Source organism: Pholis gunnellus (genome assembly GCF_910591455.1).
Source record: "Pholis gunnellus genome assembly, chromosome: 10".
NCBI classification, from domain to species: Eukaryota; Metazoa; Chordata; class Actinopteri; order Perciformes; family Pholidae; genus Pholis; species Pholis gunnellus.
In genome coordinates, this window is record NC_136537.1 from 22,071,307 (window position 1) to 22,215,485 (window position 144,179).

At 40.3% G+C, this 144,179-nt stretch overlaps 7 protein-coding genes across 7 annotated transcripts; 3 read left to right on the forward strand and 4 right to left on the reverse strand.

The window, feature by feature from the left end:
- Positions 1 to 803: 803 nt before the first annotated feature.
- prom1a (prominin 1a) lies at positions 804 to 61,765 on the forward strand (the record flags this gene model as incomplete). The annotated part of the gene is made up of 28 exons (XM_079167289.1): positions 804 to 1,032; positions 24,420 to 24,478; positions 24,987 to 25,013; positions 30,011 to 30,216; positions 43,150 to 43,270; positions 43,766 to 43,829; positions 44,141 to 44,230; positions 44,403 to 44,426; positions 46,052 to 46,281; positions 46,518 to 46,592; positions 46,756 to 46,819; positions 47,176 to 47,335; positions 47,477 to 47,629; positions 48,142 to 48,265; positions 48,392 to 48,495; positions 49,176 to 49,260; positions 52,715 to 52,861; positions 54,655 to 54,726; positions 55,152 to 55,244; positions 56,216 to 56,233; positions 56,768 to 56,821; positions 56,908 to 56,988; positions 57,166 to 57,234; positions 57,963 to 58,052; positions 58,352 to 58,467; positions 59,211 to 59,234; positions 59,641 to 59,709; positions 61,696 to 61,765. 28 exons carry the CDS (start codon positions 804 to 806, stop codon positions 61,763 to 61,765), a joined length of 2,718 nt encoding a protein of 905 aa, XP_079023415.1.
- A 6,804-nt stretch (positions 61,766 to 68,569) lies between these two features.
- Positions 68,570 to 69,536, forward strand: fgfbp2a (fibroblast growth factor binding protein 2a; the record flags this gene model as incomplete). Its single annotated transcript, XM_079167187.1, has 2 exons — positions 68,570 to 69,240; positions 69,468 to 69,536. One exon carries the CDS (start codon positions 68,570 to 68,572, stop codon positions 69,230 to 69,232), a length of 663 nt encoding a protein of 220 aa, XP_079023313.1. The 3' UTR covers positions 69,233 to 69,240; positions 69,468 to 69,536.
- Positions 69,537 to 71,025: 1,489 nt separating this feature from the next.
- Positions 71,026 to 72,646, forward strand: fgfbp1a (fibroblast growth factor binding protein 1a). Its single transcript, XM_079167892.1, has 2 exons — positions 71,026 to 71,079; positions 71,821 to 72,646. Exon 2 carries the CDS (start codon positions 71,840 to 71,842, stop codon positions 72,458 to 72,460), a length of 621 nt encoding a protein of 206 aa, XP_079024018.1. The 5' UTR covers positions 71,026 to 71,079; positions 71,821 to 71,839; the 3' UTR covers positions 72,461 to 72,646.
- Positions 72,647 to 78,927: 6,281 nt separating this feature from the next.
- On the reverse strand, positions 78,928 to 93,341 carry anxa5a (annexin A5a; the record flags this gene model as incomplete). Its single annotated transcript, XM_079167047.1, has 11 exons — positions 93,314 to 93,341; positions 91,569 to 91,663; positions 89,270 to 89,383; positions 87,354 to 87,444; positions 86,086 to 86,165; positions 85,704 to 85,754; positions 83,942 to 84,035; positions 82,279 to 82,374; positions 81,858 to 81,916; positions 80,785 to 80,907; positions 78,928 to 78,987 (listed from the first exon to the last, which is right to left on the reverse strand). Exons 1-11 carry the CDS (start codon positions 93,324 to 93,326, stop codon positions 78,928 to 78,930), a joined length of 876 nt encoding a protein of 291 aa, XP_079023173.1. The 5' UTR covers positions 93,327 to 93,341.
- Positions 93,342 to 103,162: 9,821 nt separating this feature from the next.
- ccna2 (cyclin A2) lies at positions 103,163 to 106,738 on the reverse strand. Its single transcript, XM_079167590.1, has 8 exons — positions 106,135 to 106,738; positions 105,222 to 105,471; positions 104,968 to 105,074; positions 104,583 to 104,806; positions 104,278 to 104,482; positions 104,061 to 104,174; positions 103,780 to 103,913; positions 103,163 to 103,697 (listed from the first exon to the last, which is right to left on the reverse strand). Exons 1-8 carry the CDS (start codon positions 106,357 to 106,359, stop codon positions 103,646 to 103,648), a joined length of 1,311 nt encoding a protein of 436 aa, XP_079023716.1. The 5' UTR covers positions 106,360 to 106,738; the 3' UTR covers positions 103,163 to 103,645.
- Positions 106,739 to 108,075: 1,337 nt separating this feature from the next.
- On the reverse strand, positions 108,076 to 114,754 carry bbs7 (Bardet-Biedl syndrome 7; the record flags this gene model as incomplete). Its single annotated transcript, XM_079167558.1, has 19 exons — positions 108,076 to 108,439; positions 109,217 to 109,340; positions 109,510 to 109,613; positions 109,713 to 109,822; positions 110,044 to 110,208; positions 110,788 to 110,927; positions 111,179 to 111,247; positions 111,340 to 111,414; positions 111,505 to 111,697; positions 111,795 to 111,897; positions 112,131 to 112,215; positions 112,599 to 112,729; positions 112,951 to 113,058; positions 113,152 to 113,224; positions 113,326 to 113,512; positions 113,612 to 113,787; positions 113,883 to 113,945; positions 114,069 to 114,134; positions 114,719 to 114,754. The coding sequence occupies 19 exons, from the start codon at positions 114,752 to 114,754 to the stop codon at positions 108,306 to 108,308; spliced, it is 2,142 nt and encodes a 713-aa protein (XP_079023684.1). The 3' UTR covers positions 108,076 to 108,305.
- Positions 114,755 to 116,155: 1,401 nt separating this feature from the next.
- On the reverse strand, positions 116,156 to 120,318 carry tmem33 (transmembrane protein 33). The gene is made up of 8 exons (XM_079168143.1): positions 120,250 to 120,318; positions 119,236 to 119,308; positions 118,897 to 118,991; positions 118,623 to 118,810; positions 118,348 to 118,415; positions 117,965 to 118,098; positions 117,534 to 117,617; positions 116,156 to 117,250 (listed from the first exon to the last, which is right to left on the reverse strand). The coding sequence occupies exons 2-8, from the start codon at positions 119,284 to 119,286 to the stop codon at positions 117,121 to 117,123; spliced, it is 750 nt and encodes a 249-aa protein (XP_079024269.1). The 5' UTR covers positions 119,287 to 119,308; positions 120,250 to 120,318; the 3' UTR covers positions 116,156 to 117,120.
- Positions 120,319 to 144,179: the final 23,861 nt, after the last annotated feature.

The following is a 144,179-nucleotide window of genomic DNA, read 5'->3' on the forward strand; positions in this document are numbered from 1 at the left end:
TTAAATTTTTACATGTAAAACATGATCAGCTTATTAAATACTATACATTTGTATTATAGATTAAAATAAACAGTTAGCTCAATTGAAATTATCTCCACCTCGACCAATCTGCTCACATGTTACTGCATCAGTGATACTAATACATCATATTATATGATAGTATAACACACTGAAAGGGGTGTTCTGTCTCCATAGGGAGTATTTATATATGATAATACTTTCATGCTTTTACTTGGGTGAAATTATGACTGGAGGAGTTACATTTTCACACGGTGGTATTGCGACTGAAGTACTGGCTCTGAATACTTCTTTCATCATTATGTACATTGAAGTTGTACATCAGATATTGAGATACAACATGTTCCTATTTCCCTGATCTCCACCCACCTCTACCCGGCAGGAGGAGCGCTTCTCTCGGGACCAGTCCTCCCCGTATGGATGCGACGGAGGCGCGCGCACGCACCCACCCACCCGCTCGCTCCCGTGACGCAGCGCAGCTCCGTGCGCACAGATGCTGGAGTGGAAGCGACAGGCGCGCTCATCTCGGTGGGACCGAACGCATCGAAGACCGGAGACGGGCGGAGAAGATCAACCCGGTTTGCGTCCGTCTGGAAGCCTCAGACCGCGGGCAACGATGCTCAGACTGAGTCCCTCCGCGGGCAGCAGGACTTAAAAAAAAAGCTGCGGTCCATCCACCGGGACACTTTCTACTCTCGAGACAAGAACCCAGGCACTCGTCCTCCAGCTCTTTGGCTCTCTCACCTCAGTTCTGACGGAGAGTCTGTAGGTTTCCTCTCAGCGCGATGTGGAAGACCGGCATCCTCCTGCTGCTGTGGGTGTTTTTGGCGTCCGGAGAACTCCAACAAGAGCCGGAGTTGCGGAGACTGCCACCCCCGGGAAAGTTGGATTTCGGTTACGTGCCTGCGGGAGTTTACGAGACTCTGGCCCATTACGAACCGGGACCGATAGGGATCCTGTTCCACATGGTGCACGCTTTCCTCTACGTGGTGCAACCCAACGCTTTCCCGCAAGGTAAGCGCGCTCATCCAGTCTCTCAGGGGCAACAGAGAGACCAGATCCCCGGCGGATCCGGCGGAGACCGGCAGCAGCGTGACATTTGTAGGGGATGCGATTGTGAAATGTCACTTTTGGAAACATTTAATTGGTTAACTCGTGATTAACTGCTACTACAGACTATTATCTCTCGTGCATGTATCGGATTTACCACTCAGACCTGTGAGAAAGCGGATCCCTAATAGGACTGATTGGTTATCCGCACACCAGACTCTGCGTGCAAATGTGCTAATAAAATTAGTTCTCGTGATTGATTGTGAGTAAACAGCGCCCGTTCTAACCGATGATATCCGGTTTGTCTCCTGTCTCGAAAAAGGTGTCCACTCGCGCATTTGTTGCATCACGCACACCCGTGCCACGCGCGCGTTTTGATTTGCGCGCAGAGCTGACAGCGCTCCGGAAGGTGGTGTTTCTGCCTGCGGCCGCACTTTATGTCAGGAAAATTACAATTAATGAGCCCCTCGCTGACAGCATCACGTGCTCCGTGGACGTTTTTGCACACCATATTTTTGCTTGAGTGAGTGTCTGACCCCAAACACCCGGAGTGGGTACCACACACACACACACAAACAAACACACACGAAGGGTGCGTCTTCATGGGTCTCGGATGCTGAAAATATGCGGCTCCTCTCCATGCGTCACAGTCTGTGTCCACACTCCGTCGGAACATTTTGCAGATTAGCAGCTCTCTGAGTCACCTTGTTAATTGGGTAATCCCATAAGCCACCGCTCCATATGTTGTTGGCCTTTTCGTCTCCAGTTTGTCACCAGCACTCGGGGGCTCGTGGCCTAATCCCACAGAGCAGACCTCTGCCCAGCGAAGTGAACTCATTCATGGGTGCAAAACCGCCACATGATGCACAAAGGAAAGGAAGGACATCATGTGGAAACTGTTGGTTTGCAGGCAGCGGTTCAGCAGACAAACGCTCTGGTTGTGTCATTGCTTTGATTGGAAAGCGTTATTATTTTGGGGTTAATAGCAGCAGTGAACGCTTGGATATTTAGCACGGTGCATCCAGAGATCAGTCAGGTCTGTCTGGATGAATACAGGTCTGCAGTAAACCCTGTGGGACTTGCAGAGCTTGTCATCTCCATAAGAACGCGTAACAGGAAGTCCCTCTGTGCCGCGCCGTTGGTTGGGAAACATAACTTGGCGTTACATACATTGCGTTAAAATCTTTAAGACAAGTGAAGAAAACGAATGGGCGAACAGTTTCCCCTCCAGGGGTTTGTGACTGGAGGTGGTGCGGATGGGTGGATGTCACTTCAGCCTGTGGTTGACTACAGCGTTAGCCTCTTCCAGCACACATGTAACTAATGAATCACTGAATCCTTGAGGGGAAAAAACGGCAAAAATTGTTCTTAATTAACAAGAGATGTTCATCATATAGTCAGTCGTTCTGACATTCCATCAAAAGATGGCATTTGGACTCAACCGCAACATTTCTAGACGAGTATAGAGATAAAAACGCTCAATTTCACAGTGAACAGATCCGTTTGACATTATTGTGATATTATGGCAACAACGTATTAGTTTCATTATCGTTTAGTCTATAAAATGTCAGAAAATAGTGAAGAATACAAAACATCCCAGAGCAACATCTCCAGCTGCACCGATCAACCAACAGACTGTTATCTCACATAACATCAACATAATCCACAGATATTGAATTAAAATAATTAAACAAGAAAAGCCGCAAACCTCAGTTAAGAAAAGCTGGAATCAGCCTATTATCGATCAATTACCTGAAGAATTATTTGTTGATGATTTCCTAAAGCTCCAAACTTTACATTTTATATCACGAATATAATTTTTAGACAAAATACCAACTCAAACACCTCTTACTAAGGAAAAGCTCCAAATAAACTTGTAAATGGATTTATATGAGATTCCTTAGTCAAACTACTGTTTTGTTTTTTATGGGCAATAATCGACTTCATTTGGGCGCCCAGTGATTTGGATGTTAAGACACCAAACATGAACCACAACATCACCGATTCAAGCGATTGGTGACCTTTGTTGCATCTCTCTCTACTGTTTACAGGCTTTAAGTGCCGATAATACATTTCAAAAAGAACAGACAAGCTACAGAGATTGCACGTCAACAGATCTATGATATTAGAGCAAACCCAAAGTTCTTAAAAATCAACAAGTAAGGTTTAGGAGGTTTATGCACCACAGACATGTAGCTCAGCGTTCAGTATTAACCGCCTACAACATCTCCACACCTCAACACCACCTGGACGGATGAGCCTCGGGGTAAAAGGAACATATTGTGACACAGTCAGGAACCAACGAGCTGTCGATCTCTCAATGACATATTGTTGTAACCGTCGGTGTGTAATTAGCGACGCCCCATCACCACATCCTCCACAGTCGCTGCGTGACATCTCACATTGTGAAACGTCTTTATAATCTCGTGAACATTTGATGCAGTCGACCGGCGCGTTCATTCTCTGCATCAAGCCGGCTCCCAGCTCGTGGGAGGCGTTATTAGTGGAGAGGCATCGAACGTCTTCAACCGACGCCCACGCCGAGCAAATGAACAGTGACGTGTTCGCTTTTACCGATTTCAACGGCTTTTGGCTGCAGTGTGGAAGCCTCAATAACACCTACCCACAATCCCTCACTCCCTCCCTCCTACACAAACTCTCACCAACACACAACTGCTAATTGCCAATACTGATGTACAGGATCATTAGCGCTTTGCAGAGATGAAATACAAAACTTTGCAGGCTTCAACAAGCTGAATAAGTGATGTGTTTTGTTTTTTCATCTAGACTTTGGTGTCTGTTACCTGAATCTTGATTACAGCTTTATTCAAACATGAGCGGACATTTAGGGGTCGAGCCACGATGCCCGAGAGACACCTTTTAATGCGAGAGGAAGCAGTGAGACGGCTGAGAAGGAGTAAAGAAGTTTAATGATAAGAAGGAACAGGAGTGTTTTCTGTTCTCTCTGAGGCTGAATCACTGACGGATTAAATTAAATGAATTTAAAGCCTTAATAAATACGCTATTATTCTCTTCTAGTGAATCTCGTAGGTAGAGAATTCTGCACCATAAATTACAACGTCCGAGAACAGAATGGAAAGATGTTTAGTTGGGAAGCTCTTTAAATTCCTATTTGCTGATTATTTATTAATTCACCCATGCAGTGTGTGTGGATGAAAGTTGAAAATACAAGGAGGGAGACAGCTGATTGCTGTAACTTTGGTTGTATCTGGTGATCCTGTTTGTGCTCGTCGCACCACGAAGGAGAACATAATGATCAAAGATTAAAACGTGACTTTAGCTCGACACACATCAGTCACCTTTAGCTACGACTCTCCCCAAAATAACAAATAAAAACACTAAACTTTACTTTTACTTTTCCAAGTCTCTGAATTAATCAGCCATCGCTTACAGAGGTGCTTTAAGCTCCTTCTGCACTTTGAATAGTATCATTTCACGCCTGTGGGGGAGCGCGGCTTGGGAGCTGCTGCCAGCCACCGTCATGCAGCAGATCCCTGTTGGAAGCGTTTTCTCATTAGCGACTGTATTCCCTCCGCTCGAGGAGACACCACACCTACAGACGGCAGAGGCTGAAAGTCTGGCACCAATTCAAGACGGCAGCCGTCGTGGTGCGCTTTGGTTCACCATGAATAAGTCTCGCTGCACCAGTGAGGTGAAGCAATCTCAGGTGAAACGATCTCGGGCCATGATTGTTATTTAACGCTCATCAAAAGGGAGTCTGGATGCATTATGGGGCTTTGGTTGTGTTCAGTGAAGGACACATGAACATGAAAGGAAGTGAAGAGGAAGCCTTCAACAGATTTTTGAACCAAGGACAAAGCAGAAATCGAAGCTCTTTGTGATGCGCATCAAAGATTCACCGGAATTACAAAGTAGAAGACGTTTTGTTTTGATGTCTTTCATGTTCAAAGGGATAAATATCCACCAAAAAAAAGCTTTTTTACCGTTAAATGCAGATACATTTCAACTACAGAGGTGAATAAGGGTCAAACTTCTGTCTATTCTGTTTTAATTCAGTCAAACACACTTCAGACCTCAAATGTTTTCTGCTGCTGAATTAAAGTTTCCTCCCTTCCTTGATAGTTAACATTGAACATGTAGCCATCTGATGTTGCTAAATCACTAAAGATATTTAAGGTTGACTACAAATACGTACTGTTTAACTACTAAATGGGTATTTCACATAATTAATAGTGGACCTCCACAAAGTTGTTGAGGTTTGAAGAGACACGCGATGCCTCTGACATTTAGAGGCATCGCGTGTCTTTATTTATGGACGTTAAAAATAATGTTTTCGGGTAATAAATAAATATGAATCAGACCGATCACAAAGTGTGAACATTGTTTGAGAGCAACGCAACAGTTTGTAGTTTGAAAAGTTGTCTATTGCCACTTAACGTGGCCTCCAAGTAAACCCTAGAATGGATCAATTAACCAAAGACTCAGGTTTATTAAAGAATCCAAAACAATAACTCTAATCGTTGTTTACACTCCTACACTGTAGTTCTCCAAATTACAACTTCATATCATAATTTGACTCATAATCTTTTGCAAAAAGCCTATTAACATCATTATAGCCCATTACACTGAACAAGAACCAAATTACGAGCGTGGCGAATCACTGTCAGTGGATTAGTCTGCACACGGCGCCTTTTGGCACTTTACAGCCGAAGCAGAAATGTCAAGAACCGCCGAGTGATGGTGAAGACAAATGGAAACAAACAGTGATTTTGGCAGCATTGTATACTCGGCAACATGTTTATTTGGGAGCCAAATAAGAGTTCTTTCACGATGAGGGGAAGGTTGTCAGGATTTCACTTCACTTCACTTTAGAGGTGAACGCAGACAGCCAGAATAAAACAACCTGGTGATGGATAATGAATCGGGAGAGACCAGGCGGGTCAGTCGTAGCGCGTGTGGATGGTGGTTGATGCTGCGGGCGGCGTTCTTCTACTCTATGGCGGTAAAGTGATTAAAGAGAGCGTCCTTCAATTGGAAGGTCGGCGCTCGAGCGCCACGACAGCAAGCATCTGCTCTGCCGAAGTGTCCTTGAGCAACGCGCTGAGCGCCGCCGTGCTGCTGACCGTGCGCTTTTAACATCCCAGTGGAGGACGGGGAAATTTTTTAAAAAGGTGGGAGTGTTGATGGTGTCGGAAGAGGGAACCGCAGTCATGACTCAGTATTTTTCAGCCAGTTACAAACATTTTCCTAATTAGAGATTTCTCCGGCAGCGATTACCATTAGATCTGTGGAGTTTACCATTAGATGCTGTGATCATCCCCCAAAAGGGCTTACATTTGCAATCAACACATTTTCCGGCAGATCTGAATCACTTCTCCTTTTACAATATCAAAAACAAGCGGATAGCAATGACTTGCAGAACCGTGTGTGCTGCAATGACGATGACTGGTGTCTGGTTTTTCTATTATATATATTTCAATAAAGGCGTGTACGTCTCTGTCAAGATCCCCTCATTGCAAAGTTATGTGTGCGTGTCCTGCTGAGTAGGATGTTGTTGGTGCAGCGGGAGCTCAGTTGCTTAAGGTGCATGAGGGTTAAAAGGTCGGGTCAGGTTGAACTGTGCATATAGACACACTCGCAGTCTGTGGACAGCTTGTCGCAGATGGCATCGTCAGTTTGAGTCGAGTTTAAAGGTGCATTCAGACACACAAGAGCCCTCTGGGGGGGAAAAAACAAACACAACGGGACAAAAAGACACTGCATATCGGTTTGTAGGTAACCTTTGAGGTCGTACGTTACAAGTTATCATGGTGGTAACAGAAAGCCGAAATCCTGAACTGAGCTTCACACTAGTCTCTATTTAAAATAGCTTCAGTAACTCAATAGAATCTGTTGTTGAGCATGAAAAAATGAAACATGTTACTGAGGATTACCGTCCATAATTAAGCTTTTTTCTGCGGCAAATTAGCAAATGCAATTAGAAGTTTAACCGTAGTGATTTCCATAAAGTTAAATAATTAATTTGTTTACTTTGTTCACTTCAACACAGTAATGCTGGCTCTTGCATCATCGTAACATCCATGAATATACAATTGACCGATGCTCTTTTAATAACTTTTTTTTATCTGTAATCTCTGGACTCTTCTCTTATTGGGTTAGCGTTATGTGGTTCCAGAGCTGATACAAGCTTCAGTGTAAATGTGAATGTCTTACTTTTGAAACAGAACCCAAAAAGTTTCACTCTGGCCCTCAGGCCGTCCTCTTGGTACTTGCGAGTTAGACTGTAGTTACAGCTGCAGACTCTAATGCTGTGAGGTATTCTCGTTCATAATTGAATGACCAACACTGTGTTGCTCTTCCACTGACCATTACTCACTGGTGTGGGTGGCTTCTTCCTATTCATAGCAAGTAAAGCCGCAGCTGTACATTATACAATTGTTTTACAATAACAACAATATGGTTAAGGTTAGGGGACAGTTGTGGTCTTTGGCAAAATAAAGTAGCATTGACTGTCAGCTGGAAATGGAGAAACAAACAGCTTCCTTAGACGTTTGTCTTGAGAGGACAGTCTCGCTTCTTAATATCAAAACATTGTCAATGCATATTATATTTTCATGTGTTTGTCTTCAGGCAGGCTGAAATGTGGCCAACATGAGCCGACACACATGGAAAATATTTACGTTCCCATTAATGATCAAACCCTGATGGATTCTTTTTTCTTTTTTACATTTTAGTCTCAAATGTTTGCTGGTGTTTAAGCGTGTTGGTCGTCCGCACATCCTGAAAATGGGAGCATGTTGCTGCTTTCCATTGTTCTGAAGGATTGGATCGCTGCCTTGAGGCCGACGGCACAAATATGTCGATGTCCTCAATATTTTAAACTTTTCTCAGCTTCCATCTGTTACTGAACTAGAAAATTATGAGAAGCACAAAAGGCCGGTTAATATGACATCTAATTACGTATCAAACCAACCAGACATCGTGATCTTTCACAAATCCTGAAATGTGTGATATAAACAAAGAACATGCATTTACGATATGCAATTGTGAATCCAAGCAAACCCATCCCTCTATAAATAAACTGATTATGAATGTTGCATCTTCACAAGCATGACCCAGTCATACTGTAGTAGCATCTTCACGACAGAGAGCGCGACGTGTGTGGCTCCTCTGCAGTGTTTCTGAGCCGTCACATGCAGTCACATCATTGCACTGACAGTGACGGCCCTCGGCACCACTAACGGCCCCACTGGCCTGCAACATAAAGCCAGCTGATTACTAGAGGCAATGTGTCACTGCTGCACAGAGGTGAGGAGGCCGTCGCAGGTGAAACCGTACAGAACCGACACACATCATCTTACTGCTCATATTTACAGATATTTTATTATGTGGTACAAAATACATACCCGAGAAATGCTGGATAAACTCTACGCTCCAATGCTCTGCTTATCATTCAAACACACATTCACTACTATTAGATCATTCACTGCTGGCTTCTGACAAGCTCTAGTTGAAGATTCTAAAAACCATTTCTCTCCGTTTGGCATCAGGATAATCTCGTGAAATTTCATGAAACTCGACTGCAGATGAAGAGCGGCGTGCACTATGAATGGATTTCTGCACCTCAGTAGGATTACACGGTGCAGGCAATTCTGATACTTTGAGTTTTGCTCGATTATATTCGCCTCAAACATCCTGTTGTATTGACTACTGGTTGGATAGCAGTGTGTGTGTGTGTGTGTTCTGTGTGGCAGAAACCTCAAAACTTAATTTCTCACAGAATGAGAAATATATTAAAGGCTATGGTAGACAAAAACAATACTCATGAGGAGGCAAAACTGAGATGAGATGGCGATTCAAAACGTTGACTTCCTGTATTTTATTACTAACTTATTATAGCATGTATTTTTATTTATCTTTTTATTCCTTTTTTGTGGTGGAAAACTCCAAGATTTTGTGTTATTATCCTACAGTTTTTCCCTCATGTGTGTTAATTCGTGAAGTAGATGCATAAAGCTGAACTATATCAATGAGAATCATTGTGAATTTAATATATTTGTATTTTGGACTGTGGAACCAACAGAAAATTCAATATGAAGTCCTATGAAGTGTGATGGGCTGTTTCAGTATTAACTGGCATTATATCGTCTAATTATTGATAAATTGATCACAAAATATCAGATTAATAGATAGATAACATGATTTGCAGCTTGCACATGTTGATGTGTGTTATTGTCATAAAAACCTTGTGTGGTAGAGGATGATAATCTCCCAATTATCTGTGTTGTTGTGTTTTAGAATAAATGGGACGCTGTGTTGCATTCGGCTGTTGGTTGTTAACGGAGAGAGAAATGCTTTTCAGAGGTTTTTCTCGCAGGTTGAAAGATATAAACCGGTAACGCTCTCGTCGCACGCCGGCTTCTTTCACATTTAAGCTGCGGCTGCCCGAGCTTTGTGGGAGAAGATCACGCTGCATAATCAGAACACAAAAAGAAACATTGTACGGCTCTTTAATTCCTCGCCCGCAGCTACAGTCCTGTGAAAAGATATCAAAATAGCCTTCGGCTACATGTTGTTACTCCTGAAATTGATCCACAAATCTGGGATTAGTCTTTCTGAAGGCTCAGCCAGCCAGACGAGGTGGCCAGCTGTATAGCAGCGCTTCAATCCAAAATGATTATTTAAATAATAAAAAACACTAACGATCCCAAGAACACCTGATGACACATTCTCGTTCCCTAAAATGAGCACGACGTCACCGACACATGCCTGTGTTAAGAGATATCGATTTAATGAAGGAGACGGCTACAGACAGGCCGCAGCTGAGCATCACAAAGGTTCACTGGAGAGTTAAGATGGTGGCGGACAGGCGGGTTTAACGTCTCCCATCCATTTCCAAAGTGGAAAAGCTTCCCTCACCTTCAACTGATGAACGATCTTGCTGAGGATTCCATGTTTCCCAGGTCCAATAAAAGACAGAGGAGAAGGAGAGAACCGTTTATGTGACATTTAAATCAGCTGTAAACTGAGGACTCGTCCTAAACTATGGATCCGTTAAATCTGTAGTAGTTTTATTAAGCAATTACAGCCCATTAAGCTATTATGTCTCCATTTACATGAACCACTACTTGTGAGCTCGTTATTGTTTATGGGATCATCAAACGTTTCTTTATGAGTGCCATGGCTCTCAAGCTAGCTTGTTTAGTAATGAGACCATCAAAGAGTCAAGAGTTCAGATGTGTGTAACATCAGTGCATGAGCTGTAAAATCCCTCTGTAGTCACATAAACAGCATGTTGTGCCTCTCACAAGCCTTTAACACACGGATCTGTTCAGCTGTGTAGTATTTAGGGGATCTATTGGCAGAAATGAAATATGATATTATTATGAATGTTTTCTTTATTGCATAATCAGTCTTTAGTCTTTGCGGTGTGTTCAAATGCAACTTTTTGGCAAAGACACATGCGACTAGAGGCGACACAATAATTAGCTTTCGTTACCGCCAGACCTTAGATGTTGGTTTGGTGTCTGGGCCTGGATTTCCTCTATACTTTGCCAGTACTACGGTTTCCTTTTTTTTGTATATTTTATTTTTACTGCCCAAAAGAGAACCCAAGACGAGCTTTGTTACAGACTCAGAGACCCCCCCTTTGTCTGCTTTCAAATAACTAAAAACAGTGGTTGTGAAGGGATAGAAAGTGCTTCAAACAAAAGCTTTTATAATTGGACATGCTTCTTTTACTGATAAAGTTTTGGTCAAGATGTACTAAGACACTCAAGCGACACCGCGTAACTCCATCACAATGCGTTGCATGACACATCTAAACAGTGACAGGCCGTTCACTGTGCCACTGAGCTTCAGGGTTGAAGTGCTTTCTCACTGTAAAAAGGGGAAGCGGCAGATCAATAGACTTAACAAGCCACAGAGGAAAGGGATGCATCTCATTCAGACAGCTTGCTCCACCAGGAGCTGGCATATCAGCACACTAAGTAAGTGGGAGATAAGAGCCATGGCATTAAGATTGCCTAAAGTTTGAGACATTTCATGGTAATATTATAATGCCGCCATTAGCTTAAGCTCACAGCTATCTGACGGAGCAGGTGAGAAAAGTGGCAAAGCCGGGCGGAGTGAAAGCACAGGTAGAGGCCAAAATCAAGAGATCGCTGGAGCGAGAGAAGGCTGCGAAGATCAGCTTATTTAAAGAACCAAGACAGAGGAGAGAGAAAAGAAACAAATAGTCGGTGCGTCCGTGTATGAGCTGCCACTTCCCTGGGTGCTGCTAAAGCTGTGTCTCATTCGGGGGACGTCCTATTTGGGTCAGGCCTGGTAAGCCAAGCAGGAGAGGCGAGCGGCTCAGTCCTGCTCAATGGACGGCAAGTCATGCGTCCTGTGTCCCCTCTTTCCGCTTCATTGGCGGGTGCAGTGGTGCCCGCTGCGAGGCGACTCCGGGGACGTGCCGAGTTGAAATTGCAGATGTGTGGTGATAAGAGGGGGGGGGGGGGGGGGGGGGGGGTCAAGCCTGCCAACGCCGCAGATGACTACTCTTAAAAAAAAAGGCCTTCCTCTGCCAACGTGCCGTTTAGCCCCAGTGACGCTCGTCATACCTCTTTACAAGATGTTTGTAGCCGTCACTCAGCGGTGAACAGACGCTTCCCCTGAAGAGGAGGAACATGGTTGTGTCACGTGATGTAGCTCACAATGACAAGCTGCGTGTCAAGATGTGCTCCGTCGAGCAACGGTAGCGTTGATGATAAGGTGTTTAGGGTCATTCCCGAACAGATCTGGTTGACTTCATCACATGAGAAACTATGAGTGCTGTTTGAGTTCATCATGATTGTTGGAGCAGGGAATTAAACCAGCGACTGTCTAGTTTACACATTTGGTACAAGAAAAGCACAAAAGCTTCTCCGTCTTTTGCACAAGTATGTGTGATAATAACACCATCTAAATGGATAAAATGAGCTTTTTTTGTGCGGTTCTCTTGAGGAAGTTCTGCTTTAGAGAATCTAATAACACGTCTCCTTTCCTCACGTTAACTGTCGGCCGGTCAGATGTTAGATTGTCTCGTCGGATTGGTCAGCAGGACACACTTCCTGTCCGTCATTGTCACCTTTGCAACCTTGCTTCAGCCTCGATTATCTGGTGGTAATCTGGGACGTTGTTTACCAGCAGGCCACACCGCAGAAACAATCCTCTTGGCTGTCTGTCCGGAGGTCAGCGCACTGACCAGACGGCTTGGCCTTTTGTCCTTGGACTCCTAAATAACTTCTTAGCCTAACAGTTAAGAGTAGAGCGCTTTAGAAAGCTCACCGTTCAACAGTTAGGAGAAAACTATGATCTGGTGAGTGTTTGGATGGGCGATGTGGCTTCTAAAAATGTTGATTTACTGGATTTCCCACTCCTTTTATGTACTAGATGTACAGCACATTAAAATAATGTCAACTCCACAGCAAGTCAAAGCTCGAAGTAACGTCATGGGGAAGGAGGTGCTGGTAACTAACTTCCAGGAACAACAATGTAAACAAAAAATAGACGAGCTGCAAGCTTTATCTTTATAGCAGTATCGGGCTATAATGGGGCTGATAATGTGTAGACTGAACCAGGCATATGATGCCTATTGGTGTATTTAAATGCATTCCATGAGGAACACCTTCAGCATGAAGCTGAGCTCTGAGACATAAAGGTAAACTATGGTATGTCCCGATAGAACAGTGTGTAGGCGTCCCACATTTACCTGTTAAACCTGGATGATGTTCGTCTCACTGTTCTCAAGATCTAACAGGTTGTCCAGTCCACTTAAATCAGCACCGAGGAGCCGGAAGCCTGAAACAAATGTCAACGTAGATAAATATGTAACGAGACCAGAGCACCACTTCTTCATTGTACTTTCTGAACTGAACAGATTAAAGTCTTTACTAGTACTGTTTATGAACAGCCGTCTGTAGAATACTAATCATCCTACTGAACTACACAGTGTGACACACGGCAGACTACATCTATGCGGGCATATCGGTCCACTTTGTGTTTATCATTCAGAGCCTTGGTACACAGGATTCATATTGCATTTCTCGTAGTCAGTGGATAAGACTGCAGATTGAAGTCCCTGTGCAACATATCAGTCTTTATTACCGTCTGTTGCCATGTCGCCCAGATTTATTTTTATCTGTGTGTGTGTGTGTGTGTGTGTGTCTCCCTCTGTCATGCATTTCTACCCATCAATGTGATTTCCACTTGAGGGGAGGCTGTCAAGTTTATTTACATACTGAATCTGCAGACCGGATTGTATTTACAGCACAACAACACGCATGTGAGCAGATAAGAGACGAGGATGTTAGGTTGTTATGTGTGTGCTACTCATGTGGCTCCTGTGTGGAAACAGAGTTAAGTGGAATGTGGGACTCCAGCAGTATACTCAACTAAGTGCTCTTCATACACCCACTCGCATACATTTACTGTATGTACACAGATGGAAAGTGTCTGTCTCGTGTGATGCATTAACATCAATATCTAACAAAAGGCTGAGAACACAACCGACTGAAATGTGAGGGATAACTCTCTGATACAGGTTAAGACCAACGAATACCTTTCTTATTAGTTACACCATCGTAGGTACAAAAGAAGGAGGCACTCTCTCACTCTCACCCTCTCACTCTCTCACCCTCTCAACTTCAGTTTAATCCTGCAAATGTCACCGGTAGTCACACTGTTACCAAGTCATTAAGGTAAAAGAAGAAAAAAAACTGTTTTAAATTAAATTCCATTCCACTTTGTAGTTATGTGTGTGTGTGTGTGTGTGTGTGTGTGTGTGTGTGTGTGTGTGTGTGTGTCCTCCTGGCTGTTGGTTGTGTAAAGCTGAGCCTGATTCTCTCATTCTCCATAGTTACAGATTCTATGGTAACAAGAGTGTTTACCTTGCGCGGAGGTGTTTTTGCACTAAGCTCATGGGAAGTTATCTCTGATACGAACAGTCGAGAGACACACACACACACACACACACACACACACACACACACACACACACACACACACACACACACACACACACACACACACACACACACACACACACACACACACACACACACACACACGCCTGCTGTCCTTTATCAGAAACATTTCAGTTAAATGTCAATTCACTAACATTCACTGGAAGACATTTAGCAAAACCGGATCTGATGAAACCATCAATCTAGTGGAGGAAAAACCCACCAAATCAGAGTTTACACTCCCTATTTATTAATGTTTATGACCAATTAAACCAAGTACTATCAGGTTAATGTGGGATACACATAATAATCTACAGACCTAAGAAAACATCTTTGTTTGTTACGGATCTCCACATAAATCGCACCATAATCATTTTAACATGTTTTTCAACAAAAATCAGAATAGTAATGTAGAAAGCATTATTCCACTCAAATATTGCAAATCACAGTCAAAAAAGACAGCAGGCTGCAACCTCCGGTCATGAAGAGTGACGCCGATGCTGAAGTGTCTTAAAGCTGCATTCTCTCTAATGTCCATCAGGGGGCGACTCCTCTGGTTGTATAGAAGTCTATGAGAAAATGACTACTTCTCTCTTGATTTATTACCTCAGTAAACATGAGTTTATGGTCTAAATCTCTAGTTTCAAGTCTTCTTCAATACAGCATGATGTTCATTGAGTAAATTATGGTCCATTTAGAGTCAAACAGACCAGAAAGCTTCTTATGATATAAGAAGTGTCTATGGGTTTTACATCACAAAAGTCACATTGAAAAGACAATAGCAACCACGGCCGTAGTCTCTTCATTACGCACACAGTGGTTAAAATCGATAGAGCAGATGTTAAGATATTCTGACTTTCAGTCTGTAGTAATGCACGCTTTGTGTTTGTACATGTCTTGTAGATGTAGTGTATTCAGTGAATAATGAGGACTGTAGATGCATAATTATCATCTCTCCATCTGTCTTGTTTGTCTCCTTTTGTTCCACTCTAGTAAAGACTTTTCTAGAAAACACAACAAAAAGAAAGAAAAGCCATTATCTAAAAATACTGAAAAACTTTTTTTGTTGCATAGCAACAAGGATGACGAAATATCCCTGGCATGGTTTCAGCTCCTTCTGTTGCTCGACATTGAGAAAAGCCTGGTGTGTGATCACAGCCTCGAGGCTGCCACGACACCTCCAGAAGGTGTCAAAAGGCTAAACATACTGCCGTGACATATGCCGTTATTAAAGCTGAAATCTTCTGTTTAATTACACATATTAACTTTGGTCGCAGAGCTCTAAATGCTGCCAAAAAGCGGAGGTGGTACTCTAATTGATTTCTCTTTTCATTCAAATTTAAGTTCAAGTTTCCTTTTCTTCTGCTTGGTTACTATTCTGTTTATTCCAAACAAACCAGAGTTGCGTCTTGTGTTTAAGAAGAAGACCTGCCTGACTTTTGTTGAATAAACTGTAAAAACTACTCGGCCCACTCAAATCCCACTCAAATCTGCATTTAATGGTATTTTGGTGACTTGGGGGCTGCAGAAAGAAGCTGTAAACACAAAAGATAAGTTGATAAGTCAAACGTGTTAGTGATCAGTCGCCTTCATACGCATGCAGGAGATCCAGAGCAACATTAGCATTAATCTAGGCTTGTTTTTCTGTTCATATTCACTCTCCTTTAACTCTGTTTTTGTTCTCACACACTCCTGGGGGTGAATATCTGGCTCCTTAGCGGCTAAATATTCCACTCTGTTCACCAGCTAGTCGCTAACTGCTGTATCTGGAAACAACGCTGATGCGAGTGGTGAGACTGAACCAGTTAAAGTTGTGGGCTGTAAAACCAAAACAATGAGCCGAAAGACGCCAAAACACTCCGTAGAGCTGAGGGAAACTGCAGAGATCTCATACATGTAGTCATTTATCCATTGTTAATACAAACATTTTGATTATATCGACTTTAAATAAATGTATATGAAAATGTTGTGCATTAAAGCTACAAAGAGGCCAAACATCAGTGTTACAACTGCTGAATAAAGCTCTCTCCCGGTTTCAGTGCGTGTCCTCAGATAACTCTGTGAGGGAGCGTCTACGTAGCTTCTGTTCAGGAAAATAAAAAATAAATCCCTGACCGGCTGTCTGCTTTGTTGTGCCTTACAAGCGGAGCAGGGCTGAAGGAAGTTTTTGTGGTTGTGGAAGTGTATCCCCACGGCCAGGCTTACTTCCTTACTTATTTATTTATATTTGTAATAAGCCTGTTAGCAACGGTGTCACAGACAACTGCCGGGGCTTAGGAGGGGGAATATCAGAGTTTTGTTGATTCGGCTGCTGGCTTCTGGAGCAAGTTGATTGGAATTCTTTCCCCCTTTTAGTTCCAGCCACACTGCCGTCAGTAAATACAGCACAGACAGCATGTCTTTGTCTTTAAATCTTTCCACCTAACTATCACTTATGCATCTATTTACTAATCGATGTATCGATCCATCTTTCTGTCCTAACAGTGAATTATTTCCCGTTCTTATTCCCAACACGTCACAGTTTTAAACATGCTGTTAACGTTGTGAATTCAAACAAAACTACTTGGTTAGGTTTGGGTTTGAATAAGTATGTTTGTTACGTAATTTAAGTTACATATACGTAAATACGTCAACAGTTGACTTTTAGTTTCAAACGGGAACAGCGGTCTCCTTGGTGAAAGTCCTGTGTTTGTTTGACCTGACCACCCCGACCTCCTACACACAAAGACTTTCTCGCTCTTCATATTAAGTCACCTAACTTTCTTAGCATTAAAACATAGGCAGTCCTAGTGAGGACTCCAGACATGACTTAAGAAAATGGCGTGTTACCTGGCTGTGCGCCATTTGTGATATCAAGCTGCCAAGTCTTTACCTCCGTCTCTTCCTCTTTTACACTTTCTGCAGATTCTACATTTTCTCATGCAGAGCAACTTAAAATAGGCGAGGACGTAAAATAAGCTTCAGTTGTGACACCGGCAGCATTAACAGCGTCTAGCAGCAAGCAGCGCTCGTCTGTAAGATTTGCTCCGCTCCCATTCCAGTTCCTGCAGTACGCCGGTTTTAACTATCGCTCTTACTGACAAACAGGAATGATTGAATGATTTAGTAAACACTATAAACTAGAGCTCGGCCAGGTTTGGACAAGGAAGAAGAATTGCATGGAATAAAAAAACACAATCTGTCTGGTTCTGCTGCATTGATTTTGATATTTGGTTTTTTTAAACTGCACATCGTTTATTCATGGCGTCCTCTTTTAGGGGATCCTCATCACTGTTTGTTCAGCTTATGTGTTAAACTGTATTAAACAGTATTTACAAACTGCTTGATATCGACTTGATATCTAGTATATCATAAAACAAAGAGGCTTCTCATAGCTGGCAAAGTGGATTTCATTATAGAATCACCAGATGTAAAGAATTTGACTGAAATATAACAGTTATATATCTTCACAGTGCAGGTATTATGCTGTGCTGTCTTTATATAGCAGCAGGATGAAGATGCCATCTAAAGGAGTGTCACGCACGGCCTAACAAAGATACATTTTTGCAATTTCACAGGGCTTTTTCTTTTCAAATTGATTTAGAGCGAGCGCAGCTGCTGCAGATGAGGTTCAGATTCCCAGGTTTACAACATTACCGGCTAGAAGAGGGAACGCCTGAGTATCAAAGTCACAGCGGTGACTGAACCAAGTAGAAGAGACGGAGTATGTGCTTGTCTGGCAGAGAAGGGAAAGGTTAAAACCGAGCTTCAGTAGAAATCTGTTTTCTTTTCAGCACCATAGTGGGAAAAGTGCTTTGTGCGCCCTTCAACACTCATCACTCGTCTGACCCCCCTCCAGGCAGCCTCATTGTCAATCGGACCTGTTTTGTGTGACATTTATTAGAGGAAAAAAGAAGGGCTTTAATCTCCCACAGGGACGGGGTTATTGGCTTCTCATGGACGGTATGATACATGATATTCCTGAATAGCTCATGCAGCGTCAGCGCAGCCTTTACAAAGGTCAGTCATTCAATAACAACCACAGGATGTCCTATTGGTTACACTCACCGCTTCATAACAGACACATCCTTCTTCCCCTCCCACTCTGTGCAAACTACGGTCATGAGAACAAAAACTGTAAAGGAATTCTATCAAACAATGGAAAGACTCAAAAACATAAACATCACTGAACAGAAACAATATGATACGTATATTATGCTAAACATCTTGGTCCACATGGTAATATATCTTTTTTATAGAAAGCATGCTGAGAGCAAATATCAGTAAAACGATGCTCTTTTTTGGGTTGTATGGTAACTCGATGTTTGTGTGTGTTTCTGCTGCTCCTCATAGACGGACGTGTGTGTTTATTGTATTCAGTCAGTGAAGGCGGAGTCTGCAACACTTCTGTTAAATCATGTAATCCACGGCATTAATCGCCTTTGTCTCCACGGACACCCAGAGGGGCTGCTGGGAGGATTAGCGGTCACACATCGCAGTTTGTTAGCTGTGATGATGTTGCTCTTGTATCTCTTTAATTAACAAATTAAACACAAAGTCTTATTGTACAGTATACAGTTATTATGCAAGTTGTATTGTATGCAAATATAATACATGGCAGCTGTCAATTACTTTCACCAACTCCCATTTCATTTGTTTCTAATCTTTGTGGGATTTCAAATAATGAGTATTTGTGTACTGATTAAACAAGAAAATAAAAAAATTAATAAATCTGTTAATTGTTTAGTCTAAAAAAATGACATCTTCAGTATGCTTCTTTTGTCCGACCAAAATATATTCAAATTACAATATCTTTTCTATTTACAAAACATTTCTGCTGTAAAAAGACTTCACAATTATAATAATCATCAATTGAGTTTCTGTCATTCAATTAATCAACTAGTTGTTTCATAGTGTCAGATTTTAAAAGTTTATGATCATAAATATGGCAAATTATGGTTGGACTTTCGATATAAAGTGATGGTTACATGAAAAGTGGATGTATAAGGAGGAGTAAGATGAGGTGAAAGCACTGTATTCTGTAAAAAAAACAACTGTTTGGAGCTTACAAAGAAGTTTCTGTGGAAGTTTAGATTCTTTAATACAAAGTGAAAACTGGCTCCAATTGCAATCAATCACAACCTAAATTAATAAATAATATAATCAGAATCTGATTTATGATTCACACTTTACTTGGGTTAAAAATGTTTTTTGTTTTTTTTCCAAGTTTGATTGTTATCCTCACAGACAGCAGCCTCTCATTATGTAGACATGTTATTTGATCCTACTTCTAGAAAGCTCTTTCTTTTCCTCCATCTCTGCAGAAGGACTAGAAGAGTAAACAGTAGCTATGATGAGTGGTGTAAATAAATAACCTTTGCTTTGAATATCAAACTCAAATCGATGCGGTCGTCTCAATGCAGGTGTCAGTCCAATATGTGAGCTGTGTGTTTGAACCAACTACAGGAAAAACGCATTTAATGAGCACATAGAAAAGAATGTTGTTATCCGGCAGACAGAAGGAAAGCAAAGCACAATAAAAATGTAATCAATTAAGTGCATTCTGGGCTGATCACATTAAGCTATTCATTTTTGTGTTGGAGGAATCCATGCAGATGCTAAGATAAGGTTACATGAACTGGAATCTGATTTGTTTTGGCTCCCTGCTGTCAAAATCACGAAGGATCGACCAAAAACTGTTGAATAAACATGCTGAGCTCATGTTCTACTAAGACGCCGGTTCACAACCGTACCAACTTCAAAACAACGCCACAAACCAAATATTCAACTGTAGCTTGACCCAAACAACATAGAAACCGTGTAATTGCACTACTTATGAAGCCACCTTGGTGAGAATAAAGTTCTGGTCCAGGTGCACCCTGGGAAACCTTGGAACAAAGTGTTCATGGCCATCAAGGTAGCTCCTTCCTCTGCTATTTTGAAACCCGGCAGCCAAACTGAGATAGAGGCCGGCTGGATTCCTCTGGGCGGGCGACTCCCTTCTAGTGAAACTGATGAAAAATTCATCTCACCAGGTTCGGCTTTATCTCGAGCTCCCTGCAAAGCTTCATTAAGTCTGCTATAAAAAAACCTCCACTTCGATTTGGTTCAGAGCTCAGAAGCTACCGGAGCTGGCCTCTGCTACGCATTTACATTTGTTCACTCAGACATTTGCGTGAATGTTTTCATTACTGTATGTGCATTGTTGCTGAGAGAGCGGTTTACAATCCAGCGGAGACCTCTGAAACTATGATAGTGTCATTATAACAAACAACAGGTGAGCTCAGCGGGGGTTAAAGGCCACAGCGTCCTGACAAACACATTTAATGTGCCTTTTAAATGACGAGTGGCAGCAGAGCTGGGGGGGGGGGGGGGGGGTTAACGTGGGTGGAAACGAGCAACGAGTGAGCTCTTCGTTCATGGAGAGGGATTAGACGCCTCTCACTAGAAACGGAGGTTGGATCCAATCCAGCCCTCTCGCCTTGGTGCTTTTCTCTCTCTCACCTCTCCTGGTTTACTCCTCTCTCATCCCTCTGTGTTTGATCTTCCGCTGTCCTTTCTTTCTCCCTCCCGTCTCTTATATCCCTCCATCCTGTACTGCTTCTTTTATTCCTTGCGATTACAGCAGTGACAAGCTCATTTACTTCATTATATTTTCAGACGTTGGGAGTTTTGCTCGTGCAGATATCTCTCCTACGGCCTCTTCAGCTGTCGATCTGTTTCTTTGGAAATCAACCTGCCGTTCATTCGTTTATTCATTCTCAGTCAGACTGGAGCCGCCTCATCTTTCCTCTCTCACTCCGAGTGGGTTGACTCGACGTTTTGGGTTTGCAAAAAGTGTCTCCTATCAATTTGGTTAACGCAAAACTAATTTGCATTGACGAACATGTTTCGTATAAGCGCCCGGGATCACGCTTTAAATTGCTTCTGGGAGCCAGCCCTTCGGTGAATGTCGGGGGAAGTTAAGGTCTTGATTAAATATTGAAGATTAAAAGCTGACTGGAAGCACGAGAAGACCAAAAGCCCAGCCATCCTCTCCGCCCTGCTCTTCTTACCGTGGTATACGAACACCACACGAGCTCATTAGAACAAAACTTTACAGTTTATGGGTCCTATTTTCTGACATTCTGACCATAAAATAAGCAACACATGCGATATGTATTTAATTCAGAGGAGACGGGATCAGCAATCATTGAAATCGTACCAGAATACTTGTTCCACTAGATATATATTCCCCAAAAGTGCTGACAGTAATGTGCTATCGATCTGTCTCTCTGTGTTTCAATCGTCCTCTTTTAGAGCCGATACTTCGCTCTTCCTAACGTCTGCCTTTCAGTGAGGTCGGCACAAATCTGAAGCAGCCCTTCTCGTATGTTGACATATATCACTGCAATGTTTGGGCCTGAAGGCTGACTGTGCAGTTGTAGAGATCTTGTTTACCATCGTTACAGTTTGTATTCCCTACAAGGTCAGGAGCGTCTTTGTAACGCACACAAAAGGGCCAACGCGACAAGACAAAACGATAGCTGGGCTCGGCTCGCTGGGCTTTATTTTCCTCTCAAAGCTCGGATCGGTTTACAGCTCAGTGCTGAAACACACAACAGTGACGGACTGTTGGAGGAACTAACCCAGAAGCTGGAAAACTGGGACTGCAGGTTGACCTATAAAGTTGATTTGTGTTTTTTACGAACTTGGTGCGAAAATGCCGGCAGGAAAAAGTGCATCACAACCTTCACCCTGCTTACTGTAACAACCGTCAAACTGCCCTTAAGCAAGGCACCTGAGCTGCACCTGCTCTAGTTCTGTAACAACCAGTCTGTGGTTGAACCGGACAGGTCAAGCGTGGAATCATACGAGTGTGAGGAAGACTGACTGAGAAACTAAACGCCCTCTCAGTCAAATAATCCTGCATTTATAAATGTTTAAATAAAGGCAATTAGACGCGACTGCTTTAAAAAGATAAGCTCATCTCTTCCTAAACAGCCGTAATAACGAGGTATGAGCCCGGAGCGCCCCCCCATTAAAACAAATCTAATGCTTTGAATACCAGGCAGGGATCATCAGCCTGTTTGTGATGAATTAAAACAATTATTGTCAACATTTATCTGCAGGATATGTTCTTCCTTGAGAGAAAGAAACTCCTACTGCATTGCAGGAGGAGAAAAGAAGCCCTCGTGTCCTTTGCGTCCTATTTCTGGAGCCTGATTGCCTCTGAGAAGACTTGCTGTCTCTGTCATCATTGTGTGATGAGTCACAGCCGGCGCTGCTCCAGGTGTAGATGTGAAAGAGAACAGAGACGAGCGGTGTTTGATGGGAAATACATTTGTTTGGGTTGAGTCTGTATGATTTCCATTGTTTAAGTGGGTTGAATAGAAGTGAATTGTTGAAAAGTTACTTGCAACAATAAAAGTGATATTTTCAGACACTTTCCTTAAAGAACAACTATTATTCAGTGTCTCCATTATATTGGACAGGCAGCTCGCTCCCCCATACAGACACAGAACAACTGATTTAGTTCATTCATTTTTTTTAAATAATTTTAGTATAAAAATCAGTGTTTCCCATTTAATAACGAGACGGCAGACCGCCATAGTATAATTTCTCCCACCACAGTTTCAAAATGAAACGAAAATACAGTATCATGTGAACAGAACCACGTCAGTTGCAAGTTCTTTAAGTGTTTTTCCCATCTGGTAGTTTGGATTAAGATTATGAATCTGCAGTATCCATTTTAAATGTTTCCGTCTTCTTTGAAGTTGCCTTAACGGTTGTCGTTACAGAAAGAATGTAATTCACAGCCACACAGTTCTAACCGTTTAGCTTTAGAATCAGGTAAAATATTGCATCGTATCGTTGAGCTCAAAATAAAAAGAAATGATCATTTAAACTGCTACATTTATTCAGCTAATTCTACAGATCTAAACATACGACGTTACTGCTATTCATGCTTTTCTTGCTCTTTGGGTCACGTTGTACGTTTGAACGATTAGCTTTTCTCTTTCTTTATGCAGCAGCTAGTTGTTTACTAAAATACAATTTTCATGACTATGAATTAAAAAGGACTTTTACATCCAGAATCCCATATTCTGAAAATAAGAGTTTCACTGTTAGCTCCGCTGAGATCCAGAAGAAACCAGAATGTCAACGACACCAACGGGATCCTAACGTGATGTCAGGCCAGAAATAAATAAAGTAGGAGTTCTGTCAGAGTCGCCCCGGTCTAAACCCAGAGGGAAGCGATGGGGATGAAGGGGCACTGCACTGTCAAGAGTTGGGCTCTGAATTTCCTGACACCATCTTGTCAAAGATGACAACTTGCAGCTTCAGCTTGACAGCAATAATTTCTCACATTAACTAGATTCGGCACTTTCCTGCAGCTGACTGAGGAAAGTTTCCATAACAAGCTCGTCGAACTAAAATGGAAGCAGACTCTGTCCGTCCGTAAGACTTTCTGGACAACCAATAACTGGATCGACTTCACACTTGACGGCTGTATTGCTGAAGGAAGGAAGTGCAGAGTCGAGTGAGATCCACGAACATATTTATTAGTAGTGCGTTATCTACTCACTGTGGGGCTGAAACTAACGTTATTTTCATTGTTGATTAATCTGACGATTACTTTCTTGATTAATGGAGTTGTTTGGTCGAAGGAATGTCAGTAAATGGGGGAAAATGTCCATCAGTGTCTCACAAAGCCCAAAATGACGTCTTCAAATGTCTTTTCTTGACCACAACTCAAAGATATTAATGTTACTGTCACAGAGGAGTAAAGAAACCATTTACATTTAAAGAGAATATTGGTTTTGTTTTTCCGACCAATTAATCAATCATCAAAATAGTTGACGATTCTATTGTATTGAGAGAGGGCCACGTTTAACTGTTACACCGCCGAACGCCATGCTGGGCACAGCTCGCTGCAGGACATTCTGTAACAGATAAAGAAAGACAGACCGCAGATATACGGGACATATTTATTAGTAATATCCTCAACAACCGTTCATCCGATCGACTGAAGCTTGCCGAGTGTATTGCTCAAGGAAACAGAGGGTGGAGTGTGAGGTTGTGAGGGTGAACGGTCCTTGAGAAAGACTGAACGGGCACTTCACTAGTAATATAAAAAAGATGAAAATGACCATGAATAAGGTTGTAAAATACAGTCATAAGCTTTATGCACAACACAAATAACTTCATCAGAAAACTACCCCTCAAGGTAGCCGTCATTTACTGAAGTCTTTTTCCTTTTCAAGCTAATAACCCACAAGGCTGGTTTTAGTAACGCTGGTTACATTTCTGACGCACTGTGTGAGCAGATAAAAGATGCTAAATGCATACAATGCAGTTATGGATGCATGAAGAGAACAGCAGTCTTTTTATGTTGCGTTTGTTTTCTCTGTGTCGTTACAGATCTGATTGTCAAACTGACAAAAGACAAATTTGGAGCCATTCAGACGGAATATCAAAAGGTAACGTGTGTGTGTGTGTGTGAAAATGGTTGTTTTGCTTTATGTTTTTTATTTGATGTTGTTGCAATATGTTATTCGGATTGGTGATATATATTACAGAAGAGATGTACCTCTGAGACACTCCGTAGTCCATCACTTCTCAGGTGTTAAAGCTTTTACTAGTCGAGGCGAGGCCATCTCTTTCACTGGCACAACCTGTGAATTTAACGAGAGGTACATCACTTTAGATTTCAACAACCTTGATAACCAAAGATCTCTTTTTATTCTCACTCCCTGAGATCAAAAGGTTCGCTCAGCACCTTCCTCTCACTTATGGGAGAATTTGCTGCCTGTGTGCAGCGTTTCAATATGTAACTATGTGGATAAGCATGCCAGAATCCTTTGATTTCTCTTTTTATGTTGTTGTTCTATTTCGTCCACGTTTTTGTTTCGTGGCTTTGCTCTTTCTTTGACGCTGCGTTGCCTTTGTCTTCTGCATGCCCTCTTCATCTGATCTGATCTCCCTCAGCCAGAGAACATAGTGCTGACCCTTCAGGTAACGTCTGCACACTGGACTTCACAGTGAAACCCATCCCCCCCGTTGTCTCATTTTATCATGCTCCACTGTCCCGAGTCACCAGGGCTGCACAATTCCAGCTAAAACTACTAACTTCATTACAATTTAGTTGCCATATTACTAATTATTTTGTTTATTTTAACAGCTCTATCATTTGAATACTTGTGATTAGTTGTGCAGCCCTATGACTCCCACCCAGCCATCCTATCCACCTTACAAACACCAGCTTTACCAAAACTGTATCTTCTGTCTCACTTAAGTCCTGATTTAGATCTCTTCAGCTTCCTGGAGGAGCAACATGCTGACTGGATCACAAAGGAAGAGTTTCAGTGCTCTAGAATGAAATCTATGTGTTTTACACACCATTTGTAATATTCTTTCACACTAATGTCGTTGCCTCGACTCTGCTACGGTATGCTTATTGTTAAATAGCATCCTTTGTTTCCTGCTCGCGACTTGTGGCCCTTAGAAATCCAGCACGTAACACAAACGCTTGATCTGTTGTGTGCTGATGTCGGCAGAATTATTTTACTACTACACAGCGACGTGGATCCTCTGACACACAGCGATGCAACAGCTTCTTAGAGCTTCGTAAACGCATGCGTTCTGCAAAGAGCTTCAAACACATCGCTAAAGAAATAACCAAAACTAAACCATGAACATCACATTGCACCTTATGTGAGAAGGAGATAACCCGTTTGCTGGTCCCTCCTGAAATGTGTGATGTACAATGACAATACCTAAAAATACACTCAAACAACCAATGTTAATGTCAATCAGGACAGATCAGTCACACTTATAGGTCAACATCTACAGTGTTGACTCTCTGTAGCCGATGGATTTTAGATGAATTAGATTCATGACTCTGGTTTATCAAAGACAGTAATTCCAAGTCAAAACTGACACCAAACCTTTTCTTTTAAAGGGCAGAAAGGGATTAACTTTCCTTATTTACGTAGCCCAAAATGGAAATGTTATCCAATGACATACATACAAGAGCTAATTCCCTTGATTGTTTATGTAAAATAAACAAACAAACATCATATTAAATCAAAGCAAAAGGGTTCATTGGTTTGTGTAATTCACATACAATCTCCTGTATGTCTCCACCAAACAAAGGAACATCACACCAGTCCTGCTTTAAAAGATCATTTTGACCCAGAGTAGAGAGGATCATTTCCCTGATTGTAGAAGGTTAATCAGTGAATGTCCCGGTGTAGTCTTGGTTTGAATAAAAGCCTCATTGCAGTGGATTGAAATAGTCCAGCTGTGATCAAAGGCTTGATGTTTGTTGCAGTCTTCACTTCTCCTAACTAATAAAAGACATCATGGAGAATAAAGCCTGACGTTGTCCCTTGTGGATCCAGAGTGGCATCCAACCCAATTCACTATCAAGCAGCAGGATCTGAGGCATAACAATGAATCCAAACAGAAAGTACTGAAAACACAAAGAACCATGACGTCAATTCAGAATTCAAGACTCCAGACTGCTAAACTTTAAGCACAACTCCACAGAGAGAAATCAACCCGGTCTTAAGGTCGTCACTTTAAAATCTTCAGCACTCAGACATGATGCCACCTCATCATCCGGTTTGGTCTTATTGGAAGGTCACCTTCTTCTTTTGGGTATTTGTTAACACAAAGCTTTAGTCCAAAAATAGTCAGAGCTGCGGGCTGTTGAAGAATGGTGGAAAAAAAATAAAACATTTCTGACCTTTTTTTTGGTGAAGATTCACCCAATAACAAGCAGAGCCCAGAAGCACAATGACAATGTTCAGTTTGCAAAATGTCCCCAAGAACTGGGCTGACATCGGTGCTGTTAGAAGGCAGACCACACACACACACACACATACACACACACACAGGCTCAGTGTTTCTCTTCTTTCTTTGCCTTTTTTTCCTCGCTGTTTGTAATCTTTAAAGTTACTGTGAGGAACTTTTAACTGGTTATGAAACCGTCTCAAATGAATACCGACGTCTCTTTAGGACCTACATAAGTAAATCAGACAATCAGCGAGTAGATTGGTTATTTCTATATAGTTATTCTTAATAATTGTCATTGTTGCCATTGGGTCGGATTCAGCCCACTGTCAGTCACTCCTGAAGTAAAATGAGAGGTTTCCTGAAGGGAATCTGGTGCTCGGAAACACTTGAACCACGTGGACCACCAAAATTGACACAAAATGAAAGTTCCTTGCAGTAACTTTCAGGTCAGAAAGGGTCTGATTGGGGTCTTTTTCTTCCTACATGTCATAAACTATGTTTATAGCACATCCAGGAACCTCACTCAGCTAAACACACACTTTCGGAGGTTGGATTATGTCCACCGCCTGAGACTCTGCACAGAGATTTAGGGATGAACCAGAGAAGAATACTCCTCTCTGACGAGTTCAGAAGCCACTTCTTTTCACCCTGCATGTTAAAAAGCTGAAAAGCCGCAGGTCTCCAGAGAAGGCAGGGTCATTGACTTATGGAGGCGATTAAGATTAGTGTGAATCAGCCGGGAGAGCGGTTCGTCCATTCAGGAGCGGTGATAGCAGCCCCGCTTTGATCCTTTCATAACGAGAAGCTATTGAACATCATTGTGACACGTTACATGCGGTGTGGGAATTGGCCAATCCCCTATTCAATTTTGCCAATTTCCAAAGCCCGCGCTGAGTGTGGTTCAGAACGGGGCAGATTAACAGGGAGCACTGTGGTACATGACAAGAGTACTGTACTACTGACAACCTGCCAACAGCAGCAATTTGAACTCTCAATATATCTGGGCAAATTTGAAAGAAATTGCGTCGAGTCACCTTGAATATTTCTAATATTCAATCAAAGTTGAGGATTATTGAGGCTTTGTGATGACGGATGTGCAGAGTTCAAAGCTGACGATTGAGAAGCAAAGCACAATCCCAATGCATACAGAACAAACTGTAAATACAGAGTATTCATATAGAAGAATGTGACAGTCAGCATTCCTCTGCTCTCTCCTCCATCCTAATCTTACTGCTCCTCACCATAACGACCTCACTACACTCCTACTAACTGTCTCATAACTATTCTTAACAGTCGAACTGTTCACTGCCGATACTGTACCTGCATTTCACAAGTGCATGTGAAATATTTGTACATGGAAAAAAGGTGGAAAAATAGGAAAGAAGACTTAAGCTTGACAACTTTCCATTTTCTAGTTTGTCCCGTCAAGTTACAAGTTAGGTAATGTACACGCAGTTGTCAGTTAATTAGCTGATGTGGTCTAATACAACAACCACACGATAGATTCTCTGCTGACTTCCAAATATCTTATTTTTAGTACGTACCACCGTTGCCCTTACAAACTACGTGCTGTTGCATGCTCTAAGCATTGAATTGGGACGTACTACTTCGTCATAACATTGCACCTTAAACTTTGACCCTCTTGCTAATAGCGCAGAGGATTGTGGGTAAAAATGGCCAGAAAAGGATGCTCTCTTGCAACCTACAAAATGCGACCGGATGCAGCAGAACATCCTTGTATTTTTCGGAATACGGAATTTGACATACAATGTATTGGGACACACTAAATCTAAGTGAATTTGGCGCATGTCTTCCTCCACTTCTGCTCATTAAGTGGTGCATAATCTGAGGCAAGGGGTTGTATTTAGTCTCTTAATTAATCATGGGCGTAACATTAATTAAACCAATCAGGGTGTCATCACCCATTAACTTTAAAAGCCAGGTGTGCCTGCACCTGTCACATTAGTATTCAAGCGAGGAAGTTGCTTTCGCCACATGAAGCAAGCAGCGTGTACATCAGTCGTGAACACATCTTGTTATATGAATAATGAGGCTTTTAAATAGCAGGAAAATACTGCGTCATGTACTTTACACAAGGTTTTCTTTAGTGCCGGACCACACCTTATTTTTAGACCAAGACGCCGATGGGCGCACAGCTGAGCTGCACAGTGCACCGCTTTGTGCTGGGTAAGATCGGGCCCACAATGCTTCATGTGTTGATTCTACTTTATAGCCATTTTGGAGGCTGTAGATTATGATGAATATTTATGTATCTAATCGTTGGTCTAGTCTTAAATGGGACGGACGAATTGTTCTAACCTCCATGCAGGTAGAATCTATGGCTGTTATATCAGACTGCATTAGTTTTATCTGGGTGTACCAAATGAACTCACTTTATAATGGGACAATGGAACTAAGGCGTACAGCTGGAGCTGGAAGGTTTTCGCTGCCTTGTAGTTCATTCCTATTGAAGCAGGTTTTTCATCAGAAATGCTCTTTCTCCTTCATTAGAGTGGGAAAAACTGCACCACAGGGCAACATGGATGGCTCTGACTCCTTTGAGTATTTTCCCATCATCCTTCACGTGTTGCTATCCTCTCAGTGCATATTGCAGTTTATTGGAAATTTATGTTAAAAAGAAACGTTAAGCTTAAGCTACTGTAAGTCTCAACCGGCTCACAGTGGTACTGTATGTGAGAAAAGTGTTGTCGCCCTCAACGGTTTGAAGAAAGAGAGTCTTGGCATTTACGTTGTGTAATAATGTAGTTAAGGAGCCGTGCATTGAATTGACTCGTAGTATTTAAGAATTACAAAGAAAGGATTCTTCCGGCACTGAGTAGTGTTACGCAACGTGTTTCTATTGTTTAACCACAAATCCCTTTTGGACAAAGAGTAGAGAGAGAATTTCCAGCGGTGGGATCCGTCTTGATATTTTTAGATTTGTAGCTCATTTTTATCCTCTGCCTCCTCGTGTGTGTCCTCCCTTCTTCTCCTTTATGCCGTTATTAATCTATCCCTTCTTCTCTCCCTCACTCCCCAACTCATCTGCTCACCTCTCCTCATCCAATTCTGTTTTCGCTCTACAAACCCTCCATCCCATTTGCCATTCTTGTTGTTTCATCTCCCTTCTTTTCCCTTCCCACCTCTGATGTCGTTTCCTGAATAAACTGTCCCTCGTTCTTCATCTCATCCCCCCTCCCCGCTGACCACAGGCCATCTACTACGAGATAGGCTTCGTAGTATGTGCGGCGGTCGGCCTGCTGTTCGCCGTTCTGGTGCCGATAATCGGCATCTTCTTCTGCATGTGCCGCTGCTGTGACAACTGCGGCGGCGAGATGCACCAGCGCCAGAGGAAGAACGCAGATTGCCAGCGTGGCCTGCTGGGAACGCTGCTCTTCTCCACCTCACTGGTCATCACGTGAGTATGACACACACACACACACACAGGGGTATTTTCTGGTGCAAACAGTATGTGCACATCATGCACACTGGAACTAAATGCAAGCTACACCTCGGTCTCTTAGTGTTGTGCTCATGCACACACATTCAGGCAAAAACACAGTGGTCACGCATGCACCTCTGGTCATCTTGTGAGTCTGTTTCACACACAAACACGCGCGGTCATCAGCTTTCCCCATCCCCCCCATGCTGTTTGCTATATATAGTAATTTCCTACCGTAGATACTTTGTGGCAGCACCCTTCATACTTATTCAGTCTAAGCACTGGTCATTATCTGCAGGGGGATTCACACACACACACACACAGAGCTTTCATTAACTGTGTTCATTCACATCAACGCTCGGCTAAAGTACGAATAAATCAAATCTATACGAGTATGTATCATGTGTTTTAAATGGTCTCCACCTCTACACCTTCCTGTTCTCCTTGGCTCTCTTGTATAATACCTACTCTGCCTCCAGGCTTTATTATTAACTGCTCCAGCTGTCATTCACACATTATACGTGCACATTGGGAAATGCAGTGAATCCAGCACTAGAAATGAATTCCTACATTCCTACTGTTTCAAACTGTAGTAACTGTGATTAATTATTGTAATCTATGAATATAATAGATAGTACCTCCTGCTATTTCCAGCACAGAAACTGAGATAATATACATTTTATTCATATTTTATACATGGAAACAGGCCAGCAGGAAGATCGTGACTTCAGATGCTATTTCTTTTTGCTACAGTTGCTTAGGGTGCATTCCCTTAATATTCCAGAGACAACACCTTGGCAAATGAGAAATGGTCGTGAAGAGAAACAGCATGAAGTGAAATTGTTGATGTTGGAAAATTGAGGGAAATAGGTTGATTTCCTGGACTGGAAATGTTTCTACCTGGACCACGGCTTTTATCATCTGCTATCAAGTACAGACAGTGTTTGGTTCAACTTTACATGTAAACAGGCAGCATTCAAGGACATTAGCCTGTCCTTGAAGTAATATGACTGTAAGAGAATGTCATGACTTTGCTGAACTTCCACATTCCTTATTAGAGTGTTTTAAAACGTATCTTTATGCAGTTGCCTTAAAATGGACCCAACTCTCCAGACTTCTCCAGAGCAAGTTCTATTTTAGTGAATTATTTTGGACGTGACCAAGCAAAACCCAAAGTTTTGTGCACAGTACATTGAAAGCTACAGAGCATGTTCAGAGCAGCCTAAAAATAACCAGTTTTTAATCCACCTGTATATTTCTGTCATAAATTATGGATATGCACCACTGCAGCTCAACAGAGAAACACAAAATGGTAATTAAATGCTAAAAAGACATCAGAACACACCACTTGAATCGTCTAAAGGAGTGGGTTAAAACGTGTTTTGGGAGCAAAGCTTTAGGTTTACTTTGTGCTTCTTCTGCCTCTTACATTATGTGGCTCTCCTGCATCTCATCTTTCAGAAAATGGACCAGAGGAAACTCAACCCTCTCTCCACTCTGTTTAGTCTCAGCGGTAGAAGAAGCCGGAGCCGCTGGGGATGCAGCCACAGCAGGAAAGGCTGGGGAGAGCTGCGTTTGCCTCTCGTATTAGGACAGAAGGGATCCAGGAGTGTACTTAGTTTGATGTTCTTTGACTTTTTGTCTCCGTTGGAACGAAGCCCGGCTATTAGAAATTCCAAGGCAATATCCTAGAAGCCCAGACGCGAGAGTCTGAGAGCATCCTCGGAGCTCTTATTAAATCTCCCCAGCTACCAGGCAGAAACGCTGCAGAGGCTCTAATGAAGCAATTACAGGCGGGAGAGTGATGAGCACCGAGCCCAAGCGGCTTTTTTTTTTACCGCCACTAGAAAGCTAACAGCGAGGCAGAGAGGAGTGGCCGGGGTGATGGGTATTTTCCAAGAAGTGTTGACATCGGAATGAGAGGGGTAAGAGACACCCAGCGAGGGGGGGGGAGGACAATAACATGTTTGAGGATAAGAGAGGAGGGGGAAGATGCCAAAAACAAAATGAGTTTTATCACACCAGGACATTCTTTGACAGACGTTTAGGACAGACTGTACAGCGGTCAATAAACTACTATTGTCACTCTGCAAGTAATCCTTGTTTTACAAGTAACGATCACTCCCTCATGACATTACAATGCTTCCACTTGTTTCTCACCTTAATGCTCTTCACCCAATAAAACCCTTTTATCTTATTCCCCTAACACATGACCAGCACTTAGGACTGTGCAATGTATTGATATCATATCGATATCATGATACGACACCAGATATCCTCTTAGAGTTTGGATACCGTGATATTGTAATATGGAACCTGGTTTTGAAGGCTGCATTATTAAAGTGATGAAACTTACCTGGCTGTTCTAGCTGCTCTATATTTTGCAGAGGCATTAAAACCTTTCTTTATATTTCTATATTTGGGTAGAATCAGCGCAATAGTTTTATTGTCGTAATATTTTACATGAGGTTTACGTGACAGAATCAGAGCAGGAGACGAGATGAAAAACTAAACCTCTTGCGTCACCCCTTTACTCTGAAAGTGGCAGGGTCGAATCCCGGAGGAGCTGCCAAAAAGCTGTGGTTGTAAACATGAATGAATAATGTTCACTGGGTCACAGCAGTGCTGGAAGGTTTTGACTCACACGGATGCAAGTCATGCCGAAAAATGCACACACTCCTGCAATGAGGCTCTGTGATGAAATCTACCAAAACGCACAGCAGATGCGAAGCTCAGGACAGAGTTCATTCTGTATCTTATGTGTTAGAGGCAGACATTTAGCTTTGTCAGAATAAATGGGATTTTGTAGATTCAATCAGTGCATTTACAAAAACACTATTAATTCAATCAGAACCAGATAAAGGCAGCACTCTGATTCCGCAGGTGAAAGCAGGTGAATGAATCTTGAAATCGAAATAAACAACCTGATTAACAAGCCCGGCATTAATTGCAAATCCTCAAATTACCGCGCTATCTAATTACATTAGACTGATTTCTTTCAGAGCTATTAATCTTGGCACACGGCGCTGTGGCTGATTAAGAAACATAAGTGTTTCTATACACAGCCAGAAACATGTTAGCGTCACAGAAACAGCCATTTAGACACAAGTGTAATGTGAGATGAACTGGAATTGTTAGTCGTTAGTATTAGTGATGATGCAGCAATAATGAACGTCTGCAGCCTTGTCCCGGTTATGTTTGGTCTGATGAAGCCAGAATTACATAACTTGAATTACCCAATTTACTCAAAACATCGGATATGTTTATGCTTTGTTTTCTATTTGGTGCATATTAATGAAGATCTGCATTAATATGAATACATTTTGACTCCTATAAAGTATCTTGAGCGATGACAAGACCCTCTTATTATGATGTTCACACTACATGCAGAGAAATATCTGAAGCCAAGACCTCGTGTGTTTAAAGGCTGCGGTGCGCTTCATCAAATGTGAATATTCTTCATGTCTTGTGCGTCATTTACTCACATTCATACATTAGTGCAGTGTCCGTTTAAAACGCGCCTGTTCGGATCGGGCCGCCTGCTTGGTCTCTCTCCGCTCATCCAAACCTAACACTGGACAATGCACTTCATTGGGTCCTCAGCAAGACACTTAGAAACTTATAAATATGTCCCATAGATCTCCGTTCTCCCTTTCTTCATCTGTTCTGGAATCTAATGTAGCGAGAGACGGAGGGCGAGCTGTACCCAGCATGCCGTCCGGCGCTATCTTGGGGGAAACTCTGGCTCCACTATTTTAAAATAACCACAGATTTAAAATAAGTGTCTGTAGCTTTGAACGACGCTTGGCTGCACAGCGAGTTCATAATGACTGGTCTAAATACAGGACGTAGAGGACTTCTTCTGGAAAGACTGTATCACAGGAATGGCAGATGATCCATTTACTTTCTATACGATCAAATCTCAATATTTGCTCTCCGTTGATCCTCATGTGAATGTGATCACGGGTGCTGTGGTAGTTTAAATGAACAACATCTGTCCCGCCAGCCCATGTGTGTTTGTTACTGGCGTATAACATCTTATCTCGTGCATAAATACATGAACTGTGCAGTAACACGGCATGTTGCATCAGGCCTGTCAGCTATCAAAAGACCACACAGGACATTATTAAATCAACAGCAGTGGCTATTGCAGTCTTCACTCATCAGCTCCGAATCCACACGCGTGGATTCATTCAAAATGACAAATTGAAGATCCTTCCCTCTGTTCAAGTGGAAGACCCCTGCCTCGTGTGGTTACCCAGCATGCATTTCAGCAGTCTATTTAAGTCGCTGGGTGTCCAGAACTATTAAACACAAAAGGTCCCAACGTTATGAGGTTAGCAATTCATGCTAATCATATGGGTTCTAATTAATGCTAATGTATGTTGCAGTGAACTGAGCACTCAGCACCCTGCACTTTAAATCTTAATCAGTCAGTTGAGGCTCTGAGGCGGCAATCGCATCAGATCAGGCGTCGCAGCGAAAAACGGCATTCATTTGAACGTAGGCAGTACGTCGAGGCTGTGGGAACCATAAGGGATGTAAATAAAACAGAATCAACTGTTGGCGACTCGACGTTGGCAAAAACATAAGCGCCTCTCGTACCGCAAGACGCCCACAGGAAGAACAGCCATGTTCACCATGTAGCATTGTAGCATTCCAGCATCTGGGGAGATAAAAGAGAGACTGATCGCCGCTGTGATGATGACCTTTCCAGAGCTGAACAACCCTGCCATGTACCGCCCTTCAAGATGGGTTAAGGTTCACAACATGATGTTACAAAAGCAGGCCATTTAAGTGACACTCCCACACCGCCGCACAACCCTGCGCTACCCTAAAGCTTTGTTTATACTCGCACATGGCACCTTAGAGCAAGCCTTCACAGATGGCGCCAGAGGGCGTACAAACAAAATGTACTACAAAGAAGCAAGAAGACGACCAGTGTTATCTGCTAAACAGAAAAATGCAATATATATTTCTATGCTAGAGCTTATGAACGTAATGTTACTGAGCGTGACCAGTGTCACTGACCAACACACAGCAACACCACAGTCAGCGTTTGCCATTGAACAAGGAAAACACTGCTAGAATCGACTCAGTATGCAACGATTTAAACATTAGTTTACATATAAAGCATAAGAGAAGCAACATGATGTAAAGCTCTCTGAAGGGGATGTGTAGTATATTCTGAATTAAAAAAGATTGTTTATAATATTGCTTTGAAGTGCTAGTGATTTAGATAATAGGACCTCAGGCTGTGTTCAGTGTCATGTCGGTAAAATGTCTGATCCCGTTTTAATGTCTACAGACGTCCAACTGTCTGCTCTGCTCTCTGACTGTCACGTGAACCTTTCTGATTTCGATGGCCCTTGCTTTTTGTAACCCTCCTGCTATTGCAGCTGCTCCTCTTTAGAGGTGACATGAGGTGGTGGGTAGTCATGCCAATACATAACCTCAAGAGCAAAACCAGAGAGTGAATTATGAAGAAACCTAAAGATTGATCACATGATAGAGCTCAAACAGAACCTCTTAAGGAGCCAAGACCTTCAGACAGTATGTTTCACACTACTTAAGTCTGCATGGACCTTCAGGGGTTAATAAAGCTCCCCTCTTATTGATGTGACAAAAAATATTAGCACAGAATTTTGCTGAATTATTAATAAAGTGACCCAATTAATGAGTAGGAACTTCTTTTCATCACCGGTCCACTTGTTATTACACTGAAGCAGCACAGCCTACAGACAAACAATAGATATAATGTCATCCAATGTTCTAGTTCAAATAACAATTAACAACTTTAAATAAGGGACATTTGATACTTCAACGAAACGCCACGAAACTATCTAGTAATACTAAAACACCTCTCAGTCACTTTCTGGCTGTTGACAAAAATACATGAACACACTTTTTCAGACACAAAAAAAAAACAGGCGCACAAATCGGTCACACACACACACACTCCCACACTTCCTCCTGTAACACACACATCGCTCAGTTAACAGCCTCCGCCGGGAGTCATCACATGCCGGCCTATTTTTAGGGGATTCATTAATAGTGAGATGAGCTTCACTCTGTCATGAAGGAAGCCACAATGACTACGGAGATGTCACTTGCTGACTAAATGTCAAAGCTACTCGGCTGTCGTCACGTGGAGTGCATTTCCGGGGGCTCAGCCTGAGTTTTGGAGCAGTTACAGTCAACAAAATGAAACGTCGCGTAGCAAAAGTGACGGCATTTTAAATGTTTTTAATGTACATCTACAGCAACTAATGAAGATACTGAGAAGACACAGTTTAAATGTGTTAGAATAACTTTAACGTCAATGCAAGAATTCTCTGTGTTGAGCTTTTAGTCTTAGGTTTTTGGAGAAGTTGAACTTCCTTTAATGAACCTTTCTCCATGTCCACAAACCATGACGTCCACGCACACACGCATGATCGCTGCCCAGCACGAAGACGCCACACAATGGCAGCTTCACACAGACCACTGCCAAGCTAATTAAGCAGAGAGGTCGCTGTCAGTTTTTCCAGTGCATCCCATCATATATCACATCTCCTGGAGAGAGCTCCGTCACACTAATCATCCTGATTCTTCTGTTTTGTTTCTGCTGGTTTATAGCTGGAATCCATTTTAATTCTTCACTAATTAAATTTTTTCCCTCGTCCCGGGGTCTTTTATGGTCCGTGGGTTCTGGTGGTGTGCACGACCACAAATCAATACAGTCTAACGGGAACTCTACATAGTGAAACTAATGGATGCTCACAGCTTGGTCTGGCTTTCTTTTGGAATTTATTGGAGACATTTGTGTTACAAAAGTGATGATGTGGCACATTGTTGCACAGGAGAGAGAGAAAAGATATGAGAGGGAAAATCTGCTCGGTGATGTCGTTTACAGCTAAAAAGGTGCTTTCTTTGTCAGTGACGATGGGCTGGGGGGGGGTTATAAGCCAGTAGCCACTTCTGTAGTTCTGTTCACTCCCTCTTTAGGATCTCTGGGAATTATCTTTCTATACTGGTTAGGTTGTTGTACGTCCACAGAAACACAATCAACCTTTTGTTTCTCCACTGTGACATCACTAGTCCTACAAACGTCGTTATCTAAAACACTTGAGTGCAAAGTAGAGAAGCAGACCATAGAATGTGTATAAGAAGTGGACGTAGTCATCGTGACGTCACCCATTGGTTTGCTGACTGAAAGTGACTTAGTGACGCCGTATACGTCTCTGGTAGAGACCTGTCAATCACTGTGTAGCCCCGCCCTAAAGCATACCCTGCTTTATGGTCTATTTGACTCTAAATGGACCATCATTTACTAAATGAACATCATGCTGTATTGAAGAAGACTTGAAACTAGAGATTGAGACCATAAACTCATGTTTACAATGTTTACTGAGGTAATAAATCAAGTGAGAAGTAGAGTCATTTTCTCATAGACTTCTATACAATCAGAGGAGTCGCCCCCTGCTGGTCAGCAGAGAGCAGTCTCCACATTGATCGTATGAGCATATTGTTCGTTGTGGAGCTACTTTTATCTACACAGAGTTTAATGCATCTGGCCTCTGGGCAGCGTTTGCTCCATGCTGAGCCGACTTAATGGGAAAGAGACCACGCTATTAAATCCAATCACGGTCTCTAACTTTACAGAACTCTAAGTTTCCTGGAAAACAGACTTTGAGCACTGACACCAAAGAAGATTTTACACTTCAAGTCGTTCTCCAGAGTCTTTGTAGCTACAGACTGAGAGCTAAATAGCTGATTCAATACAAAGCTAAATGTTGATCAGTCAAGGCTTAATAGAGTGCAAGACGTTGTTGTGAAGTTGCTGTTTACAGAGTAAATTACAGTCATTTCTCGTTTTGGAAAGCTGACATTTATTTTTAAATCACACCATTAGTTTTTGTTTGGAAGGTTAATTATTTTTCATAACCTTATTCATTGCAGGGAGCATTTACTGAGCAGAACTAATGTGTCACCTTCTGTTTTTGATATGCTCATTTAAAAAGACTCAAAAACTACACAGCGGCTGGTCGTGTAGAATCCAAATTCCTCAACCTGAACCTGTCCTCTGCCATCATTTATACTTTTCTTTGTTGCCTTGCTCAAGTGCTCAGACTGAGTCGACCACTACCATCTCCTTCTTTTGGCCCCTGTAGAGTATTTTAAATACTGCTGTATTCCAGTGACCTTCTGTGGCTGTTTGCACAGCCCTGAGCCCTACCGGCTGTTTGGCTCACAGTTTAGTATTCGTATCATTCCTGGACTGTTTACGGTGGAATTAATGGTCTGTTGTGTCCCATCAAACCGCTGCGGCTAGTTTTTAGATGGAACAGACGGCAAACTACACGGCGTCCTTATGAGGGGAACGAAAAACAGAGCAAAATAGCATCATATTTACTGGGCTGTTACGCCCGGAGCGAAAGGCCCCGGAGTCACAACTTCTCAGTGTCTGGTTAAATTCTTTATAGGACACAACGCTGCACTGGGAAGCCGAGTTCAGACCGTGACCTGGCAAGCTCTGGGAAGACAAACATAACAGTGCATAAAAGGGATGTAACAATGGCTGGTTGAGGGGAGGGGGGGGAGCAGATAAATGGAATATAAACAAGCTAACCGGAGGCTTAGATGAAATAAACGGTGGCTAAATTAAATATAATAGGGGCTTAATAGAATAAAGACTTTAATAGGAGTGTATACTGTTGAATAAAAAGAGGAAATATGGAATAAGAAGTGGCAGAATAGAATGAAAGGCTGCACATTATAATATGCACTCTACTCTGCTCATGCATGTACTCCTGTAATCAGCTCATCTATTGTCCCAAATTCATAAGAAAAATAAGCTTCTATGCTATCCGTCTCTCAGGAGCTTTTGAATACAGGTCGCTGATGTCAGGCTGATTATACAATTCTTCTCATGTTCAAAGATGTGAATGGAATGTTTTGAATAAGTTTTATAGGCGATACTCTGGTGTAGGTCTAAAAAAAAAAAAGTCATCGCAATAAAAGTAGTTCCCGCACAGCACCATTTAGTTAGCAATGTTGTTTTAGAATTCTTACAATGACTACATTATAATTTTCTAATTGAGTGACAGGATAATAGAGGTACAGTTCCAGCAGTGTGAAAGCAGGGAGGAGACTGCCCGAGCCTCCCGACCACCACCGCGCTGAATGCGGGCCATTGTTGCGAGTTTGTAAAAAGCTATGGAGCCACCAGACCATGTAACACTCGCTGCTCAGCCCCCAGTAGTGGCCTAGATACCGGGGCACTGCATGCACTAGTTTGATGCTCTTCTTCATCTGCTGTTGTGGGGTTTCTGCCCTGCGGGAGACTTTCATGTGTCATTTGGCTTTCGCTCAAACAGGAATTACAGCCCTTTTACAACGTCGCTGGAGGTAAATCCTTCTCACGCTGCGTCTGAAATGTCCCCCGCGGTCAAAAAAGAGACGCAGTAACAACAAGCAGCCATGCAGCCGTTGAACACAGGGTTGAGCTGGCGGGTCAGTTTAGGAGTTGCTGATAACAGAGAAATGTGATGATGCTGCACAGCAGCACTCCTCTTCACAAAGTGAACAGCTGAGTTGATAAACGGCTTTTTAAAGGGCAACAGCTGCCTGAAAATTACCTTCCAATATTTTGGAAACAGGCGTGGTTAAGTACATCTATTTACATTTTAGTATTTTAGTCATCGTTCTACTTTTTGGGCCAGTAATCAGTTTCAAAACCACATTTTGGAAGAGACTCCTCAATTTGTCAGTAAGTGTAAGTTGGTGAAAAGTTATATTTCATTCATTTTAAGCCTAAACTTTAAATCTTCTCTTGCCTGCTGTCATGCATTTCTTTCTCTCATATAAGCGAGTTTTATGGCATTGCTTATAAAAAGCTATTCACTGAAATATCTCTCTATCAAACGTGATATAAAAGACATCATTGAATCTAAGGTGAAATAAAGGTGCCACTGCGGGGGGGAAGTCTGTCTTTATCTGCAAAGGCTGACATGTTTCCTGTTGCCTTTAATCAGACGCAAGCATCAAGAAAAAAAATGTTTCTCATGAATTCACTCAACAGCAGCGCTCATCTATTTTCTATTATTCAGCTCCGGCATGCCGTGCTTGTCACCCCGGGTTTGTTGTTTGTTTGATCATTTTCTGTTCCTACACAAATATGTATTTTTCTTCCTCTTCTGTCTGTTTTATCTCCGGATATAATTCCACCACTTCTCGAACAACACATCTGAACTACGACCAAACAACCCGTACCGAACTCAAACCTAACTGAACGAAGCAAAGGTGAACCGTCGTGTACTTCACAGCTCATCGGAGAGCGCTCGGCGTTCTTCTCAAAGAGTCTTTGTTTGGCTGCAGATTCCAGTGACCTTGCATGGACACTGGGAGGGAGGGAGGAGGGAGAGACAAAGAAAAAGAGAGGGAGGTGGATACAAGAAGAGAGACGGAGAGAAAAGAGAGAGGGAGGGAGCTGAGGGCAAAAGAGGAGACGGGGGGAAGAGAAAATAAATAAAGCATGAGAGATAGAAGTGAGAGAGGGAAACAAAACTAAAGTCTGAGAGGTGTAGTGAAAGAGACGTAGATGAAAACAGACGAGCCAAAGCGGAAAGACAAATGAGAAAAGGCTGGAGAGGAACGAATGGACGTTTTGGCAATAAAGACGCAGACAACCAGAGACAGACAGAGAGAGATGGAAGGTGTGTGCGAGTGTGAATCTGGGAGTAAAAGAAAAAGTCTGAAAGTGCGTCCTTGTGTGTGAGAGCGAGTAAGACAGAGAGACAAGTGTTGGACAAAAGGCTTTTGTTGTGGAAGTGGCCATTTTGAATCTTCCCCTGGTTCCGGATGGCTCCACTTCACTGTGTCCCAGCCTAGTTGTTTGGCCTACTTTTCTCATTAAGTCTCCACTTACACGATGACAGCGTTTACTCGGCGGCGGCCTCCTCACTATTTATGGCAAACATCATTACGGTTCCTCCAGACGGGGAGCAGCGCGATGCCACACAGATGAAGAGAGTTTCCCCTCTCGAGGGCAGCACATGGAGCTCCAACATATTTGTAATCCGTGCTTATTTTAAATGCCTGTTAACTAGAAAAAGACTGTTGATATGTGCCAAGCATTTATCATCAGAGACTGATTTGACAGTTCTTCTAATGAAAAGACGCTCTGACATCCAGGTTTTGGCTGTTGAATACTTGATTCTGATTGGTCAACTATGGGATTCTACGATTAGTATAGAGCACCTCAGAGATGACGTATTATCGTGGGCCAACAGGAAGTTAGCATCACACTGGTTCCCTTGATTAATTTTAAGCGTAAATGCCATCGCCATGAGTAAAAAGCTAACGGAGCTGCTGTAAAGGCGGACGTGACACGCTCACTGTATCCCTTATTGGATCCATCTGTTTTATATGATTGTAAATTAAATATCTTGGATGGCTGGACAATACTGCTTGGATAAAAGATACACGTTGACTTAGACGGTGGGATTTTTAGGCAAACTTTCGAGGAAAAAAAAAGGAAGAATAAGTTATGAAAAGAATAACAGCATGAGGTCCATCGGCTCTGATCTGGTTCCACCTCATCGGGTGTCTAATATTTTGTGCATTCAGAGTATGAAGACACTGAACAATCCCTACTGTGACAAAATGTCTGCAGCATAATGAGGGTTAGATTAACGCACGCACCATCTTCTTCATACCTTCAGACTATGAATGAGGCATAACCTCACTTTGCGTGCACTGTCGGCACACACACATGAATACAAACTGCTGTGCAACACCTACACAGAAACAGGGCCGCATGCAGAGACCTCTGTCTTATTATACACTGAGTCACAACGCCCGGATTCATCGCCATTGATCTAAATCTTCCCGGTAGCCTCTGAGTCAGTCCTTTCAGCGAGTCATCTTATATCATTCATAAAGCTGCTTATTCCACTGAAGCGTTCCTAAAAATGAGATTCACCGTGTTATACAACTGTACCGTCTAGAGTTTGGATGCCTCACAACTCCATCGAACAGAAGCTTCGTGGACCATCTGTTCTGAAGTTAATCACCCGGTGAACCCCAATCACGCAGCAATGAAAACAAACTGAGACACACAGCGCTGGCTGTGATACGCTGGGCTGAAGATTCAGCTGGGATGAGTGTGAGTCAGGGAAAGGGCTTAATACTATGGGCCGTCTCTCCCTTGATGTTGCTCAAGCTAATTAAGCCTCGTACTGAGCTACTCAGGTCTGTTTGAAGTCTGCGAGAGGCTCGCTTTAATGGTCTGCTTTATGCAATTCTGTGTTTTCGCATTCAATTTGAACATGTTTACAACCCAGGGACCTCAGATTGTACGGACCAGAGCTCAGTGTAGAGACACCTACACATCCCCTGCTATGAGTGGATTTACTTTAGAGAACAACGTCGTCCTGAAAGTCACTACCTGCTGAAAAATAGACACAACACTGATATACATCATCATTTTGTGCTACCAGTTAAGAGTATGTGTGATTTTCTTTTCTGCTTTTTATTGTGCTGTATTCCACTCTAATAGAAATGTGCTTGACCAACAGTACATTGTTATGCCATCATGAAAGGGACACATTTCAAATATGTGTTGCTCATCACACATAACTGTGATTACAAGAGCGGTAGAGCTGGCTGTCGAGGACATTAAGCTCATTCCACAGGTGCACTCACTCAGAGGAAGCAGAGAGAGAAAATGTTTAAAAAAAAGTAGATGTGGTGGTGCACACTGCCCCCTACTGTTGACGGCATGTCATCACCACGTTCTGTCAAACCCCCCCCCCCCCCCCACACGGGCTACTGGGATAACTGATGTGGGAGCAGCGGGGTCGCTCGGTGCCACAGATGGAGACGTAAAAGGTTAACGGTGTCTTTGTGTGCTCGTCATGTGTTCAGGATCGGAGTGCTGTGTGCATACGCTGCCAACCAGAACCTGAGCTCTCAGGTGAAGAACATACGAAGGCTGGTCAACAGCAACATGAGGGACCTGCACACCTTCGCTAACGACACGCCAATGGTGAGAACCAGAGAGTCGTTCAATCTTTGTAGCCCCAACACAATGTTAAAGCGTCAATTAGACAGCAATTACTTTGCTGATTATGGGAAAGGATAGCTACTAGTTATGGACATTTTAGCGAATGTAGAAATGTGGGTAAAGCATGAAAAAAGGGTTCAGTCATGGTGGAATGAAAAGCTCAAATCTACTCAAACAAGAAGAGTTGTTTCAGACTAATACTGTTTCTAGTCATGCCTCATTTATGTTTTTCAATGTGGGAAAAGAGAGAATCTTCTCTCATTCCATTCGATTTTAGGAGCCCAGGTTTTAACTCTCACTTTACTTTACGGAGAACAAACTGTTTGTGAAGACCAGTTTTATATTTTGTCATTTTCTCCATTACATTTTGAGGAACAACATGAAACTGTGCTGTACTACGACAAGACGAATATACTGATTTTCATCTGCTTCTGTTTGCTTCTCTCCGCTCGGCTCTGTTGTGTTTCCTGTTTGCAGCAAATTGATTACCTAATATCCCAATACGCCACCGCCAAGAACAAAGTCATCTACGACCTAGATAGTAAGTAGACCTCCTCTGTGCCTCTGATAGTGAAGTAAGTGGACAGAAACGATTCACTGGGTTCCTGCTGTGGTCGTATATCATGCTTATTATCCGGAATCACTGGGTCTACTTTTCCTCGACTTGTTTTCACAACACATTTGTGACATAACTGGGCCTAGATAGCTACAGCCGGGACTGTTATAGAGGATCCCTTGTGTATTCGTCCTACTTTTGAGACAGCGCTGCAGGCAGCTCGTTCCTGAAAGTTAAACACCTGCAGAAGCAGCAAACACAATAAAGAAAGGGATCTGATGCTGTGTTCTCTACAGATATAGGTCCATTATTGGGTGGAAGGATACACGATGAGTTGGATAAGGAGGTCCGTCCTGCCTTGGACAGAGTGCTCAATATGGCTGGAGGTACGTCTGCGTATTTCTTTTCATTTCCTCTTCAGATACGATATGATCCAGTTATTGTAAGCTGCTACTGAACGCAGGTTACAGCTGTCGGCGAGTTAATAAAAGCTGTGAGTTGTAATTATCATTCAGATTCTTTTTTTAACCTTTATATTCTATGCTTTTCTTTATGAAGTGAAAATCGAGAGAGCCATCAAAGGTAACAGTACCTCAGTAACTGGACACCGTCCCTCAATCCTTTGACCCCTACTCTGTTCCCTTGTGATCTTCCCTGAGTACTTGGACCTATCCGAGCGTCTTAAATGAACAACAACCAATCAATGTATTAAAACTGCACTACGCAACATCTGACTCTGGTGACGACACAGAAATGATGTGAAGTGATATCAGTTAAGTTCTTGAACTTAAAGCTCTGCATCATAGAGACTGTGAAAGAAAATCTTGCCTAGTGCAATTTTAAGTTAACCAGATGTTGCCAAAACCCCAACGTAACATCAGCCTGCACCTGGACATCTCCCTGCTTCTCCACGTGTGTTTTCCTTCTGTGAAGTGAGCATAAACATGTGTGTTCTTTTGTGACCAATCATATTACAAATTACAGCACACTCACATGTAAGTCAATCAACGATTTGAATATTTCACTATGTAGGTATCGTCTTTTTTTAAGTTGCTTTATTCAACAAGCAGCTGTATATGGATGTAACACTACATGGAATATACAGTTCAGGTGGTTAAACTGCCTGAGCACAGATGAGTGTAAATACAGTTTGTGTTCTTAATGTTTGTGTACTATTGTGTTCCTACTGGGGCTGAGCCGAGCAGCCAGAGGATCTTATCATCCCGTACGAATACTGTTTTATCAGATGCTAAAGATACGGGAGAGTCATAATAGGAAAAAACATCCATCCCGATTGAACTCCCTCCAGTACGACTAAGAGTTTAGTTTCCTCTCCTGCCCTCTTGCATCTTTTATATGTTCCAAGGATGCCGGTGTTTCTGCATTCTTTATCCTGTTTAATTTTAAACGGCTGCTGCGGGCTACTCTGTGATCGTTAACTAACCGTGGATCACTTGGGATGCATTCAAATGCTTGGGAGAGCGTTAGTTACTGACAGCGACCGTCTTTAAGAGAGGAAGCAAAGTCAAGAGTCCAATTTCAGATGCTGGAGAACAGCGGATCTGAGCCTCTGTGTGGTAAACTCTGCTCAGGCCCGGTCCGGACAAAGAGTGCAAACTTTGTTTCATGTACGAGTGCTTTTGTGTAACATGAGCCACTTTCATACAGACTGTCCCCAACTGTGGATGTTGATATTAAAAGCCAATTTTTTTTGTTAAATTGTAAAACAGAAATGTATTTGCCCCAGAAACATTGTCAAAAAAGTTATTTTACTGCTCTGAATAGGAGAGTGCGTTTATATACTTCCTGTTTTAACAATTCCACATGATTTCTCAGAACAGAACTAAAAGATTTAAATAAAATATTCATTATTCATTTTGCAGCAAAGCTACGCAATCTGAGGCTCATGGGGGAAAAAAAACGCCTTTCCGTACAACTCATTCAATATACATTCTACCTCAAAATATAGGTTAGCTAATGAGAAAAGTTGATTTATTGTTCAATGTAGTGGAGTAGGTAAGATATCAAAAAACTGCTCGACCTAAATTAAATGTTGCAAGAACAAGTTTACAACGGAAACAATGGAAATTGTTTCACTCCATTGTTCTACTTTTTCAGAAGGAAAATTGTGTTCCGAGAGAGTTTTGATGGTTTTCCCCTCATGATGAACACACGTTCAATCTCATCTCTGCTCTCTTTCTAATCAGCCATGCGAGAAACCAAGGAGGCCCTTGAGAATGTCAATGTGGGTCTGGAGGTCCTCCAGGAAGGCACGGGGAAGCTCAACTTCAACCTGAGTCTGGTCCGGACCAGTATCAACCGGACCCTCAACGACCCGGGCTGCCACGACGAGGAGTCAGACGCCACCTCCGCCCAGCTGTGCCGCAACATCCGCCAGTCACTGTCCCAGCTGCAGATCGGCGCCAACTATACACGGGTACGAAACTGACTGCAAATGGGATTCAAGTTCACTTACATGTGTCCCACTTTTTACTACGTGGCTGCTTAACTATTGTAATTTATCTCCTTTATGAAGACGACGTTCTCAGCTGCTTATCTGATAACTTAGTACTGAATCGTTGAGGGTGTCCCAAAACACTGACATGGCATTAATGAATGTTTATCACCGCGTGTGTGTGTTTATCAATGTTTCACTGTCTGTTTACATTTTAGCTGCCCAAGGTGAACGCTCAGCTGAAAAAGATGAACGACGTTTTGAGAACGGACCTCAGTGCTATCATCCAGACGGTGAGCCAGGACTATAAATCTATGAATCATATCTAATGGGAGTTATTTTACTTTCGGTGCCTTGTCTACTTGCCATTTTATATCGATCTAGATTAAAAAGATTCACCCTAAAAATGGACCCAGAAGCTCCATGTCCCAACACTTTGTCCTTTTCCTCTCACAGGGCTACGCCTCTTTAAACGACACGCCACATATGGTGGTGGAACAGACCAGAAGTCTTGTGGAGAGTAAGTGACATTTTACACAACTAAAAACCTTCCTTCTGAAAGCAAACGAAAACATTCATGTAACAATTCCTGCTTTGTGTTTTAATACACACATTGATTACAAGAACTACTGGTTTTTACTCTTTTAAGCTCACCATATGTCGCTTTTATCATTCTGCCTTGTGAGTTTGAGCAAGACTAAGTAGATTTCAAGTTTGAATCTGCACTTAGATTTCAGTGTCAAATTCTATCAAACTTAAAAAGTATAACGTTTGCCATCTTTAAATCGAGTAGTGAGGTTTTTCCTGCTGCAGCTACAGGCTTTACTCGGGCCATTTATTCAAACTGATGGATTGATGGATTGATCCGTCTCTCAGGTGTACAGAGTCTGGTGGACGGCATTGGCAATAACATCAGCAGCTTTTCCAAGGTATTCCCTGTCCAGAGCTCCCTGTCCAACTTCATTATCTTCATTAGCCATGCCCACGCCAAGATTGAGGACTACTACCCTGAAATAGACAAGATGGACTTCTACAGGTAAACAAACCTCCTAAAAAAAAGAAGAAAGAAATAAACAAGCGATACCTATAAACTGTAAATACTGTAATAAGTCCACCATCTTGATGACACCACCTTCAGTGAAAGCTCTAATTCCATAGCTTTGCCTGCTGCCTACAGGTGGATCGGCTGCATTGCTCTTTGCTGCATGGTGGTCCTCGTCCTGGCCTTCAACTACCTGGGCCTGCTGTGTGGCACGCTGGGATACGACAAGCACGCCTCACCTACGACGCGAGGCTGCATCTCCAACACGGGAGGAACGATGCTCATGGCGTGAGTCAACTCTCCACTGTTTACAGATTTAAAACTGACGATGGTGTTGCCATAAAAAAAAGGGTTTGAAGTAAATTTGATGATGCTCGCACGGCACACATTACCACAAGTATTTGAGTACTACTTGTTCAAGTGCTAAAGACCAGAGCATATAATCACAATCATTTAAAATAGGAGCATTAAAGACACAACATGCAGAACCCGTCTCTAAAAGAAGAATAACTTGTTCACAAAACATAACATTTGATGGCAAAATGGTATCTTATTTGGGATTTTAAGGGCCTCATACAAAAGGCAACAACTTTTCTTGAGTTTTGATCATTTGAAAACCATCAATGGATCTTTTAAATGTCATGATTTTTGTTCCATCTAATTTGAGTTACAGATCCAAAGTAATCCTTGTAGTTCACCTCTTCCTCCACCTCCCCCCATTCCACTGCTGCTACCCTTCCGTCTTTTATTGTTCTCTACGTGTTATCTGTACCTGAGGGCCTGTGCGTCGTTCTCCACAGCGGCGTTGGGTTTACCGTCATCTTCTCGTGGGTGCTGATGGGAATGGTGACCACCATCTTCCTGGCTGGAGGAAACATGGAGAAACTGTTTTGTGAACCCTTCCACACCAAAGAAGTCTTCAAGGCAAGTTCATGGCCTTGAAGTACACTTGTCTTGAATTGAATTAGGCCACATTTGATCACATGGTCCCACTTGCTTCCCATGAGGATCTCACATCACACATCCTCTTTCCCTTCTCTGATCCTCCAGGTTGTGGACACCCCGTATCTGGTCAACCCAGACTGGAAGAACTTCATCCCTGGCTACATGTACAACGACTCCGACCTGGAGCTGACGGCAGAGAACTTGTACAGGCAAAGAAAACTCATTTTTTATGTATTTAGGTGACAGTGGTACGCCTGCCACCTTTCAGAAGTACTGCACGTCTGTCTTCTCTACATTTTACTGAATGGGTTCTGCAGCAGGACAAGACATTTATCCAATAACAGGCTGTAGAATTTGAATAATTTTTGTTTTGGCGCAGGCGTTGGGTCAGGCATCAAGAGTCTGAATATTTTATTACCATTGATAGGGATGCAAATGAGAGCGAGGGTTTCTATTGACCTTGAGAAGCTAATTAGCATGATTTTCCGACTATCTGTGCTGCTTTCTCTTCAGCCTCTTTCTCGGTGGTTACATCAGCTTTCATCATCTCCTTCCAGTGAGAAGCTGCATATCCTCAGTAACATGCATTCATTATATTTCCAAATAGAGCAGCGCTGCTTCAACAGGTCTTTGCCCATTAAAACGCAAGCAGTGCTAATACTGTGTACATTGTCTGAGTCTATATGTTATGTAGCTGGCTAGAAATTACAGTGGAATTAGCAAATATTCCAGTCTTTTGAGGAATATTACACTGTTCTCCATGAGGGAACGTCGTGTACTTCCAGTCAATTTCACTTGATGGCAGCAAATATTTTCACTCTGCAACTTTTAAGTTGACTTTTTCTCTGCTGTACCTCTTTGTATGTGCTCGTATGTGTGTCTTTCTCAGTAATTGCAAAGAGAACAAAGGCATCTACTCGGCCATGCGTCTGGACAAAGTCTTCAACATCTCCTTGTTCCTGAACACTACAGTGGTCAGTAAACTCAAGACACACCATTGGTAGCATTCTGTCACATGTTGTAGGGTCGATATGAGTGTCTTTGTATTGATTTATTCCTTATATGATGGATATTAGACTCGGTCATTGTACTATTATCTCACTAAAATGGTGTGTTTAAAGTAAGCTCTCTGTTAAGGAGCTCCGCGTGGTACTTTAGCTGTAAACTCCTCTCTCGTAATCTCTCATAAAAATACTATTATGGACAGTTAATATACAATAAATCAATGCAATGTACTAAATCCTCAAACAAGTGTTAGAATAAACGTAGTATGCAATTTGGACATGCAGCTCTAGAAGCTACAGGCGGCGGAGTGTCTGGAGATTTCCATCCTTGGCTGCAGCGTCTAATTAGCATTACCTAATGATTTCTTTTTTGCCAAAACAAAGTCTGTGCTGACGGCTGATAGCTTTAACGTGCCTCAGCCCTTACTCGGTGTATGCCTGAGACGTTACACTGATGTAAGTTTCTGTTTCTTCTTGGCCCTGAGCCAGCCCCGCCTGCCTGCCTGAGACGTTCAGTACTTTTCTGCCAAGTTGGCAAGGATGTATTGGCTCCTTTAAGCCAACAGCTGATATGTCCAATGCTGCATCTGTTTCAGCACACTAGTCATTTGTCTTCATTTAGCGCCTGCACATGTTTTAAGTTTCTAAGAATGTGACACCCTACCCTACCTGCCAGAATTTTTGCAATATATATATACATATTAAGAGTTATCACCTGTATAAGCTATGGTAATACATCTTAAAAAAAGATGAGGCTATCTTAAACCATTCAACAAAAGGGACCATTTTATTGGATTTTTTATATCAGAATATTTTCAAATAGTAAAAGCTTGTCTACTCCACATCTATATGTCCCCTTCTTTTAGTCTGAGTAACACAGTACATTTCATTCCCATGCTGAAATATGGCTCTCTATCAGCTCACTGTGAAAATAAGGATATTGGACTAAAGCTGAGATTGCAATTGACCGGAGTTGTCATGCATAATTTCAGACCCACAGAAGGATCATGTTATCTTGGTCTTTGTGAGAAACCTTTTGATTTGAGTATACACACACATATACATCATCTTACAGTGCTTACCAGACATTCTTGGTCGGTTAGAGGCTCCATGAGTAATTCCTTTGGTCCATTTGTGTTGTATTTCCCCTCAGGGTTGAAGTCTTTAGACAGAATCCATATATTTTGACCAATCCATGTGCTGGTAGAAGGCTGTCTTTGTAGAAGTCAATAGGACACATCACCTGCAAGGACAGAGACATATTAGGTACAGAAAAACATTTACAAGTACTGCCAATAAGTACAATTTTGACATAATTGTACTACAATTGAGCATTTCCATTTTATCCTTTATACTACTCCACATTTCAGAAGTGAAATAATTTACTTTTTATTCCATGTCTATTTCACACTTATTGTAACCATTTACATATAAAAACATATGATGCAGTACTATACTACTAATCCACAGTGGTACACAAAATACCTAGAAGTTTCAACATTAAAATGCTCTTACATGTATTCATTAGTGATAAAAACTGAATATTTTATTATTCTGTCAAGGGGAAATCAAATTGTATATCAAATATCATAGAACTTTGACAGGAGCCATTTTGCATGATGACTTTTACTTTTGATACTTTAAGTACATTTTGACAATACTTCTGTACTTTTAATTCAGTAACTTTATCTTGTTACTTCTCTTAGTTACTTTTACTTGCAAAGGAGTATTTTTGGACTATGGTATGTTAGTTAACTAAAAGTTCTTCTCACAAGAGTTGTAGTTATCTCTCCCATAACATCACCAAACCGGCCACAGAGCTTGCGGCTAACACCAGCCTTTAACTAGCTAGCTGACGCTGTTGAGCTGCGTTAGCTTACGGCTAATGTTGCGCTAATGGTTATTAGCTAACGGAGCGTTTCCTGTTCTGACCAAACCACGCCCCCTCATTACCGGAGCTAACCGCTAAACTAGCTCGTTATTTGTTTAAGATAATAATACAGTCCAAGATTTTAAGTTATTAGATAGTGATTAGATTTCACATGACTGTCAAAATCATTTTAATAATCAATGGTTTGACTTGAATCATAATTCACTTACTACAGCCGTTGAGCACACCTGGTGAATAACGTCCCTAGCCACGGGCCACGGAGTCGTAGCGCAATGAATTGATTGGTTGATCATCGGGCAGCAGCTAGGCTGATTGGTCAAAGTTCATCCAATCAGATTCCATGCAACCGAGAACTGTAAACGACGTCAATGTTGAATATATCAATTTCCCTGTTAGGATTTAAATTACACGAAATCAGCTTAAATCTCCAGATTCATACATTTGTTTGTGACTTATTTAGATTTAATAATAACAATAATACATTTAGTGTTACCAGTAAAGCAATATGCTTCACAATACTGTCATTGGATTCAAGATTTCTGGAGCTAATCTGAAACTTTTATAAACTTTAACTTTATTAATGTCATCGTTCTGAAAGATTTTACTTGTTATAAAAAACAATTTCTATCCCCAGCACAATAACCTATTATGTTGTAGATTGTTTTATCCTTTGGGAAAATCCGACCCATAGAACAAACAACTACATTGCCAACATTTTTTGAAGAGTTAAAGAGTTTTCTTTATAGTGCCTCAAAAAAGCATACGTTTTCTTTTTTTTGCTGGTGAAATTGCACATTACTATTCAAGACATCCCTTGTGAAAAAATCATATGTCGCTCTAAGAGTATGGCTTTCAGAACCAATATAATAAAAAGCGAACAAACAATAATACAAAGTTCTTTATAGTTATTGACACATAAACTGGGAGCTGTTGTAGAAATATTCTGCCCAGTGGGAATAGTTTGCTCTGTCTTGGTTTAATAGAGAAATGTGAGCTTTGCATTCCAATTTGTTTATTTGCACAGCAATTTTCCACAACGCAATACAAAGTGCTTCACATAAGACATAAAAGGCATTAAGACACAATATAAATGAAAGAAATTACTAAAGGAAAGGATTGTGTGAAGAAATGCAATCAAACGGACCGCAAACAATTTACAGTAGAAACAAGGAGAAACTCTTCACGCAAACATAAAGAAACACCATTCTAGTGGGATATGTGAACTTTCATCCAACCCACATCCGTGGCAAAATTTGTTTTGCATTTTTGTTGGCCTTTCATTATGTTAACAATGTTTATGTGTTCGCACCGCAGTTCAGTTTAAACTGTGACTCACCAAGCTTTTCTAAAAGGCATACATAGAGGTAGAAACCTCGGTTATGTTTTCGGTTTACGACTGTTTGAGAATCAACACAAACTGTAAAAAACTTCTAGCTTCCTTTTAAAGCTTTAGTATTTAGATCAACAATCAAAATGTCATGTTTTACCTGCAGGCTTCATCCAACCTGCTGCTGTACCTTTGTGTGTTTACAGTTTACGAAGGATGTGGTGAGTCAGCTGGACAGCGTCAAGATCGACCTGAGGGGAATAATCCTGTTAGAGGCAGAGGGGAAGCAGAACCTCCTGGATTTCTCTGAAGCAGGGCTGTCAGAAATCAACTACGCAGACTACCTGGAAGAGGTGACACGCAATACATCACATAACCGATACCTGCTTGTTTATATTTGGGATTTGCATGTTCACTGTTCACTGCTGCATAACAATTTCCCTCGGGATAAATAAAGTTCTATCTCATCTATTCGGAAACAAACAAACTGAATGAGGAGGCCCGTAAGTGTGAAGGGGACACACAAGCACAAACAAGACACACTAAAAATATGCATGAATGAAACAGAACTTAAAAGAGACAAACAGGCACAAATACAGATTTAGAAACTGAAGGAACATGCTGAAAAAACACATAAACCACAAGGAAAAAAAACACGTATTCACAGTAACTGATGATCAAACTGATTTCAATATTTCAAAATAAAAGTCTAATACATTTTTGTGATACTTTACTATGAAATGCAGATATGCAGTGGTGGAAGAAGTATTCAGATATTCACTTACGGAAGACAAAGTAGCACTACCACACTGTGAAAATACACCATTACAAGTAAAAGTCCTGCTAGTATTATCAGCAAAATATACTTATACTATCCACCAAAAGTAAAAGTACTCAATATTTTTTTTAAATGACCCCTGAGTGTTTTATTTTGCATGGTTTTATTATTGTTACTGATGCAATTAGCAAAGTAAAATATAAAAAAGTACAATTTTTCCCTCTGAATCCCTCTAAAAGTACAAAGTAGCGTGAAATGGAAATATTCAAGTGCAGGTACCTTGAATTTGTACTAAGATACAGTACTTGAGTAAACGTACATTCCACCACTGGCTTTATGACATCAGTACATCAGACATCAGTGTAAACATTGATAAGAGGGTGTTCTATACATATACTAATATTATTGTATGACATGTGTACTTTATTGGCGTGTTACCAGACACAGCTTGGCCAAACAGCCTCCTGCTTGGCTGTCAGTTAACATACAGCAGACAGCCATGCTTCACCTAACAGGAGCTGCGACGTGACACAGTACGCCGCGTTCTGTTGAGGATCACTGAAGCCCGATTACACAAAAAGTATTCCTGCCAAGGCAAAGAGTGTGTGGGAACAAGTCGGCACATGGCATTCCCCGTCTCCTACAACACTACCTGTCAGGTTCACTTAGATTCATTTCCTGAGAAAAAAAAAAAAAGCTTTGAGGACTCCATTCAAGTGCACCACCTGTCCAGATACACAACTCACTCTCCGAAAGTCAGCATGAGAGGTTTTAGGCCAAACAAATGTTAGATAACAGTATGAATGTCAGAGGAAAGTCTGGTACAAGTATATCACAGAAAGCACCCAAACAAGTATACAGGTTTGAGGTTTCTAATCACTTTCTTAATAACTTTTATTTAAGATCTGCAGCTAAAAACACTGATTTGTTCTTGAGCAACATTTAAGTGACTTCTATCTACCTGGCAGCTTTACAGAATTGATGAAATGGATTATATTTCTTTGTTATTTAGATAATAAATATCTATTCTTTATTAAAATGAAATTGTTGAAGTCTCTTCTTAAGAAAATGCTGGAGGAATATGCACTGACGTGGTTTTAAAATGTACTGCTGTTTTAAATACAGCATATTTGTATTTTTCTTTAAATTATTGTATTTTCAAGGTGCAGTGGGATCTTTATTTTAAACGTAAAAGCAACACAATGAACGAAAATGAAAGGAACTGCTTTGTAATTATGTAGCTAGTAATTATGGATGATAGTCATTAAAACAATTACACTTAACCTGTGTGCTTTGCCCTCAAAATTACCACTGAGAGAAGAATGTTGTCATGATTTATTTTTCTCTTTAAACACGACTTATCTTCAGGTCAACAAAGGAGTCACTGTGATGGACCTGCTCTCATTTGCCAGAGAGCTGGAGGCCCAGACAGACCTCATGGTAAGAACACCTTGGTGTCGTTCCGGCTGATTTACAAACATCCCATGTGCTGTTTCACAGCGTTTCCTTAGTTCACAGACACATAATTAGATTTACCTATTTATTCACAGTGCCATGGGGGCACATTTGTATGTCTTTAGTCTCTGAGCTCGGTGTTATAATCTAAAACATAACAGCTCTGCCTACATAGAGACAGTCTTCATGCCTTCAGGGGGTTTCAGGAAGGTAACAACACATTCATTCGCCTCAAAATGGCGAGTCCTGCAGTATCCTCCAGAAGGACGGAGAAGGACGAGACTACACACAGGAAGAACTGCAAACATTGATTAGTATTTACAGCAGGGGAAACAATACATAACGTCTCTGACCTGACTTGAATTGTAGTTTATCGGCTCAAAATGTCCTCTGCCTGTGTGCGTTTTCAGCCCAGAGGCGGTCTGCAGACCGCTCTGAAAGGCCACGCCGGCACTCTGCGGCAGATCCACACTCAACAGATCATCTCCATGGAGCAGGCCATGGTAATGCCCCACTGTGTGTCTCTGTGTTTTCAGTCCAGATATTCATGCCTGGCTCGGTGGCTGTCTTGGTTTTTGGTTAGATCTGGAAACATCCACCCTAAATCACTTAAAACTACGTAAAAATAGCAACGTATGTGCTTTGCATTCATTTGGTTATCCGTTGTTTTTGACTGGGATTCATTGAACTAATGTGACATCAGGATAATGACAAACATTTTGTCAGCGTAGACGAGGAATAAACCAACTTTCTCATCCAGACAAAAGACCTCAAAAGACCGGAGTGCGATGCAGCCGCAGGGCACGATGTGTCTGCGACTGAACCGAGGGATGATTTTTGTTGGGAAACATTTACAGCCCTTCTTCTATTTTGGCTGCAAGTGCAAGTGGATGCAGTACATCGTCACCTCTTCTTGGCTGGAGGGGTTGCTTAGAGGCACTCTGGGAAATGTAGGCAAATAAATAAACTTCATACTATGAAGCCGGTTGAGGGAAAAGACACGACAGAAACAACCAAAACAAATGTGTGCAAAAGTGGATTTTCCCTTTAAGGGTAAATTGTCAACGCACTTACTGTATATACATGTTTTTAAATATATATACTGTATATAGTATGTTAGATTAAGGTTATTTTATTAGTTGTGTCAAAATAGATTTTTTCAGCTGCACTAATCAATATGTTATCCTTGTGCTAATGCTTAAGAGAAGAACGGTATCATCCTTGACGGGGAAAACATATTTCGGTGTTTCATTTATTATGATCAAAAGCAGCGTGTTTTTGACCCTCGGGGCTGTGTCATCCAACATCATGTCTGGGAAGAACAACATGAATATTCAGTTTTATTTTCTCTGTCAAAGGCAATATAATAACACCACGGAATTACAGCTACTGGCAATTCAGACAGACATTGATGCACTTCACAGCTTTTACAACAGCTTTTTTATGTTTTTCTTTTTCCACTTTCAACTCCAAGAAATATGTTAGAGCGAGGGTAAGCTGTGTTTCCATTCTGTGTATTTAGTGTCCCCGTACATATTTTGGAACACTTAGAGAGATATTGCATCTCTCTGATGACATATATTAATCTGAGATAATATATCTCATTTTGGGTAGTATTGTTGGATATTGTGTGTGTGTGTGTGTGTTCTTGTAGTTAAATTGATATAAAAGTCACATACTGAGTGGTGTTCAACATGAAGGGTTTTGTACCGAAATATTACAAAATATCCACTTTGAGAGAAGAAGTTTCAGGTATTCATTCAGTAACAGCTCTGTCCTCTCCATCATCTGTGGCAAAATCAAGGAAAAGGTGAATCATTTCTTTCTTTGCATTGTGGATATTTAATTTTGGAACAAAATTCTTCAGCATGCCTGTACTTAAAGCAGAATATTGTTCATCTAGAGTGGGTTTTGTTCTTGCCTGGTCTCCTTCTGTGTGTCACTGGCGTATTATGACCCCTGACTGTATCTCTTGACCTTTTGGGATTTCTGCAGTTAATTTGTCCTCTTAATTTTCCTTTTAAAGAGTGCGTTGAACCAGAGTATGAGGTTCCTGGAAAGAACAGCCACAGACCTGCCAGTAAGTGAACCAGCACCGTCTGTCTCAATCCCACATGCAGCATTAGATTTGAGCTCAAACTAAATCTCTAATTTTCTTCTCCGCAGAACAAAGTTTTAGCAGTTCTTGATGCTATTGAAGCTGCCCAGTACCTCATCTCCCACAATGCAACACAGTTAATCAATCGGGTAACTCAAGGACCACTTGATTCTAATTTATAGACCGTTGCAACAGCTTGGGTCCACGTCTACTTCCTGTCAGCTGATATCATTCACACCCACAGCAACAGGAAGTAAACTGGGACGCATTTAGAATCTTACCTGTAAAACGATCTGTAACTCACATTACGTCTCAATCTTTCGCAGGAAACGGGAAAATACACAGCGACCATTGTTGGCTACTTCCATCAATACATAGAATGGGTCAAAACATCAGTAAGTGTTTGTGTGTTCATTTGTTACCTCGCTTCAGTGTAGTACCTGGCCACATCCAGACAGGTAGGGAGCAACATATCACCTCTATACTGGGTCCGCACAATCTTAATTTGGATGCTGATCCTGTTCGACTGCCCCACCTCCCTGCTGGATTAGCACACTTTCTGTTGCAGACTCCTGGTGGTGGAGAGGAAAGAACTAAAATATGAGCAGTTTTCTCGTTTCTGACACTTTGGATTTAATCTGATAAACAAACTTACACAGACCTTCTGTTCCTTCAGCGTGACTGAGTTTTGACTTGTGTTCAGTCCAATGTTGGTTTTTAGTCAAATCCAAACACTGGTGGTACACAAAGAGTTAAGTACTGGCCGTACCTTTACATGTTGCATAAGTTTTGGAGAAAATATAAAGAAGACAGATATAGCAATTACAACCACTATAAATTTGAGGAATTTGACTTGTGGCTCATTGGTTTCTGTAGTTAACTTAAGGAATTCAAAACAAAGTAAAAAAACAAACAAAGCCTGAATCTGTTTTAGTGATGTCAGAGCTGTCAATAGAACATTTTTATTTCGATCACAATGTTTTTGTTGTTTTCCGAGAACGCTTAAAGTACAAGGATCTATTGTGCAGCACAGTGACACAACAGGCTCCCACGTTATTAAGCAGCAAACAGAATTTAACATACAGAATAAGAGTTTAATGTATTTCTCTCTCTCTCTCTGCAGTTGGCGATGGAGGTCGCACCATGCAAGCCCTTCAGCAACATGCTGGACACGGCGGAGATCATTACGTGCAGTTTCTTGGTCGACTCCATGGTAATGATATCAGGGATTGTAGGAAAACAAACCCTGTTTAAACATGAGCAGAAATATGTATTAAAAGGCTATGGTGGTATGTAATATGTAATTTACAATCACAAAAGACAAATAAAAGTACTGAATTATCTCAATTGATCACTAGGAAGTAGGGAATATTTGGCATATTCGCTGGAGGAATAACTTCCGTTATTAATAGATTATACAAATACTTGTATCAATGTGTATCAATATTCAGTTCATCGACAAATCAATGAATGGACTAATCATTTGAGCTTTAACTTGTTTGTTCTCCACAGAACACCTTCTGGATGGGCCTGGGCTGCAGCACTCTGTTCCTGCTCCCCAGCATCATCCTCGCAGTGAAACTAGCCAAGTTCTACCGCAGGATGGACACAGAGGATGTGTACGATGAGTGAGTACTTGTACTTGTTATTCTACTACATATATACATTTATTGTATAGCTTATTCTTTGTAAAACGAGATATAATTACAGTCTGTAGTCATTACAATCCATATTTTATACACTGTTGATGGTTGCAGGACCTCCTTTAACTACAGCTTCTTATTTTCTCCTCTCTTTCTGAAGTAGTATCTCCCTATAGGCTGAAAATCTTTTTTTTTCAGTTTGTAAATTGCTAATTTACTTCCTAACACGTACATAATTTGAATATTATTTGATAACATTGAGATTATTTTAATTTCAATAAGAAGCATCTTAATTTCAGATTAAATAACTATTTTAAGGTATTTCTGGTCACAGTAGCTCTTCTGGTTTATTGTTGATTTGTGGTCTTTATCCTTCTTCTCTTCCTTGTAGTTCCTCTGTTTCTGGGACTTGGCATTTTACTTTGTGATAACCATTTCTACTATTTCCATCTTCCATATCTGTATTTTTTTGGTTACATTCCTCTCTGTCAAGCACTTGGCACTTTACAAAGAAACATTGACGCATCTGTCAATCTCTATTTCTCCTTCATGGACCCTTTGTCCACTAAATCACGGCTTTACAACACAAATACAACGTATTGTCTCCATCAGTGGCGTCTGTCGTCATGTGATCTGTGCTGGGTTACAACTCTATGGTGCATTTCTATCGCTGGACATTTTCAATAACATTTTTATGTTGGCTTTTTGTTTTGTGTGTATCTTTATAGCATTGAGACAATTCCCATGAAAACGTAAGACATTCAATCCACCTCCTCTCTCCTCTTCAACTTCTATCACTCTGTGCTTTTCTCTGGATCTTGTACATAGACTTGTTTACTAAATGATTGGTGCTGGTTTACGTTTTTGCTCTTATGGGTGGATGCTGTGGCTTCTTGTCGTGTGCTACCTTTGAAAAGTGCCCCTTACCTTTCATGAAGGGCTCTTGCAATCATTATCTTACAAGTCCACCTGTCTTTTGTAAGTCATAATGTAAATAAAACACTATGGTTTATACTCAAAACAATATTTATCTCTTAACATTCTTGACAAGTTTGACTACTCAAAAAGAAAGCATTTATACTCGAAAACCAAAAAATCAGCATGTCTCCCACATTACACCTTTCATCCCCTTGTTTGTATACGATATTTTGTTTTCAGTATGGAAATTGGTAATAATGGTTATCATAGTGAGAGCCAACAAGGTATCCCAAACCCTATGATGACAAGGTAAACATATATATCATAATCCTGTTACTGCATGTTATGGGAGGAGGTGGAGGCATGCTATGGGACGGGGGCTTGTTCACCTGCAAAATGACGACGCCGAACAGTGCATGCCTTTGAAGGAGTCGATTCATTGCACACGGACGCACGGACACACACACACACACACACACACTATGAAGACCAGCCAATTGAATGATAACAAGTAATGGTAGCTTTTATTTTAAGGTATCGGATATGACAGATTGTGTTTTTCGAGTCAAAAAGTACTTTTGGTCAAGAAATTTCAGAGAATAGTTTGAAATCTTCTTTGATCGTCAAATACCGACGCTTGGTCAGTGGCCCTACACGTCACACTATTTGCCCCTTCAGCATTTTTGGACTTGTCAAGGACGGCGTGTTCTGATCATTACATAAAATAAACTTCCAACGTAGGTACGTTTTTAGGTTTACTTACAAAACAAAACTACCCGATTAGGCCTAGGAAAAGATGGTGGTTTTAGTTAAAGTAAGTACATCATGTAAAATAAATATGCTTCTAAGATTAGTAAGTCCGTGTTAATTGGTTTTGACACACAATAAGCAAGCTGCAGTCAAAAAGTCTGCGTTTGTTTGACCCGTTTCCTCAATCTTTCTACGACATCAGTTGCTCAGAGCGTGTAATAATGACGCTGATGGATCTACATCGAGTTAGCTGAAAGCCCGCTGCATGTTGAGGGTAACTCGATGCGTCGGTTTCAGACGCAGAGGGTCACTGACTAAGCCACGGTACCGGCCGCGTTGGGAGTGAGAACGGGTTGGTGTTTGAGAGAATTAGATGAAAAGATTGGTACCACTCTCATGTTTGTGTGTTAAGAGTATGGAGTTAGAGTTAGCAGGTGATGAGTTTACCGTGAAGACTGGTGTGATTTACTTTTGTAAACTCTTTCATCAGTCCGTCTCAGTCCGCCTACGATTGCTTCTCTCCGTCTTCCTGCCAGATGTTCTGCTGTGTGGTTTTTGGGGGATCTGTTTGACTAAACTACTGCATGTTCTGTGTGTGCACGTGAATGAAAAATCATCCTGTTTCTTCTCATTTAGAGTCAGCCAAAGTCCGTCGAATGTACACCTGATCATTTTGTTCAGAGAGAGGCAAGCATGCAAAGCTTTGGTGTGACGCTGCGAATGCTGCTCCTTTGATTTTCTTCTTAATCTAACAACACGTCTAACTGCATGTTACGTATTTTTTAAGTTGCATTTGGACGAGGATGCGTTTGGGCAGACGACCTACTGTAACAGAAGAAGAGAGCAAAACAGCTAGATCAGACATCTTTGCTTCCACAATTATCCTCTTTTAAACCAATTGAACTTGTCTTTCACATGACTGGAGTATCATTCCAAAAGGAGCGATCCAGTTTTTGAGTGAATGCTGAAAAATACAAAACCCAAAGCTAAAAAAGACAATTACCATTTTGTAGTATTTTCTTGTAACAGAGAACATTTTCAAAGACCTTTTATCTTCTATGTTTTTCGAGAAATTGATAGAAGTTCACAACAAAATCACTGTCCAAAAACCCAGCATGCTTTTTAATTAAAGGGGCAATGAGTAATTTATGACCTCATTTATCAACAAACAATAGCTACTGAAACACTGACACCTCGCCCTCCAGTTTCTTTTCAAACCATATTATTTACAAAACAGGAGTGTTTGAATTAAGATTTCAGAGAAATCTCTGAACCTGGTGAAATAACCCCCAACTAATACAAACATTATCGTGTGCTTTCAGACGGTATAAACCTAACTTATTGCCCCTTTGAGTTGATCCATCTTGGATGTCGGTGAAGCTGTTCTGCTCTCTGCCTTGTGAACCGCTCGTCCTGTTTCTCTTTGCAACGTAAAAGAGAAGCAGGCGACGGTTTCACTGAATGGTGATGGTTGAATTGTGATGTTAAAGTTTTTCCCCTTGTGTGTGTGTGTGTGTGTGTGTGTGTGTGTTCCTGTGCCGGTAGCGTCCCTACATATGACACTATGAACAGGTTCCCGCGGGCCTCGGCTCCTCCGAGGCACATCGACTGGTGACAGAGAGCCGGCTCTTGTTCTGGCTCCTGAAAGGTACAGAAAACCGACCCCTGTGTCTGTAACGCCGTTTAATTTAATGCCTTCCTTCCAATCTTGAGTCTCTCTTTTGCGCAGCTGTCACCTCGTCCTGCTGTTTGTCTGCCGTCACCACGCCCTCCATCTCCATCCACTGTTTGTAGTGTTATTCCTTTGCATTTCTTCTACTAACCGAACTCTTTAACACTTCTTTACAGCTGGTTTTAGTGCTTTTCTGCTCACAGTGACTTTGCAGGAAAACCATCATGGTGAGAAATGCTAATTTTGGAATCGCTAACGAACCATAAATGTCTTCATGGTATTTATGTCTGACTACTTGTGACTGCTTAGTCAGTGTGCTGTAGAGGAGAGAAGCTGAATGTGCTAATGTGCCCATTTTGGGCTTTGTGTGATGCTTATTGAGAACAACAGAATTTGGTTTCTAAAAACTGCATCATTTACAAAACAGTCAGTATGTAAGGACATTCGTTTTTTGGTTGTAGTTCATATCCTGAATGTCACAGATGAAACAGCATTTTGGAATATAGCTTTTAAATTCAGAGAATAAAGCAGGTTGTATCCGACTACTATAACTACTATATAATAGATATTCTTCAAGTATAAGCCCCATGCTTACAACTGATGGCACTCTTGTGTTACCAGAGCTGCGTTAATCTCCTGGGCCATTCAAAAGCAGGACATGAATTATACACGTAATACTTTATAAATCTAATTCATTTTTCTCAAATATTTGCCTTCCCAGTGCCCTCGGAAACTGGAACTGAAATACACCATAAGTAAGTAAGTTTGCCTTCTTCTTACATTTTAGATTAAAGCCATTTAGTTGAGTAAGAGTAAGACTTGTATAGGCTAGATAATTAATTATCTACAAATTATTAAATCAATAATATTTTGCAGTGTTTGGGATGTTTTGGGTCATAACCCTAAACCCATAAAACGTAGCGAGCAGATCGTAACCAGCATCCAAGAGGGATGCAAAATGGCGGAATCTGGGGAAGCCTTTAAAAACCACAAATCCTACACATTCTGCCTTCAAGATGTCCATTCATCAAATAATATGCTCTCGTATGGAGTCTGAAGATCACATTTTTTCTTAAAATAATAAGAAAAAGTCTGCCAAATGCAATTTTACCTGACTGGAGTATTTTCAGTCTGAAGAAAAAAGCTGTTGTTTTATTGGAAACAAATGAGATACTTTTATCAGTTTGTTGCCATTTTATTATTATTTATTTAATATCAAGACTCAATGGGAGGATTGATTAGAGCAGGCGTATGTGATGAGTCCTCACAGTAATACAACAATCATTATTGTAAGAGAGCATCGACACAAAGAGAATAAAGAAAAGCAGTTGAAGTTGTCTGTAACGTTTCCTGAATTGGTTCTTAAGTATATTTCATGTTTACTAATCATAAACCTTTCATCTATTTTCAAGCCGTTTGTTTCACGAGCCCTCGGACCAGAAGAAGCTCAACAAAAAAGCTGGTTTCTTTACAACAGAAGAGGAACACACAAATCCCTCTGGGTGTTATCTGTAGCTCAACTCAAGGCAGATAACAGAACAGTTACCTGCTCCTCATCCAAGGAACTCTACAGGACATCAAACTCTTCTCCCTCAGCATCAATCTGAGCCACGCTTGTTCGGCTTCTTTTTTTTCAGAGGACTGTGGTGTCTGCGTTTACATTTGTTCAGAAAACAAAACCAAGCTGAAAAATACATTCAGCGAGAGTACGTGACAATAACTGTGATGCCTGTTCATATTAATGTACTTGTTAGTGCTGAAGAAGACGGTGGCTGCTAGAGGAAACCTGTTCTACTGCACGTAGAATGGACGCATTACATTCAACACATGCTAACACAGAAAGTGAAGTCGGTCAATACATCTGCAAGGAGAAGGTTGCAACTTAACTTGACATTTAATGTGTTAAAAAGTCTGGTTCTGAATGGCTCATCCTTCTTACCTGCAGCATGTGTGAGTCGGTGTTTTTAAATGGCTGGGTGATTTGAACAAAGTGGTAAAAAAATAGAAACCGGTTTGTCCCAGGTGGATTTTTATGATTAATTAATTTAGCATGACTTTATAGAAAAAAAAAAACAATGTTTACACTATTACAAAACATCCAGACGTCTTTGCTGGTTTTTGAACGGATTGCAAATGACTGGTTGCCTTTCAGTTTGTTTCATGCAGTTGTGTTTTTGACAGATATGCTCCTTCTTAAAAAGGGAGAATCCACTCATGGAAAGTCAAAAAACACCAATTATTTTGTGGTACAGTGTTTTTACTCTTTCCCCCCCCCCCCAAAAAAAGAATTTGTTTATGTAAGTTTTTAGCATTTTCCCTTAATTTGTGTCATCTAATTTTGTGTCACATCTTTATTTTCTATGTTTCCCAGAATGCATTTAAACAATCCCAAAATTATTAAAAAGTGTGGGATCATTTATCATCAAAGCGTAACATAACTGCTGATGTCAATACGTTTCTTTTTAGGGATTGATCTTTTTTTTTTAACACCAAATCATGACTACGTTCCTCGTTTTTATTGTCAATTCATTCTTTAAAATTAAGCAATTTATAGCTGCAGCTCCTCCTCACAAGTTGTGTATGTCAATGGCTGGTAAGAAGTTTAACCAAAGAGATTAATTTGATTGGTTAATGTCAACTGACAGCTTAAAAATTAGACAAGCACAATATTGTGTTTATAAGGAACAGAAATATGTTTTTATTTTTTCTTTCCCGTCTCTTTAATAATCTTTGGAGCCTTCAGATTCATCTCGGGAACGTTAAGGGTTAAATATCACTGTTTTTAGACAGAAACAATCAATTCACCGCCAAACTACAAAAATAAGTGCATCACCAAATACTATTTTACAAATGATTTCGGTATTTGAGTCGGACTTTCCTTTTAATTTTCATAAAGTCAGAGCATAACTTAATATTTAGTCAGGCTGATAGATTGTTCCCGAGCTAACAGCACATGTTGAGTTCACTAACGTGACATTTTTACCGAGTGCTTGCTTTCATAGTGACGATGCGTTTAAAGTGGAGAAATACTTTCTCAAGCCAAATTGTATTTTTCTTTTTTTTACAGTAGGTCTCAGGTCGTTAGTGGTCTATCAGTGATGTGCTTATTTCGTTTCTGCTTTTTAAAACCCCACACTAGCTATGAATACATATATTAAAAAAAAGACTATATATGGAACGAGTGAATGTATTCAAGAGCTATCTTTTCTTTTGTATAACTTGATGCTGTTGGCTGAGGAATATGCTGAACTGTTTATCATTAACGCAATGGGCCAATCTAGTCATCCCACCCCACTCGCCTCCACGTTTACAGGTTAGATTTAGACAATCCATTCATGGGACAATGCGAACGGTAGAAAACCAGTAGAATGCTTCATGGTTTACACAGTGGATGGTGTTGATGCACTGTGAAAAATGTCCATCTTAACACTGAAAGTTGTATTTAGCTAATTGTCTCTGAATAAGCTATCATATATTGCAGTACCATATGTAACTTTCCAGTACTACAAATGAAATAAATGTACATTTCAATGTATGAATGATTTCGAAGTAACTTTGATGCTCACTTTTTGATCCCACACCATCGTGCCACTTGATCCATCAAAACCAACACATTAGCATGGAAACTATCCTAAAAGCATTCACTTTTTATTACATTTTTTTAAACTGACAAACTAATTTCATGAATTTTTTTTTATCATTTTCATCATATAATCATTTCAGATGAAAGTTATGGCCAGACAAAGACCTCGGCTTGTTAGCTAGTAGCTACAGCTATCTGCCTTACATACAGTGGGTCACATAAATATACACTTGTACATACAATAGTACTGCATAGAACTACAGTATGCGTAGTAGTGGGTACATACTGTCCACCGGTGATCTGGATGAAGTTTAACGTGGTGTTAATTTAAAAAAGTATTTAGTTAGCAGAAGATTAGCTGATAGTTTCTCTACTTTTTCTTGTTAAGATGGACATTTTTTAAGCATCAGTGTGCTCACTATACAGGACTATCATTCTTGTCTGCTGGCGTCTGGATGTGATCCATCTTGGGAGAAAAACGGTCCGATTTTACTTTTTAAGTGCTTGAAATAGATATTGTGTATCCGAACCTTCAGGACAGACACATCAGTGACTGTTTGACCTGCGACGCGCCGAAGTTGGGCACTGATGGACCCATAGGGACGTCCTATGTGGTGGAGAGAAGAGTGTATAAATTGTGAATAAACTTTGAAATTCAATTTATTGTCGTCACTTTTTTCAGTTTTGTTTTTTTATTTTTGTGCTTTGAATCGGCAGTGCATTTCTGGGTTTTATTATTTGTGGTAAAGCAAAAAAAAAAAACAGCATAGCACACATGCATTTAGCAAGAATGGGCAATTACACTGTATATATTTAAAGCTTTATATATTAAGATAGTAAAAAGCTACTGACAATGACTGCATGATTATTGTCTTTTATGAAAAACAAATGACATGTTACATACAGTGGTGGAAGAAGTACTCAGATATTTTACTTAAATAAAACACAGAAGTCATGCATTTTAAAATGTTACTTTAGTAAAAGTACACAGGTATTAGCAAGTACTAAAGTATTAAAGTTAAAGTACTCATTTTACAAGATGCTCCCATTCAGATCAATGCGTGTTACTTAATGGAATTATGATAATCGATACATTGATGATTACATCACTTTAATATTAAAGCTACTATGTATATGTGGGGCTAATTTAAATATTACTTTGGTGGGTAGCTTGTGAACTTCTCCTGGGAAATCAATAAAGTTACTGATACAATGATATCATAATGTATTTATTGATTATATTTTGTATTATTGATACGAGTCAGGAAAGTACATTATCGTATAAATGTAGTTATGTAAAAAGTACCCTGGGAGGGTAATCACAAGAAATGGAAACGCAAAGTACAAAGTACCTTAAAATTGTTCTTAAGTACAGTATTTGAGTAAATGTACTTAGTTACATTCCACCACTGGTAACATGAAACGTCTTGCTCATGGTGTATTTTAAATCTTTAACACAAACTGCACATTCCTATGTGGTGCTGCCGCTGCTGGTCGGAGCCCACTGGTTGCGTTACTGGTCAGCTATTTTCAATAGGAGATGATTATCTTCTGCCCATAAGCTTCTCCCTGAGGTTTTCTGAGGCATCAAACAGTATGCGAATAAACACCACCAGCAAAACCACATGCAGCCTCGTTCCTACTCTGAAATAGGCTCGTATAGAAGACAAAGATCAAAAACAGAAGCAGTGGTTTAGAGAAAAAAACAACTATTTTTAATATCCGGCACAAGTTGTACATTACTGCGTGTACCATCCCTGTGTAGCTTGAGGGTACATACACTAACACTGCCAGCAGGAGCGACCGTGCTATATGATAATATGCACTTTAAGGGGCTCTGCATGGAGAAAAGTATTCTCTAATTAAAATACATAATAACTGTTTACTGTCATGAGGAAAACTTTACATATCACACTACATTATAGAGCTTTAATTCTAATAGCTTCTTATTTATGAGCTCCACATACACACAGATTGGATCTTATAAATGCATCATCCTCTATTTACTTTATTGTTGTTATTTCCTAGTCTTTAGTATGTGTGTAATGAGGGACTTTTGCTGTACTAGAGTATTTCAATTTGATCATATACTTCTGTTTTAAAAGAAAACGATCAATTATAAAATATGATCCTGTGTTGTCGATTAAACTATCCAACAGTAAACGGTAGTTACACATCTGCATTTGTGTTACATATGTATTCTGACAGTTGTGCTTGTGGCGTTTAGTCACAGTGTTTGAAATGGACCAACGAGTACTTTTAGTTTAATACTTCAAGTACATTTTGCTGTTAATATTTTGTACTGTGAAATCATTAATGTATGCCTTTTTCTTGTAAGAGTATTTTTACCTTCTTCTACCACTGCTTTTGTAAAACTGTTGAGTATATTCTACTGATGATCTTTAGAAAACTTTGCTTTTTAGAGAAATTCAACATTCGTGTTTAAATGTATTGTATATTCCTACAATTCCTTTCACTGTAAACAGTGAAGCTAAATCTCTTCCAGACGCGTTGACTACTTTTCACACATTAATCACAATGGGACCTTTTGTCTTACACAGACATTTCTTAATCTTTCTCATTCGGCACAAATCCTTGAGCTCGGGGTACCATGTGTGAGCGACTTCTACTCACGTTTCGTTGTGGTTGTGCAGTGTGACTGTGATTGTGTTTATATTTGGGAGGGAAATGACAGGCTACACTGCATGATTGTGCGCTACAACTGCCTTTTAAAAACAAGCGAGAACTTGAGGGCAACAGAAGCCTCTTTTACACGAGTGTATTCCCAGACATGCCATGTTTCTCTTTAATTGAGATGTACTCGACAGGCACAGGATAATTATAAAAAATGATGTTTGCATGATTGCAAAAAGCCCTCTGGGGACAGAGAGTGCTAGAACATGTTCAAGAAGATGCAATTGACATTTTGTTCTTCTTTGGGTGTGACAGTTCGTACGCTCAATGCGTAACAGCTGGATAAACACGAGCATCACTGTAAACATCTCATGAGGCCCTTCTTGCCTTCTCCAGACAGCTATAAATGATGTAGTCGCTGCTCTCCTCCTCCTGAAGGAAGGACCACAAACTCCTTCTTTGTCCGCTCAGACAATAAATAGCAGGAGGGACCCTCGGCTAGAGCAGTCCAACTCTCCACCTCCGACACCATGTGGACCCAGGACAGCGCTCTGATGCTTCTGCTCGCCTGCTGCCTTTGGTCGGCCGAGGCCCAGAGCGACAGGAGACAAAACATCTGGGACGATCCCATCAAATTCAAAACCCAGGCCAAGGACGTGTGCACCATGATCGTCACCGGTCAAGGGGAATACACCCGGCTGAGGCTGTTGTGCCGGAGCAGCAAGCGCTCCTACTGGTGCGAATACGTGGGCCAGCCTCACACCTGCGGCCCCTACAACAAAAACCCTCGTCACTACTTCGTCCAGATGATGTGGGGCCTCAGAAAGCTCCACAACGCCTGCCTGGCGCAGAGGCAGATCAAACCTCACATGTGCAGGAAGGCGACAGACGAGTCTCAGATGGTCTTCTCGGGCGCTTCCTTCCCCCGGTCGGCAGCAGAGGCTTCAGCTCGGATGAGACCGGCCGCACAGCCCGGCAGACCTTCACCCACGAGGCCTCGTCCTTCGCCCCCGAGGCCCGGTTCTGCGAGGCTAACCGTTCGAGTCCCGCCACGAATGCAGCCCACACCGAGAGCCAGGCCGCCACAAGCGACCGTCCCCGTGGAGAGCAACGCTAAGAGGATGGCTCAGCAGTACTGCTGGAGGTCACTTCAAGGCATCTGCTCCTACTTCATCGGTTTGGTTCGGCACTAACGCGGGAGGTGAGCTATAGAACGGCGCCTCTTCATTAACACTCAGCTTTTATTGTGTTGCTTCAGGACTAATCTAACAGTACTGTGGTTGAATGATAATTACTGTATATTTAAATCTAGTTTGCCTCCAGCGTTTGTGTGCAAAATTCAAACTTTTGTCTTTTACTTGCTCAAAATCTAACTAATGCACATAAATTACAACTGTATATGCATTTCTGCCTCTGCCATGTTCACAGATTTACAATTCTGATGATGATGATAATGTCGGATATCTGATTAAAACGGCCCTTGGAGGGAAATTCCAGACCAGCAGTTTGTTCATCTGGTAGAAGAGACAGAAGAACTGCAGCGCTCTCTTCAGGGGAAGAGATGCTACTGCTGTGACCATACGAAGACGGATCTCTCTGTGAACCTGCGCGCATCATCCTCCAAATGTCACGCCTTAGAAAAACCCGACCCATCTTAACTGTGTAAGAACAAACTAAGTGGCTCCCAGAGCATGCTGTGAAACACACATGTATGAAATGGTACAAACACTACTTTAATTATAGTGAGAATGTTTCTGCCGCTGCACAAACCTGTTCAACAATATATGGGAGTGGAAAGAGTACACAGATAACTCACTGGTCATGCATTTGTAATTATATATTGTTTACTTGTATATAATCTACTTGTATCACTTAATATTACGGTCTGAAAAAGGCAGTCATTTATGTTCTGGTGTATTTGACAGAAAGATATAATGAATGTGAAAATGATTTTATTAAAGAAATAAACATTATTCTCAATTATTCTGTGTTGATAAGCTTGATTTTATTTCTCCGTCTCGATGAAAAACTACAAAAATCAAATGCAAAAATGTAAATGTATTTTGTTAGGTGTTATTTTATAGTAAAAGAGCAGAAATATTGAAAACAACTGTCAATATTTCTTATATTAATCCTCATCATGGTCATCAATAAATAGTGGAATCACTTGCTAAACTGCATTTGACCATTAAGTGTCACTGTTGCTTAAATTAAACAGACCAAGTTCAATCAGTGGTTTTCTCCTGCAGGGACATCTGGCTTGTTTCAAGATACTTTCAGTCATTTTATCTTTGGCTCACTGTACTAACAGATGGTGACGTGAAGGTTTGAAACACTAAGAGTTGTAAGAATTTGTTTCAAACGAGTGCCTTAAAAGAGAAGCTATCATAAAAGCAAGTGGGACTTCTTAAAGCAGGCAGCACTATCTACCAAAACAGACTATTTTTATTCCCCAAATCTCAACGTAAATCTGGTGTTCACAAGTTTGAACAAAAACAGTTTTAAGTGTTTGCACCTTGCTTAATTTAAAAGTTCTGGCGACCAACTAAAACAGAGAGAACATAGTTGTGAAAGTGCACGAAACGGTGAGGAAGAGTCTATGTTTGTCCTTTTTAAAAGAGCAGATTCTGAATACTTTATTTCATCTGATTTAACCAGAATCATTTCATTAATTCATAACAATAACACGCAGAAATTTAACTCAAAATATCTCATAATTTCACTGGCTGACTAACATGAACTCAACAAACTTTGTAAGCCGTCCAATCATGCATGCATGTGTGTGTGTGTGTGTGTGTGTGTGTGTGTGTGTGTGTGTGTGTGTGTGTGTGTGTGTGTGTGTGTGTGTGTGTGTGTGTGTGTGTGTGTGTGTATGTGTGTGTGTGTGTGTGTGTGTGTGTGTGTGTGTGTGTGTGTGTGTGTGTGTGTGTGAAGGGGAGGGCTCATTCTGCAGCAGCGTACTGTAACTGCAGGTGCAGTAAAGGAGACTCAGCTCTCACGTGTCGGGACTGAACACTGAAGTTTACTCTGAAAACTTCAGGTAAGTCATCTCCGTTTCATCTGGGCTCAGTCTGTCATGATCACCGGTTACTGATCACTTTGGAATCAATATAGCATTAGGGCTTATAGTGTGTGTGTGTGTGTGTGTGTGTGTGTGTGTGTGTGTGGCTGCTGCTTACTGCCTTATATATTACTACAATTCCTACAGTTAGTTAAAATGCCCTGTATGGTATTTGACTAATTAAATTCATCATGGTTTTCTAGTTAAATCACTATTATGTGACTATAAAGGAGTGTCTGCACTCATATTGTAGTATTGTTATTTGTCTCTACTTTCTATGCCATCGCTGAATATTCAGGTCACCCCATATTCTGATCGTTTCATCCAAGGCTGTCTTTTAAATTAAATCTTTATTTGCCACTGCCATGTTTAGAGGCAGTAGGGATATTTATTCATATCTCTCAATCCACTAACATTTTAGTCCTCTTTTTATTCTGACGTATTCCTTTGTAGTTTATGTGTATCTTCTATTTCATTTAACTCTTTTCAAATCCAATTTATGTGGCTTTTAATATTGTCTTGTGTTTTTTTTGCATCTTGTATTAATTCATGTTTAAGTCTTAAAGTGAATCACTTTAACGTGCCTTGAAAGATGCTATTCTAAGAAGTCATTTTAGTCTAACATATAGGTCTAATAGGGAATAATAATGATTCTTTGTAAGAAGGGAAATGAAAGGGATTGAAGGTCATACATCTAAATCCTAATCTCTCCTCCTGCAGGCTGTTTTGTGCTGCTTCCATGGCTCTCCTCACCAATTTCGCCATCCTGCTGGTCTTGGCTTGCATTTCCCATCAGCTGATGTTGAGCAGCTGCCAGAAGAGCCACGGACGGCGGGGAAGAGGGGTGGACAGAGGACAACACAAAGCCAAGCCGGGGCCGAGGGTCGGCCGCCAGTCCAAAGCCGTCCCTGCACAGCCCCTCAAGGGCCGAATGGTCACCAAAGACAAGTCCTCGTGCACCTGGGCAGCAACGGGCGAGGACATCTTCACCCTGGGTGTCACCTGCAAGAAGGGCGACAGGAGCTTCAGCTGCGAATATGTCGCCAGACCGGCTGTCTGTCGCCAGTACGCCTCCAACGTCAAACTGTACTGGAAGCAAGTGGCCAGGGCGCTGAGGAAGCAGACCAGTTTGTGCCAGGACAGCCGTGCGTTGGTCAGGGCGGGCGTGTGCAGAGGAGCGGCCAGAGAGGCTCATTTCAGACTCCACGACGCTCAGAGGAAGACTCCTCCACCTTCAGCACCCAGAGCTGTCAAATCCTGTCAGCCTGGTAACAAGAAGCTGGCTAAGGAGCACTGCAACGACTCCTGGTCAAGTTTTTGCACATTCTTTTTTACCATGGTGCAGGATTATGACTGCTGAGACAGAAAAAGTGAATCGTTAAAATAATGAATTCAGCTCTCTATGCAGTAACAGCAACACTTAGATGTATTTCTCCACATCCCTATATGATTCTAACACTAACACTTTTTTCCATCTAATGTTCGATTTGTCAATTTGGGAGACATTTACTGGGCTGATAACTAAAAACCCGCTTGAACAAGAGAACCCTGTCTTGTCGTTAATGTCTAAGCTCTTTTGTCTTTTCCTAAATGTGTGTGCGCAGTCCTGCTGAAGGTATTCGCTGGCAGATTAGCAGTTTGAGCATGTTGGGTATTGACACAGTAATTTAACCAGAGGGAGTGTAATTTGTAGAAAGCCTTGGCCGGCATACTTTCTTTGGCTCTGACAAGCCTCTGAATTCACACAAGCTCAACTTGCAAAAATCAAAGTCGAAAAGGCAGCAGGGTCTTGTTCAACAAAGGATGTTTGTCAGATTAAACCCAAGATACAAGTATAAAAACACTCCATTACAAACAAAAGTCCTGCTTTCAAAATGTTACTTTAGGAACAGCAACAAAATGTACTTACAGTATCAAAAGTACAAGTACTCATAATAAGGCTGGTGTCAGTGTTATACTATTGTATTACTGGATTATTATTATTATTGATGTATTAATTTGTTCTCAGTACTAAAATGTTGCCGTTGGTCAAAGTGGAGCTTATTTTAACTACTTCATACTTTTAGTAGATTAATCTGTGACATTGGATCATATTATATAAAAGGATCCTATGTTTAGCATTTAAAGTCTTAGAGCAACTATTGCTCTTAAATACATGTAGTGAAGTCAAAAATATAATATATTCAAGTACAAGTAGCAGAAGTACTTCAAAACTGTACTTAAATACAGTACTTAATGCATATTACAGGGTTATTTCTACGCTCACTGAGAAAGAGTCCCTAGCATCAGTTATTTGTGTTGGACGAAATCTTATTTTTACCATCGACTTGTTATTGACCTGAGGGCTCCCACAGAAAAAAAATCCATTCAGCCCCTTCACAATAAAGCTGATCTATATTTTGACAATTTCCAAAATCCTTGGTTGGGGTAATTGAAGCAAAAAGGGTAAAAGAAAAAAAGTTCCTCACTGCTAAAAAACAGATGTTTGTGTTCCAGAATGTACAAATGTGATTAAGCAAACAGGACCAATAGTTGATAATGTGACGTGACATCACATCAGGATTTAGATGAATCAGCATCAAACATGATGCGTCAGTACCAACGTTCAGCAATCCAGCTTTTTACAAGAGGCAGACACGACTTTCTCCACCGCCGCAGCTCCAACAGACCAGAACGCATCATGCTGGCATCTGAGAAAGGCAAACGACTCTAATTTTTCTTGATGGTTAGTTCAGCTCCATCTCCTGCTGTAACATAATGCATTTACAGCAGGAGAAATCCATCACATGCACAGACGCTCAGCAGGTTGCATTCTGGGCCATGTAGGAAATGGCAACAAAAAAAGAATATCTGCAGGAATGCAGTGAATATAGAAGTACATTTAGGGAGGAGTTTCTCTTTCAAGCAAGATTCTGAAACAGCAACTGCTCAAGAAAAGCAGCTCGGGAAATGTGATGCAAAGCAGACGCTCAGTAAAAACAACTCCCACAGTAAATGTGACAGAAAATCACCTATTAAATAAACAACTTTGTATCTAGTTAATCATTTGATTAAATAACCAACTGAGTGTTCAAAGCTGTTGAAAATAGTTTCACATTAGACACCAACTGTCCTTTCAAATGCATCAACCCACTAAATATGAATATTAGTAAGGACATGTGAATAAATACATCATTGTACAACTGGACTAAAGCAGCTTCAGTTGTTATATTGCGATATGTTATGTTAATGCCTCTGCTTTAACTAGTTAGATCCTTTTCAGGAAGCACTTTGATGACCCTGATCTGTTCTGTGGTGCCACATTCTGCGTTCTCAGAATAAAAAGTAACGTTATGTTGAATAAAAAGACACAGAATGAACTGCTGTCCACAGTATGCTGCAGCATGTCCCAGTGAGAGAATACTAGCATACACAAGTGTCCACAGTTGTTTGGACAGATGCAAAATCACAAAATTACACATTTTACCTATTTGTTATGTTAATAATGCGCTGTTTCACATTTCCTACACAGTTTAACACGGATGATAATAATAATCCAGGTGAGCACATACCTGTCCTCGTGACGTTTCTGCTCAGTTTGGGTGACGTTAGCCACGTTAGCTCTGCAGAGCAGGACCAATGCTACGCGTCGTTGTCCTGCTGCTTTCATGCGTGTGAATCCTCTCGGGAAAGATGCCTGAGCTCATAAAAAGCCTGTTGTTGACCAGGTACCATCTCCTCCGAATAACACACACGGGAAGAAAAAACGTCCTCTCTGAGCCAATAACCGCTACATGTTAAATGTAGTTATTTTTACCAACAATTTGGTTAATAACAATATCCCACCGAGATGTTTAATCTCACATAATTCTAAAAAAACAGACTTTTAAATGTGTGCTCATGGTCACACGTGTCACATATGGTTTAAATTATTTCCTTTTTCTAATTGATAAACACGAACGTCTGCCGACCACGAGCCAATGACGACAACAATACTTGTCAAACAGCCAATCAGATCAGATCAGCGGAGGCGGGAGTCAATCAGCCTTGCGCATGCGCATTATAGATTTTAGCTATTGTGCTGTATCTAAAATCATGTTGAAAAATATGTTATTGTAGTTTTTATTATAGTAATCTGACTATCCCCCTCCATTTTTTCAGCAACACAAATTCCTTTACATGTTGTATTGTGCCACAAGAGCTAAAATAAGCACAGTACAAATGTATATATTTTTTGGCTTTATAGTGATCCGATGATAAAAGATAAACTTTAATTGCAGGTTTGTGACGAGACACAAACTCTGGTCGATACATAAAACTGCTGTTACTTCACCCACCACTCCAAGGAAAGCACAGGAGGACAAAACATGTGAAATAGACACACATGACTAAAGAGGTCAATTTAAAATGTTAAAATGTGTTTAGTCTCCTGGGCTTTCCGCACCACCAGACTTCCAATAATGTAGTTTCCCTCTTGATTTATAGAGGGCACACTACTTCTTGCATTGGCATTGGACATAAATTATGATGTGTGAAATTATCCAATTTGGATACAATTCCTAGAGACACTGGAGTGGAAAAGACATATTGCTGTCAACATGGGCAGTATGCAGGACTGGAGGATCAACACTGTCAGTGACTCTCAGCATCACTCTACGTTGTTGTTGGCTATTGTTTCAGGTTTGGTACTTCATGCTGGTTAAAACCCTTCATATCCTATTATAGGCCGAGACAAAGCATCCTTCCTGAGTGGACTGTGGGTGTTGTGGACTTACAGGTGGCCTGACTGCCTGTGGCTCCTGATTGGCTGAGAGATGTGGGCCTAGCGTTGGTCAAACTGAAAGTTTACTATCGACTCTAAGGAGATTTGTGTGTGTGTGCGTGTGTGAGCGTGTGCGTGTGTAAAACCAGGCTTACACACTCCTATGCATGCCTGGGCATTTAAAGAGCTTTCACCTCGGTGGAGCCAAGAATACAAAGACCTGAATGGAATTAATGAAACGCCACAAATATTACATTGTTAGTGTGAAATGAGACTGATTAGCATGTGCTGGTCGCAGGTCAGGACCAAGCAAGAAACCAGCATCCACCAGGACTGGACATAAACTGGACTATAACTGGCAGAGTCACATGTTCACACAGAATAGAGTGAGCCACTTTAGAGCGGGGATTGACCTGAAATCTTTGGTCAGGAAGTTATATAACCATCCTAAACTGTGGGGAAATTAAACAACTTCATCTTTCTTTATTTGAGAAAGAAACATGACAGTGGAGGCTGGTTTGCAGCATTTTCCTGCGGTGTAAATGAGCATCCAGCACAGAGCACAAGTGATTTATGACATTTAGAATTCGCAGCTGCTGGCCACATTAACGCTGACTCACTCTTATTGATTAACAGCCGACCAACCACCCAAACTGGAGACATACTGTAGTTATTTTGTATCGTAGCACAGTTGAGATCTTAGCTAATGCATCCGTTTAAAAAAAAATTAACAGGAGCATAAAATCATACATTTTGTGTTGGTATTTGCAGTTGTGTCCAATAAGGGAGCATTAAGGAATTCCTCAACTCAGCTGGTTTCCCTCATTTAAATTATGGACTGCTACAGCAGGCAATACTGCACCTCATTTTCTAATTGCATGAATGCCACATGAATTTAAACTTTCCAATACTTAACCAATATTCATGAGGGTTTTTTTTGTATCAATGTTGTAAAGATTTGTGTTAAGTCCAGACATGTTTAAAGTGTGCGATAACATTAATATGTAATTTTTTATCTTATGTTTAATTTTTCTCTCTGTTTTTATTGTGTTGTAATTTTGGTTGTAGACATTAGGGTACTTTTCATTGTTTATTTTGCGGTTGAATACTACTTCTGTTTGTTTGGATTGGTTGAACTTAGTCTTCATATTCTATAATCAATAAATATATTTCTGTGCAAAACACTCTTATCTTAAGACATCTGAAACAAAATAATATATGAGATTAACAGCAATGAAAAGCTCAGACAGCTACAGCTCTTTCTGAACGACTACGGGACTAAGGTAACATCAATTTGAGTAAAGTCTTTTTGCAGTAAAATTGGACACGTCTGCAGAGAGAGCATGAGCCTCTGGAGGAAAGCATGCCAATACATGAACACATTTTCCAACTTCAACCTTCAGGCGTTTTTGAATAGGCCACGTCTGGCAGACAGCGATTTGATGAACACGAGGAGAGGCTTGTCAACCGGGACACTGACTCTGGGTTATTTTTGATTTTTAGGATGAATGTATGGATCCGAGCTCAGACTTCTATACGCATAACAACACTGTTCTAACTCACTCAAACACCACTCTGTCTTGAATTTAGCTTTAAAAATCAGAAGAAACTGGTGCAGTTTATGCATCCCACTGGAATCATGAAAATCAAGTATATCTTAATGTCTTCGATCCCAGCGACACTTTGATACGTTCATTTCACTGCTGTGAGGACAAGCACTTCTCAAACTCAGAACATTGTATTAAAGTCTAGTTCTAATGGAAAGTTCAAGACATAAAATGTATCTGAATGGGCTGAATCACATGTACGTGCATACAACACAGAACAAAGACAAAACAAAAGAAGATAAATAAATACACTGTCAAAACAAAATATATATGATCCTCAAAGTCAATGAGCCATAAATGCTGTGGTAGAATACATTAAGTCCCTGTGAATGTAGAGAAACAAGGAGCTCATTTTAAACGTTGCTGCCCCCCTGTGGTGCAACTCCAGCAAAGTGGGGTCATCTCCCATCTATTGATCCAAAGACCCAATTAGTGTGACATCAAGCCTGTTCATGCAGAAAGACATGGAAGCAATAGATCTCTTTATATGAGTCAACAAATGTCTAATAGTGTCCCATTACTTATTGATCACTGACAGGCGCATAGTAATTGGAGTGGGGGTCAGCTGTTCATTTGTAATTAATGAGAGCAGGAGAGCCGTTGACATGTAGGCTTTAATAATTCAGCAGCGGTTGATGTTTTTTCTATGTTGCATTTCAATACATGCTGTGAGCACTACAGACAACTGCTAACATAACAACACGGCAAAAACAAATTAAGTGTTTAAAAAATAAGCAAAAGTGTAAATAATACAAACATTGCTACCATTGTCATCTACAATAAAATAAAAACTGCACTTTCACTCATTATTGAGGTGTTTAAATAACATCTAATAGGAAACAAATATTAAATATCTTTGAAGTCGATGCACTCTAACTGCTGTTAATGTAGAGGTATGTTGTCATCAGTCAAAAAAGACAGGAGAGTTATTCACACAAATTCAATCAATAAAAAGCAAAAGTCAGAAGGAATCAACAACTCCAGATCAATAACCTCATCTCTCATGCATGTAGCAGCATGGTCAGTGTTGCCAGATTGGGCTTATTTCTGCCCAATTTGGCTACTTTTAAATAACTTAAAAAATAGCATTGGGCTGGTGGATGAAATATGGATTTTGTATTCAATCATCGTAAGAGATAACGAAGGATGTACTTACCCTGACGTCATCGTCATTTAAATTATGGCTATTTGTGTTTTTGTTTTTTAAACTGCACTCTTTGTGGGTTGCAATAGGCTTCTTATCCAACATTTTACCTTTGGTTATTTGATGCAGATATGAAGCTTTGTATGCTTATCCTGTGTTTTCCATTGCACATGTATGTAATGCTGTCGAGGTCCATGATTCGGGCTGCATGGTTTCTATTGAACTGGGCAGATTATAAACTGTGATTGGCTGGAAACTGCCAATCCGATCTGGCAACACTGAGCATGATGATGATGACTCATCATTCAGGCTGCTAAACACATCATAAAACGGCATTAATCATTCCCACCACAGAGGTAGAGTAAAGCCCTCTGGTAGTCTCCAGTTGTGTCCTCCTGCAAAAAAACAACAGACAGAATTATTTTATCCATCTTATAAAATTCAGAAGGTTTCTGTTTACTCGCTAAATAAACTCTGGATCGATTATCAGAACTTATTTTGAGCTTTAAGGCACTTACAATATTTTCCATTGTAGATATGTTCTAATTTCAAAATGCTCTATTTGTATTTTTTCCAATGAATGTCACACTGTCTCGTTTTGTGCATGTGCGCGGTTGTAGCTCGGCTGGTTGGATCGCCTGCTCCTCTCTCCCCCCCACATGTCCTTGAGCAAGACAGCGTTTGACAAAAGTGTCTTCCAAATGATTGTAATGTGATGTTGTCACGAATCTCCACACAATAGTGGGTTTTCATCTGCAGCCCCTTGAAAGTCTTAACTTAACTGTTAATAATAGCATCTCGTACAGAATTGTAATTCAAAAACATCGCAGTGAATCAAACTCTAATGCACACGATGTCAGCAGAATGTTGAGGACATCGGCGCTGGAGGGAGAATAGTATATTTACGCCATTTAGATACCGTGTAAAAACAGCGTGTAGATTATTTTAAATGAGGTGCTGCAGGGATGACATAGTTTTTTAGGCCAACCCCAGAAGCTAGCATCACACTGGTTCCCTTGATTTTACAGCCAATGGCATTTAAAACAAATGTTTATGATGCCAACATGTTTTGTTTAGTTTTGATTTAGATGTAACTGCTGCGACGGGCACTTTGCAGCCATTTCACCACTAGACAGAAGTTCATTTTCGCTAAGTGGGAGTTAGCAAACACTAGCTGTCAGAAGTCCTCAGTCAAGGCTCTGAATTTCATGATGTGAACAGTGTTTCCCACTCAGTAGTTGGTCATTTTGATGTGAATGATATGAAATTAAGCATATGAATAAAAACACGAGTTGTTCTCTTAGCTTGCTGTAACAGTAGCGACAGTTAAGTGTGCTAATTAGCCTGAAGGGATTGATCGGTTGAAGGGTGAGGAGGCAGGAAGCAGTGAAAACAATAGACTGTTTTCAAAGCAGACCTATTTTCAGTAGCAGCCTCGACAATCCAGCCCATAAATCTGTAATAAATCTGGATTCAATTACCATGAATGACAGACTTTGGCAGGTGAAACTAATGACATTCATTATGGCTTTGGCTCATTTCAAAGAGCCAGTAAGCCATGACATGTAAACCATTATGGCCATGGAAATATATAAATACCTGTAAATTGAGTGCAGCCATAATTAATGTTAATAGTTACACTTGTGGCTGACAGGTCAAAATATCAGCTGCATGAACATGAAAAGAAAAAAAAAACTGATGTGAAGTGACTTCACGGGGAAAAATAGCACTTCCAAAGCCATTGTTGCATTAATAATTGCTATAATAAAATACAAAAATAACTATTCATCTATTCAATATTGGCCTTTTCTACAGGAGGATGTCAACTTCTCCTCACTGCAGGAACATCTGGCCCCCCTGAGAGTAGACTAATTCACTTCGGCTTGTGTGAAAAGCAGAGAAGCATCATCTCGTGTCCGTCTCATCACGCTGAACAAGGCATTTAAAGAAAAATCCCTAATCACTACTCCATCACTGCGCTGACACGATAGTGTATTAGCAGCATAACCGTACTACACCCAGCTGGTGTTTTAAAGCATGCAGAGGAATAGATGAGTTTAGAGCATCACGGGGAAAACTGTGAAGAGAATTACAGCGAATGTATTTCCTTCTGAATGATTGGATTATTTAGTGCATGTCATTGAAGAAACAGACAGACTGAAAAGGTTTTTAATAACTCTGAGTTTAAGTACCTGGATCGTCTCGTACAGAGACGCTCCATAAGTTTTTTTGAAGCGGGCTCTGATGTCCAACATGTCCACCTCGCTCCTCGACACCATTATCCTCATTAGGGTGTCGTCATCAGTTCCAGCACGCTAAACACAACAACAAACCAAATGTAGCAGCTGCAGTTGATAGTGTAGAAAACAACAGCTTCAAGCAGCTCTTTAGTGGAAGAAAATGTAAAACATCTCTCTTTTTACTTCTTTCGGATGCTGCAGTTTGAACTGCAAAGCTACTGCATAACTGCAAAATCGTGTGTGTATTTATGCAAATCATTTTCAAATGCATGCTGTACAAATGTAGATTTGAAAATCAATTAAATACGTAGAGTAATTCATCACAACTTGTGCTTAGTCATTTTCTTGCCAAGTGTTATTTAAAAACGTGATACCATTAACAGGTAGATTTTATTACCTTCGGACAGAGTCAGGTTAGCGGTTTCCACGTTTTCAGTTTTATGCTAAGCTAACTGGCTAATTAATGGCTGCTTTATCTTTACCATACAATTAAGACAATCTTCTCCAGTCTGTTGAACTATTCATTTAAACTGCATTACCACACTAATTAATGCAGACTTGACAAGCATTGCCACTGATTATGTGAGTCTGCCAATTGATTTTCATAATCTATGGAAATTAATAGTAGGAAAAATACATCTAAAACACATTATGCAGTGATTGTATATAGATAGTTGTGATATAAAGCGTGTCTGATTTCTAAAACATGCACAACCACGTTAGGCTCTTTAAATAGTTCAGACACAGGGGGAAACAGCTCATGTTAAACCAGCACATCTAAAGCTCACTAATTAACACTTTACATCTAATTTGCTCAATTCAAGTGAAAAAAAACAACAAGTTGTGGTTTTATGGGGGAATATTTCTCTCTGACTTCCTCGAGGCTCGTTGAACTGCAAGGCACCAATTAAATTAAACACATTCTGTTAGACTTATTGTTTTTGTTATGTATTGTTTCCCCCGGTAATGAAAGTCTCATTTTGTGATACTGTAACTCTATGATACTGTGAAGCACGGACACCTACCCTCATAGATTTATACAGGCCTTCAGCGAAAAACTGTGGGACACTCCGGGCACATTTCACTGAGGAGACAAAAAGCCAATAATGTCAAAGTTTAATTTCTTTCATTTTAATCTGACATGGAATTGGCATTGATTTCTACTGCTGACGTTTCATCTTCTGCTGTATTTCATTCTCACTCGTGATTTGCACGGCTCCCTAAATGAATAGCAAATAAAACAGAATAGAAAATAAAAGATGAATTAAATTATAATGAAATGAAATGAAACATGCTGTTCATCCTGATGGTTAAACTCCATGTGGAGAGAAGGGCTGGCAGCAGAAGCACTGTTGGTGTGGACACCACCAACAGGGGAAAAAGCCCCATTCTTTGCCTCCTTTTGTTTGGGATCACTCAAGTGTCATTCTGATAAATCACACTTACCAACAGCCAACAGTAGGTTCTCCAAATTCCCAGTGGTCTCTCCTTCAATGCTGTCCTCTATTTCAGAGCCAGAGAGCTTCTTGTAGGCATTAAACGCTGCAGAGAACAAAACAATAACAGCGACATTTAAACGTAAAATAAACCCGATACGCATTTAAAAGTCCAAAGGACCATTTTGACTTTACATTATGTGAACAGAACATTTTGACAGAGTTTTATTGCATTGAATTTTGCATTTATTGATCCATAGTGTTGTAATCAATCTACTTTATTAGGCAAATAGCTCAAGTGCAAATGTTACCAAAATGAATTGAGGGGGGATTTTGAAAACTGCCGTAGTCGTTTGGGTATTACTGCCACAGCTCGATGAAGACGACTTGGATACGTGTGCGTCACACATAATATGAAAGGATGAATAAAACATGTATGTAAGGCTTATTTAAGTGGTCTATTGGCGCCTGGAACATTCCATTCCACTTTATTTTAAACAAGCTCTATTGAGTGAATATTCGGAGATAGCCCATTAGAGTCAACCACCTTGAGATGACGAGGTCGTGTTTGAGCGAATGCAAAAGAGAGACGGCTCTCACCACAACCTACGCTAATGCATTCCTGACCAACGCATCCTCATACAACGGCTCGTATGGTCTGGAGAGTAATTAGTGTTCTCTCGAGGCAGAAATATCATGACGTGGTTATACTGTGGTAGAATATCTTAAGTAAGAAGAGGTCAGGTTGGAGGATTGGGTCCACAAAATATGTGACGGTTGCATCACATCTCATACTTATTCTATTGTTTCTTATTCTATTAATTTGACTGCTTAATTCTCTGTATTTGTATCTATTTAAAGATAGGTTTGGTAATCTGGAGAAACCAGCAAGAATACACAAGATTTAAAAAATCATCTAACTGAAAAACCCAGCCCAGTTGTTTCCAGCTCTTTTACAATGAAGGTAAGGTGCAGCACCAGGTCCAAAAGTCACTAAATCTAGCAAGAAAGGTTCCAAGTCAGCAACACTGACCCTTCAGGCCTCCCTCCGAAGCCACTCGCCCAAAATTATTATGAACGTAAACAACGAACATGTTGTTAGGACCCACAGCTGTCAAGCTAGCGGCTTGTGGAAAACTCTGGCGATGTGCAATGACCACTGATGTCTGGTTTTTGTCAAAGCATTAGATTCATTGATTTATTTTGGGATGTAAAGAGAATTTCAACAAATGCTACGACATTTTTGGACTGCTGCCGGGCTTGTGGTTGTTGTTTATCACACCAATAAACCCTGCAAACTCTCACCTTGTGTGTCTGAGTTTTGTGTTGTTCACCTTGGACAGATTGGCCTCTCCTTCTTTACTTTTTGTGTGAAAATAACAATTGAAATGCCAGGATGTACTCTTCTTCCTGAGACGTGTTTGTCACTGATGCATTTGTCAGAAACACGTTTAAGTCACTCATACTGCTCATTCTAACATTTATTTAAATAGTAACTAACCCCGATAAATGCTGTCTGAATTATTTATGTAAAATAATAAAGAACAACACGAGAGGAGGCTGATGGTATGATGTTGTTTGCAACTTTTGATCTGGCTCTCTTCAGCAGTTGACTAACTAATCACACATCTGCACATAACAACCTTTAACCAGCATGGCACAAACCAGCTCACCTTTTCTGAGATGCTCTGCGCTTCTGTTGCCAAGAATTGTGATGAATGTTTCCTCATCGGTGCCAAACTTGCCCTCACCAGCAGCGTACAAGTCCTGTAATGGCAGACACACACTTGTACGTGCAAACGTCAAGAGAAACAAATGAAAGCACTGACGCAGGACCTTGTGCTGCGCCAAAACAACTCGGAAACATTTTGTTTTTCTCAATTTGTCTTTGTAATGAGAGAGAAATTCTGGATGTCAGGTCCTTTTATGTTTATGTGTTGTTCAGATGAAGTTTTAATTTGTGCAAATTGAGAAATATCAATTAATTCATACAAATAATTAGATTAGGATTAATTGTTTACTTCTATTTATGTGATGACCAGTGGAATGCAAGTACATTTGCTTCCATTTTATGCTACCTAATATGTTTTTCTCCTCTGCATTTCAGAGAGAAATATCGAACTATTCATTGGACACTTACAGTTACTTGGGTTTAAGATTTAGAACAATAACATGCTTATTTGATATGATGCAGTACTATAATACTAATCTAGGGTACAAAGTATCTAAAATTGTCTCCATTAAATGTTTTTATGTGGATTTGTTGGTGATAAAAACTGAACAATAAAATATCAATAATAATGTGAAAGGAGCCATTCTGCATGATGAGTACTTTTACTTTTGATCTTTTAAGTACATTTTGCTGATGATACTTCTGTACTTTTACTAAAGTACTATTTATAATTCAGGACTTTTACTTGTAATGGGAGTATTTTTCAGACTGTGGTATTTCTACTTTCACTGAAGTAAAGGATCCGAGTACTTCTTCCATCTTTGTGGTGTGGTAATAAATGTCAAGCAGAACTGGTGTCTTGATAATTAGTTTTACATTCAGATACATGTACATTAATGTTTACCATTATTAGATCCTATTCACAGCTCAATATCAATGAACCGTAATGGTCTATTAGGAAACAAGATGCTCCATACCCGAAGGTTGACATGCTTTAATTAATTTATCCTATCGACTATTCGTCTGAGCTGTCTTGGCCTTTAGCTGCACTTTGGAGAGCAGCCTCACAAATATGATCACATCCTCAACATGGTGACGTTTAAAAGAAGAAGTTACAGTAAAATTACAGCTCAGAGCTCGTGTACTGTACAAGGTTGCGAAGGATTTTTTTTTTTAAAGCTATATGTATGTTGCATTGAACTGTTACCAGATTCATTTAAAGACAATGAATGTTGTAAGCAATGAAAGCACAACAGCTTCAAAAGGTCTCAAGGTAGCATTTTTCTGTTTTTTAAATGGAGCCACCAGACTGGGAGGGTTATGTGCCGGACAATTTCTCAGCTGGTACTAAGAAGTATAATACCACAGTGTAGAAATACTTTGTAAGTAAGAGTACAAACATAAAAAGTACTCATCGTGCACAATGGCCCATTTCATAATGTTTATTATATTATTGGATTATTGATGCTTTAATGTGTTTGTTACTTTAATGTTTGAGCTTATTTTAACCTATTATAATAGGGTAAAATATCATCATTTATTTGTCAACACAGTCTATTTTGTATTGTTAATCAGGATCGGTGAATTAAGTAGGTACTAAAGTAATCAAGTTAATGTAGTGGAGTAAAAAGCACAACATTTGCCTCTGAGTAGAAGTATAAAGTACCGGAAATTGGATTTACTCAAGTTAAGTACCTCAGTAAATGTACTTTTTTTCTTAGTTACTCTGTTTTTTTTGTTCTTCTCGTGTTCTTGTTTCTCACCGTAGCGTCTTTCTCTATCTTCTCCTCGTCTACTCCCACCTCCCTGCTCCCCTTCACAGCCGGACGAAAGACAAACCAAACGGGGAGACAGACAGGTGAAAGACAGACACACAGGTGGACAAACGGAGGGAAACATCAGGTCAGTGTGAACAGAAAGACAATGAGCTCAGAGCTTCTCTCAACTGAGGGAATCCCTGAAGATGACATTATCTGCTAAATTTCCCAGAACCAAGAAGATTACATTTCTAAACCGAAACACATTTGAGAAATCAACTGCTGCTAAACCCAAACCTCTCGTGACTGTGTAATGGCACCACCAGAGGCTCTCATTAACAGGAAACATTACTAAAACATAAGTCTCTCCAGCAGCCGCTCTCTGTACCTGCAGGAGGATCACCAGCAGTCTCTGATAGTGACCTGAGGTGTCGTCGCAGACATCTTTCTCCAGCTTTCCGTTGAACTCTGGGAGGAAAGAGGAGAAGAGGGGCAGAAGATTGCTTACACTTCCCGTGCACAACAGTCACTAATGGTTGCAATCGACCCTAGTGGGCCGTCCTCCGTTCTGCAGGAGCTTCTGCGGCAGCACAGATCTGATTAGTCGGCCTGCGGACAGAGTGGCCTTCTCTTTTATCCGGATCAAATAAACTGGCCTCTTTGCCTCTGGCCCTTGATGCCGCATACAATTCTGCATTGTGGTTTGTTGTAATTTGAAGCTAGTATGTTGAGAGACATTCTTGCTGCGATATATTTGAGTGGAACAGGTGTTAATACAAATACAGTGTATTAATTTCCCCAGAGACAGAACTCCTCGATGTAACAGTGGGAAACCATATGCTGTAAACAGGCAAGAAGTCCTCTATTATTTTTTCTCACTGGAGAAAATACTATAGGTACTAGAAATCTATATTAAGTAAGATAAAAACAACATGTCAAGCTTTTCTACAAGCAACAGTTCAGATAGTTATTTTAATCCCATAAAACAAAATAAATCATTTTTTCTTTGGAATGAAAGTGCAAGTTGATCTAAAATGCGCCCAAAATAATACCTGATACGGTAAGACCCCTCTCTAATGCTAGTATCGTCCAGACAGCATGGTTCAGCCACTATTCGGACTCTATTGGTTGCTTGTTGCATTGACAATGTTAAAATTTAAGTTTTTATTTAACGCTCTTCTTAATAACATAAAAGACAAAAGAAAATTCACAAAAACTAAGAAATGGAGAACAAATAAATGTATCCCTCTATTATTATTATCTATTATATAAATTTGCCAATAATAATAATAATAATAATAATAATAATAATAGAGAATCATTGGACAACACACAAACAAAAATGTCCTGCTTCCTGTTGGATTACTTCGATGGTGGAATTAAACATTTCAAGTGTGTTGCATCTTTGTCTTGTTTTGTTAAACATCTGCTCTTTTGCACCTATAACCACACCCAACTGTGATGTCACTTTGTACTGACACACCCTGAAGTACACTTCAACATCACAGCAGCGAGGTGATGTTCAGCTGGTGTTGAGTTACTCACACATTTCACCCTCTCATAAATAAAACACAGAGAAACATCACTCTACACATTCACAGCCGACATGTTTATCTGTTTTTGTCTCTCTCTCTCTTTCACAGCTGAGTGATTCACCTTTCTTGTACACTTTGACGATATCTTTAATCTGTTCGCCGGTCCTGGAGGCCAGAATCTCAATCAGCACGTCGTCCTCAGTCCCGGCGCCCTGGGAACCAAACACAATAAGATGTTCTCAGAGCAATCTTTACTTTCATTATCCCGTCTTATGTTTGTTAAAGAGCAATATTAGTGATTGAAACAAACTTTGAAGAAAAACTTTATAATTTGTCAGCACAACACACTGAAGAGGTATGCAATTAGAGAATGAATGCGCTCAGTTGAAAGACTTAAAGACAATTCTCCTCTTTGCCGTCATTAACCTCCCACGAAAAAAAAAATCTGACACGCCAAACAAATGCAGCAGGTGTGATGGGAATGTCGAGGTCAAGTCCTAAATGCTTTGCCTTCACTTTGATTGAACATTTAATTTGTGCTGGTAATACAAAAAGTAAATGTAATGAAAGAATAATGAGAACAAAAAAGAAATCCATTTGTAACTTATAAGAGGATCCAGGAGTTTGCTGAATATATTGTCCTTCCTTCAGACCTTATGAGCCTTCAGCATGACATAAAAAGCAGCAGTTGGTAAGTATGTGATGCCTCAAAGAAATAAGACCTGAAACATTAATCATTTATACAAGTATTAAATAAATTGGGTAATATATCTAGCCTACAGCACCAATAAATATGTGTGCCTCAGATGTAATGCGTCTACGAGTGTGACACGTCATCTATTTGAGCCACATGAAAGAAGCAGCAGATCGATGTGAAGAGACATCTAATACACAACACTGTTCTGTCACAACGTGCACCGTGAAGACGAAACACGTGATGAGAGGCAGTCGCAAAGATAATAAGGCCGTATTGCATGATGACATTTAAAGCAGAAACATTGAGAAAATTATACCACATGGAAGGTGATTTTCATTATTGAGCACAAAGTGCTGCTTGAGTCCTTGGCTCACATGGTGATATGGTTCCAGCAGGTTGTTTTTTATGGAAGCGTATTGCTGTTCTGTAAGAACCGTGCATGTATTTTTGGGATAGAGAGTCAAAGTCCCGCCCCTTCTGGTGGACCACCCATGGGACCATATTTCGGAAGAAATATGTCCGGTAGTCAACGGCGAGAGACAAATATTGTTTTGATCCCGTTTGAGTAGTGCCATGAATTACACATATGATGTTTGTCAATAAATGTATATTTTTTCAAGTCAAGAAAGTTGCTTTGTGTCGTAAAACTGTTGAAGTTTGTGAATTGCTCCCCAGATCTTATCTTGATTTACAATAATCCTAATTTTGTCAACTAATCTGAATCTGTAAAGTAACTAGTAACTTAAATTACCAAATTATTGTTGTGGAGTAAAATGTATTTGCCTGTGAAATGTGGTGAATTGAAGCACAAAGTATAAGAATGGAAATACTCAAGGAAAGTACAAGGACCTCAATTGTACTTGAGTACAGCACTTGAGTAAATGTATTCAGTTACATTCCATCTCTGGGTAATTCTAAATATCAAGTTATTAGCCATTTTAAATGCAACGTACTGTAGTTTTACCATAAACGGCGATAAACCATTTAGACATCTTTGAAATGGCAAACCAACATGAAGCAGGCTTTTCTGCTGGCAGACATTTCAAGATTGCAGTTGTAACTGAGAAAGTCAATAATGGCTGAGTTCCATCTACGTGGCAGTGCACTGGTATTATGCTGGTTTATTAGCAAGGCATTAATGGAAGGGAGCCTTCAGCACTGTTTTCCTGCTATGACAAGCCGAAGTGAGAGCCATTAAAAAAGGTCCATCGCTCAGATGACTGTTGGAACATCTGTGCACAAATAACCTGAATAAACGACATCGTCTGAGGGTTTCAACTCATTTGCATGTAAGACCTGCAATTAAGTGGAGCATCTGAGGAAAAATGTCCATTAGTTACCTTGAGAGCTTTGTGCAGCTGGGAAGCGTCATATGAGGTGGGCGGGGTCATCAACGCCACAATCAGATTCTCAAACAGCCCACCGAGCTCGGATTTCAGCGCGCTGACCAGGTCCTGATGTGGGGAAGAGAGGATTATTGACTAGAGCAAAGAAAAACATTTTTGATTGTGTTTGTATTGAATTTAATGTTGCATAACGTAAATGCTGTAAAACATTAAAGAAACAGAACAAATGAGCTGTGTGGTGCTTTTAGCTCCACTCATAGAAACAGTCTTTAAAATGCGTGAAAAATATTGGATACCAGCAAAGTAGGAACATCATAACAGCATAGTAACAGGAAAAATGGACACGTAGGGCTCCCAGAAATGTAGATTTATGTAAATTATTACAAATAAGCTAAAGAGAGCATTCCCTGTGTCAAGGAGATGAAGTGACATTTCACTGCATTGCCCACATTTTCAGAGAAATGAGGATAATCACAAGAAATGTACCCGCAGAAAAGAAAAATATACTATATATATATATATATATATATATAGTTATATATATATATATATATATATATATATATATATATATAGTTCCTTAAACTACCAGCTAATCAAGCAGCACATATTCCTCACAGATGGCTTTATTGATTTCTGTATGCAATGAATCACATATTCTGGTGCTGCTGGGAGTATGACCCCAGTAGAGTCTGTGAAAAGAGTAATAGCATCTGTGTGTGTGTGTGTGTGTGTGTGTGTGTGTGTGTGTGTGTGTGTGTGTGTGTGTGTGTGTGTGTGTGTGTGTCTGTACACAGGGATCCTAGGATCTACTGTGCTTGGCCGGTTCAATATACGGTCAAACACTCATCTCTTTAACAGCTCAACATTTGAGCCCTCTAACAGAAGATCTTTATTTTTCTAGATTACATAATTCATCTCACTTTGCACATAAAAACTGGATTTTAAATCAAATTCCCTTAAAAGGTTTGTCAAATGACGCACTCCAACAGTAAAATGTAGCAGAGAGATAACAGCATGCACTCTGCAAGAGATATCTGACTGTTAAAATATCATTTTCAATATCATATTAATGTTTCCCTTTACTTTTAGCAACCAGTTCTCATTTCAGATGAGCAGTTTATTGTCTCTTGCAATCACCACATTTTATAGCATGTAATAGAAGAGCCTCTGGAAAACAAATAAAGTGATAAAACACTGCAGTATTCAGAGAAACACCAGGAGCTGTACTTTGTGATTTTCTGATGTACCTTCTTACCTCAAGCTGGCTCATCTATTTAAACTTCAGGGCACACTAACATTTGCTTTTCCATAACCTCTGCAGAAAGCAAAATAACCTGCTGCTTTCAATCCACAGGTGGTCATAAAATAACTTCCATGTAAGAGAAGGAGATCGTTAAAAATGCTTCTTCTATCATTGCACTGCCCTCTGGTCCACAGAGACTGTGAGAAACTGGTCTTCCCGCTTCCTCTTCTATGAATCTTTCCCTGTGTGACTGTTGAATTCTGAAAGACAGTGTCAACTCTTGCTCTTTGATTCTTAATGAAAAAAAAACGTGATAACTGAATGACTTAAACCTTAGTGAAGCCGAGACCACCGGTGGTGGAAGAAGTCTGATTCTTTACTTGAAGGTGCTATAAATGAGGCTCTCAACATGGCGACGGCTGAGCCGGCAGCTCGCAGCTAACAGCAGCGCGAACAGTGCAAACAACGCAACAGTGCTGACAGAGCTAACAGTGTTTACCTGCGGGGGAACAGGAGGGGTGAACGCTCACATGCACGAATATGCACTAAAAGAATGCGCGACCAGCCCGGCTACATCAACAAAAGGAGAAGCTTGGATTACATCTTCATTCTCTGCTCAGGTGGATATCCCGCCGCGATATCTTTACACAGCAAATAGTTGTTTGCTGCAATGTTAATGCTATGAATCCCATATATTGCACCCTTAAGTAAAAGCAGCAATGCAACAATGCAGGATGTTCTACATGACAAGCAAAAGTCATTCATAAGTAGAAGAACAGAAGGAATAGAAGCATTGAGAGACAGACAGACACATTGTTTTGGTCTTTTGACGGTTTGTGTTGACAATAATATGAATATAGATTACTGCCAAGCGTCAGTCTTTAAGGAAAAACAATAATAAAGGGATGGTAGAAAGACAGATATGCACTTTAGCAGATTTCTCTGTGAACGTTGGTGAATGAGGAGGACACAGTGAGACAGTGACATGTCCCCTAACCATCGGTGTGACTGCCGGTCGTCATCAGCTCTCTGTTTCGCTCAGCTCACCTTTCCGTAGGCCGTTTTGTACGCAGCCTTAATTTGCTGGCGTTGATCGTTGCTCCGCGCTGACAGAAGCATGAGGATCGTATCTTCATGCGTACCTGCACCAGAAGTCAAACGAGCATATAAAATATAAAACATATAAAATACCGTGTGAGCTTTAAACAATCACATGCAGCTTTATATCTAAATGATTCTTCTTTTTTTAAAAGGCTAATAAAGCATTATTCTATTTGCACCCATCATCCAACAGAAAACCTTATTGAGAATAATTGACAGCTTGCAATATACTCCTATATTAACAATTAATAGCTCCTGAAAGTCACCAGCACCTCAGAGAAAACGGCTCCGATAGAAAAATAGGCTGTAGGGCAGCACATGTTAATTCCTCTGAGGGAACAAAGTGTTGAATTAGTTCAAGGTAATTATGGTTCGAAGCCTGGCTGATATGTAATGACAGCTCTGACTATAAATAGATGTTGGGTCACTGTTGTTCTCCTCACTTTTCCTTTTTGTAAATTCTGCATAATTGCTCTTATTGTGAAAGGACTAAACTGACAGGACGCAAGAACAGAAGATGAAAGACTGTCAGTAAGGTTATATTTAGCAGGAGAAGCATCAGTTTTAATGGTCACAACATGTAAACCCGCAGTACACCTTCAAATTGATGGTTGTCATCGGGCCCATTGATTTACACTAATGAGCGCAGAGCTGCGTTTTCATTACATTTTCCCATTTTGCATCTCTCCAATCAAAATTGAGAGAGGACAATGGTGTCAAAAGTCAAACTATTAAAACGTTATCAAAATCAATCTTAACAGCCATCAAACAAAGACATACATTATGTGACATATCCTGTAAATTATTCATCTCTAACAAATTGCCTCTAGGTGAACATATTTCTGATATTTTGTTGTATTGGTTTGTTGTTGTTGTGTTGGTTTGTGCTCTTTGTATGACGTCCACTTTTCCTTTAACCAAAGCATGTTTGACAATTTGATAGCCTTAATAAATACAAATAAACCTGGTTTTACAGAAAACATGATAGCATACTTTAATTTTCAGTTAAAATATTTAATTTGTCTTTGTTTAGTTTCACCTGTATGTTGCCTGTATTATAACGTTATCCCTACGCCTATACACAAAGATTTCAAACCATTATAACCAGCAGTCCACCGTCTGCTTCTGCCATCATATCATAACTGAATATAAATTAAATACATTATTTTCTATGTTTGGCGGTACAGTAAGCGCTCATTACTGTGGTGTGTTTGCAGAGCACTTTGTGGAACTGTAGTAAAGCAGTTCCACAAAGTGCAAGTTTTACATTTTACGTGTAAATGTAAAACTTGGTGACACTCAGTTTCTCTTCCAATTAGACCGAACACACTGGAGAGAGTGAAATGATTTCCCATGCACCAGAGGAAGGCACTAATTGTTAAGAACAGCTTCCCCGACAGCTGTGTCATTATTATTGTTAAAATGGAGCAGAGCAGGCATTAAATTGCACTGTAGAAATATCATCACTTTTTTTTAAAGAAACGACTGTATCGATATATACTAATGACATATAGACATGACACGACTGTCATTCGTGCAAATAAACCTGCTGCAGCCGTGACACTCCAAACTGAAAAAAAAACGAGATATGTTCATCTTTCCTACATGAGATATCACATCACTGCGGTATAACATGTTGAGTGGGAGTGGGAAAAGTAAACAGCAGTGGGATAAGGTTAATAAAAACTGACCGATTCCTTTCATGGCTTTATGGAGAATCTCAGCATCGTGTTTGTCGTTGAAGTTGACGAAAGGTCTCACGCTGCCTCTGTACTCCTGTGGGAAGAGAGCAAAACAAACAAATACATTTTTACATCATGTAGCGGTGAAGTTGCAGATTGCAACCAACTGAAACTTGTACCAATCGTGTGGGAGAACTGCGGTGGCTGACATGAAAACGCATATGGCTTTCACTAGAGCCAGTTGTTTGGTTTGTCCATTCTGGGCTACTGTAGAAACATGGCGGCCATTGACCTCTTCATGTAGATAGAAACAGCTCATTCTAGGGTAACGATGAACACAATTCTTTTTTTTAGATGATTATATATTATAAAGAAAACACTGGTATTAATATTGTAGTAAGGAAATAAAAAAGAATAATTTATCAAATAATAGGCAAAGTGGGTTGCTGTGCCTTTAAGAGATGCTAAAATAAAATGAAGAAGAAGAAGGTTTAAGTGCTCTCCGATGGTCTAAGTTTCAAGTGCTTCCCTGCCCTCATAAAAATAAAACCATGGGCATAAATAATTTTAAAAAAGATACCGAATATCACTGCACATGACATAAGAATATTGCTATAGGCCATCAAAACCCACTTTGGTTTGAATGTCGTCTCTCCAAACTCTGGGGTTAAGTACTTTAGGTAGAACCTAAATCAGGTCTGCCTGCTGCTGCTGCTGCTGCTTTGTGTAATGCAGGTCATTTCTAAAAATGCGTCTCCCTTGTAGATTGTTCTCCAGGGAGAATGTAATTTGAAGAAAAGGCAATAAAATATCTGCCTCATAACAAACTCTGAGCAGTGGTAGAAGTGGAAGAATATTGTGTCCTCCTCCTACAAAGTAGTAAAGGTTTCTGTTTTATTATCTCTTTTATTAGTTTTCAAGAGAACAACCTCTTCTTGCAACATGACGATGTTTATCTTGAAGTGTCACTCTAATACGTCACTGTCACAGCTTTGATACGGCCTGCATGACTCGTGAAACAAAGCACAATAAGACACAATACATCCTCATTTTTTGAGAGTCAAATTAGTCATGAGCTATTTAAACTCACATTTCTTTACGGGGATGACTCAACCCTTATTGCTCATTAAATGTTCTTTTATTACAGCATTTAGTATTCATCCTCTACAAAGACATCAGTGTTAGAACTGTCAAACTGTCATGATATCATTGTGGTAATGTTAAGCAGAAATATCTTCACAACTATTGGATGAATTGTCCTGAAATGTGAGACTCACACATGTTAAGGTCCCCAGAGGATGAATCCCAATTGCTTTTAATCTAGCGCCACCAGCAGGTCAAAGGTTTGAAGGATGAGACACATCAACAACTATTGGATGGATTGCCATGAAATTTGGTAAAGATATTCAAGGTCCCCAGAGGATTGATCATACTGACTTTGATGATCGTGTGGCCGTTCATCTAGCGCCATCATCAAGTGAAACTTCCACTTCCTTCGAAACTAATGACATTCCCATCAGCCTGAGCTGTGCCGTGTTTGGTGCTAACAGAACAGAAAGGAGACGACACACTGAGGGTCAGTTTCCTGTATCTGTATCTCCACTGCCACGCTCCTTTAGGAGGCTCGTGGTGGTCCTGAGTATTAATAACTCTAATGGGAGAAGTATAAATATTTGACCCATTTTTCACAAGCCACATATCTTCCAAACACTGACACCAAAATTGCATTTTTCAGACTAAAACATTCACAAAAAAAACCCAGAAAAAAAAGATTTGAATCTGAAAAAAAGATTTGAAACCTAAAAGGAAAAGATTTGAATCTGAAAATATAAAATATGAAACTGAAAAATGAAAAAATGTATTTAAAAAAATTCCAGAACTGAATCAAAATTATATTCAACCCAAAAAAACTTTTCATTCACTTCTTTTTATTTTCAATACATTGCTGTATTTTTCAATGTTCAAGACCACAACTTGAACTTTCAGGTTCAAATTCGTTTTTCAAATGACCAAAACTTTTGACCTGGATTTAGCTCCATATTTATGATCTGGGATCAGCTCTTTGGCCTGAAGTTTCTCCTCTCAAACGGGTCTTGGAGGAGCAGTGCTCACGCTCACCTGTAGAGACTTCTCCTGACGAGAACGCGCAGCTTTGGGTCAAACGACTTTGGCCCAAAGCAAAAATTGTATGTCACTCATTTATATCTTTAACCAGCAATTGGCTAAACTGCTTCATAGACCCACCTCTTTTGGGCCAAATTCGTTTGGCCCCATGCTGCGCGTTCTGAGACGTGTCGTGCACACAGGCGGAGAGGACGAGCAGGAAAAGCAGATATTTTGCACAGATATCATATTTTACACATATTACTTAATATATTATTTTTGTGTGGCTCAAGGTGGGGCCAGGCCCCATGGCCCTCTATTGGCCAGCCCCCACTGGTAGGAGCTATTCAAACACCATCAGGGAACATTGTCTCCGAAATGTCCTTTGATGTAATTCAAACCCGGTGGGGACACAATAGACACACGTACCTGCAGTTTCTATGCACCTGATAATACAATATGATACAAATTAGACCACCGTCATCAGTTCCTCATTACCTCTTATTCTACTCATGCACATAAGACAGTCTGAGATCTCTCAACAAGCTTGAGAGGATTAAAACAAATCAAGGATATCAAATGAAGCTGCTCCTTTTCTTTTGCGTCAATGTGAGTATACTGCGTTTTGTGCAGCACTCATTTTTTATTAATGAGTGTATTGTCGCAGAAAGTCCTGTGAGATGATTAGGGATCATCTAGAAGTTTGAAGCCCCTGTACTCATCAAGTCTCCACAGTGTAGGTGAGATGGGAAAAATGAGGATCCAGGGAAATTAAAATTTTCAGAAAATATAAAGCATCTAGAGTTGCATGCAAATCAGAGTCTGGTGCTGACAGTAATTTGTAATGTTTAAGACTGATCATGCAGTTCAGGTCTCAGTGTGGCTTGAAAAGGCACTGACCTTTCAAGTGTCAACACACACTCCACTGCACAAACATATGATTCAGTTCTGGTGCAATAAACATGGTTTTATTTCCAACTGTTTTGTGCAAAACAAAGTTGTTTCTTGTACATTCTCACGTATTTTATCATACTTTGACACTAATGACACTAATGAATTTTACAGAAAATAAAACAAACAAAGGAAAAACTTACCATCGTTTTATACTGATTGCAGACAACCGCCGTAAACTGAAAGAAAGTGGAACAGATTCCAGATTAAATTGGCAGTGTAAGAGTGGTGACTACTGTACTTAACAACTAATTCAAGGTATTTGTACTGTACTTGAGTATTTCAATTTAATGGAACTTACTTTATACTTCTACTCCATTACACCTCAGAGTACTGTGCTTTTTACTGCACTACATTTGTCTGCAGCTATAGTTACTTTTCAGATTCACATTTATTCATACCATGTCTATCCAAATTTGTTGATTTTAAATGTTAAATAAATAATAAACTTAAGGATAAGGTGTTCCTGTATCCTATCCATTAAGCTAAATAAACTCTGCAAAAAGCCTTTTGGATTAGCTGGAAAATGCATCATCACAAAGTTGAGAAAACACACCGGTGTTTTTCTGAGCTCATGAAAAGTTGACTTTTTAGAGATTCTTCTCACAGGACAGCGAGCTACAAACATGTGATGATGTTATAGAATATGAAGCATTGCTGTAGATTAAACTAGCCAAGAGTAAATAAGGGAGTTCGAATTAGCACAACCGTAAACATCTAAAACAGTAAAATACACATGAACATAGCAGTAATATTAATCCAGAAACATCCCATATAACAGTAGAACACTAACAGAGAACATTTTACTGCACAATAAATACTGTGTTTCATACTTGCTGATAATACTTTTGAAAGCATGACTTTCACTTGTAGTGGAGTATTTTCACAGTGTGGCATTGTTACTTTTAAGTATCTTCATCTACCATTGTTAGCATGTCTAAAAACAAAGCGTCAATAGAGAGGAATATACGTAACTGTAAGTGCTCTTACCAACAGGTATGTCTCCTCTCTCTCCTCACAGGTGATCTGCGGCTCTCAGGTAGAAGCTCTTTACTTCCTGATCTCTTCTCCTTTGGGTGGCTGCTGCAGCGTCACAGCTGACAAGACACACTTTTCCTCACTAGCTGTCGGTCAAACGGGAGCTCGTGACCCGCGTGCACTCAGTTGCTTTGTGTTACCTTCAAAAAAAAAAAGTGACAAGGGCCAATCGTTTCTCCCGAAGACGGTTTCAACGGAGTTGCATTGCTAGGCAACAGCTTGGGTCTGTGTTCACCTCCTGTCGGCTGATCACTGCAACCCGAGGAGCCCATGCATCATTTATAGGTTCCTTGTTTCAGCGCAACAGGAAACAAACTGGGACACATTTGGAATGTTTACGTTTACAACTGTGAAACGGTGCAGGCTCTTATCAAGACGTTATCATCCTCATTATGTTAAATGAATGACAAAAAATTGTTTCCACAATCGTTAACGATCACCCTCTTAAAGGTGCAGTGTGGAGGATGTGGCGGCATCTAGTGGTGAGGTTGCAAACTGCAACCAACTGAAACTACTCCCGTGTGCCTGTAGGGAGATTTACGTTAGCCGATGCCCCTTACTATGATGTAGAGCCAGTGTTTGGTTTGTACCTTCTGGGCTACTGTAAGAGGACCTGCTCCTTATCTAGGTCTATACCGCTCACTCTCAGGTAACATAAACACAACGATTCTTATTTTCAGATGTTAAAATACCGTAAAGAATACATACTTATTCATATTATACTCAATTTCTAACAATCGATTCCCCTAAAAGCTTCATAATTACATTTATATTTTAGTTTAGGTTTAGTTTTTTTGCAAATGATAATTCTGGATAAAAGCACGAACCGTACAGATGAAGAATTTAACTTTAAGAGCGCACACAAATTAAATTCTGTTACTGTAAAAATGTTTAAATACATATTAATAAAACCAAAAATAAATGGAAAAAAAACATAGATGACTTATTTGAGGCTCACCAGTGATGGAAGAAATATTCAGATTCAGGCACAATTATAATACCTCAATATAAAATCAAAAAAATATATAAAATACTATTAAAAGTAAAACCACTCAATGCAGAAAATTGACCTCTGTGAGTGTTTTACTTATATAGCAGTAGTTTCATTTATAGATAAATATCTTTCTCTATATATATAGTGTTTAAAATCCTAATTTGTAAAGTACCTAAGTACCTTAATTATTATGTAAATGTAGGACTAAATGTACAACATTCCCTTCTGAAATGTAATGGATGAGAAGTATAAAGTGGGATGAAATGGAAATACACATGTACAAAAGTACCTCAAACTTGTGCTTAGGTATATGAGTAAATGTACTTAGTTACTATCCACCACTTAATTATATGAATCTGTGAGTGAGGTTGTACTTAATTCAATATGTATTTTTTAATGAGGTGACGTTTACCTGTCTTTATGTGTCTTTATGTGTCTTTATGGCACACAGGAGACAAACAGGAGACGCTCGATAAGAGCGAAGGGATCAGCAGAGCGAAGCACAGCTCACATATCATCATCACCGTCCTCGTCCCTGCAAACCTTAATTAAAGTGAGCACTTGTGAGTAGATGAGAGTGTGAACACCATCTTCCAGCTATCCAGTTACGGATGCTCGGCATTTCATCTCACAGCCTCTCAGACTGACGTGGAGCCAATTTGCTTTAAGTGCTATAAACGAGCAGCTAATAACACATTTATCAGATTAAGTCTGGATTTTTGTTTCTTTTCCATATAATTGAGCAGTCTTTGAGTCCTCTGAAGTTGGTATTAAATGTCAGTATCATTTGAATATTCAGTATCACAAATCTCTCATAAAATAGGCTCCAAAATGGAGATTTGTATTGCATCTCAAGAATTGGGGTAATTCCTTTAAGTCTATCCAAACATCTTACTACTTCCACATAAAAGCAATTGAAAAGCTCAACAATCCCTTTAATGTTTGGTTCAAATGTTTCCCACAAGATGAAATCATTAGCTTAAGTTTCATCATCTGTTTAGCTTGAACATGTCTCCATCACAAATTCCCAAGATGCATTACAAGTAGAAAAAAACCTCTCTTGCACAGGTATTGCTAGTGTGACATTGGTTAAGTTACCCGCATGCCATCATTGCCTAAAGTTGCCCACCCAGAGGCTGCAACCTGCTGACTTTTGCTTTTCCCTCCTGCTATCATCCCTGAGTTGTCAGCTTCCAAACTAAATCATTGTGAGTTTTACAGACCGGAGCGGAGCGCCATGGGACAGCCAGGTAAACAGAGCTGTGGACGGCTCAATTTGTCGGGTGCTGACTGACAGACAATAAGCTCCGTCATCAATCAATGGGCCTCTCCAGCCACCACTGATGGGCTTCGGTTAGTTATCTCCCTCTGTGCTGAGGGCAGGCGTTATCAAATGCATTCAACAAACATCACCTGGCCTCATGGACCCGTTGAGGGCCTCTACAAAAAGCACATCCTGATATCCGAGGCAGTTTTGTGAGAATAATAATTCTGATGTTAAGAACCGTGCAGCTTCAGACTGAGAGTCAGAGTGGATTTATTCTGTCATCTATTTTCTCCTGCAGCCATTTTGAATACAAGACAGAAAATTACTTCCAAACATGAGAGACAACAAAATAAATCAGCTGCACCGACAGTCACTACCTGGAGTTGGCTGGTTAGATAGCCTGTAGCCTGTTTGCTATTTCAGCAAAGAACAATATACTATGCTTGAAGATGGATTAGCCCATTTTGACAGTTAGGAAAATATATATGATTAGTTGTTTGGCTGAAAGTTACGACAAGACGGATATCTCATCGAACTCTCTGAAGGAAAGCAAATAAACATACTTTTCAAACTGTCAAACTATTCCTTTAATATTCTGATTTGATGCATTTTTCCAAACAAATTTGCAAATAATAAATTTACCAGACACTAACATATTTACAATGAATTCAGCATTACAAACAAAAATGGCTACCACAGAGGACACAGGCTTTTCTGTTGGACCTGCATGTGTGTGCTGTCTTCACTGACATATGGCACTGCAAACATTACAGGGGGATTGAGACGCCACAAATGGTCAAGCAGTGCCGGAGGAAACCAGTTCAGCTCACGGCAGAGGTGAAAACCATGCAGTCATGGGATCCATCCACACAGTGTCAGACCACATTAATCTACAGGTCTTTTGCTGAAGGCAGCAAACTCTGAGAGAACCTGCTCCAGAGAAAACCCTCAAGATTTTAAAACAGTGAAGAGATCGTGAAGAGTTTTTAGAGCGATCATTAAAAGAGTCTGAGGGGAAATGTTTACAGGTTCAGCATTTTAGTAAATACACTTACTAGCTTTCTTGCCAAGAATTACACAAGGAGATTAATAATTCTATAATGTCTTTACACGTTATATGAAGCCTGCTGCTGATTAGCTTAGCTTAGCACAACAACTGGATACGGGGACAAACAGCTAGCTGGCCTGGGTCTGTCTGGAGTTAAAGACAAATGAGCAAATTTTCATTTTTACACTACTCTAAGGAGATAACATGTTCATTTGTGAGATGTTAGCTTTAGACATAGCCAGGCTAGCTGTTTTCTCCTGTTTCCAGTCTTTATGCTAAGACTGGAAACTCCAAAGTGTATTTCTGAAAATATCATTTTTAACAGAAGCCACAAAAACATAAAAAATAGATGCTTTAAAAATATTAATAGGGTTCATTACATAAAATTGCGTTATGTTAACTATGCTGAGGCATCTTACCCAGAAGCACTCAGTCGGGACCGTGTTTGTTTTATTGTGCTGCTCTTTTAAGGAATCCGCTGTTGATGTGTAATGAACATGCTCCCCTCTGGGCTATTGATTCCTCTCAGACTATTCAAACAAAGACAGCCTGGCCACCTCTGACTAATGATGAAAGAACAATGCAACACAGAGAGGAAAGCACCAAATGCCCCTACCTGTAGTAACCACTTGTAAATACCTGATAAATAGTGTTATCCTCAGCCTGTTAATATAATCCTTATGCCTAAAAGGTCTCATTAACTTTGTCCCCCAACATGGACAGAAAGGTAACTTGAGAAACCAAGTGGCACACAGCTCCTTTCATATTCCTCATCGCGGGCATATCCTCAACATCCCTTCTGCCAATTCATAAATGAGATGAGAGCAAATTGCCCTCCTGAATACGTTGCTTTAATCAGCATGAATCAAGATGCAGATTTAATCTTGGCTTGTGATTTTTACTCTGCAATGTTTGACCTCGGCTGTGTCAGAGATGAAAAGAAATACAAACAGTGGTTTTAATTACTCAGGATATTGATAATGTGCATATTAGATAAATAGTGGGGAAAAAAAGATGAAGCTTTTAAAATACAGGTTTCTATAAATACTAACATGAAGAGGTTTTTATTAGTTTTAAAGACAATATCGAGTCCAAAACATTTTTCAAAGTCATTTCCTTACATGAATCAGCAAAGCACTCCAAACAAGCCTCAGTCCTGGCACTGTTTTGGCACAACTGTCCCCATTTTTCACAACACGTGCTGCAACCTCTGTTCATAGCAAGGCTGCCTGAACGAGCGGCCAGGCTGCAGCATGGATTTCACCACCGAGTTACTCAGCTGCCTGAGGAGCATCCAGAGAAGGAGCAGCATCAGCACCAGGAGTCCGAGGAGAATCCCGACGTACAGGCTCAGGTTCCAGCCCCAGTCCAGCGCCAGGGGCAGCGAGGTGGACGCCAGCAGAAATTTTCTGGGGGCAGGCATGGAGGCAAGGCAGCAACTCGCCACCTCCCTCCCAAAAGAAGAAAGAAAAGCTTTTCCCCACACTGATCTTCTCAGAGGTTACACAGATGCTGTGGCTGCAGAAGCCATTGTTCAAACAGGTATCCAGCTGGTTTGGCTAAGTCATAGAATTCCCATTTGTTCCCAGGGTTTAATCCTCCGGTTAGGCACACATGTGAGGAGTCAGCGTCAAAGCAAACCTGTTGAGATTGTGTGCATGGTTTGAGCGGTGCATTCTGAGGAAATGGGAGAGCTTTCTGCAGCTGGGCTGTGCTTCCCCTCCTCTCCTGTGAGGCTCCTCACAAAGCCAGCCTCCTAATTTATAACGAGGAGAATTCTACGCCACCGGCTGCCTTTACTCACTCAGTTTATTTAGCTTAATGGATAGGATACAGGAACACCTTATCCATAAGTTTATTATTCAGAATTTAGTCACTGATGAATGAGATGTAAAGAATACTGTCATTTACTAATTGATAGCCATGAGCAGACAAGAGGGGCAACATTGGCTCCCCTTTTACTTCAATTGTGGAAAAGTTGGACTTTATTGAATAAATCACTAAATGTTTGTCATTTAACATTAACATTTAACCATTTGTGAGTTTTTAAAATGCCTGGTCTTGTCTATAAGATTTTAATGTATTTAACAGTGATCTGCTCAGCAAAGATACCTTTGGAAAACAAGCAGTGTATTTTCTGGATAAAGCATTAGTGTGGCCTCAAGTTGTTAATCACTCTATAGTGCAAATTACCATTAAAACAAGTTACTAATTTTTGCATTAAGTAGAATTTTACCACAGCTTGGCATTTCAACCCTCAAGATGCCTTACATCAAACCAAGAGGAACAATTTGACGCGTGAACGTCTAGTTTCCCAAACCACAGAATCACTACTTTGTTAAAAACTGTTTAATTCCATCTGAAGAACCTTTAAGGACCAAAACTGGTCCTCTGCTGCCCCCATGAGGCCAATGAGACCATAAAACATGTAGAAATGAAGTCTTACTTTAAATGAATTTTATTTACAAGAGCCATATTTTACAGTGCAGATGGTGCCTTGAAAAAGCTGTTAACTTCCAAGACACCAATGTAATTAGACAGCTGACTCCATTACAGACAAAATGTACTTTAATGTACATCCCATGAGGCACCTCTCAAGATGAACCAGCAACATTAACTGCAATCAACTCAACCTTTAAAAAAGTGAAACAGTTTGGTTTTAGTACATCACAGGTCTATCGGAGTCTGACACTAGATCAAAGACTTTCACATTTTGTCTGCGATTAAAAGTAAAACATTAAAACTGCTTGATTACCCAACTGTAGCGTCTGGTATGAATGTCAGGATTGAGTATATAAAAATACCTTAAAAACTCTAAACATAAAGCGCTACTCCAAGAAGAGCAGGCCATGTCATTTAAATTCTGAAAAACATCATTAAAAAAAAATACAAAAGATATAACTGACAAGGGTACAAAACTCTACATGGACGAGGGGAAAGTTAGTTCAGCAGCAATTTAGTTGGAGCATCGATGAGGGAAACTTCCGAGTATCTGGAAGAGAAACAAACCGCTTTAGAACATTTGCCAGACAAAAACATTACAACGAATTAAAGTTTAGGAGCAGCAAACTTACTTGGGGCCCTTGTACTTCTCCCGAACAGACTGCTGGGCGTGCTGTGCAGCACCGAGGAAAGTTTGGTGCAGATCCTCAACGCACGGCATCAGATCTTCGAGTAAGTAGCCAGTCTTCTCCGTCATGGACTTGGGCTGAGGAGGAGACAACTGGAGTCATCTTGCTTGTTTGCAAAAGCCCACCGTTACCCGTTCAGGGGACACCGGACGGTCGGAGACTTTCACAAAACATCCTTGAACATGCAGGACGCCTCCATTTAGACCATTCTACCTCAAACTTACCCATGAGCCACCAGTCACGATGTGGTTTGCCAGCGTGTAGGCTGCAGCAGCCGTATGTGATGGGAGGTACTTCAAGAAGGGATCTGAATCAACCAGACTGAGCTCCCCAAGGTACTGAAAAGATAATGCAGAGGTTGATCTTTGTGTTTTGCTAGAATATTCTGATTTAATTTGCCAAAGTAGCATTGCCATATATAAATCTAAATGCTTTGCTCACCATTGCCAGGCTCTCCACCTGTTTGTTAACCGAATGGTGAAGGAAGTACTGAGTGAGAAACTGGGTGATGGTTGGTGCGGCCAGATCAAAGGAGAGCACTTTAAGCACCAGATGCTCCATTCTTAACACTTGCTTCTTGGTGTAGGTGTCGTCTGTGATGTACACAAACTCTGCCACTTCCGGGGGATAGATCTCTTCAAATTTCCTGTATTGTAACATTTTAAATAGTCAAAAGAATATTCTGTAACATATACTTTGTAATTTAAGTAGTGTGAATAAACGGACTGAATATAATGACTACATACGAAGCCAAAAGCATGGCCGCAGTCCCAACCAGCTGAAGTTTCCCCCTCAGGACCGACATTGAGGAGAGGAAGCGATCGATGTAGTTTACGGCCAGATAAAGCGTCTCATTCTGGAGCTTGTACTCTTCTCCAACCTCGACAAGCCAGTCCACCAGGATGGCCCTCATGCTGTTTGTGATGTCAGGCTGCTTCTTCATGTAGCCCGCTTTGGGTCTGGTTTTTACCTGTCGAGCATCAGGGTGTCATTTAAGAAAAGTACTTGACGGCAAAGTTGATATACAAGATAATTAAATGCATTTCTAGAAATGACTCATGACAAGTCTATGAGAACTTGCAGCTAAGAGAATTGTTAAAGCAGTTTGTAGCTTTTCACTTCATTTCTCACCTCCACGTCCCTCAGGTACGTGTGAATTTCCGCAGCATACTCCGGGACCTCGTTTACATCGACTTGTTTCTCCTCTCCCTCAACCACAGACATGTCCATGGGCGAGTCTGGGGAATGAAAGGTGATTTTGCACAGTGAACATTTTTAGATTCTTCCCTTCAAATCTATAAATAATGCAATAGTAAGTTTGGGTGTGTAAAGAGAACATTTGTTGCCAAGAGGCGTAAAGGAACAAGCAGATATTCACAACCCACCAAAGCTGAGATCCATTGCTGCTGCTGGTATAGCAATGGGGGCCAAGGGCTGTCGGAGCCGTGCCGCAGCATTAATTGTTTCAGGGTTGGACTTGGCTTTGACGGAGTCGACCACCGGCTGTGGCTTCTTGATGCAGGCGCCATCGGGCTCGTCCACATGGATCAAGAAAGTGGACAGCTTGGTGAGGGGCTTCTCCGAGCAGCCTTTGCCCACGTCTTCATTTTTGCAGGACAAGGACTGTGACGACTCCTGGAAGCAGAAAACAAGGTTAGTTCAGACTTGTCTGAACTAACCTGAACTAACCAACCCTAAAGGGTTGTTGTTGCAGAATTAAAAAAAAAAAAAAAAAAAAAAAATACTGGTACAACAAATGCCGGGGAATACAATAAAATATTCAGTGATAACATTTTAAAGACGTCTCAACAATACGCTTTGGGGTTGAACAAAGTGATAACTTGTTTGGGCAACTAAGTTCATTTAGTAAAAAGGCAGGAGCCATTGTTGCACAACAAACATTTAAAACTGTAGAATCTGCGCCAGTACTATCTTAATAGGATGTCAGGGAGCACTCGTTTAACAAACATTGTCACTAGTGAAGGCGGGAGGAACACATCATTTCAAATATTTGTATCACAAAAACAGGTCGGTGTGCTGTTTAATTTAAGCAGTTGAAGTACAAATTGTAAAACTTATTGCGATATTAAAATGGCGGACAATCTGAGTAACAGACGTAGCTAATTTTAAAGCTTTATTCTAAATGTTTTAAAAAGGCAGATTAAAGGACCGATTTTAAGCATTTTAACTGGCAAGACAACTGAAATTAGTTGCCTCCTAAAAAAAAAAAACACAATAGCATTCCCATCATTAGCCAACACTAGCTCGAGCCATGTAGCATCGTTGCCCCGAACTGACCTGTTTGGTGGCGCGCTGGTTCTGGGCTTTGCTCCGCTGGTTGTTCTGCAGAGCTCCCAGCACGGTTCTGCTGCTGGCTCCTTGTTTCGGTGGAAGGTTCTCCTGGTTCTCGCTTGCAGCAGCTCTGGGTTTGAGCGAGCCTCTCAGTCTTGACAGCATATTCTCTTGGTTGTGGAGCTCGCTAGCCGCGCTAGCTTGTCCCATGTTCACGTTAGCTCCGGACATGTTTGCGCTCAATAGAAACACCCTCGTATCTATCTGCTTATTAAAAGGTACTAACGTCACTCCTGATGTGTGCCCTTAAGCATACACTATATGTAAATATATACAAAGTTTCAGATGATCGCGTGTGGACGGTTATGTGGAGGCTAGCATTAGCTGCTACCTTGCTGAGGCAGGTTAAAACTAAGCTGTTGAGATGGCAACGACTCGTGGAACTGCTGAGTTAAATCACTCAAAAACAGACAAAAACAAAATGCACAGATGGCGGTACAAGTTTCAACAAGAGGTTAAAAGTGTTCTTTAAGCTGCCATACTCGTGAGTTCGTAAATTATTACTACTAACCTGCACATAAAGCTCAGCTAGCCTCGGTCCACTAACACAGAAACATGCACAAGTAGATGTTGCTTTCTCTCAGTTCAAGTAGCCCGCGAGGATTGAAACGGACCAATCACAGGCCACACAGGTAGTGACGTTACAGGAAGTACGGGAGCCGAAAGAGTGCAATGTTCGCCTGATTGCAGATTTAAAACCGGTTTGGCAGATTTGAATGTAATGGTTGCGAACGTTATTTAGGGATAACAGCTGCAGGAAGATGTACTCAGAGCTTATACTTAAGTATTATTACCAGTAAAGTCCTGCATTCAAGTTATGAGCATCAAAATATGATAAATACTCATTATCACATGCATGACATCCCTGGATTATAATTATTAATGCATTAATTTAAAGGTTAGAGCTTATTTTATTTACTTTATATACTGCTGGCTGGCTTAATTTATAGTAAAATATCATTATATATTAGTTGACTTATATTTTGTATTATCAAGCTGAATCTGCACAGTAATTAAAGTGATCAAATAAATGTTGTGGTGTATTTAGTATAAAAGTGGCTTTCAAATGTAGTAGTAGCATAAGAGGGAAATACTCACGTAAAGTACAAGTACCTCAAAATGGTACTTAAGTATAGTACTACTTAGTTATGTTCCACTACTGGATAACGTTCATTGATGCAGACATACAAACACATGTTGTGTTGTAATTTAATCAACCATATGTTATTTAACATAGAAACATTGTTTTGCTTTAATATGAATGCATAATGCAATAATAATTTGTGTTCATGTGTGGGTGATCTTAACCACTTTGGTGGTTTAGTCTTTAACTAAACCACCGGTGGTTTAGTCTTTAACACGGCTTCTTATTTCATAAACTGAATCCACAGCTATCAAATAAATGTATTAAAAAGTTCAATATTTTTCTCAAATGAAATACTTGCTGTGTTGCAGTAACATTGCTGTTTTAACATTTAATATTATTCTATTTTGTTGTATATATTGTTCATAAAGTCAAATAATTGTCAGAATAAAAAAGGAAACATGGATGGTAACTGGTGCATTTACTTATAATTGAACAATCAATTGATTGCAGACCTAATAAGTTAATGAATGAGACTTAAGTGTGGAAACATTATTTGTCCCATATGGCTCATGGTATCATAAGAGCTTTTCCTTCCTGTGGAATTTAATATTCTTAGTTGCATTTGTTCACAAAGACTTCACATCAAAAGATACATTTTTATTTCAATAGGAGGAACTCACAGTGCTATGATAATTATGATATAAAAACATACATTCTCTGGCTTACATTTGGTCACTGATATTTCAAACCCCAACAGAAGCTTGGTCATGAATACAAAGAGGAACCTGCACTATCCTGGGAACCTTGTAGTGGTTTATTAATTACCAACCTTGGTTATATATGCTATCAAAATATATTATAAATATTTAAATATTGTACACCATATTTATGACAAAACAAACAGCTAAAAGTCAACAACATGACATCGACACTGCTAGTAACTACAATAAAACACTTTTGTATTTACAATACAAAAATAGCACAAATAAAGACACTCAAAGTAAATAAATACCCTCTGATCCACATGACATCATGCCTCATTGAAAAAGTCTAACAGAGAATTTAAGTCATAATTGTCGAGTATCTCCAGCAACGAGGACACTTTGGTTTTCACGTTCTGTCCTTTAAACTTGAATTTATCGATGAAGAGGTCTGTGATCATTCCTGCAGGAAATAAAGAAGAAAAGAAACGAGTTACAACCAGCCAACAAGCTCTTCTTCACAATGTCAGGCTCATAAAGTAGAACTTTACCTTACCGGTAACAGTACTCTTGTCTCTTTAGCAATAAATTGACAAATGTAAAGAATAATAGAAGATACATGGAGGGAGGGAGGAAGGAAAGTAAGTTTAGTGAAAGTTTCTCTGGACATGAGTGTCGGTAGAAATGCGTGGATAATGAAAATACCATATTGTTTGTAAGAAGACTATGAATGAAGTCAATTGGTATCCAGAGTTTGTTCATTGATTAATCATTACTGTATTTATTACATCTTAATTTATCTTCATGTTATGTATCGTCACACTGCTTGAGCCTTTCGTAAATCCAAAAGAATTTCTTTAGAGATTATCTTTGCTAAAGAATGTGACTCCTCTTCTCTTCAGAAAATACAAACCTGTCATTGTTTCATGTGAACCAGACTTGTGTATTCATGTATGATATGTACAACTAACTCATGACTTATTTGACACTTTCCAGAATATTTGTAAGTGTTCCTGAGCCATTCACTAATATATCACAAGACACTTGAAGGACTTTTATCTTCCGTATTGTCGGACTTCCCTTGATCATTCAAGGACCATGTCTTTGGAACAACTATTCCCATCACTACTATCAACATTATCCTAATTATCCAGTTTTTGACCTCTAACCTCTCCTGCACAGACTCTTAAATTCTTACTGTCTTTTTTATATATGTGCAAGTAAATAAATAGTGCTGCACCATAAAGCCTCTCGAGGTGCGCCGGCTGCTTCTTGTACTCCTCGAGGAGATTCGCGGACTCATCCAAGATGTTGCGATACTCTGCGATGAGGAAGTCAGCGTTCCCCTCATGAACCTGAAGCTCCTGCCAATCAGAGAAACCAGAGAGGGAGTGAGGTGGAGGAAAGTAAGTAACAAACTAAATTAATTTCAATAGAAGCCGTTGAACTTGAAGCTCTTAACCAAACAGACATAACGCATCACCACGCACAGTGGATTTGTCCTTTAAGACGACACATTTAACTAATACGTACTTTAAGTGCATCGATAAGCTGAACTTTTCTAGCCAACAACAGCTGGTACTGCAGCTTTGGATGTATCATCTTTAGAGTGTGGCTCACAGAGTCATCATTGATGTCTGGAAGATTAAAAACAAACCAGTTAGTCTAGTTTATTAGAGATTATTCCATGAATTTACCGTCAGCAGACACTAAAAAATGAATAATAATACACCGACCGTATGAAATGTTCAGATTGATTTTCCTCTTGGTGGCTTCTTTAGAGAGAACATCATTCAGGATGGAGATGGTAGAGATGTTGTCTGACTTGAAGTGTCCTTCACCTTTGCTAAAATGACAAATTCAGAAAAAAGCACGTTTGATTACAAGTAGATTATCACACACGTCCCGGCCGAATCAGTGGAAACGATATATAAAACATAAATAAAACGTTTCTCGGGGGCATCAGAAAGGTTATAAAACGTCACAACTCCATGTCAGTTATCTCATAATCCCGACACATGTTTATGCTCTTTAAGAAGACTCTTTCCACTCCGTGCTTGTGTTTACCAGTAGGTGGCTTCAAGCTGTGTCCCAAGAAAAGTGTTGTGGAAATAGAAAGTGATGCTCTCTCCTGCCGGTGTTTTCTCAGGCACCTCTGGCAAACAGAAGACCACCCAGGAGTGGATCTCAGCGAAGCTGAACTGTCCCACCAGACTGAGCCTGTTCATGGGCCTGTAAGACAGACAGAGGGACAAATAACATACATAATGTGTAAGGTTAAAATCATGGGGAATGTCACATGATCTCATTTTAATGATAAATGATTCAAAACAAAACATTGCATAATATGAGATTGGGAGCATTTTCGGTTGCCTCTCAAAGGCAATGCACGAACATGCAGGAACATGCACACAGTGGCCTGACTCTGTTAACAAAGCTCTCAGAGGGAGAGCGACTTCATTCTCTGATCAGGTAGACATTACATTACAGAGCTGTTTGCTGCTGGATTAATGCTCTGAATGTCATACATTGCTCCTATAATAAACAATTAAAGACTTTGCATAAGACCTGTTTTGTATAACTTTGTGTCGTATTGGCCGTTTTAACTATAATGCCTATAATCAGACTGAATTGCCTTTTCATTTCACTTCATTCATTCTGACGTGTGCAGCCATTTACAGGTCTAGAACCAGGCACTCCAGTGGGATCGACATTAACACAGATATAAGGACCGAAGAAAGCTTCAAGATAGGACTTAACTACTGAATTAAAGTCTACCTAATTAGAATATTCTTAACCTTAACCTTTTACCTTTCTTGGTCTATGCTGTGTGTCCGCTGGTGAAGGGACAGAGGTTTGATCTGGTACTGGCGGACCTGGCATGTCTTGGGTTGCAGTCTGGGGGTAATGTAAGCCTGGAGGGTCCCGTACTGTCCCTCGATGGACCTCACCTAGAACAGTTATTACGAATGAAAGTATTTCTCTAGAGGTGCATCATCAAATAGTTTAAGCAAAGGGAACAGGTTAATGTCGAAAATACAACAGGAATGTTTCTATTTTGGGTAAAGTGAGCACAAGACGCAGCTCAGTTCTGTCTGTGAGACTCATAATTACACAAAGGAAGGCCCATGAGAGAAAGGAAGGCTTTTCATGAAGGAGTAACAGAATGCCACAATATGCAGAGTTTGGATGCAAGTGTTACCTTGAGCTCCAGTCTGGTAGTGTTGGCCTGACATCTGTACGTGGCCAGGAGGAAGTTCCCGTTAGGCTGCTGGAGACAGAATAAGAGCGTCAAGCCTCTGGGAGCAGCAGGTTCATGATCTTTTTTATAAAGCATGTGTAGAAAGAGTTTAAACAGCTCACCTCTGAATCACATTCACTGAAACTGACAACAGCAGAGTTCTTATCCACATCCAGCAGGTCTATGGGGACGTCGCTCTGCAGAGGAGATTCATCTTTAAGTTACATTTTGCGTGTTTATGTCTCCAATGAGGTTTGTAAGGGCTGGGGTTATAATACTGAGCAGACCTGCAGCAGCAGATTGTCGATGGCAGTCTGCACCTCAAGAGTGAGGCTGTAGCTGGCATCGTCCTGGCAGAGGGTGAACTTGTCGTTGATGCTGAACACGGGCACAGCAGAGACCGCTGTGCTCGACTGAGAGGTCTGCTGGTACTGCTCTCGGCCCTGCAGGACTTTGACCTGCAGCTGCTCCAGCTCTGCCCTGGGAGGGAACAACAAGATATCTCTAAAAAAATCATACTTAAAGCACAAGGACATGCTGTGTAATGAGAAACTGAGGCTCTTTTTTTTGCTGGTACCTGAGTGCTTCTACTTTGGACTGGATCTCCTTGCTCATTCTGACCTCGTCTCCGGGGCCGGCCTCAGCCTTCTGGGGCTCAGTGGTCAGACCAGTCACCCATCCTGAAAGAGGTGATGACAGGACAGCAAAGCAGAGTAAGCTGTGCATATCAGATCTCCTTCAACTCCTTTACATTAACTGTAAATGTCACAGTCAGAAATGACTGTACATCTCCTATCGAATAGAAAGTATTGCAGATAGACTGACTGATAGGTCGAACAACAGACATGTTTTCATCAGTGCGAGAACATTTGTGACCATTAGGTGCATAGTTCTTTTATTTTTTTTATCCAACCTGTGTAAGTGGCAGTCAAGACCTCATCATAAGACTCCTTCCCCACGCAGCCACCCTGGATGGAGGTCACACTCTCTGACAACACCTGAAGGCAGAAAAACACAGAAAACATATAAAAAATAACAAGTTGTCTAAGAAAAGGCCAGTAAGGTGTCAAGATACAGGGAAAAATATAGTATTCAATATTTAAAACTGTAAGCTATTGCTACCATATACTTTTAAAAGAGACACTGACTTGAATAGATCTGGGTATGAACTGACAGACACATGGGATCAGCTGTTTTAAATCAAACTGAACAGTAATATGAGTGCAGTATAGTATCGCTGCATGATACTGACAAAACTAAAATCATAATCCGTGGTTCAACATTACATCGTAATTTTAAAAGTACAAATCGGAGTGATTTGGGATGGAAATTGGAGGGAGTAAATTGATAAAAAGATGAGTCATGCTCGACATTAACTCACATGCTCAAAGCGTAACGTGGGCTCACTGGAGCTGTCGAAACCAAAGACCTCAACCGTCCCATCGTCCCTGCCCACCAGGATGTCATTCACGCCATCTCCCATGATGTCATAGGTGTCGATGCAAAGAATTCCTGATGAGAGACAAGATCATCCTTAAAACAGTCAAAACAGTTTAAAAACAACATGCAATATTGTATCCGTAACAAAGAAACATAAAGAAGATGAATTGTGGATGAACCGTTATTGATTCCCTACCTCCTAAGAGTTAATATTCATATGAAAGTATTAAAAATAGAAGTGATTCATAGTGAAACAGCTAAAACACATTGCTGTGATCATGTAAAGAACAAACCTCCTTTCTTTTTGTCGTTGTCGATCTCCCATTTGGTCGCAGCTGCACTCTCACCGATCTGCACCAATCCTATTTTGCCATCGGTAGTTCCATAGAGGACTTCCTCACCTGCAGAGAAATCAATGACGTTATATGAGATCCGTATAAAACAGTCTCATGTTTTATTGTTCCAGTACACAGCGCACAGGAAGGTCAACTTGCCTCCATCTTTGTTGTATAGTTCCAAGACAGATGGAGGACCAGGGACTTCAATATCGTAGGCAAGCTCTGATCCCTACAGAATAAAACACATAGAATAATAAATCTCATCTAATTGTTTGACGTAGAACAACGAACTGTATCAAACTCAGAACAGCAAATATAATCTTGTTCTACCTGCAAGATTCTGAGAACCCGATCTTGGCACGCCAGGACCGGGACGGGGCGAGACAGGTTTTCTGAAGACAAACACGAGATGTCATTGATTTTGTCTCCAGAGAGGTAGTAGTGTTGGTCCTTACAGTCACAGTAGTGGTTGAAGATGTAACTCGCACACACAAAGAGCTCAGCGCCGGAGACATGCCTGGAAAAGAGATAATCAACAGTTAAACTCACACAGTTCTGCAGTTCTGAGTCAATCAAGCAGTGCAAGTCAACCGAAGAGGGGAGAGGTGGTTCCTACATGGCGTTAATGCTTTCAGTGAGGTTGGCTTCAAAGGTGAGGAACTGTTTGCCTTTCTTGGTGAATCCACGGACATGAGAACCAGAACAAACAAAGATCTTCTCCTGGGGAGTTCCTGCAGCTCCTCCAAGGTCCAGTCTGGCTATTTTCTGCCCTGGCAGTGTTTTAAACACGGGCTGAAACAGAAGATTCCTCAACATTGGAAACTGAAATTCAACACATTAAGATACAACTGGCTGTATGATAAGGACAGAAAAATCAGGACACTCACCACTGCTTCTCCCTTCTTCATCCCAAAACATGTTAGTATACCATCATGATCAGCAACAGCAACCTGAAACAAAGAGACAACGAGCAAGAAGCTGCAGAATGAAACACTTTAATTAAAGCACAATACACTGCTACAAACTCTGTAAGCACACGGAGAGGCACAAACATTGCTCTGACAGATTCATACCTTTTGAGTTGCCTTTTTCCCCAAAGCTGGAAGCAGCCTCATAGTTTTCTGGGATGTCACACCAACCTGTGAGGACAAAGCAGAAGAAATCGTGTTACGCATACTGACAAAAGTTCCATCTTGAAAAACAATGCAGGAATTAAAGGATTTCTGTCGAAACAAGACAGATACATTTGTTCACGCATATATTTTTCACCAGGCTAGACTACTTCAATGGTGACTGAGCGAAACAGATTTTTACTACTTACTTACTTGGCTTTAAAGCACTAAATAGTTTGAGTCCATGTACGTATCTGATTTACATTACCAAGCCTGCAGACCCATCACCTCAGCTCATTTAAATCAGGGAGTACAACATAATTGTTTGCTGTGACTTTCAAGTAAATTACATCCATAACTTTTGTTGGTTGCTTTTGTTTCGTCTTTTAAATGCAACGTATTTATACTATAGATTTGCTTGTTCTAGGTTTTTAGCTATTTATTTGTGCTTATAGTTACATAAAACAAAGCAAGAAATATACAATAACATGAGAAAAAGCACAGCAATGGAGACTTGTTGTGTAAAACTGACTAAAGACCAACAGACCCGGTGATAGCAGTGGATCTGACAGTAAATGTCGGAATAAAAGACTAAAGTACTCTGCTGTTACCTGAATGTAATCAACTCGATTGAGGTGGATTTCCATCTTCTTTCTCAACAGGGTGTTTCTTAGAACATTAAAAAGTAACGTGAGGTTATCCAGTCATAATACCGCAGAGACCACCAGTTACAGTCCACCTAATGTCATTCACAACTAAAAGTAAAGGTGAACAGAGAGACTGGAGATTATCTAAAGCGAGGAGATTAGCTCGGCGTGCTAACGTTAGCTAGCAAGCTAATTGGCTAACACGATTTACTCGCACGCCAAAAAAAGATATAATCTTTTACTAAATCTACCTAGCAACAGCAAAACTATACATATATAATATTGTTAAATCAACTATAAACCTCTTTTAACGCGGATACTAGCGGTAGTTATGCTCAGTTCTCTCAAACACTTCAGGAGCGGATCAACGCAGCAACTGTTGTCAATGGCAACGCTGAAGCAGTAACAAGCCGCGACACCATTGGACGAGTGAATGGGATCGTAGCCGTGTCCTGATTGGTTGGCTATCAATGACGCTCTATTGGTCGGTTCTGAGCTTGTGTATTTAATGTAACTCAATATAACAGCTTTGCTTTTACGATGTTCAGTTTTTGATGACATTGTGGTAAATGTTTGAATTAAAATACAGTATTTAATTTGTTTTAATAATTGGCAATATATGTATTAATTATTTATAATAAAATAAATAAATGTATTAATGTGGTCTTAAACTGGACTCTAATTCTTTATCCCTCCCTAATCCCAACCATGAGGTGAGCATAATATTAGAAACACCTCTGAATATAATACAGTCTAGTACAATACTTTAACTACCTACATTCTAAAACATGTTTAATTAACATAACAGTGTCACAAACACTTGAACATTATGGGTAACATAAAAGTACTTCATGGCAGTTGTATTGGAGATTGTGTACTGAATACAGTGGCCACTAAATGCATAGTGTACCTAAATGTATGCAAAATGTATTATGGGGTTCACACTATTCTATAAGATAATTTAAGAGAAAAACACTTAACATTATAAATCCATCCACTAATGAAAGATGGAATTTAAAGCTGGTAGAGTAAGTAAAAAAAAAAAAGAAAAAAGAAAAGAAACTTTAGTAGTGCAGTAGTGTGTAGTAGTATAGTGTGTAGTGTGTTTTGTAGTAGTATAGCGTGTAGTGGTGTGTGTAGTAGTAGTAGTGTGTGTAGTAGTAGAAGTAGTGTGTGTTGTAGTGTAGTATAAGTATAGTAGTGTACTACACAATAATAAAGTAGTGTTTCTTCCTCTCTCAGTAGATATTTGGATCAATACATTGTCAGCATAGACATTCGTATTTCATAATAATGATTTTATGCAAAATGGTTCATTAATTTAAGATGTTGATTGTAAGGCCAAGATCAACCAGAGAAATCTAACCAAATTATAAACTCAAACCACATTCCTATCTTTTCATATTTTATTGGTTTAATTAAGAGATCATTTTGTTCTTGTCATAAAAATGTGGTTTGTCTGGAGGCAAATAAACACATTTAACATGGCAGAAACAAAGAGATGAGAGCATGCGTTAAGCATGGAAACTACAGAGAAACAAAGATGAAGCAAATTCAAAACAGCTTTCAAACTGATCAACAAGGTGAAATATGACATGACAGGCATCGTGCAACTCTCCTCAAATATGAGTCCTTCAGCAAAATGTCTGGTACCTTAAAATATTCTATAAAATACAGCAGATATCTTGTTTCTCAATTCAACAGCTATTTTGACATCATACATACATTGATCTTTGCAAGTTGTTAAAAGGGTGTGTTGATGGCATTGATAGAATACATTTTAATTTAGGCAGTTAAACAAATCAGAGCACTGGATGCTTTGCACATTAAAAAAGAAAGAAAGAAATTGGACGACATAAAAACAAACAAACCCCATCCTCCATCTATCCAAGCACAACATGATCATGTTAAAAAAAGAACATTAGTTATGTATAAGTACATTTCATTTAAGTTACTAATCTCAGAATGTTAATGTTTTTATCATAGAATACGTGATTTTCATGAATAAATAAGGACATAATAAGGAAAAAACAAAAACAGCCGGTAGGTACAGATCACAGTTGATGTCTGCTGTGCTGCATTCAGTGAACGTAACAGAGTGAGGGGTGTCCACCGCTTGAATGAGGTCACATTAAGAAGATGGGAAAAGAAACATCACCATGAGACTTCAGTGCATTACTGGCTGCTCTTCAACTGTACTCAAATATACAGAGAAGTTGGAGGAGCAGAGGCTGTAAAGTTGACATTCAAAAAACAGGTCCTTCTGTTGATGGCAATGTCTGTCCTCATCAAAGTTTAAGTCACATCTTAAATGGTGGAAAACCCAAAAAACGGAAAGAAAACAGAACCTCTACGTAGTTTTGAAATCAGACGCCCGTGGGGGCGAGGCGGCTGATTAAGGCGATGCTGCTGAGGCACATCTTCCTGAAGAAGGCGGGGCAAACAGGCTTCATGATGAAGTGCTCCAGAAGGATTCGCAGCTCTGTGAACAAGGTGCTGCGGTGGAAACAGATTTGTTTAATAATTTAACACATGTAGTCTGACCAACACTGGCTTTGACAGGACATACAATGCGCTCTCATGGACAAACAATCTGCGACACTGTTTCTGAATTACCTTCAAACATATCTGCAGGTAAATGGTAGCCAAAAACTTTGAGAATTATACAGAAACGTTCAGGGTTTCTTCACCCCTGATTCGGCAGTATTGAGTAACTTGTTGTAGATTATCATCGACATAAATACCCAAACACAAATTGTTGTATTATTCATCATCTTACCGGCAGTACGGGTTTCTTCTGGATGTGTAGCGGAGGGTGAGGAATCGGTAGTAAATGAAAGGCAGCAGCAAGCTTCCCTGTCCACTGTTAAAAAGATAAAATGAAGACGTTATACAATTGTAGCTTATTCAATAAAGCTGACTCATGGGGGTAATTTGGTAACTGGGATTTCCAGGATTGCATTTCCTTGCACTTCTAGATTAAAATCTAAAAAGCAACTTCAGTGTGTTCTTTAAGGGGTTTGAAGACACAGAAAACTGGTTTGTTTTGTTCCTCATCATCTCTTCCAGGTATCTTTGGCAACATCGGAAAGCAGATGGATAAGCAGAAAACTGTCTAAGAACACAATCTCTACTACTACCATATCGTCATGCAGGATCTGCAAAGTCTCGACAATTAAAAAAAGAACAACAGAAAGAACCACTTTTTACCTGAAGAGCATAAAAACAGTCGCTGGCATCAAGAAGATCTCGTTGCAGGCGATGAACTTCAGGATGTTCTGCTGATTGGACGTAAGTTTGTCCAGCAGGTTTCTGATGAACATCAGGCTGCTGGGGCCCACGGACTGCAAACATTAGAACATCAGAAGCAGACGAGACAACAAAGTGGCAGTTAGTCGAAGGTTTCAGTGAGGCACAGACGCTCTGACATCAGTTTCCCCTAGACTTTAGGGTTTAATTCGGGTATCTTGAGTACATAATTAAAACAGCATTGGCTGGTGGTGATTTTCTACTTGGGGTCAACCATGGAGTCATACGTTTTTAACTAACAGCATTAAAAATGTCAGAGCGGATAACTGCTGCTTCATACTCACATCCAGGACTTTCTTTGTGTAGGTGGTTGCGTGAAGCACAGAGAAGAGGAAGACTGGGAAGATGCTCACTGGACACAAAAGTTAAGGATTAACATAAAAATACAGAGAAACCCACCCCCCACAGTGATTTGGTGCAGTTATGAGAGTTGCATATTTTTGGATTATTATATGTTTTAATGATTAAAACATGGAATCATCATGAGAATAATCAGAACCACCGAGTGTGCAGAGTGCATCCACGTATCTCCTCCCAACATTAGTCGGTGAAAGGATACTTGTGATGGGGTAGGAGTTGACCAGGATGAGTGAGTAGAGCAAGTAATGACAGCTATCCTCCTGCAGAGCCTGGGCCAGGAAAGCTCTGCTCAGCTGAAAGCGGGGAAGCCTTTGATGCAAGCGGAGGGCGCTGGTGAGGGCGTTCGCTAACAAGGCTCGCTGATAGAAGTTAGCTGCTGCATAGGGTCTGAAATACACAAATATTCTGACATTAATTCACGGCTGAGAGAAAGCAGTGTGTTGATGGTGTGCACCGTCACTGATCGTACTCACCCCAAAATTGGTAGAATAAACATTACGGAGCAGTAGACTGTGAAGAGTCGAGAAAGCCACATTGCAGTTTCCAGCTTATTGCTCATTAAAAATTGCTGTGGAGAAAAGCAAATACAGTCAAAGTGAACCTGTGTCATCATGATACACAACATAATGACTGAAGGGTGTACAGTACAGTGGTAACTGTGCTCGTGTTGGATGCAAAATGGACACCAACTGTTTGTGTAGGCTGAGTAGTATTCCTTATGACGAGTATCTTTGTCTGTAGAATCAGCAGAGTGCATCCTACAAGGTAAGACATAGTTGGAAGGTGTAAGTGTGTGTGGATCAAACACTTACCAGAGGTCCTAGCTGGGGAGGAGGGGGACTTTGTTGGTTTGTGTCAGCCATCTTTGGGAGTGTGTGTGTTGCTCTATTGGGGAAGAACATTACATCATGAAGCAATTTGACAAGTCATACCAACAGGAGTCACAAGTAACTACTTAAAACCTTTCCTAGGCTGCTGCAACTAAAGATTGTTCTCTTAGACGAAAGGGACATATTCAATTTGATTGTTTGTCTGAGAAAAGGTTACAATCCTTAAGATAACCAGACTATCATACTAGACAAAGAGAAGCACCAACTCCTCACAGTTAGGAAGGTGGAATCAGTCAACATAAACAATGACTGAAACAATCACTTTTCTGTCAATAAACAAATCATTTAAAATATATATTTATGTCAGAGGTGAAATATACATTGACCCAAGTACATTACCGTAGGTTACTTGAGTCTTTTCTATCTACTTTTACTCCAATAACTGTATTTCAAAGCAGAATATTGTACTTTATACTTCACTAGAATTACTTGACAGCTTTAATATTTACTTTAGTAATCAACATTGTTATATACAAAACATATGAACGGTTAGTATATAAGCTAATGGATTAGTATGTGTATAATACTGTTGGAACTATAACGCTAGCTCGGTTAAGCTAGCACAACTAGCCTTGGCTTGTTTGGGTGAGTAATGACTTATCGTTACTTAAAATAAATGGAGGACTGTTGCAAACCGGATCAGTACAGACCAACGTCTGTAAACAGTCAGTTAAGACGTCTGTCGGTGGTTTATGAATGCTAACGGGACGCCAGCTATCGTAAGCAGGTGCCTCTAGAATATTCTCCGTTACCATCGTTACTAGCATTCGAGCTAAAACCCTCCGCTAACGTTAGCTATTACCTCGCGACGTTTACTAACGTAAAAGACCGTTTACTAGCGTAAAACCTCTAAAAGCAGATCGCACAGACGGAATACTCCTGTTTGATAGTTTGTATTTATATAACGTTACAGTGAGAACAATAGGCACAGCTTACCAGCGTTATAGCGTCGAACAGTTACGTTGTGTGCTAGCTTAGGAGTGACAGGCTGCTTGTTCACCACACTGAATGAAGTAAATGATCAGCTGACCTTCTGAGAGCGTGCATATGGAGCGAGGAGGAAAAGGGAAAGCGCCTCTCGCGAGATTTGAGAACGAGAGTACTTGGATCGTTTTCTTGCATCATTTGTCAACACTGCACTCTAGCGGAAAAACAAATGAACTGCAACAAGACGTCCCCTATTTTTGCTCTAATTATACAAATTACACTATAATATGTAAATTAAGCAAAAACAATATTTAAATATTATGTATTATTGTCACAAGTAAGTCCAAGAGGGCTGTATTTACTAAACCATTTACTGTGTTTATAAATAACTTATTACCTGTCCTCTATTCATTCCAGCACTCTTTGCACTTTTGCACTTTTTATAAACTCCTTGTATGCCAATAAAACTGATTCTAAATCTGATTAATGAGGTTTGGATGCGCTAAAAGTATACCTGAATTTCAATGTGTAATTTTTCTTTTTCTCTCATTTGCATTGATGGAAACAATAATAAAATGTACGGAATAAAGGTGTAGACAAACAATTCCTCGTTTAAGAAAACAACACAAGTGGGATTCAGAACTCAAACTAAATCCATAAACTAGACACAGCTGAAATTAAGAATGTATCTTTAGTTTGTTTTTAAATCTTTATTTATTTATAGAACATATATAAGGAACAGGAGATACAATTATTGTTACATTATGCTGTGTAGGCATACATGCGATTTAAAGATATGTGATAGAGATTGGCTTGTTTTCTTTATAATAAAAATGGAAGCTTAAAAAAAACAAGACACTTCTTTCAAGGATCACATTTCAAGGATCACATTTCCTCAACAGTCCTCAACAGCTTGAATTAAGATGGTGTTATTGCACTAAAGGCAAAGGTATTGTTAAGATCTACAGAGCAATCTACAATTTCAACAATGCGATTAATCGCAAAAAATCCATGCGATTAATCGAGATTAAAAATGTTAATCGTTGCCCAGCACTACTAATGATTGCATAAAGGAGGAAAGCACTTCATTTATAACCTATTAAGTGCTGCAGAATAGATTTATTTTTTTTGTCTTTTTTGCCTGCACAACTGAAAAGTTTTTTATATATATTTTGGATATAGAATATACTGTTACTGTATATTGGCATTTTAGCAGAACGTTTTTTATTCATTTATTTAATTATTTATTATTATTATTATTTATTTGCTGCAGAATACTGTTTTGTATTTAAACTAAGGTTGTATTACTGTTATTATGTTTAAATCAGTTCCAAGTTACACAAATGTTAATATATTTTATCAATAAATTTCTGTTCAACATAATATCAACTAAGTTTTTTTTTATATGGCGGGGGGGGGGCAGTGTCCCTACCAATGCTGAGACCAAACCTACGCCCTTGATCCAAATGATGTCATGCCTCAATGTTGAATATAAATGTTATTTTGCAGGCTACCACCAGAGGGCGTACTCGACCAGACTACCATGTTCCTGTAGGTTTGCCATGGCTGCGTCGGATGATTATTTTAGCTTTAAGTGCACCTTATTTGGTCGCAACATGTTTTAAAATCTTACATCTGACTGCAGCTGTAGCGCATACATCCGCAGATTATTGGCACGAGTGTCGCAGGATGATGTGTTTGCTGCAGATGCCATTTGAAAATATAGGCAGTGTAAGCACTGTAGAATCTAATTATTTCTTTGCAAAACCTAATTAGGCATTAAAAAAGGTTAACGCCAGCGCCTGAAACGTTTTTGTTTAATAATCCCATTACTGACGGCTCATCATGTATAAAATGGTGCAGGAGGACACTAAGTTTCCACTTGTTAAAGGGAATCTCTGAGAAATAGTCGCAGATTTTTTGACACTATCTGCGATTGGGAATTAGGGCTTGTAATTAAACTGCGGAGACTCAACTCAGCACACAGAGTAAGTAAGGCTGCAGCGTCCTGCCTTGCATGCATTTTCTATGATTAACTGATGATTCTGCCTGCTGCAAAAAACATTGTCTCTATTTTCTGTTTGCTTGTTTTTGTTCTTTACAATGTCGTCTAATTCATCGGGCATTACTCAGCAAACAGGGAGCGGACAGTGGGAATAGAGCTTGATGGTTTGTTTTTTTAGGCGTCAGCTCTTCTCGAACCATTACCAGTCACTAGAGAGATCAAGGTGAGAATTTAAATGAGACATTTTCTGCGGCAGTTTTAATTTGACCGAGCGTCTGAGAAGACTGTGAGATCACAAGACACGTTTCTAGAGAGAGAAATGTGTCCGGAAAGACTAAAGAATGAATATGTATCGCAGATATTAAAGGGACGTCACATTGATGCAGAATAGTCGCTGAGGAGCGTCAGAGACACACAGCTTATAAACGAAGGATCATCATGCGAGTCCTTCTGATATGCATTAGCTTTTTAGAAAATAACATAAAATCCTGTTTTTAGTCTTCTGAAAATGAAATTAAATATTTGAATAAGGACGACTACACAGCCTTTTATGAAATAAGATAGAGGGCTGAACATGTTATTGAAAGGAGAAGCCATTGAGGTGAATTGTTCTTCAGGTTTTTCTGCAGACATCATTTTGCGATTTTCTTCTTTTCTCGGTCAACTTCTACAACAAAGACATGTTACTACATCTTATAGGATAAATATATATCCTTTAAAAGTACAATAAATAAACAACATAATCGAAAACACAATTAAAAGCATAATTATGGGTTATTTTCGAGTAATACCTTGGAAAAAATAAAATGAAATCAAAGTCAGAAAATGATTTTGCATTAATAATGTGGGCTTCTGTAGCTTTCTATGTGTACTTTTTTGTAAACTATTATTATTATCAGCATTATAATAATAATAACGATTATTATTATTATGAACATTTTGTTAGTATTTTATTATTATTATGTTATAATTATTCGTATTCTTATAATATTTAATGGAAATATCGAAGACTGTTACTATATACACAGCAAAAATACAACTATTGCGACAATAATAGGCCTAATAATAACAACAATATATTTAGTGATCCTCGCTTTCTCTACGAGAACGAAACGATTATCAACCTGCGCTCACTTTATCCGACATTTTATTTCATCCTTTACTTCAAAGCTCTCGGGAGAAAGAAAGACAAGAATAGGGAGTGAGTGACGGACCGAAGTGAAAGCTTTCTAAAAGAAATAAACCGTCGTGTACTCAAAGGAATGCGCTTGTAATCGCTCTATCTCAGTCTCTGGCTCCATTCGGCCCAAAACAAACAGGGTGTGGTAGAAGGGATGAAAATCGGGGACAAGCGAGGAAGACGACGGGAAGAAAGAGCTGGTTTGATGGGGATGGAAAGAAGGACACGGTGCATTTCCCTCAAACTGGTAAAAGAAACAATAAAGCGAGTTATCAACTGGCTTCTCTGCCTTTTATCTCTTTGTCGCCTGATCCGAGAAGGCGTTTCACACCATTATCTCATGATGGGAATGAGTTCCCCTGTAAAGCTCTCTCTTAGAATGGAGGCCTCCAAAATATTAAAAAACAAAATACTCGCTCTATATAAGCACCTTCATGCTCACCTTTTGCTTTGATGCTTTTACTGTTTTGTTCGTTGCTGACAGCAAAGAGGCAACAATTTGCAAAACGGTCAAAAGTCACTAAAACTGCAAGAGAACCTGTAAGATGATCTCTCCTCTAAGTCTCATAGTTCCTACAGAATGGAGGTCAAGGCTCTCCCTTTATTGCTGCAGCTCATTAGTTAATTTGGTTGTTTATGTATTCCCTTTATTTATTTGGGAAGATTACATGACAAGCATATGTTGACATCCAATATTTGTAACCAAAGAGAAAAGCAGGCTTTTGCTATGAGGCTCAAGATAAACAAACATGCTCCTCTGCTTTTCTTCGGATCATGCAGCATTATAAATCTGTCTCATATGCTCAAATGAAAATACATATGTTGAATTTTGGTGATTGGCCATCCTGTGGGAGATTGACATCCAAATTGCTCCACCTTGATTTGAGGAAAACATAACACCCTTTTTGGGGGAGAACATCTTTGTCTTCTTGCAGGATTCAGGCTTTACTCTCGGCCTCTTAGCTTTCATCATGAGCTTTTCTTTTTCCTTGCATGCAAGAAATCCATTTTACAAAGAAGGCTGCGGTTTATGAAGCGTCTACATATCCCCTCTTTCCTAATCAAGGTCTTCACTGTGTGCTAGAACTCAGAACTCCTTTTATATAAATCTCTTGTCTCTGCATGTGTGCAAAGATGAAACCTTCACTGAAATCCTGTTTCTGATTCATGCAATTATCACAGAAATGAAATCAGGAAAAAAGGAAATGAGCTTTCTGCAGGTTTTGGAATGTAAGGAGTTAAGTATGAATACATCTCTTTACAGGAGAAGTGTGCACAAACATTGTGTTTATTGCTATCTTAAATGCATTTTCAGAAAAAGAGCAGCTTTGTGCTTATCTTTAAATTATTTCATATTTTAAAAATAATATTACTAAAAATGTAATACAAATAACAAACGTAATCAATATTCCCAGAGGGGATAGGTCTGCACAATCTCTGTTTTTAATTTAGTGTTTGGTGTAGAAACAGCACTTTCTTTAAGGGCTGGAGGGAGTCCGATGCCCACAATGGGCCTTGAGCCAAAACCTATTGACATAGAAAGCAAAGGGAATCCACCAGAAAGCTGACTTTTCCCTTTTTTGGGAGTAAAGCTATGTTTGTTTCTGGGTTGAATGGGGGTCTATAATGGAACCGATGGCATCAGGATTGTCACCACAAATGGTCTGGGCGTTTTGCAAGGCTGCTTGACAGAGCCTATTATGTCATTGGTCACGTCCCCTCCACTCCTTGCTCGCTTGGGCCTGAATGGGAGTGAATTAATCAAACTGTTTGAGAGAGATCAGCCAACTTAATGCACTTTGTGTCAAGGTCTACAGCGATCCGAGACCCCCCGGCCTCCCCTCACCTGCATTTGAACACATCCACGTCTGAGCTGCAACCGGACTGAAAAACACTCAGAACTGAAGTGATTGTGACCTTTTATTCAATGGATCCTTAAAAATATCTCCCCAATGATCACTTTAACATTCCTACAGGGACTTGTGGTGTTTCAATATGAGTTTACACTGAAATGAATACGTGGCAATTATCATCCTTGGATATATAGGAGAAATAGCTAATAATAACTTTAATAGTGTGATTTCTTTGATGATCTTTAGAGGACTGTGAAGGACATACACACAACATAGTCTGCATATTTCACATCAACATAAATTGACTATTTAAATGGTGGGATTATAATCATACAATTAGCAGATTTAATTCATCCCAAATAATTGACGGTTTTCTAGCCAGTAGCAGCCCATTTTTAAATCAAATATTTGAATCCTATAGAGGGTTTTTGTGACTAAAGATGTACAATTATTTTGATGAGTACTGCTTAGGGAAATAGGCTGACACCTTTAATTGGACATCACTCATAATTTGGATAATTTGTGGGGAAATTCACCCTTGAGGATCCTGAAGTTCAGCAGCAGACAAAACCTGAAAAACAAACAGAAAAAACCTCTTTAGAAAGTGTTAAAAGTGATCTATATGTGCTTAAAAATCAATATATGTATGTGTTAATGTATAACCAAAGCACAGCCACCGTCATCTTTGTTTTTCAGGAGGGAAAATGGTCCAACTGTTCCAAAGTCGATCTTTGTAACGTTATTGCTTCATCAAACACAATCAAAACGTGAATTAATCAAAGCACTCTGCGTCACAGCACGTATGCACGAGCATTGTTGTGGCTGTAATGGATGGCTTTAAAATGTTACGTTATTATTTCCCGTCATTTCTGGAAACAAATTGAACATTTATTGCATATATATTAAAAATTACACAGTCGTCGAGAGAGGCTGGTGTCTCTTTTATTGAGGCGCACCGAGAGGTGAGGTCTCACCGGATCAATTTCCCTGTCTTGTTACTCCCGCAAGAGGATGTTTGGAAAATGCCTGCACCGCTAAATTGATTCAGAAACGAATTCATAACTTGGGGGGTTTAAGCAATTTTGTGGCGCCCCAGTTTTTTTGTCCCTCTATCTTTTGTTTCGTTTTTGATTGCTTTAAAGTGCAAAGTTTTATATCATTCTGCTTCTCATTGAACCCGGTTTATTCTCAGTTCTGCAGCCGTTAGTCAAAAAAAAAAGAAAAAAGAAGCATTTAATACACTGGGTTTTGGGTGGCTTCACAAACATAGCCATTAAGCAGTCACAATGCTTTTATTGTGCACTTGATCTGAAAATAGAGGCTGGTCTGACTGCAGGGTCCAGACGAACCTTTGGAAAAGGCCTTGTCTTTGTCCGCCTGTACGGAGATGAATGGCCCGTGTCAACCAGATGATTAGTTTGCTCTATTAAATTGTCAAAAAGGAAGGATTTTTCCCTAATAGTGCCTTTTCGCAAAGAATTATGGAATTCAGAGTTGTTTGTGACTGCCGGGGAACTTGCAGGGCTTCGCAGGGGCGAGGGCGAAGGTCAGACAGAGTTCTCAGCGCTGCGTCCAGTGTGGCAGCAGTCAGAGGGGACGTGGAGACAAACGTGGGCCTATTTTCTACAACATGGGAAGATTAATTGTATCAGATGAAGGATAGCCATGCAGTAATGTGATTCAACAAGATGAGGTGGGATTATCCGTCAGCGCATTCACGAGGATTCACGTATAGAAATGCGTGCGTAAATGCGCAAAGACGCGAAGAGCGCGCTATTTACCACCAAAAGGGTAAGCTCGTCCCACAATAGCAGGTATTAAAATGTCAACAGAACCGAAAAAATTCAATTAAAATGAGACTTAAAATCATTAAAAAAACTGCGTGCGGTATTGGTGCACAATTAAGCGCCAGATCTCTCCCTGCACATGAGCTGTCTTTCCGCATGTCATCACTGCCCTGCTCCACCAGGGAAACCCCCTCTCTTTTCTGCTCAACCTCTATTCTAGTGCCAACGTTTTGTGTTAAATGTTAACAACTTGGCCCGATCCATTTAATCGCCAACAAAAAACGGTGTTGACTCTAACACTCGCCTCCTTTGTGCCCATTATGCGCCTGCCCACACTTGAAGATTTATGTATTTTTGATATTAAATTCCTTCTGTCATCAAGACTGCTCTCTTGTTTACTTTTCTTGACCCGTCGACCTCGCTCCACAAAAACTTTCCCATATTTAACGCGGACCCGCACCCTCGCCCCCCACCACCACCACCCTCCCACCCAACTTCTTCTACAGCTGAATGCTGTGCAGCTCCTTTTGTTGGCATGTGCTGTTTGCACTGTTCTTGAACTTCAGTGCGCTGCCCTGTCCCCGTCCTGTACTTTGAACCCTGCGGAACAACATTGCTCCTGAAAATAACGCAGTATTGTTCTCAAACTCAGCGGCTTCAGCTCATTAAAAGCACAACTTCCTTCATATTTACAATCTCCATACAATCTCCATATTTTTATATTATTCTGGGCCACTGTTTGGCTAATAGTGGCTGTCATATTTTGGTCAATGTGATGAATAGCTGGTCCTTAATGTCCCATGTAAGCTGTGGGCTTCAAATCAAAACAACCTTCACTTGATTTCTGCGCTTCAGTCACAATTCATCCAGCGTTGACGCAGTTGACGGATGCCCATGTACCTTTGCCATATATGACGTCCATGTCGCCTATACAAGCCTCACTCTGCTGCCCAGCTTGCTAATTAGTTAAACAAACGCTCATACTAATGATCCCACTGGCCTGGTGAGCTATGGGGTTTTTGTTCGCCGACTTTGCCCCAGCTTTTCCTGCTGGAAAACGTGGCCCCGCTGACCCGAGCTATCACGGCGCTGTGGAGACGGCTTGGCCGCCCTGTCCGGAGTCCAACCCCCCCGGGGGCCAAAGGGCAGCGTCCGAGGCTCGGGAATGCCACCACCAGCTGCTAGCGGTGACACCGTTTACAAAGGGGGCTTGGTGAGCAATGCTTCTTTCTATGGGTTGTCAGTGTTGTGACAGTGCTGGCTTGACATTTATTTACTCTCTCATTGGACCCAAAACTGCCAGTTTGGTTTAAAAAGTGAGCAACAGAGTTCAGTTTGCTTCCAATATCTCCGAGCTGCTGTTACTGTAAATCTAAAGTGGCTGAATATTTCCATTAGGGCACCCTTTAGAAGAGTTTATAAACTATCAATCATGAAATCGTTTTCGAATGCTTTATAGATCAGTAATTATATTACTGTAATAAGGACACACTTTGGGTTTTGTAAACTCTCTGTGAATGTTTGACCACTTGGGCTGCTGATCTGGACCAACATCCAACTAACCTCTAATTAACTCTAACTTGATTTACTGAAAGTAAACAAACCTGGCAACTCTAAATGTGTTCTTATGTTGCAAGGCATAACTGAGCAACATAGAGTCAGGTCTGAAGATGACCTGGACCAAAATGATCAATCTCTGATTATCATTTACAACTGCAAAACCTGATGATTGACAAACGTTATTAATGATGTATTAACATGCATAACCGCAGACTTGATGGCTTGTTAGAACACCAGAAATCAAAAAGAATTTAGAACTGCATTGATACTAAACAGATATGACAAGAACAGCCAAAGGGATTTTTCCCAACCTTCCAACCCAAAAGTTGGTCTTATTAATGTCTTATAACTGTTCCATAAAGCGTTAATAAATTAAGTGTTAACTATTATAAGCTCTTTATGAAGGCTTCCTTGTTTTGGTACCCACAATTGTGGGTAAGTCGATTAAGTCATATCTTCATGTTTTGTCTATAAATGTTGGTAATCAATCCACTCATGCTCAATTATTTTATGGCAATAGTCAGAAATACATAAATAAGGGTTTTTAATCATGAGGTTTTAAGTGTTAATAAAAGGGAATTAAGTGGATTTATGCCCAGAACGTTTGACAACTTGACAATTATTGTCCATGAGTTTTAACTGATCTCTAAAGCATTATTGAATGCATATTTTATCGTAATTTAACACATAAGCCCTTTATAAGTGATAATAATGCTCCTGTGAAATATTAATGTTTCTTCACAATAATCTGAGTATTACAATGTTTTCGGTAAACTGTGGTAACCTGAACAGGAACATGAGTGCTAACGTGTTGTTGATATTCGGTCACAGCAGGTTTTGAGGGGTTTATTTTAGAAACTAAACCCTTTAGTTTATGTTTATGTCCCGATTCTCCTAAATTCAAACGTTTTTCTTTCTGCACAGCGCTGCGCGGTTAACACTGGCCCCATTACACGTTGTAGTTTGTGGCTGTCGGTGTTATTTGGACAATGTTTGGCCATTTACCCGGCCTGTGTCTGGGCGCTCCAAGGAGGTCTCGACAGAAATTGATACTAATTGCGGGGACTGTACACTGCTGGCTGGTGGAGCGCCTGCAGGCAGTTGGAGGACCTGCTTGTCACCGCCTAATTGACAAGGGCTTGTCTGTCCTGGGAGCAGCTGGTCCTAAGCACTGGCGCACAATCGCAATCTTGACACGGCCTCCACTCGCCCGAAGGAGTTTCGAGGGGAAACGCCGTTAAAGGGGAGATTTATTGAATCTCCCTTTGGGTGACGCTGTATTAAATATACGCAATATAGGCTCATTTCCGCGGGTGCAAAGGGGAGCCACACTCCCCCGGTATTAATAACAGAAGGTGCCAATTAGGGCCAGACAGGTGACATTTCTTGTGACATTATGAATCACCGCAAACGAGACAAGCGCTGGGGTAAATAAAAGCTGTGAGCAGCACTGGTCTGAAATCGGCTTCAAGGAATTCTTACTTCTCGCATGCTACATGACACACAATGAGACTATATGCGCAAATCGGATGAATGCAGGGGGATGTGTTGCGCCAGCCATTCAGCCGGCTCACAGGCGAGAACACAAATAACATCAACCCTCACAGTAAAAATAATCAATTCACTATTCTGGCCTGTTTCTATTAGTCCGTGTCTTTTATAGCTGAATGCATCAAGAGGGGGGAAAAAAGGTTTTACTCCACTTTCCCACTGCCTGTAAAGAAACGCTGCTTTTCTGGCCCTTTTGAACTGAAAATCGTGATTTTTTTTCTCCCCCTGGTGTTCTCCGGACGCGCTCTTTTCTTTCTGCGGAACAATGACAACACTGGAGCACCCCGCCGGTGCGCCACAGTTGGGGATCCCCCGGATTGTTTTGGACATCTTTGGATTTCATCAATCAAAATGACTGCAGTTTTCCATAAAAATGCTGAATTTGGTGCTGGAACCGAGCAGGCAAGGTAGCGAATACGAAGCTGTCCCTCACGATGATAAATGGCCATCCTTTGATTGAGTAAATAGAGAAATGCGTGCCACAGTAGACTGAGAAACAGGATTGTTAAGGGAGGACTTGAGTCAGATCATGCCAGAAATGAATCGAGCAGAGACATTAGAGCTGTAAAAGCAACTGCATTTTCCCAAACCTCGGACATCTGTGAGACATAAGCAAGATAAACCTTAAGTGGGCCTGGCATAGAATTATGAAAAGACCTCATAATGCTTGGCCACTGTTAGCAGAATACTTTGTCTTTTGTCTGCTTTATACATAAAAACTAACAGTAATGGTTACCTCTGACTGATGAGAAGCTATTGGCATAAGAAATCATCCCAGTAATGTTGTTTCTTAGCAGGTTACTGGGTGAGACAAACCAGATAAGGACCCATAAACATGGAGTCAGAAGCTGATGCTGCATCCCTGCACTGCCCCTTCTCCCGTCAATAAACCCCTGTTAACATGGAAATACCACATCCCTCTGACTAAAACCCAATTATCTGGCATCTTGCAGCAGCTGTCGTTTGAGCAGACCTGCAATGAAATTAGAAAACCTTCAAAGTAAAACTTTTAATTCCCTGAAAAGGCAATTATGAATTACGGGCCCTGCCAGACGCCTCTCAAGGTGTCCTCTCTAAACGGCCTTAATGCTGCGGCTAATTATCCAATATTGACATTTTGTCCCGCCTCAGGTCAGCAGGTCAACAGTCGGAGATTAATGGCATCGGAAGGAGGTTACAGGACAAGGGACCAAGAAAAGAAGCCACTGTAATACGACTATAATATCATTATATTTTGTTAGTGCTCTTAAGATATCGGAGGTTTTGAAGTCAGTCATAGGACCTTTACTCTGCCTGAGGTAATGCTTCTGTTTTTGACCTTCTTTTATGTATTTGAATACGTTTACTCTGTAATTCTACAGCAGCTTACAGACATTTACTGTGAAGTTACAGTTAAATATTGTAATTCAAAAGCTGCTAAATCACAGCAATATACTGTCACATCGAGTTATACAGCTGTCATTTCACAATCACTTACTGTGAAAGTAATGTCAGTAATTTAATGTAATTGTAGAGTCAAATAATTTAGAGCGTATCCAAAATAATGATGTATTATCATGTATTTGGTACTCAGAACCGACCTTAATTTAGGTCTTTAGTGTCTTCTTCCCTGTTTCTTTTGAGCCAAATCCTTGTGGTTGGTCCATATTGTTTATTCTTCATGATTTTATAAGAGGGTTTGTAGGATAGAGGCTGTGGTAAGGACACCATTCTCTCCCTCCTCCTCTCTCAAACATATAGCACAGTTGACTGGCTTGTCGAGCTTGAAGAATTGCTTAATTTCAGGGCCCCGGCGTTTCCTGAGGTGAGGTCTGCATTGGCTGCTAATAGAGATCTAATTGATGGGCCGAGTCCCGTTTCCGTGCTCTCTCTCCCTTTATTGCGCCCCGGCGTCTGCTGTAAAATAGGTCTGTAATCAGATTCTGCCTATTCCTCCTGGAGCAGGATGAGAGCTCAGGGCTGCCGAGAGAGATGGGGCAACAGGAACAACAACAAAAAAATAGAAAAGAAAAGAAAAATCCAGTTAAGACTTGAGTAGAAATTCAACATACTGTTGAGGCTTGATGAAAAAGAGAAAAGTCAGCTCTAACATCGCAATTCTCCTCTTTGTTTCTTTAAATAAACCTACATTATTCTTATAGAAACGTCTACTGTGACTGTGAAAGTCTTTAGTGAGTTTACACTGACCGTATTGGGTTTAATCCGTCAGCTTTATTTCTTAGGGGAATCATAGTTTTGCTGCAATATTTCTATACTGAATCCCTCATGTAAAATTCAAACTTATAGGATTACTATTGATCTTTCATAAAAGGCTCTGTTATTGCTGCCGAATGCTTTCGATGATGATGATTTTAACTTGGTTATATGTGCTTTCATGACTCAGACTCTCACTTCATGATCTAATCTTGGTTCATACCAATGTTTTTGCACCCACAAGGTACAGAAGATGTCAATCAAATCAGACTGGCAGCAACAGAAACAGAGTGATTCTCCATTTTTTTCTCTCCCCCTCAACTTCTCTCTCTCTCTCTCTCGCTCTCTCTCTCTCCATCTCCTATAGAGCTTCCTGGAAGGCTGCATGCGATTGGCCGGCTGTCTGGGCAGTGATAGCAGCCCTGGAGCCGAGGATGATTGATGACGGCGAGGGCAAGGCCGAGCGCTGGCAGCATAAAGCCCCATAGACGCCTCAATAAAGAGCCTGGCTAGTGGAGAGCCTGGGCCCTGCTCAATAGGGCCCCTCCGCCTCCGAGGACCCACGGCCAGAGGAGTGCATGGAGAGAGGGAGAGAGAGGGGGAGGGAGGGAGGGAGGGAGAAGGAGAGGTGCTCTGTTGTTGGATAATCCGTTTAGCTATCGAGCCAGCAGCCGTCTGAGGCTGGATAAGTGCAGCGACGGATGTGTGTGGGGTGAAAATAGCAGGGGTTGGCTGGTGGAGTGCTGGAGGGGGGGATGCAGGGATGAAGGATGTGGAGAGAGAGAGAGAGAGAAAGAGAGGGAGAGAGATGGATCATCCAGTCTCAGGATTCATAATGGGGGGTGGGGGAAAGGGAAGCGGATGAACAAAACTGGAAATGAGATCTGCAGAATGCTTTTCACACATGCTCGAAAAGATCAAAAAAGTTGACCACAAGAAAGTGATTAAACTGAACGATGAAGCCTCTGCTGCTGCTACTCTGGTGGCCGTCATTCAGCCAACAGATGCAGGACTCCTGTGACCTTTGCTTCAGCGGATCAATGAGACCCTGCTAGGTTGGATTCCATCGGTGCAGCGTCCACCGCTGTGGCCCCGGACCGCATGCCTCCCTGTTGTAACCTCCCCCCAGTGCACAGCAGCTCTGAAAAGCACAATTAGGCAGTAATCTGCTCCTACCAAGCCAGCTTTCAGTGACTCCAGCATGGATACACGACGTCCTGCAGACCCTTCCTGGCTGGAGTTGGCAGGACGGAGGTCTGAGACTGATGGCCTGACGATCGTCTCTACTCTGCAGGGTGCATAAAGATCAAGGATGAGAAGTTATTATGTGTCTGTTACAGTTTGAGCCTCTGCAATAGGTTGCACTCACTTTGATTGTCCAAGGGATTCAAAGAGACAAAAAGTATTAAAACGAGATTATTAAGTCTCAAATGCACTAAAATGCTGAACTGTTTGTTGTTTAATAAAACTAAAATGAGCTTTAAAACATTTTGAAAATATCATAATCTCAAAAATACCATGTTTTGTTCTTAGCAATGCCTTGTGTACATCAGTCATATTCATTTGCATTTTAATGTTTGATCATTTGAAATAAATCTACCTTTTCCACAAAATAACTGCTGTTTGTTCTTTTAATTTCTGCTCGTCCACTCATTCATTAAGGAGATATGCACAGGTTTTTTTCAAGGTTTTTTGGGAGAAGTTTTAAGTCATTTGAGATAAATCCGAGTAAACCCTGAACCCTCTAAAGCCATTGTGCTCTTCATTTTTTATGCAAAGATGGGACTATGCAGATATGACTCTCTAGTACAGAACCTCAATCATAAATTAATTTGTATTTGGTACAAATACATAAAACAAATACACATTTCCATGGTGCGGGCGGCAGGAGCACTGAAGGAAAATAAACCTGGAGGCTGAAGCTGCTTTAAAGTCAGCTCAGGTCTCACTGCAGAAAAATCAGGTTCACGTCAAGATTTAGTGACTTAAATCTGATCTAAAATCTACAGATCTGAATGTTTTTTTAACATGACAATGGCAAAACACATAGTGTGTTACGATGAAAACTCAGAATAGACAAGACGAGACTTCTCAACACAGTGTCTTTGCAGCATGAACGTGACTCCGTCAGGGATGAATCTCCTCTTTCAAAAGATGAGCATCAGGCCGTTGTGATTAACTACAAACCTGCAACGAGAGGCGACAGGGAAGCTGTCAGGAAACACACAACAGATTTTAGCTAAGAAACATCGACACTATCTTCTTTATTGGACATATTTACCCATAATTCTAATAGTAAATAACAAACCAAAAATAAATGTATATGATGGCAGTAACACGGATCAACACACCTGTTCAGGTGCACTCTGAAGCTGCATGGTGTTCACTCTCGTCCCTGCTTATATCTGACTTGTTATTAAGTTTAACATTATTATCATGATTATAATCAGCGACTTACATTATTTACTAATGAATCTATAACTAACAACACGTTACACTTTATTGCTTTACAGCCAATTAAAGCCACACAAAATCTGTGTGAGCAGTTCAAAAGCAATAGGTTAATGAAAGCGTAACAGTCAAATGTGTCTTTATTGATTTGTGATTAGTGCCGGGGGGCTTATTCGTGGGGTATCCATAACTTGATTCTAACTCAGATTTTAATTGCCTAATTGGAGTGATTATTTAGCAATGGGAAACCATTCCACCTGTTCCCCCTCTGCACTTCTGGAAGAGAGAACGGTGTTTGATAGTCACGTTGACATCAACTCAGAAAAGTACCAGTGCAACAATGTAAAAATACTCCATTACAAGTAAAAGTCCTGCATTCAAAATCCTACTTAAATATTATCAGCGCAATAAAGTATCAAAAGTAAAAGAACGCAGTAAAATGTCCTCTGTGACTGATATATTATTATAATATTCATGTATATTACCAATATTGATGAAGTACAGTGGTTCCCAACATAGGGGTCGGGACCCTCCAAAGGGTCACAAGTATATGTATTTATCAGTTAATACACAGAACATGTGTTACATGACATAAGTTAACGTGTACATATACTGCGTTGTATTTCTTACATGTTTCTGCTGTATTTGTGTATTAATAGAGACATTTGAGTTATTTGTCAATTTACATAGTTGTCATATATTTAGTATTGTATTATCATATGTTTTATTTTATGTAAAATAATCTGAAAGGTAACTAAATTAAAGCTGTTAACTAAATGGCCAATGTATTTTATTACAGCCCACAGCATCATAATACTTTGTGCATTCTCAATTACGTTTTGAGGGAAACTCATTTTCTTTGATTATAGTCTCAGTTTTAAACACATGGTTTGCGTTTTAAATAAAACGCAGCAAAAAAAAAAAAATGCAACAAAACTGTACTTAATGTTACGTTAAGTTACGAACTTAAATTAAAATAAGTCAACATTAACTTTTGGCTTTAGACGGGACAGGAACAAAAACACACGTAATCCGGGAGAAAATAATTTTCCCACAAAGCGTGATTAACAATAGAGACCAGGCTGACTAGTCGAGTACCGATACGTTCATGTTGGAACAAGATGTGTGAAGTTATGAGAATACGGTCACAATCTGAGAATATAAACAACATTTATTTTTGTAAGAATCTTTCGGACACCTACCTGTATATATTCTTCTGCTTACTTGTCAAAACATGACTCCTACATTACCCACAATGCAACGTGATCGCAGACTGCTCAGTCGTAGATGTTGTTGTGTTATGCTAGTAGCGGCTAATGTAGCCTCGAGCAGAGATGAGGAGCAACAGAGATCTGGTAAGGTCACTCATTTTTAACTACACATCCTCATTTCTTTTAATTTTTTAGTCTTTATTCATATTTTGTCACATATGCAGTAGTACTAACCAAGACCTGTAAGCACATTTTGATGCACAAGATCCCCTTTAAAATGCTACTTAAGTACAGTATTTAGTCACTCGTCCCTGTTACAAAATATCTATAAAGTCAAAATCAAGTCAGACTTCATATAACATGTACATTATATTATATATATCCACATTTATGCATCCAAAAGGGATATATAATCCATAATGTCCCCCTTCTGACTGAGGTGGAGAACATGTGTTTATGTGCAGCATGAACAAATCTAATCCTGGTGGACCTTCAGGCCGAGCACATTAGCCAGCACAGTTATTTCATATCGCGGCTGTTGTTGTGTGCCTTGTTGGTGGGCAGAGGTTAGCAAAAGGCCAAGACAAATCCGAGCCACCGGCGTTGGCCGCATGGGGAAATGTTGGCAAGCGAGCCAGAGAATAATCATAGGCTAATCTGATTTCCAGCTCTGATAATGGCGGCCAGGCTAAATAAGAAAAATTCCAGGCAAATTTGTGCAAATGAAAAAGGATTCCTTCTGACATAATGGTACGGTGCAAGGCGACCTCTAATGAGCAATAATCTGTCTAAGAGCTTCTCTCTCCATGTGCTTTGGTTTCTCCCTCCATCTTCTATCCCCCCACACTACTCCAGCTCTCATCAGCTCCTTCTTTTTTCCTGAGGAGGTGCATGTCACAGCTGTGTGACACAGATATAGAGGAGTATAAAGCTGAACAATAGAGGTGTGTGCAGTAATATTTCAAACCATGTCTGAGGATTTAATGTCGGTGTATCAACAGGATGTATAACGTACGCTGCATTATTTGTTCTTTCAAAATCTAATTTTCTAAAGTAATAAATCTGCAAGAGCAGTGAGAAAATTGTTACATACAAAGTGTTATTTGTAAGCTCAAAAGGGTAATTTTTCTTGTTTTAACTGGAGCGATATGTTTTATTGCATCTCATTTTAAGATATTGATGACATATTGTTATGTTATGTATATGTTGGTGGCGATAAGGAGCAAAGAAACAATATGCCAACAAAGGCAACTGGAAACTTGTCAACATGAGCGTAGTCTATACAGAAATTAAAATATTTTGCTTTTCAAATGTTTTATGAGGAAGGATATACAGTCCATTTATTAGACCTGGAGGATACGCAGCATGCTATTCCATGAGAAAAATGTTCAAGCAAACAGAACTTGTTTGTCAACAACAGGGCAACTATAAAAATACTCATTGCTGTCTTTTATCTTCATGTAATAATATAAATTCTGTTGCACATAAAGATAATTAACAATATTTTAAAATGTATTTCTCAAGTTATGACACTTTCTTCAGTTTTATACTGATCCAAACAGAGATGGTAGATTTAAATTACATATTTTTCTCCATCAAACAACATTATCAGCTATATTAATTGGCTATATATTGATGTTTATGTACACAATTTTACATTTTTAATACAAAACATCACTCTACTAAGTGCACCTTTCCTTTTAATTAGATCCCCTAAATGCTCTCGTGCATCATATGAGATATCCCTGTTGTCAAACAAAAACGTACACTTAAATGTCTTAAAGACAAACATGAACAATGAACATGAAAATCACCAAAATGGCAATAACAGAGGATTTTCTCATTACAGCACTGATACACCAGCCTGTAATATGTGTTATAATGTCAGCAGCAGCAGCAGCAGCAAGACAATTTTATCTCCAGAGAAGAGAAACACCCTCCTCCTCCTCCTCCCTTCTCTCTCCCTCTCCCTCTCCTCTCGGCCAGCAGCAGCAGCTTGGCTCTGTGTTCCTGACAACTTCCATAAATTACTGGAGATTTTCATATTTCAAATTTCATCTGCATTCATGCGCAGCGGCCAGGGCCCCGGCGGAGGCTGTAGCGTCGGGGTGTCGGGTGTGGAGGCAGCAGAGCCCTCGGTAGCAGCGCTGCCACCGGCTGCCTGGCTCGGTGGCCCCAGAGACCCTTGGCTAATTGAATTGCATCCCCTGATTAGATTATCCTTGCGGCAGCTTGCTGCCAATCTGAAGTATGGGTGCCTTCTATCCTACTTAACCCTTCTGCCCCCCACCCGCTGCTGCAGGCGCACACACACACACACACACACACACACACACACACACACACACACACACACACACACACACAAGGCAGAGTGCCCAATATATTCAGGGGCCATCAAAGTTGGCCAGTTTTGTTATTTTTCTTTTGCATTGTCTGGCCTTGTAAAAGTGGCCATCTTTCACCGCCTGGCCCTCACCACCGCTCGTTCTTTACCAAACAGCCGACTCTGGCAAACTGCGAGAGTCATTACTCCAAGTTTGTTTTTCTGTTTGTGTGGCTTTTTGTCTCTCCACAGATTGTGTGGCCAACTGTTACTGAGGAACTGGCAACAGCAGTGACCAGAGCCACAGCAACACACAGTCAGGATCAGTGCTTAGTCATTTGTAAAATCTATCACAACTTAATTATCCTTTTATTACGTTTCAGTGACACACTTTCATAGTTACTACGTACATATTTAATGCCTATTAAATATCTTTTCTGTGTACATTTTTGATGTTCTCTACTGAGTGTGTGGGTTTCCTCCAGGTGCTTTAGATTCCTCCCACAGTCCAAAAACATGCAGGTCAGGTGAATTCAAATATGTAAAAGCCTCTAAATTAGCCACAGGCTTGTGTGTGTCGATATAGTATTTATGTATAATAATGAAGAAGGGCAATGTTTAATTCCGCTCATTTGAAATACTAGTGCCTCTGAAAACGGGCCTGCTCAGAACGCTCAATTTTTGGCCTGTGGTGCAAAGACAAACAACTTCACAAAGTGTTGTCGTACCTCACTGGGGAAATGCAGACACAGCTTTGGAGACGGATGGCTGGTGAGTTAGCTAACGTTAGCTTGTCCTTCTCCAGAGCGGTGGGGAAGTGAGGCGCAGGAACCGTTGGACCCAGCGATGCCACTGTTCAACATCCCGCTCATTTTCTGTAGCCAGTGTAGCATTAAAGCATGGTGGAGTTAACGCCGCTAGTTAGCTAGCCCACTTGATAATTCCACTGCTTTCATCCGGCGATAGCAATGTGCTTTTGTGTGGGTGAAGCATTAAGTTTACAAATTGTACTCATCTACTGTCGCTCTCTATGCTTCGTAACGTTACTTCTCTAATACTTTTTTTAGTCGCTACTTCAAAACCTCACCTCAGTGAGTCCCCGACTTGCTGTAAGTCAGTTTAGTTTATATGGAAGTTAAGCGGCTGCAATGGTCGCAATGGCAACTATACACATTAAAATGGCGGCTGCTCTGACCATCCTGCTACATTTATTTAAATGAGAATGTCCGTTCTACTCTTCTTCTATTTCTATGGTTTTTATTTTCTTGTATGGCTGATCGGTAGAGAGAGACACAAAATGCAAATTTAGTATTTGTAACTCAAATGATTCACTAATGTTTGTGAACACACCTCAAATACATATACAAATACATGTATATGGTTAAAAAATTATAGATTGGGCTTTTAATGTCAAATTGAATGTTAACTATCATTAATTGTGGTTCTTTGTTTCAAGGTCAGTATTTAAACATTACTGGTAGAAAATACACAACACTGCAACCAACAATCATTGATTCATATTTATGTGTTGATTATTTTCTCAATTAATTGATTAACTGTTTGGTCACAAAAACGTCTTTTTGCTTTGTCAAACCAATTAGTCAAAAAGCCAAATACATTCAGTTTAATATAAAAAAAAAAAAAAACCCTGCAAATATTCACATTTGAGAAGCCGTGAACCAGTTCAATCTGTGAATTTTTCCTTAAAAATTGACGATTATTCAACATTAAAATAACGAGCTGTGATGCCTCTTGTAGACATCTTAACTGGCTTCGTGACCCTGTGATGACTGCAAACACCCCCAACAAGCTCTGGCACTATGTGGGCCATGCCATCTCATGCATTGCCACTTTTCAGTTTTGGGCCGATGCATAACCCAGATGAATATAAGTGTTCGCTGAGGAAAAGTCATGTTCTGATGGAATTATCATCTATTGCTTCCTGTAATCGTATCAGATCTCTATTGAACAATAATCTCATGGTGAACGTCTGGAACGGAGCCCTCCTCTCTGTTTATTGTTCTCCACTCCGGTAAAACACAATTGAATTGAGGACTCAGCTATTAGATTTTTTGCTCTGTAGAATAAACTGAAATCCTATTTTTGCTGGAAATTATCAATACATCTTGGAGAGCAAAAGTAAGAAGACACAGAGCAAAAGTAGACCCTGGGTAGAGAGAGAGGATGAAATAGATGAAAGATGAGGAAGAGTTGATGGGAAGACTTTCACCAACTGGAAAAAGGATTTATTGCCATACTGGGGTCAGATGTTTGTAAATCACATCAAAACTGCAGAATACTGCTCCTGCACGGAAGAGACTTTATTGTGCACCTGTTAAATCCAGTAAGTAAAACTGGGTATATTGAAATGTGGAAGCCGTGTACAGTAAATAAAAATACCATTTAGCCGTTTCCAAGAATAAAAACGAATTTTTTTGGAGTGTAGCAAATACATTTTCTGAGTGAGCACAAGTTACAGAACTTTAAAGGCTCATTTATCAGATAGATTACTACGTCAACTCTTAAACAAGAAACAAAAAATCAATATTGCAATCATCAGCAGTTGATATTCTCCTCTGTTCCCACTGAACCAAACATCAGCCGAACACAACACAAACAGTTTTCTGTTTTCTTTCCTTTTGTAAATGATTCTGACAACATCAGGAAGAACTAGAGTCATATTTACAGACTTTAAAGCGATGCAGTGGGTCTGCAGTGTTTTGCATCTGGCCGGCAAAATATTGATGACACACAGAGTTTGAGGCAAAGCAATAGCTCTAATCCGATCAGTAAACTCATACAGTAAACATGGACAGCTAAAGAAATCCATCCTGAAATGTGATTTTTTTAAAAGCAGCCGAGCAGCCAGGGAGTTTACAAAGGGACAATAATACTAGAAATCTACATAAATGTATATACAATTACCTCAGGCGACATGAAGATGAGTTTCACACAACTGAGCTGTTTGTTTTTAATCATCTGCGACTGGCTGATCGAACTTTATTGCTCAAAACTTTGGTTCCTATTTTTTGTGTGACAATACGCTGTGTTACTCTTTCTGACACCTAAACTAAAAATGGTATAATTTAAGGAAACAGACAGCAATTTGTAACATTTACCAAACGTGAGACTAAATGAAATGAAACTAAACCAAATTATCGTCCTTAATAAGATGATTATTGGTCCTTTTAGTACTTGTTACAATCTTGATATTCTGAGTTATTTATATCTTTGAGATTTCACAAGGAAGCTCATATAATGTGTCCATGTTTTTGGAATGGACCACTTGTGTTCGTAGCTGCATTGAGGTCAAGTCCTCAATATGGATTTGTGTACATGGACACAACTTTTCCATTTTTTTGTGTGTTGCTCAGCACGAAAATAATCCCAATGGAAAGTCAAATGGGATCTTTTTTCGCGGTGGACACACAAATTAAACACGTGACTATGCAACAGTCGGAGTGATGTAGGATTAATCATTGAGAAAGACCATGTTATGGTGGGCGACAAACAGACTTTCAGCCATTAGACTAGATGCTTTATTGGGTACGTGAGAGTACATGTACAAAGTATCAGTTCTAAATCAAAGAACGCAAGGATTCAACCGGAAGAATTAACTCTGATCCAGGATATGAGTCACATAATATTAGTCAGGTTTTGACCTGAATGTTATCCAAATTTTAGCCAAATTTTTAGAAAATCTTGAAAAGAAAATGTGAATTTATGCAGATTTCCGTCTGCTACTGTTATATTGTAATATTAGAAGTTGGTTCATAGAGATCAGCAGGTGACACTAATTCTCAAGTCGGGTGATGATACCAGATGATATAATTTAAAGAGCAAACCTTAAACGGTGGACAAATGTAGAAAACATGTAAATATGACATTTAGGTTTGTTTTTTTCTGTCGCCATTTTTCATCGGTGGACTCGTAAAGGTCATGATTTTTCACCACATCTGTTTCCACTGCACTTTCTCACATTTTATTTTTAGCGATACACTAACATATCCAACTTTTCCATGTTTTATTTTTTTTATATTTTTTAATTTTTCCCCTAATTTACAGTGTTTCTTCTCAGGGTATTTATGTGCAAATTGAAAATGGGCAAGAAAACAGATGGATCGAAACGTACCTATCACCTCTGAAGCATCAAAAACACCTCCTCCTACTTCACATCTAAATGTCTTTGATATCGGTGAAATGTTTTGGGAGGGCTTGTGCTTTTCTAAAATCATAGTTATTTGTTTCAAATGGAGGCTGAATAATTGATCTGTTCACCTGTTTTCTGCCCGGCTGGAGGTCGACGATGCTCAGGCATGTGCAGAAGGCCGGCAGCCTCTCTGCCTCCCTCAGCAGCCATGCAGCCAGCCATCCATCCAGCCAGCTCTCCTGAGTCACTTTTCATAATTATTGAATTACATTCCTGGCAACCCATTAAGCAGGACATTCTCTTCTTAACCACCTGCTCTTCCCCCCCTCCCCCTCCCCCACCCCATTTTACGCCATCAATCTTTCAGCGTTACCGGAGCCCCTAAAAGCTTTCTGACTGCTCTATAATGGGGGACAGCGCGGGGTCAGGGGTGCTACAGGACTGTGTGCTCAGGAGCACTGATGCCTCAGCATTCGGGTGGGGAGCAGGGCAAAGGGACGGGTGGTGTGAGGGGGCAGTGGGGGTCACTCTGTGCAGCCTGGCTGTAATAGGTCACTAACTGGACCTTTGGCTGGGAACAAGAGGGGGGAAAAAACATGTTTGTAGGGGTGATTATGTGAATGTGTGTGTGTGTGTGTGTGTGTATGTGTGTGTGTGTGTGTGTGTGTGTGTGTGTGTGTGTGTGTGTGTGTGAGTATGTGTGTTTAAACCTGCTCAGGTGTTCCATAAATATAAATCTGCCCTGAGATAGATATTATAAATCTGTCATTCATTTCATTGGGGTAATTAAGTGTTGTAATTTTTCGTCCTCAGCTTTCTTCAGCTAATTCTACCTCAGGTGGTCATTTCCTACATTTCCCAGAATGCCTTTCCACATCCTCCAAAGAGAAAGAATGAACTTGCTGCCTTCAGTGGTGGGGAACAGCAGATGACAAAGATGTTTTGTGAGGTTTGACAAGTTTCAATTGACATTTTGATACGTTATTATTGTATTATATATGTATTTATGGGTTACGGCTGGAATCCATTGTAACTGACCTTCAAACTGAAAAATGTATCTATCTTTCAACATTAACTTCCAATGTCAAAGCTGAGTTAAGAGCTGACAAGTAAAACATCTTCAAACTGTTATAAAAGAGAAAAGGATCGCTGCGATGGCCACTCAAAATAATTGTTATTGTCTGAAAAGTACCTAGTAAAACTGTAAACAATGACACTTCCAAACATATCTCGAGTCAAAATTTCATGAACCTCAGATAAAAATCAGGGATGCAGGTATACCGTATAAAACTACAAGTTCCATAGCAACATGGAGTGTTGGTGCTTCCTCTCCAATCATCCATTTATAGAATATCAATAAACAGATATCCACAAAATCCAAAATATCCAGATATATTGATATGCATGAGAAGTGGAATGTGGGAAGTGACGTTACTAGTTAAGAAATACACATCTTGTACCAAATGACCATGCTCAAAGGCGGCCATCTTAATGGTGTAACCTCCCACAACTCGAAGCAAAGCTAAAGGCAATCATACTGTTGCACTCCAGAAAAAGTTAGCAGAAGCAGTTGTGTGAAGAGTGAAATAATAAAGGTTGAGAGACAAATTCAGATACTCACACCTCTGCACACCTGACCAATCACAGTGTAAATGGGGCGAAATCGTCAGAT

Bases quoted from the DNA above. Each gene is read 5' to 3' on its own strand.
- fgfbp1a (XM_079167892.1), top strand. From the start codon at position 71,840: ATGGCTCTCCTCACCAATTTCGCCATCCTGCTGGTCTTGGCTTGCATT.
- tmem33 (XM_079168143.1), bottom strand. From the start codon at position 119,286: ATGGCTGACACAAACCAACAAAGTCCCCCTCCTCCCCAGCTAGGACCT. The intron at 118,099-118,347 runs GTGAGTATGAAG...TAATGTTTGCAG, and splicing joins ACACAAAGAAAGTCCTGGAT to TCCGTGGGCCCCAGCAGCCT. The intron at 117,251-117,533 runs GTAAGATGATGA...TTTCCACCGCAG, and splicing joins AGAAGAAACCCGTACTGCCG to CACCTTGTTCACAGAGCTGC.
- ccna2 (XM_079167590.1), bottom strand. From the start codon at position 106,359: ATGTCCGGAGCTAACGTGAACATGGGACAAGCTAGCGCGGCTAGCGAG. The intron at 104,483-104,582 runs GTATGTAGTCAT...GTTACAATACAG, and splicing joins GCGGCCATGCTTTTGGCTTC to GAAATTTGAAGAGATCTATC. The intron at 104,175-104,277 runs GTGAGCAAAGCA...TTATCTTTTCAG, and splicing joins AGGTGGAGAGCCTGGCAATG to TACCTTGGGGAGCTCAGTCT.